Source organism: Schistocerca nitens, chromosome 10 (assembly GCF_023898315.1).
Source record: "Schistocerca nitens isolate TAMUIC-IGC-003100 chromosome 10, iqSchNite1.1, whole genome shotgun sequence".
NCBI lineage: Eukaryota > Metazoa > Arthropoda > Insecta > Orthoptera > Acrididae > Schistocerca > Schistocerca nitens.
In genome coordinates, this window is record NC_064623.1 from 104,605,167 (window position 1) to 104,749,345 (window position 144,179).

The window sequence follows — 144,179 nt, forward strand, 5'->3', positions numbered from 1 at the left end:
TTACATTTAGGAGGAAAACGCATTGCCCTTACTCATGTACGTATGGTTGTCCTTTCTGTGTACTTACGTATGTATGAATAAGACAGTCAGGGAGAGAATGCAGTTCTGCCGTTGAGTGATGGTGTATCAGCCTGTGTGTGTGTGGGGGGGGGGGGGTGGAGAATAGAGAGACGGAATAATGTGTGTGGGGGGGGGAGGGAGAGGGTAGAGGGGAGAGGGAGACACAGTATTGGTGTGTGTTAGTTTGGAGAGAGCGCGTCCGTCTATGCCACAGAGACAGGGAGAGATTGGTGAGAGAGAGAAGGGCGATGGAGAGGGAGCTAGTATGGAAAGACAGAGAGATGGACGAGTTCTGTGGAGTGTGACAGGGGAAAATAAATCTCGCGACGGGCCAGGGTGTGCCTGGGAGAAGAGCGGTGCCTCCAGCAATATTTCACAGCCGTCCCGACCAGCCGAGCCCCCCAGATTGCGAATACCGCGCCCACACACACACACACACACACACACATGCTGTACGGGAATCCCCTTCCTTGACTTTGTTTACAGCTTGCTCCCATTTTTTATTCGTTTTTTATCTTGTGTAGTGATGGGTGCGGTATGTAAAGGCTGATGTACGCCTTTCTGCAGGCCAAATGAGGACACACGCTTTCAGCGGAATTGAATTCATTTCACACACACACACAAGCACACAGCTCTACATACAGACACATGTGCCCCACATTTTTACAACTTGAGGTTGCGTTCTGTTGTGTTTGAGAAATATGCATGCAGTGTTGGACGATTGTAGTCCGACTTCCTGAGGAAAGTACGAGAGAATGTGAGAAATACTTTTTGTTCGGGGCTATGGAAACACCACAGTGACGCCGACACACGCAGGGCCGCATTTCCAATGTAGAACATTATATAAATTGTCAAATTTGTGTGCATCTCCATATTTTCTTGGCGAAATGATCGTTCCTTTAAACATGAGGCGTGTAGCCGCGTGAATTCTGCTTCTTCAGCTAATATTTGGGCTACATATTGTTCGATTACGGGTCTCAGAATCCCCTAGAAATGTGGCCTTTCGTTCACAGGGAAGACGTCTCACACAGTCCATGAAAGAGGTATGGAACAGAGCAAGTACACCCGAATGTTACAGACCAAAAAATCTGCTGTGGCAGAGCAGAGCACTATACGAGGTGTGGCTAGAAAAAAACCGGACTAGTACTGGTGAAACAATAAAACGAATGCAATAAGGCTGAAAGTCGCGTGGCCTGTCACGTGACTCTCGCTCCGCCTACTGCTCGAGTTTCATCTGCCTCCTGCACTCAGTCTGCCCGTGGCGTCTGTTTTAAGTAGTTGACGTTTTGTCTGTGCGTCGGAAAATGTTGAGTGTACAGAAAGAACAGCGTGTTAACATCAAATTTTGTTTCAAACTAGGAAAATCTGCAAGTGAAACGTTTGTAATGTTACAACAAGTGTACGGCGATGATTGTTTATCGCGAACACAAGTGTTTGAGTGGTTTAAACGATTTAAAGGTGGCCGCGAAGACGCCAGTGATGACACTCGCACTGGCAGACCATTGTCAGCAAAAACTGATGCAAACATTGAAAAAATCGGTAAACTTGTTCGACAAGATCGCCGTTTAACAATCAGAGCAGTGTCTGAGTTAACAGGAGTTTCCAGGATGTCAGAACAAATCATTCTTCGGCGTTCCTTCTGTTCAATTGTGAGACACTTTGGAACCATTTTTGAACACACTTTGTTCATGTTGAAACTTTCATGAAGAATCTGCCTAACACGTTCCTTGTCAACTCCTGTTAACTCAGACACTGCTCTGATTGTTAAACGGCGATCTTGTCGAACAAGTTTACCGATTTTTCAATGTTTGCATCAGTTTTTGCTGACAATGGTCTGCCAGTGCGAGTGTCATCACTGGTGTCTTCGCGGCCATCTTTAAATCGTTTAAACCACTCAAACACTTGTGTTCGCGATAAACAATCATCGCCGTACACTTGTTGTAACATTACAAACGTTTCACTTGCAGATTTTCCTAGTTTGAAACAAAATTTGATGTTAACACGCTGTTCTTTCTGTACACTCAACATTTTCCGACGCACAGACAAAACGTCAACTACTTAAAACAGACGCCACGGGCAGACTGAGTGCAGGAGGCAGATGAAACTCGAGCAGTAGGCGGAGCGAGAGTCACGTGACAGGCCACGCGACTTTCAGCCTTATTGCATTCGTTTTAATGTTTCACCAGTACTAGTCCGGTTTTTTTTCTAGCCACACCTCGTATTGATGCTAGTCATCCTATGTACTACGGGAAAGTCAAAATTCTACTGTCTACTTCATCTTTATGGGACACGGTGGCGAAAGAGGCAGTGGAAATTCGATTGTTAGGAAAATAATCAATAGAGATAGCGACTACAGCTTGATTAAAAGATAGAATCCGGAGCTTTCTGTAATATCCATGCGGAGTCGTCGCCACAGTACAGCTCGCAATGATACTTTGCATTGCCATAGTGGATCGACAGCACATATCTGATTCATGCGTATTGCACTTCTTGGTCAGCGATCAACACACAAGGGCTAAATAAGAGGGAAAAAGTAGGGTAGTTCTTGAAAGACTACGCAACTCGTGCTTAGAAACCAAACTAATGGTAGCAGCTCACAAGACAGTCTATATGTTTCTGAAGGAAACATTATCAAGAGCGAGAAGTCCCACAGTCAGAATAAATGAGCAATCTCGTGGTCGTGCGGTAGCGTTCTCGCTTCCCACGCCCGGGTTCCCGGGTTCGATTCCCGGCGGGGTCAGGGATTTTCTCTGCCTCGTGATGGCTGGGTGTTGTGTGCTGTCCTTAGGTTAGTTAGGTTTAAGTAGTTCTAAGTTCTAGGGGACTTATGACCACAGCAGTTGAGTCCCATAGTGCTCAGAGCCATTTGAACCATTTTTGAACCAATCTGTGAAAAGAAGAGAGCCATATAGGTACCTTGGAAATAACATCAACGAAAAGCAAAACTACCACGCAATTAAAATCTTAAATAAAATAGCTAAAATTGGCCAAAAATCTTTCCAGCTGACATCGAGTGCAGTAAGAACGTAATACAACGAAATCTTGCGCGGGAATGAGAGCTACGGATGGAGCGTCTGCGCTCATAGAGTACAGGTTCTATGGCGAGCACCGATCAGCATGACAGGCCATTGTACAACAACACTGACTGCGGCGCTGCTGGTGATATCAGTCATGCTGCTTCTAGACATAGCAGTAACAAGCAGAGATAGACAATATAGGCTCAGAAAGAGCGAATATTATAAGGTAGAGAAGATACTAAGCACAAGCGCAGTATCGAATAAGGAAACAAAAGTATGCATTGACAGAGAATGCTAAGTAATCTGGAACAGAGTAGTAAAACGGAGGAGAATCAAGAATAACACGTTTCCTTACGACCAAGGGAGTAATGCATTACCTGCTGGGTCGTGGTCCGCATCCCACTTACCTACTAACAAATACGTCAGTGCACCATAGACACTTGTGGATGTGGCACCCCTGATGACATTGTCTGGCAATGTGCCATAACACAAGATAAGACAGAAAAGTGGTCTAGGATGCCGGCACGGTAGCTCAGCGTGTTCGGTCAGAGAGCTGGTTGGCCTCTGTAATAAAAAAACTGAGTGGAAGGATCAACATACGAACTTGATCGGATGTCATGTGACGTCCGCAACGACCGAACATAACGATCACAAACGAACATAATGAAAAAAGGGGGATAGCGTCATTGATTCATAATCAAAACGCCCTGGGTCCCGGATTCGAAACCCACCGCCACTCAAATTTTAATTAATAATCAGCAGTGGCAACTGATGACTTCCGGCATAAGATGTCACCCTTATTCAGCCAACAGCCTTGTGAGAAAGGGCGGAGGAGTGGACGGAGGTTCAGGGCACTCGCTCGCCCTTGGGGTCGGAAACTGCCCCTACCGGCTGAAGATTCAGCAATGATCAACAGCATGAGGATGCAGAAGGCAATGCAAACCACTGCATTAAAATAAATGTAAATATCGTGTGGGTAGGGCCTCCCGTCGGGTTGACCGTTCGCCTCTTCGATGACTTGCGCGTCGATGGGGATGAAATGATGATGATTATGGCAACAAAACATCCAGTCCCTGAGCGGAGAAAATCTCTAACCCTGCATGGAATAGAACCCGGGCCCTTAGGTTTGACATTCTGTCGCGCTGACCACTCAGCTACTGGGGGCGGACACAACTACATTATAGTCACGTAATGTGTATCCACAGGACATGTGGGCTGTAATTGATAAAGTGTAATAATAATCACTCCATTGGCAAAAGATTCCGGAATAGCCCCCCAGTCGGATCTCCTGGAGGGGATTCCAAGGGAGAGGTGACCATGAGAAAAAGCATGAATAGTCCACGAAACGATTACGTTCTACGAGACGGGGCGTGGAATATCAGAAGCTTGAGTGAGGTAGGGAAGCGACAAAATCAAAACGGGAAACGCAAAGGCTAAATCCAGACTCAGTGAAGTGAAATGGAAAGAAGATAATTTCTAGTCAGATGAGTTTACATTGATATCAACATCAGCGGAAAATAGTATAACAGGAGTAGGATTGAAACTTCCTGGCAGATTAAAACTGTGTGCCGGACCGAGACTCGATCTCGGGACCTTTGGCTTTCGCGGGCAAGTGCTCTACCAACTGAGCTACCAAGCACGACTCACGCCCAGTCCTCACAGGTTTACTTCTGCCAGTATCTCGTCTCCTACCTTCCAAACTTTACAGAAGCTCTCCTGCGAACCCTGTAGAACTAGCACTCCTGAAAGAAAGGATATTGCGGAGACATGACTTAGCCACAGCTGTGAGGACGGGTCGGGAGTCGTGCTTGGGTAGCTCAGTTGGTAGAGCAGTTGCCCGCGAAAGGCAAAGGTCCCTAGTTCGAGTCTCAGTCCGGCACACAGTTTTAATCTGCCGCTGCAGAGTGAAAATCTCATTCTGGAGGAGTAGGATTCGTTATGAATAGGAAGGTAGAGCATGGAGTGTGTTACTGTGAACAGAAAAGTGCTAGGGTTATTGTTATCGGAACCGACAGCAAACTAACACCGACAACGATAGTACAGATATACATGTCGACGTCGCAAGCTGAAGCTGAAGACATATAGAAAGTACATGAGGATATTGAAAGGGAGATAATACTCAAAGGGAAATGAAAATCGAATTGCCATGGGGGATTGGAATGCAGTTATAGGGGATGGATTAGAGGAAAAGGTTACAGGAGAATACTGGCTTGGGTCAAGGAATGAGAAAACAGAAAGACTAGCTGAGTTCTGTAATAAGTTTCAACAAGAAGAGGAGGTATACTTGGAAAAGCCAGGGTGATTGCTGACAAGAAAAGGATGGAACAGAAAATTGAGAATGTGTTAGATGACGATCAGTTTGGCTTTAGGAAAGGCGAAGGCACCAGGGAGACAGTTCTGGCGTTGCGGTTGACAATGCGAGTAAGACAAAAGAAAAATCAAGACACGTTCATAGGATTTGTCGATTTTTAAAAAGCGTTCGACTATGTAAAATAGTGCAAGATGTTCGAAATTCTGAGAAAAATAGGTGTAAGCTACAGGAAGAGACGGGTAATAAACAATACGCACAAGAGGAAATAATAAGAGTAGAAGACCAACAAGAAAATGTTTGGATTAAAAAGGGTGTAAGACAGGGATGTAGTGTTTCGCCCCTACTGCTCAATCTGTACGTCGAAGAAGCAATGATGGAAATAAAAGAAAGGTTCACGAGTGGAATTAAAATTCAAGGTGAGAGGGTATCAATGATATGATTCACTGATGACATTGCTGAGTGAATGTGAAGAAGAATTATATGATCTGCTGAAAGGAATGAATTGTCTAATGAGTAGAAAATATGCATTGTAAGTAAATCGAAGAACGACGAAAGTAATGAGAAGCAGCAGAAATGAGAACAGCGAGAAACTTAACATCGCGATTGATGGTCACGAAGTAGTTGAGGCTAAGGAATTCTGCTACGTAGGCAACAAAATAACCCATGACGGGCGTAGCAAGGAGCACATCAAAAGCAGACAACCACTGGCAAAAAGCGCAATCCTGGCCAAGAGAAGTCTATTAGCATCAAACATAGGTCTTAATATGAGGAAAAAATTTCTGAGAATGTACGTCTGGGGAACAGTGTTGTATGGTAATGAAACATGGACTGTGGGAAACCTGGAACAGAAGATAATCGAAGCATTTCAGAAGTGGAGCTACAGACGAATGTTGCAAATTAGGTTGACAAGGAATGGGGAGGTTCTTCGCAGAATCGGAGAGGAAGGGAGTATGTGGAAAACACTGACAAGAAGAAGGGACACATCTGTTAAGACTGACGGATTGACTTCCATGGTACTAGAGGGAGCTGTAGAGGGCAAAAAATGTAGAGGATGCTAGAGATTGGAATACATACAGCACGTAATTGAGGACGTAGGTTGCAAGTGCTAATCTGAGATGAAGAGGTTGGCACAGTAGAGAAATTCGTGGTGGGCTGCATCAAACCAATTGGAAGAATGATGACACAAGAAAGGAAACTCTTTGGTAATCCTACAGTCTACACTGAAGCACCAAAGAAACTGGTGCAGGCATGCGAATTCATACGTAAATAGGCAGAATACGGCGCGGCGGTCGGCAACGTCTATAGAAAACAAGTGTTTGACGCATTTGTTAGATCGATTACGGCTGCTACAATGGCAGATTATCAAGATTTAAATGAGTGTGAAATTGGTGTTATAGTCGGCGGACGAGCGATGGGAACAGCATCTTCGAGTTAGCAATGAGGTAGGGACTTTCCCGTACATCCATTTCACGAATGTATGTCTCGCCTGGGACCGTCAACACCGACATTGGACCGTTGACGACTGGAAACATGTTGCCTCGTCGGACGAGTTTACTTTCTATTTGAATCGTGCGGATGGTCGTGTACGGGTACAGAGACAAGCTCATGAATCCTTGGACCTTGCATGTCAACAGGAAACTGGTCAAGCTCGTGAAGGCTCTGTATTGGTGTTGGGAGGTGCAGTTGTAGTGATATGCGATCGATAATACTTCTAGATATGTTTCTGACAAGTGACACCTACATCCATTCACGTTCATTGTGCATTGCGACGGATTTGGGCAGATCCAGCAGGAAAATGCGACATCCCAGACGTCCAAAATTGCTACGTGGTGACTCCAGGAACACTCTTCTGAGCTGAAACACTTCCGCTGGCCACGAAACTCCTCAGAAATAAACATTATAGAGCATATCTGTGATGCCTTGCAACGTACTGTTCAGAAGAGGACTCCACACCCTCGTACTCACGGATTTATGGACAGCCGGGCAGGATTGTTGGCGTCAATCCCCTCCAGACTACTCGAAACATTAGTCGAGTCTATACCACGAAGTTTTGCAGCACTTCTGCGTGCTCATGGGCAGGTGTACCAGTTTATTTGGCTCTTCATTGTGTGTCCCGTGGTATGACTAAAAGAACATAGAACAAAAAAAATCAAAAAGTAATCAGAATCCTTGACAACTGTTTATCTGTGTTCACATGCGCCGTGCCGTAATCCGCTAGTTTAAAAGGACGGAGCGAGTGCTAGAGCGTCAGTCTTTCGACTCACTCTGAAGATGGTTGAACGATATACAGCCGAAATGTTCGAAGAAGATGAAGCGGAATTTATGCGGGTGAATACCCGAAACTTAATGGAGCAATTTGTGAACTTGTGTGCAATAACATTACTTGGATGCAAAAATGTTGTCAGATGCGCTAGCTCAGTGCTACTGTACTGAGTATTTTACTGTAAGACTATTTTAAAATGTTTCAGTTCTCCGACACGGCCTATGAAGGTAATTATGATCATGTTGGAATATGAAAAGAAATTCACTCTTTTAGCAATCACGGTCGTGAACAGCAGCAAGAACAATGTTGCATTTTATAGTACAGATTACGATGATTTGTAGTATCATACTAAGGAGGCAGAACTGGCAATTCTACGTTTCCTGTCACACGTACAGTGTGACGGTGGTATCGATAATATTTCCTTTAAAGTTGGTAATTAACCACGAACATTAAAAATGGTTTCGTACAAACCTAATTATGTACGCAGACAGTTGATGCATTCTGAGCATCGAGGTTCAAAATGGTTCAAATGGCTCTGAGCACTATGCGACTTAACTTCTGTGGTCATCAGTCGCCTAGGACTTAGAACTAATTAAACCTAAGGACATCACACACATCCATGCCCGAGGCAGGATTCGAACCTGCGACCGTAGCGGACGCTCGGTTCCAGACTGCAGCGCCTAGAACCGCACGGCCACTCCGGCCGGCGAAACCTTTCTTCTTGCAATATTACGTGATCCTACGTTAAGGGCAAGTACCCTATAGATTTTAATGAATGAGTTTGTATGAAAATATCCGAGATAAATGGACGTGTGTTTTGATTGAATTGACTTACAGACTTAACATTTTTACGCAACCAAAGGACTATAGACACAAGTGTGTGGCATAAATTTCAACGGAAAAAAAAGGGCTGTAACTAACGGATGGACCGACAGTCAGTCGGGTAACAAATGACAAAAAAGTGATATAACTTAAATTAAACAATCAAACAATTATTCCCTGTGCTTTCCCTCCACTGTTCTTGCCAAATTTCAAGATTTTAGGAAAACGGTAGGTAATCTATAGGTTTCGACGAGTGAATTTTCGAGTATCATAATACGTTACATAAACAGCCGTATCATTTGTTTTTGTTGACTTATGTTTCTTAGACTGCCAAGTGACGACAGATGTTAGTATGTGACATAAATTTCAACTTTTCAACATTACGTGACAACTCTTTCTTGAGAATAAGAAGTCTTAACAGACGGACTGACTGATATGCTGATAAAAAAATTAGAACAAACGAATCTTCTAGGGAGATAATTGCAAATTCACAAATTTCTGATGTTTTTGGCTTTGGGTGTGCTATAAAACCAAGGTTCTGGCCAAATATCATGACTCTATACCAACGGTAAGTGCCTTACATGTTCTGATCAAAATATGTGAGATATTTGGTTCTATCTTTTGAATGCACTTACTTAAAAGCTACCTGCAACAGGCCACAGACCATACTTAGTAAGCGACATAAATCCCAGCTTGGAAAATGAGTTTCCTGAGAATACGGGTCTGGACAGACGGACGATTGGTAGAGTCTGATTACAAATGACAAAAAAAAAAAAAAAAAAAAGAAACGTTCGTTTGATATAATCACAAATTAACAATATCCAGACTTTTTCCTATGGTTATACCACGGAATTTTGGTTTTTTAGTAAATTTCATGATTTTCAGTGAACTGGAAGCACACTGTAGCTCTTGCGAGTAAGTTTGTATCAATATATGTGACATAAACAGACGTACCTTTCGATTGCACAGACTTAGAAGCTTAAATTTTTTACATTGCTAAAGGACCTCAGACGTTAATTCGTGGCTATATACCAACTTGTTACAGCTTCCCATTCCTGAGGAAAAGGGTTTAAAGAGCCGGAGAGACAGACACACAGACGGACAACGAATTGATCCTGTAAGGGCTCCGTTTCTATCGACTGAGGTACCGAACCATAGCAAAGACTGAGAGAAGGCTTTTTAATTATTTGCGAGACATTTACAACGGAGATAGATGACGCTTTAGTATTCATTTTTCAGCGGAGGCCCTTCATGAAGTATTTACTATCAAAAAAAGTCTTGATCATAATTTATTTATTACCATAACAAATCAGTTGTGATTAAGACTGTTTTTGATAGTAAATATTTGTAACACATTTGTCACTGTCACTCCCATAATGTATTGGTTCAAAAGGGTCTGAGCACTATGGGGCTTAACATCTGAGGTCATTAGTCCCATAGAACTTAGAACTTCTTAAACCTAACTAATCTAAGGACCACACACATCCATGCCCGAGGCAGGATTCGAACCTGCGACCGTAGCGGTCGTGCGGTTCCAGACTGAAGCGCCTAGAACCGCTCGGCCACATTCACCCGGACAGGATCAGAAATTTTCTTGGGCCACGATGAGGACAGGTCGCAAGACTATTATACGTTCACGTCAGTATCGAAGACGATGGCTCTTAATACAAGAGCAGATCTGGTCTAGTGGCGAAGGGATGCCGAACTGCTCCCCAACGCAATTAAAACGAAGATTGCTGAGCGAAGGGGGATTTCGAATGCTAATGATATTTAATTTAATAAAGAAGCAATTACTGACCTGCTGGAGGAGATTTCTTAAGTGGCAACTCCCGGAAGGAAGGGGACAGCATATCGACGTGGCAATTCTCATCGCAGTCTAGTGAAGTTGCAAGAAGTATGGCGTCCGTCTGTGGCTGTAATTTCTCTTCTGTGCTGCAGTACTTCACAGACAGAGTAACACCATTTATAGTGAGATTATCAGAGATCCTTCCAAAAATTCAGACAGAAGGGTTTTTCTCCAATATCAGCGCACGGAGAGATTAAGAATTTTGGACTAGCATATACAACTAAATTTTCACTGATAGAGGGTGTCCCACAAAGGAGTTACGCTCAACTTCAACAACTCGAACAAAAGTAACGAAAACTACGAGTTGTTATGGTCACGACATTACTAATGATGATGTACTGTTGGAGATGAAAAAAAGCGTCCTCCATCTGCAGCAAAATGGCGTCTGGACCGCTGCGGAAGAGATCGACACACACGTGTAATGGTTGCCGTTGGTGGATCCACAGGCAGTCACAAAACCCACTTTCCTGTCGACCAGCGTACGTTGCTTTGTGGCGTGTACAGGTCTTGGAAAGTTCCCCAAGGGAAGAAGTCAAAACGGCGCTAGACCCGGAGGTCTGGGTGGAAACTCATCACTTCCTCGTGCATCTATCCACCTCTCAACAAATGTTTCATCAATGAATTGCCGCAAGTGAGTACGGTAATGTGACAGTATACCATCATGTTAAAAAAAAGTTTAAAATTTTTTAAAAGTCTTCAACTCGGTGCATTTATTGAACAGATGGTACAGTTCGTTTCTGCAGGTATTTAACACATGTCACAGTTCCTTAAAAAAAGAATGGTTTTACAAGTTCTCTGACAGACATACCGCACTACGCTGATAAATCAGGAAGATTAACAGATGGTCCTTCAGTAACGTGGCGGTTATCCCTCGCCCAGTACACGCAGTTACGGCAGTTGATGGCCCCAATCAATGTCGCCTCGTCTGACCAAACAGCGACAGCAGTCAACTGATCATAATTGCAAAGCCAATCACAAAATTCGAGACGCCTAACCTGATCGTCCTCTTTCATGACATGAAGTAACATGCGAACGCAGGCGTTCCACTTTGCTTACTTTAAGATTCGACTTGACATCTGAGGCCATCAGACCACTAGACTTAGAAGTACTTAAACCTAAGTTACCTAAGGACATCACAGACATCCGTGCCCGAGGCAGGATTTGAACCTGCAACCGTAGCAGCAGCGTGGGTCCGGACTGAAGCGCCTAGAACCGCTCCGCCGGCGTTAATCCACAAACATGCAGATAAGGTGCGTTTCCGACCATGCACTCACTTGTACTCAGTACAGAAAACAGAGTTATTTGTATCTCCCAGATTTGGGAATCCGGTTGGAAAAAACTACGACACACACAGAAAAGCATCACATATCAGTAAAAAGAGCATCTATCCATGTTTTGATATGTAATACGCTCCATGACGTAGCTGCATATTGCACCAACAGAAGGCAAGTGTCTCAACGTGGCTTACAATGGAGCGATGCCTGTGTCTCCTTCAATGCGCTAAATGGGAGTCACTTTTGATTGCTCGGCCAGTTTTGTACCAAATAGCACGTAGAAGGTCCAACAGACTAAATAAGCCATGAGTGTACAGCACATACCGTAAGATTGCCTGCTTATGTAGTGCGAAGGAAACAGTCTGCCCGGGAATATCAGCGGTCAAGGTGAATGAGAGGGAATTATTTTGTCAGGAACCAGAAGATATCGACGAAACGTAGTCAACTGTCTGGCGCATTTTATTTATTTTACTTATTTATTTAACTGGTCTGATTATGGTCATCAAGCCCTCTCTTACATAGGAACAGAGTTCCACATATACACTATGTATAACATCATAGTTACTTAAAAACCTCTGGTCTAAAACTGCGTTGAGATATGAGTCTCTACTTTATCTAGGACAGTGACAGAAGCTTATAACACTCCTGTCTGCTACTGCTATACCTTAACCTCAAAGCTGGAAACAGGCTTTGAAATAAAATTAGTTTGTTATAGCAATTATGGTATAAAGTAACAGAGCAGTGTTTCCCTCTGGGAGGATTTTTGTTAAGTTGACCGTGTTGTACCTAACGGAAATGGCTTACCGGAAATGAAAGTCGGAATTACGTAAATATTTGAACAGTACCAAACAAAATTTTGCCTATCTGCACTGTTCAACGGATAAAGAAAACGGCCGCCAGCCTAACTAGGCAAGAGAATGATTAACATTCTCGTTTAGGAAAGTAGGTATAAGTAACTATAACGGACAAACACAACCTACACTTGGCCAAACGCGAGTGCAATGAACTCTGACACACATATGTTTTAAGATTGAAACTAACAACTGGAGCAGCACAAACTATTTGCTAAATTATAAGAGATACCGAAACACCCTATTACTTTCAGGCTTACATAAAGCGAATGGTCTTTATAATATTACTCTTAACATGCACTTCTAATACACAAGATACACAAACACTTAGCAAACTTGAATATATAAAGTTTCACAACTGCAGTTTTCTCACTTTTACTACAGCGAAACACAATACTGACCAAATTGCAGGAAAGTGACTAACCTTTTAGGATTTATTACCGATAATAATGTGATCATTTGCCTTATGAGTCTCAGCCTTAAGAACTTTTAATATTGAAGTTAGCAACAGCACTTTAAATAGCAGTTTTCATAGTAAAGTTATTTTGAGCAAATAATATTTACTTTAACTCACTCTATTGCCACATTAACTTTAACTTTCTTTTTACTAAGTTCAAGAAACATTAATTAGAAAACTGGATTTTTAACGTACTTTCAGTAAGGACACTCGGTAATCACTTTAGTTCAAACGGAGAGGACCCTGAGAGGTGTTATGATGAGGAGAAAAGTCAAGGTAGGTACATAAATTCAGATATAAATTACGTTATATTTCAGCACAATAACACATCCATTAAGCTGATCCTTCACTGTACATCATTGTAGTGTTACGTTGCAATGATTGCGCAATGTGGTGGCAGCTGCATGTTGGTAGGTGGAATTGCAAGCAGAATTGCTGGACTCTGTCATTTCTTGGTGGCGATGATAGATACAAATTCCAGAATAGCCCAGCTATTTATCCATCCATCCGAGGCATTGGATAATAACAGAAAAGCCTCTCTCGAAACCAGCACTATGCAACTTTTACACGGCAGTGCACGGACTCGTAGCTCATCTCTGACTGCTGGCTCGTCCCCGACTGACTGCTCGTCCCCGACTGACTCTTGTTCCACCTTTTCCACCTAGGCCAGCCACAATTTGCGCGCGCTACACAGTTCCGTTCCCGAGGGGAACCGCTACACCTCTTATACACAGAATACTAAGAGCCCTAAGTGAGGATCAGCAGTTTACATAACAGCAATCAAATACATTAAATAAGACAGAACATTTTCACATATTGACACCTCTACAAAAGATTATTCATACAAAATTACAATTATATACAGCAAGATTTGTTCCCTCCAAATGGGACAAAGAATTTTAAATTACAGATACACTACTTTGCATAGAATCAAATCACGACATCAAAGGCTTGACAAAGAAAAGAGTACACAATTTTATGTTATCGATTCAAACACATTTACAGACGATCAACAATGCAACATTAAATAAAGCAAAAAAAACAAAATAAATCCATACAGCATAAGAGCTGTGGTGTTACAAGCTGAAGAAACGAATCAATATTTGTACCACTGCCACTACTTGAACGCGGGTTTTCTCCTTATTAGACCGATGTGTTACCCATTACACCATTGTAGCGGTGCGGGTACCGTATCTGCATTGGACTAGGGTAGTACGTGGAGCTGTGTCTACAAAACAGATGGTTTCTGATGTAGCGAATTCTGGTAAAAGGAAATTTAAGGAGACCACATAGACTAAGAATACGGGGAAATAAGAAAGATAAAATTCGAATGAGGGATGCACGAGGCCAACGAGTGCGTACAGGGACAACGGTATTTCTTATTGTTGCTTCAAGGGATATGTCATCTGAAGTGGGAGACGCGTTCACGGTATTTCGGACTAATGAGCCTTGAATGTCCAACCTATATCGCTTGGATTTTGAATGGGTTGAGCTTTAACCCTACGTCCGGCGCCGATGTTGACAGTGCACAAAGGTCGCTATTGAGATTCTCGAACGCCATCTTTCGTTTTAGCGGTTTTGCACTTAGATACAATTATGTCGACAGCGTACATTCGGTATTTACTATAAGACATACCTGTGGACTCTAAATTTACGTACTATAGAAAGCGTGTACGACTTAATACCAAACCCTGGGGTACGCCAATTACTACCTGCCTCCTTTATGGTCCGGACATGAAGCATTCCTGGCGAGACGACAGGTATTAGGGAAACTATTGCACTGCAATTTGCGATAAAGTAGGCTCCTAAGTTTGACAAGTAGAATGTCATAGTAGACGGTGTCAAAGGCTTTGCTGTAGTCCAGAAATGACATGACAGTTGCCTCATGTGACACACTGCAATCTTCAGATAGTCTGTTACGTTTATTAAGGCAGATGTTACTCTGCGATGTTCACAGAAGACGGATTGTTATACGACTAGTAAATTGTAATTAGGTAGTTTGTTAACTGGTCGTGGACTATAAACTATGTAATCTAAAGTATCCGGACATCTGGCTGAAAATGACTTACAAATGCGTGCCGCCATCCATCAGTAATGCTGGAATTCAGTATGGTGTTGGCCCACCCTTACCCTTAGCTTCCACTCCCGCAGGCATAAGTTCAATCAGGTGCTGGAAGGTTTCTTGTGGAATGGCAGCCCAATCTTCGCAGAGTGCTGCACTGAGGTATCGATGTCTGTCGGTGAGGCGTGGCACGAAGTCAAAACATCCTAAAGGTGTTCTATAGGATTCAGGTCAGGACTCCGTGGAGGCCAGTCCATTACAGGTTTGTTAATGTGTAACCGCTCCGCCACAGGCCGTGCATTATGAACAGGTGATCGATCGTGCTGAAAGATGCAATCGCCATCCCCGAATTGCTCTTCAACAGTGGGAAGCAAAAAGGTGCTTAAAACATCAATGTAGGCCTGTGCTGTGATAGTGCCATGCAATACAACAAGCGGTGCAAGCTGCCTCCATGAAAAACACGACAACACCATAACACCACCGCCTCCGAAATTTACTGTTGGCACTACAAACGCTGGCAGATGACGTTGACCGGGCATTCGCCATACCCACACCCTGCCATCGGATCGCCACATTGTGCACCGTCATTCGTCACTACACACAACGTTTTACCACTGTTCAGTCATCCAATGTTTACGCTCGTTACACCAAGTGAGGCATCGTTTGGCATTTACCGGCGTGATGTGCGGCTTATGAGCAGACACTCGACCATGATATCCAAGTTTTCTCACCTCTCACCTAACTCTAATACTACTTCGAGCGGATTCTAATGAAGTTTAGATTTCATGTGTGATGGTCTGGCTAGACGTCTTGTAGGGAAGCAGCCTACTCACGCCGTAATAAATTCACATCAGTCTTTCCATTGGGTGCCAGCCTAGTCCGCTGTAACTAGCTCTGACGTCAAAAATGTTGCGCAATACTTTTAAAACCAAGTAAATAACCTGAAACGGTTGTAGCATGTCAGGAGTAATAATAAATCAATATGTGTTGAATGTCAGTTCAATAACTTTAACCATTTTCAAAATTTGGACGTTTTTCTGTAAAAATCATTGGCGCAACAGAAAAGAGCTAGAGACTTAAAAATTTATATTTAGATTCCTATTCCATAATTATTTAATAGAAACAATACTTTGGATGTCACAAATTAAAATTTTAGTGGAAATCCTTGATTTTCTGGTTTTTGTCTTAAAAATTAAGGAAGCAAGATAGATTAAGTAGGCTAATAAATAAAGCTAGGATGTTTATGTTTAAGTAGAATGGAGATCCGCGATAATCATAAAGATGTGAAAAATTTCAATTGAATAACTATAAAACTATAGCGATAGCGTATCTCCAAAGGGCAAGTTCAGAGCTCGTCTACTGCGTGTAGTGTAATTAAATTAATTCTCTCGCCTAAAATAATTGACTTAGCCACATCAGCCTTTTATTATGATTACTTACGTGTGTGCTGATTGCGCATTTAAATTGAGAGCTTCATCTGCCATCAGCAAAGGAAGCGATGATTTATTCAATAACTTAAAGTGGTGCATTACTAGCCCAGCGGCTAGTCGGGAGAGCCGATTTGATCAGGCGTTCCGTTAGCCGTCCGCACCGCGGCTTTATATATAAGAACGCTGCACGAAGAAAAAGGCCCCAGTTCTCTCCAGACGCTGAATAGCACGCCATCTGTGTCGGGAGTCGCGTCGCGTCGGTGTCATTGATATAAAGAGCCTCGGATGCCGTATTAAGTTAATCGGGATACGCGTAACCATGAAATCATTTTCGAGTGAAGTGTTAATTCTGGGATGATTGTAACTATCTATCTTCAGTTTGCATATGTCGTATTTTCACGTGCTGTCGCGGGACAGACATTCTACCATTATTTAGCGTGGCGTTTGATGAACATTATCATCAAATTATGGCGAGCATTCATTTAAACATTTAATTTGGACAGTTATAGTTGCATCAGCGCATTAGACTCTGAACTGCTCTGTTAGTCAGATTGTGTGGATTCTTCTTTTTCTTCATCTGTGACTTTCAGAATATACTGAACTATTTTTAATCAAAATCGTTTTTGATTATGAATCCCAGACAATCTCCTAATTTCTCAGAGCTATAAGTTGTAGCTATAAGCGTCATTTCTCAGATGAAGTGGGCACTAGGAATTCTAATTACAGGCTTCACGTTTTGTTAATCACTTTCTGGTTGCCAATATTGTAGTTAGAGAGCCAGTGTTGAGAACAGCAAAAGACAGCATAAATAATAGGAACTGGTTTTGCATTCAGGAACATTTATATAAACAATTAATTTCACCTGCTGTCCCACATATGGTTAATAGGCAGGGAATTGCATCTTCTCTACATTACAAACAAAACATTTTTATTGAATAACAACAATAAATTTTCTAACCGCCGCCCCACATATGGTGCATCGGCCGGGAAGTGTTTCAGCATTCAGACATTTATACAACAGTAAATTTTCTAACAGCCGCCCCACATATGGTGCATCAGCCGGGAAGAAAGAAACTGAGTAATGTGAAAGTGATTTTAAATATTCGGATTCGGGAGTGAAATGCGACACGCAGCTGAGTAATAAAACAGTGATAGGGACGTGTGCATGTGGACGACGCAATTGGATTAACAACGCATCTGGATTGACGGAGCTGGCACTGAGTCTAGCGGCGCTGCCGGCATCACGAGAAGCCAGTTTCGCCTCATCACAGTCGTCTGCCGGAGCCCCGCCTGCAGGTGTGGGCCACGCAAACACATAACAGCCGTCGGAGTGCCGTCTGCAATTCAGTGCGCTGCGTCGCATCAGTAATCCTGGTACGCCGCGCCTGCAACGCCATACGTCGTGCAGAAGGAACTAAGTTAAGTGAAAAGCTGTTAAAAATTTTACTAACCTGCACTAAAAGACTGTCGGCGATGGAACCGCCAAAAGAAACTGAGGTTAAACTTAAATCAGAACCTATGTCTGTTGAGGGAACTGTAAATCCAGACAACGGTTCAAGTGTAAATATGCATGAAAATAGTAATATTAAAGTGAAATATGGAGTATTGTCTCCTGACAGTAGTGTGAAAAGGGGCAATGATTCAATAATAGAGACCCCTGTAGTAAAGCAGAAATCAGAAATTTTTAATTTATTGGATGATAGTTTATCTAATGAGTTAAAAACGAAACAGTCATCAGAGATGGTAGAGTTTAAACAGGAGAAGTTAGATATGACTGATCAATCAGAAGTTTCATTTAGTTTTGATGATTCTGGTGTTGGAGCTAGTTTTCCGTCACCTGAGTATGATAAAAAGCCAGCTAGTGAGCAACCCAAAGATACTGGAGCTATTGATTTAAATGGTATATTACAAGCAATAGCTGCCAGTAATGCAAAATTGTCAGCCAGTAATGCTGAATTAAAATCTAATATAATTGAGGTAAATAACAGGATTGTGGCCAGCCAAACTAATTTTAATAAACGATTGGAGGTAATGGACGATACCTTCAAGGCTGGCTGCAATAAGCTGAAAGACGATCTGGACAGTTTGAATCATAAAATTGATTACAACCATGAAGATATTAAGAAAAAGGTTGCTCAACAATTTTCTGAAATGTATAAAACAGTAAAATCTGAAGTTGCTGAGGTTCGCAAGGACTTCCAAATGGAAGATGCGAAGCTGGAGCACAAGTTAACAGAAAAAATCGAGGCGGAATCTGAACTGTGCTCAGATAGATTTAAAGATGTTAATATAAAAGTAAACATATGTCAAGCAGAAGTAAATGCAATCAAAACTGATACTACTCATATTTTGCAAAGAGTAGATAATGTTGAAATGAGAGTAGAAAATATTAGTACTAACATTGCTAACATTGAGAGGAAAGTAGCTTCAGTAACTTCTGGTAATGGTAGTATACAACAAGTTGTAGCTGCAAATGCCGCTTTTATCGGGTGTCGGCAGTTCTTGCAGTTCGATCCAGATAAAAATATCCACCCGCTAGATTTCTGGAACGATTTTGAAGATGTGATTCCATCAACTTGGTCTGAACGAGAGAAAATCTCATTTATTAAAAGTCATTTAGCAGGTGACGCCATGCGTTGGTCAGCTGATGTTATGTTGAAGTGTAAAACATTAGCGGAGTTTAAAACACCTTTCATTAATGAGTATTGGTCTAGCAATAAGCAAAATGAAGTGTTGAGAGAATTTTGGAGTGGAAAACGCTTCAATGCAGGCAAGGAATCTATTAAAGAGTTTGCTAGGTCATGGATCTCACGTTTGTCACATTTGGCCGAAAAATTAAAACCTGAAGTGATAATACTAGGTCTTGAAGCCAAACTGCCATGGTATTGGCAAACTAGAATTATATCTGCCCCTAGAGACAATCTGGATCGTTTCATTGAGTATTTGGGACGTGTAGAACGTGTTGCTGCCAATGAGGAGCAAGCACGTAATAACAGAAATGCTAATAACAATAGTAGTAATTTTAAGAACGAGCAGAATGGCAATGTAAACATCAGAACAGTAGGTGGTCGCCATCCTAAGAGAGGTAGGAATTGGAGAAATAATTATCAGAACCAACAATGGCATCCAAATGATAGTAATTTTGTTCTGAACAAAATCATGCAGGTAAACTACAGTACGGAAAGCAATGCTGTGCCGGTTAACTATAATGGAAATAAAGGAAACAGTAGTAGGCCGAGGCAGGAAAACTAGTTCCCGTCTATGAGGACACTGGCGCTCACCAGACGGCTACTTTTCCTAAGCCAGTAGTTACGAGAATTGGTAAGACAGATCAGAATACTCAGACTGAACACGTGGATGAGGGGTCGGTAGCATCTAAGGATACAACAGAAATATTTGATCACTCACAGTATTTGATAGGTACCATGTTAGAGACGCTTTCTAAGTGGTAAGAGGACGAGAAGGCGCAGCAGTGTAACGGTAGGGAAGAGCTACAAAATACTGAATTGTCAGGTGAAGAAGCAGAAGAAATTCATGCTTATATTTACGATGAGGATGTGCTCTTATCTACAGTGCCTGTGCAGGATGTTGATACTGTACTAATAGATTTAGGACAGGAGGTAAGTGAGAATGTAGAGGGTAGCCTGTTGGGGGTCGATGAACCCAGTAGCTGTGACCAGTTGTCACTTGAGAAGGTACCCGACGATAATAGTGAAAGTGGTTTAGCTGTAACTAGTGTTATGCCTGGTCTGAAGGCGCAGAATCGCTCAGACTACAGTAATTTGGGTCATGTTCAGCAAACTAAATGTAATGAAGTCGTGCGGTGTTTCGATTTGAAATTAATAGACCGACTGGAAAAGGCAGCTGAAAATGTAATTCAGGAAACCCCTACACACTTTGACCTAAATGTAATGAAGACAGATGTCGATCACTTTAGTTGGAGACAAATCCAAAAGGAACTATTGGATGAATTTGAGGAACCACCTGTACAACATAGAATAAGCCATCCTATAATAATAGTGAATATGTTGGGTATCAATGTACGTTGTCTCTTAGACAGTGGAAGTGAGGTGAGTGCGATATGTCAGTCCTTCTTTGATGCATTACCCGGTAAAGACAAACTTACAGTAATAAGGGTATCAGGACTAAGAATAATTGGTGCTACTGGCAAGGTGTCAAAAACGGTAAAGCAAGAAGCTTTGCTGCCCTTTAACATTAATGGTAATTTAATTGATCATCCATGTTTAATTGTAAACAATCTCAGTATTGAGGTTTTAATTGGCATAGATTTCTTGTCGAAATATCAGAGTGTTGTTGACTGAAAGAAACCAGCTAAAAATGGTCTTGCCGATAACCGGAGTAATTACAGTTCCTTTTAGTGATAAACATGTAGTAGCTAATGATGAAATTTGGGAGCTGCCTATACGAGTTCTGAAAAATAGGAGATATTGGGACGAAGGTGTTAATCTTAGTACAAGTAAGCTAAACAGAAGAAGAAGAAGAAACAATTATTTTGGACAAAATAGAAGCTAAATTGCAGGAAATCGATAAAATTTCAGCTAATCAGAAGGAAGAACTGAGACAGGTTCTAAAAAGGCATCATAAGGTAATTTCAGATCGACGTGGCGTGGTCAAAGTTTATGAATGAATTCTGTAGGGAGGTGGTTGTTCTGTAACCTCTACACAGTGTGGCAGCTGTGCAGTCCCAGCTGTGTGAGATCTCACTCTCTCTTCAACTTTTCTATCCACCTAAAATTTCGACCTCTTCTTTCCAACACATTAAATTTTCCGTCATGACTATCAAGCCATGAGTTCTGTAACCAGTCTATCCACCGATTAGTGAAAAAAATACCTAATGTGACAAACCTAATAATGACGTAAACAACAGAGAAGTATGACGTAATTAAGATACAAATGTATTTGAGTAACAATTATGTATAGAACCCTGGTAATATAATAAGTACAAAGTGTTGGTTTATTGGAAATGGTCCCACAATAATATTTTAAAAAGATGTACAAATTCGTGTTCAAGCAGGATCTGAAGTGGCAGTGAAACCTATTGTATGCTGTAGAGCTAACTAATTAATAGTAAAAGAGATTGCTTAGTGTTATGAAAAATAGGCAGATAAGTTGTAAGAATGAACTCCCCTTGTGTAGCAAGGAATGGCAATGTAATAGAATTGAACAGTGTTTGTGGTTGAGACGTGAAGGACACGTCTTTGAAATATTTATAAGGTTGGAGCTGGCCGTTATTTGGTGTAGTGTGTGACAGGACACACTTACATGTATTGAGGTTATGAGTTGGAGGCGTGAATGCGATCATAGGTACCCTTATGTTAAATGAGACAGAGCAGCTCATGGTGTCCTATAGGTTTAAGGAATTTAGCATTACGCTCGTCCATAATTACTTGATGCACTTTAGTGGTAGGTCGAGAGAGACTACCTGTGGTTTCAGCGTCCGATCGAGTGGAAATGGATTTCCACGTGAGCAAACTGATCAGCTGCAATACACTATAGGTATACAATAAATGTGCTATCTTATGCTTTAAATGTTAATGGAGTGAGTATTACTTAAGTTCATACACTAGCAAAGTAAGTAAGTACATAATGGCAGACGTGAAACATTATTTATAGCTCAGCATAAATACACTTCGATGAAGTAAGTACGTAATTGCAGATGTGGAACTGACACAGCAGCAAAGGACCAATAAGTGGAGTTAGTAGTCAACTAAACGTAGTGTGTTTTGAACACTCAGATATGTACTATTACCAAAAGTTACTCACATGTACAAAGAAGCTGGGAAAACAACTACTAATCAAATATACTCATACTATCTCTAAGAATAAGGTAATCGAAGATGAGTCACCTAAGTAAATGAAATACAAATGTATCAGGAATGTACCGAGCATTGGTTCAGTGTTCCGGCCCAGAAATAATAAATTGAAATTAAATAGGATTCATGATTGTATGCCTTGAGCATAAATTTTTTCTAGTACGTGACTAACGGCGTTTTGAGCCATTTGTTTACCGATTTTATGACACTTAAGTAACCGCGAGAGTAACATTGAAAAAGCTCTGTTAACTTTGTTCCAGCAAAATATGGAAGGATAAAATGTATATATCCCCATTGCATTGTGACCCACCCTTAGATAATAAGTGAACAGAGTCTGAGGCACTCTTTTTGTTTGTTCTACAGGACAAACCAGATAATGGCAGCCTGGTAGCTGCGTGAAAGCGTGGAGTGACTTGGACACAACTCACAGTGACCCCTCCCCTTCCCCCATGTAATTTAGAGTGAACGTGAAGGACGCACACCATAGCAACTTCCCCTCCTCTACCCTTGTGAATGGAAGTGTAGAACGCTAGCCAAAGCAGCTACAACCACGTGTGTAAAAATGATTTGTGAAATTTTCTTTCAGGTTTAGAAAAAACTGCTAAGATATAATCTTCAGTTTATGTGTTTTGAAAAACTGTGTTATTTTCTTTGAATTTGGGTATGTAAAAATGTATTTAATGGACTTAAGCTTTTCATAATTTTACATATTTTTATGTGTTTGTTTGTCTAAGGCAATATGTATGCCAAAGTGTTTCATTGATTTTGCTTAGATTTTGACGGATAATATTGCTTAAGAGGCAGTAACATGCCTGTAATTTAAATAATTGAAGTAGGGAATCAGTTTTCTTTTAATATTTCTATATGTTTACATTTCAATTTTAATTTTCATAGGGAGTTAAGCTGTACTCTTGCTTCCCTTTTTGTAATTAAATTTTTTTTCGTGCATTAACATACAAAAACAAAAAATTTAAGTAGAGGGTGATGTAGGGAAGCAGCCTACTCACGCCGTAATAAATTCACATCAGTCTTTCCATTGTGTGCCAGCCTAGTCCGCTGTAACTAGCTCTGACGTCATAAATGTTGCGCAATACTTTTAAAATCAAGTAAATATCCTGAAACGGTTCTAGCATGTCAGGAGTAATAATAAATCAATATGTGTTGAATGTCAGTTCAATAACTTTAACCATTTTCAAAATTTGGACGTTTTTCTGTAAAAATCATTGGCGCAACAGAAAAGAGCTAGAGACTTAAAAATTTATATTTAGATTCCTATTCCATAATTATTTAATAGAAACAATACTTTGGATGTCACAAATTAAAATTTTAGTGGAAATCCTTGATTTTCTGGTTTTTGTCTTAAAAATTAAGAAAGCAAGATAGATTAAGTAGGCTAATAAATAAAGCTAGGATGTTTATATTTAAGTAGAATGGCGATCCGCGATAATCATAAAGATGTGAAAAATTTCAATTGAATAACTATAAAACTATAGCGATAGCGTATCTCCAAAGGGCAAGTTCAGAGCTCGTCTACTGCGTGTAGTGTAATTAAATTAATTCTCTCGCCTAAAATAATTGACTTAGCCACATCAGCCTTTTATTATGATTACTTACGTGTGTGCTGATTGCGCATTTAAATTGAGAGCTTCATCTGCCATCAGCAAAGGAAGCGATGATTTATTCAATAACTTAAAGTGGTGCATTACTAGCCCAGCGGCTAGTCGGGAGAGCCGATTTGATCAGGCGTTCCGTTAGCCGTCCGCACCGCGGCTTTATATATAAGAACGCTGCGCAAGGAAAAAGGCCCCAATTCTCTCCAGACGCTGAATAGCACGCCATCTGTGTCGGGAGTCGCGTCGCGTCGGTGTCATTGATATAAACAGCCTCGGATGCCGTATTAAGTTAATCGGGATACGCGTAACCATGAAATCATTTTCGAGTGAAATGTTAATTCTGGGATGATTGTAACTATCTATCTTCAGTTGCGTATGTCGTATTTTCACATGCTGTCGCGGGACAGACATTCTACCATTATTTAGTGTGGCGTTTGATGAACATTATCATCAAATGATGGCGAGCATTCATTTAAACATTTAATTTGGACAGTTATAGTTGCATCAGCGCATTAGACTCTGAACTGCTCTGTTAGTCAGATTGTGTGGATTCTTCTTTTTTTTTCATCTGTGACTTTCAGAATATACTGAACTATTTTTAATCAAAATCGTTTTTGATTATGAATCCCAGACAATCTCCTAATTTCTCAGAGCTATAAGTTGTAGCTATATGTGTATTTCTCAGATGAAGTGGGCACTAGGAATTCTAATTACAGGCTTCACGTTTTGTTAATCACTTTCTGGTTGCCAATATTGTAGTTAGAGAGCCAGTGTTGAGAACAGCAAAAGACAGCATAAATAATAGAAACTGGTTTTGCATTCAGGAACATTTATATAAACAATTAATTTCACCTGCCGTCCCACATATGGTTAATAGGCAGGGAATTGCATCTTTTTTACATTACAAACAAAACATTTTTATTGAATAACAACAATAAATTTTCTAACCGCCGCCCCACATATGGTGCATCGGCCGGGAAGTGTTTCAGCATTCAAACATTTATACAACAGTAAATTTTCTAACAGCCGCCCCACAGTCTGCCTATTACACATTACGACCATCTTCCCAACTGTCGGCGGTCCTTGTCAGTCAACAGCTGAGGTCGGCCTGTAGGATTTTGTGCTGCACATATCTCTTCATGTTTCCACTTCACCATCACACCGGAAACAGTGGACCTAGGGATGTTAAGGAGTGTGGAAATCTCGCTTAGAGGCTTATGATACAAGTGACATCCAATCACATGACCACCTTCGAAGTACGTGAGTTCCGCGGAGCGCCCCTTCTGGTCTCTCACGACGTCTAATGACTACTGAAGTCACTGACACGGATTACCTTGCCGTAGGTGGCAGCACAATGCACATAATATGAAAAACGTATGGTTTTGTGGGTGTCCGGATACTTTTCATGACGTACTGTATTTTCCAAGACCTTGTGCAACACAGAAAGTATGCAAATGGGTGGTAATCAGAGAGTGCTGTGCCCTTTTAGCTTAACTAGTCTCTGTTTCCTGGATTATGGGGTCACTCTTGTGGTTAATGAGTGGTTGAAGATATCTGATATAGTGGGCAGTAGTGGGTCAATAATAATGTTCATCTTTCGCACAGTGATGCCCTCGCGTCCAGTAGATGCTCTTCTGATACTCGCGATGGCTTTTTCGGCCGTGTTGCAAATAAGATGCCTCAAATAGAATTCTTTGGGGCTACAGTCGTTTGCCCCCATGAATTAGTGTCTCTGTTACGTCTGCAGTTCAAATGTCGGCGAGTAATACCAACTGGCTACAATTGTTATTTGTGCTGACTACTCGAGACAATGAGTTTCGTTCTGAACTTTGCAATTACTTCCAGTAGCTACTGTAAGAAGACTGATTTTCACAGAAGTTCATCTCCAGTGACTAGGTCATGTTTCTTATGTCTGAGCAGGTGAATTTCCATAGCGTGCATCTTTGTGCCACAGACATCCACACGAGATTGTCCAGTATATTCGTGATTCACCTAACGTTAATGTCTTTTCTGTCATGCCTTTTTAAAAAGTTTGTGGTTGTTATTTCCTTGAGGAGAAAACTGTGACTTGTTTCGTTTACCTGGACATGTTGCAGGAAAGGTTTCCACCACAGTTCCAGCAACACAATGGAGACATCATTTTGCAACAGCACGGTGCTCCAACACATTTTCTTTCAGACTTTCGTGATTACCTCAATGCCGAATTGTCTGAGCATCGGATTGGATGACCTACCCATCATAAGACTCCTGTTCTTCAGTGGACACCACGATCACATGACGTAATTCCAGGTGATTTCTTCTTAGTCGGTTATGTCAAAGATCGTGTGTTCGTGTCTCCACAGAAACATAATATGGGAGACTTACAATGAAGGATAGTTAATGTGGTCACTGATATCAACAACGATAGAAAGCAAGAGTTTTGACATTTTCTGCGTCAGAAATGGTCCACACATGGAGCACCTGCAATATGAGTTAAAAACCTAGAGAAGTGCTCTGTCCAGCGGGTGTGTCTGTTTTCTGTAGGTCTTGTAGTTTTCACACAGACGTCTTCTGAAACTCCAGAAATACTAATGAATAACCCTGTATAGTATGGAAACCAAATCTACGTCAAGGGTAGGAATCGAAAACAAAAACTCTGGCCGGCCGGGGTGGCCGAGCGGTTCTAGGCGCTTCAGTCTGGAACCGTGCGACCGCTACGGTCGCAGGCTCGAATCCTGCCTCGGGCATGGATGTGTGTGCTGTCCTTAGGTTATTTAGGTTTAAGTAGTTCTGAGTTCTATGGGACTGATGACCTCAGATGTTAAGTCCCATAGTGCTGAGAGCCATTTGAACCATTAAATTTGACGGATGGCTGAAATTCCATAAATGACTGTCCAGACTTTCAACATTAAATTTAAACCCACATCATAGAGACTCAGTTCCAGAGTGGAAACACGGGTTTAGTTATAGATAAATGTCGCTTTATCTTATCTTTGTGGTCCTTACCCGAAATGTACGTTGTCGACAGTAGAATCGTTCTGCAATCGGCTTCAAATGCCAGTTCTATAAATTTTCGCAATAGCGTTTCGCAAAAACATGTCTCCCCTCCACGGATTTCCATTTGACATAACAAAAAGTGTCAGTTGTACTCGCGTGTTGATCCAGCCTATCGGTAACAAATCTTACAGCGTGTCTCTTAACTGCTTCGATATTTTCCTTTAATCCAACATGGTGGGAATCCCAACTTGAACAGTACTCTAGAATTGGTCGCACTAGCATTCTATACGTGACCTTCTTTATAAATAAGCTACACGTTCCTAAAATTATCCCCATAGATCGAAGTCGACCATTTGCCTTGCCTGCTACCATTCTCGAGTGTACATTCCATTTCACAAGGCTTTGCAACATTATGACAACATACGTAATAGACGTGGCTGCATACTGTAAATGCTATAGTCAAACATAACGGTACTGTTATCGCACACATCTGTATGACCTTACACTTGTCTACATTTAGTGCAGATGTTATTCATGAAACATACTAGAAATTTTGTTAAGTTATCTTAGAGCCTCATACAGTCACTCAACGACCACACTTTCCTGTACAACACAACATCATCAGTACACAACCGCCTGTAGCTGCTTACCCTGTACGTGAGGTCATTTACGTATACATGGTGAATCATAAAAAATTTGCACCTCAAATATTGCGGAAATGGAATGTGCTATTGTTGTTTGAGTTTCACATAGTGGATTGGTAGGCCTATACATCTCAGGCTGGCATCTGTTTTTCCTACAACTGACTGTAAGTGCTCGGTCTACTTTGGTAGTTCTGTATGGTTTCTTTCAGGTATTTTCCGGTAGGTACTTTCTGCAGTGCTATATAGCCAACAGAACAATCGATCATTGTTCGATCCCGTTTTGGGTTCTTGAGGAAGACTTTAAATTTATTTACATTCAGGTTTCAACAACCAGTGACTGCATGAGTCATCGTAACTCAATAGGTCATTCCGCATTTCTGTACATATTTATGATGTGGAAACAACTCTGACAGTTCTGCTGAAGCATTCGAATAACCTACTGTTACCCTGGCATTCACAGACTGATTGGACAACAGATTCGGTTTCTGGTTTATTCATACGAGGCAATATTGGAAAAACCAAGCAATGATAAGCAGTAGAAATAAATTAATTATGCATTATCGCCAAAGCAGCGGTTCTCTAAAAAACACAGTCACGTGTTTAAAACAGTTTCACCCTGTTGCATACTTCCGAATGAGTTACTCGTAATCAGTAGTAATTATTTTATTACCTCATGCATGATGCTGAAGTTAAACTACATGAAAAGCGAAAATGTTGTAAGTGCGAAACACTTATCCTTCCATCGTTTTGTGGTAGTGGCTACCGTTTAAAAGATGCATAAACGTCTCAAATTATGTGCAAAGTTCGCTGGGAGTCGCAAAGTGGTTTCATTCGTAAATACTGTGTCAATTTACTATGGGTAATTTGTGCGCCTTGAGCTATATTGCCTTATGAAATATACACAGTCTGCAATTGCAATAATTGGTTTACTCGGAAACATAGGTCACCGCGAAATAGAAACCACAACATAAATTTAATGAAGCTTTGCATAAATGTACACTTCTGGAAATGGAAAAAAGAACACATTGACACCGGTGTGTCAGACCCACCATACTTGCTCCGGACACTGCGAGAGGGCTGTACAAGCAATGATCACACGCACGGCACAGCGGACACACCAGGAACCGCGGTGTTGGCCGTCGAATGGTGCTAGCTGCGCAGCATTTGTGCACCGCCGCCGTCAGTGTCAGCCAGTTTGCCGGGCATGCGGAGCTCCATCGCAGTCTTTAACACTGGTAGCATGCCGCGACAGCGTGGACGTGAACCGTATGTGCAGCTGACGGACTTTGAGCGAGGGCGTATAGTGGGCATGCGGGAGGCCGGGTGGACGTACCGCCGAATTGCTCAACACGTGGGGCGTGAGGTCTCCACAGTACATCGATGTTGTCGCCAGTGGTCGGCGGAAGGTGCACGTGCCCGTCGACCTGGGACCGGACCGCAGCGACGCACGGATGCACGCCAAGACCGTAGGATCCTACGCAGTGCCGTAGGGGACCGCACCGCCACTTCCCAGCAAATTAGGGACACTGTTGCTCCTGGGGTATCGGCGAGGACCATTCGCAACCGTCTCCATGAAGCTGGGCTACGGTCCCGCACACCGTTAGGCCGTCTTCCGCTCACGCCCCAACATCGTGCAGCCCGCCTCCAGTGGTGTCGCGACAGGCGTGAATGGAGAGACGAATGGAGACGTGTCGTCTTCAGCGATGAGAGTCGCTTCTGCCTTGGTGCCAATGATGGTCGTATGCGTGTTTGGCGCCGTGCAGGTGAGCGCCACAATCAGGACTGCATACGACCGAGGCACACAGGGCCAACACCAGGCATCATGGTGTGGAGAGCGATCTCCTACACTGGCCGTACACCACTGGTGATCGTCGAGGGGACACTGAATAGTGCACGGTACATCCAAACCGTCATCGAACCCATCGTTCTACCATTCCTAGACCGGCAAGGGAACTTGCTGTTCCAACAGGACAATGCACGTCCGCATGTATCCCGTGCCACCCAACGTGCTCTAGAAGGTGTAAGTCAACTACCCTGGCCAGCAAAATCTCCGGATCTGTCCCCCATTGAGCATGTTTGGGACTGGATGAAGCGTCGTCTCACGCGGTCTGCACGTCCAGCACGAACGCTGGTCCAACTGAGGCGCCAGGTGGAAATGGCATGGCAAGCCGTTCCACAGGACTACATCCAGCATCTCTACGATCGTCTCCATGGGAGAATAGCAGCCTGCATTGCTGCGAAAGGTGGATATACACTGTACTAGTGCCGACATTGTGCATGCTCTGTTGCCTGTGTCTATGTGCCTGTGGTTCTGTCAGTGTGATTGTGATGTATCTGACCCCAGGAATGTGTCAATAAAGTTTCCCCTTCCTGGGACAATGAATTCACGGTGTTCTTATTTCAATTTCCAGGAGTGTATTTGGCAGTGTCTGTAGGGTGTCCATCGATCGTATCACTTCACTCTTGTCATTTCTGAGCGTACAGCGAAAACATTAAGAAGCCTAGAAAATAATGTTTCCCGCCAAGTATGCCGGCCTGGTGAGATATTACACCTGATTTTATTTAGCCCCTTATAACGTAACTGTCACGCATTTCCTTCTGAACTGCAATTCTCAGCTGCAAACTGCACGGGCAATGAGGACACTACTGCAGCGTTTTCGATGGGAAGTCTTTGATCATCTGCCATACAGCCCGTCCTTGGCTGTCTACGATCTTTATAACATGCTCACATGATCCACCGGCTATGTAGACAGCGTTTTGGCACGGACAGCGAGCTGTAAACCAGTCTAGAGAATTTGTAGAAAGCACAAGTGGCTGACTTCTATGACGATGGAAATTTGGTACAGTGCTAAGGGAAATGTCTATAAGTCAGAGCTGCGACTTTGTAGGGAAGTAGTTGGAAGGCATCGGTAACTGTTCCAACACTTCCGATTTTCACTGCGATGCTCATTTCGTGACCAATCGGACCTTACTTTCCGAAAAGTTTCGCCGTCTTACTGCGTAAACTTTTAAAAGAGAAGCATACATCTTTGAGTCGCGCTGCTGCTCGCGCAGGTGCTATTTGCAGGTTTCCGCCCTCTGTTGGAGGCCAGACAGTATCGTTTAGTTGGCATGGTTGCGATTGTTTGTCTTCTCCTAGTGTTGACCGCCACTCGGTTTCGCAAGCGTTGCCTGTCCGCTAGTGGCAGCAGCGGCGGTTATCGATATGTAGTAACTGTTGCCGTATCTTTGGGGCGACGTCGTTGTTTTTCCAGGTCGTGTGAGTGGGCAAGTTCGGTGGGTGACTCAGGAGGCCAGGATCGTGCAGTGCCAGAACACGCCTGGACCGCCGGCGGCGCGCATGGACTGCCGGATGGAAGGGCTGTGGTCACGGGGGTGTACGACCTCGTCGTAAACCAGATCCAGCAAGCTTTAAGATGAGTACATTTCACTCCAAGTAGAGCAACCTCCACCACTGTGATATCCCGCGATTCTCCAGTGACTTGGGTCGTGTTGCTGCTCGTAGTGTCGCCGAGGCGAAGAGCAGCGAGTGGAGTGCTTGGGGAAGGCGGATCTGATTACCTTTCCTCGACTTCTTATTACTATTTACTGCGTTCAAGTTGTTACAATTTATTGAGTTCAACCTGAGGTAATTTTTCTTGCCTGGTGGCCACTAACGCCCAAGTTACCCGCTCTGGGGGCCGGTTAGTCATTCTTTTACTCCGGTGGTAGTGATTCCTTCAAATGGTTCAAATGGCTCTGAGCACTATGGGACTGAACATCTGAGGTCATCAGTCCCCTAGAACTTAGAACTACTTAAACCTAACTAGCCTAAAGACACACATACACATCCATGCTCGAGACAGGATTCGAACCTGCGACCGTAGTGGTCTGACTGAAGCGCCTAGAGCCGCTCGGCCACAGAGGCCGGCGGTAGTGATTCCTTTCTCGTTCCGGGCGCTCTAAGCACAGTTCAGGGGACGTAGTGCAGATCGCCGGTTCCGGCTGTGACGAATTGTTCTGTCGCTGCTTTTGGCTTATCAGACGTCAGGTAGCTTCAGCAAGATTATCATTACTCATTCGTTAGACTGCCACTATTCTGAGTTACCATCTTGTGAAGTGAATGCAACTCTTGGTTGCCTATCTCATCGCTCGCGAAAGTGTTTGTTGTCAGACCTTCTCAGGGGTCGATTCCTAGAGACCGTCTGGATAAGTTGGTTGATTTTTTAAAATTAACTTCTGCTATTGTATTTGCTGTTTTACAACAGGTTTCAACATTTTTTTATATTGTTGCCGTTCCTGGCGTGTAAGGCTTTCAGCCGTGATTGTGGTCATTTGCTTTAAAATTCTAATTTGGTATTTGTATTTTAGTAGTAAGCCTTAAAATCTTATTTACTGCCCGTCCTGGCGTCTGATGCCTTCTGCTGTGTTTGTCGCGACTTGCCGTTAGTATTTCAATACCTATAATTTGTAAGTTGCGGCGAGTTTTGAACCATTCTTAATTTATTACCATTCCTGGCGTGCAAGGCCTTCTGCCCAGATCACAGTGGCTTGTTTTTAAAATATTATTTGATGGTGATTTGCTAAATTGTAACTCAATGAAAACACTGTTATTTACACTGTTGTTTATTCCTTCATTAATAGCGTGTGGTAATTTTATTTAATGTTGAGTCTGGAATTACTGATTTAAAATAAATTGTGTGTTACTGTAAAAGGCATCCAGTAGTAACTGATTACGGCCCCGTCCACAATCGTAACCAAATCCTGCCTTCCCTTGACTACCAGGTTCCATTCTTAATGAATAGAGTATTACAGCATTTCAAATTATTAAATTAGGTCCATAACTGTTTAAAAATCTGAAAATCAAATTTTTACTGCCCCTGAAAACCCTTACGTTAGCAACCCGCAACCAGGATTTCGTGCCATCAGCTGAGTAGCAATATACGAGGGCGTGATGAAAAGTATTGTCTACTGAAAACTCTTGAGGCTTTTTAAATAAAGCAAACATAATTAGCATTCCACAGCTTTTGTTCTTCACGTCCACATAGCATTCACTCTACAGATTTTTACTTTGTTGACAAAGCAACACCCTCACCTCTGCTTGCACCGCTTCAACACAACCAAAGTGAAAGCCTTGAAGGAGTTCTTTGTGTTTTGGAAACCGATAAAGATGTGAAGGGGCCGAGTCGGTGAACGCAAAGAGTCGTATGGTTGCAGGCGTCGTAGTGCTCGGGTGTGGTCCTGAATTGTCATGCTGAAGCAGACGGTGCTCCATGTGTGGACGGACTCTTGAAATTCGAAACTCCATTACAGCTCGCTGTTTCTCGCACACTCACAAAAGTTACATTATACGCCGCCATGTAGCATGTTACAGGTCGGAGTACTGTAGCAGCAGAACGTCTGCAGTTAAGTACACATCAAGATGTAGATTATTCGGAAACTTTACTTTTCAGCACGCCCTCATAGATATCAGTCACACGTTGTGTGCCGTCCCCAGTGGAAATACTGCAAAAAACTCGAACGTGATATTTAAAAAACATATAAAATAGACGAGATATTTTATCTCGATGTTAAATATTAGATTGTGCGTAAATACTGACTGCTGAGGCGGTAGATAGTTTTTCTCATGTTTTACTATTATTATTATTATTATTATTATATAAAATTCTGTCGGAGACTTTCGAGGGCAAAGAATAAAAAGAATGCACTCTGACAATAGTGGACAATGTAGACGAAAAAGGACTGTTCAATTGTCTTCTTTTATCTGTTCACACTGTCTTGTCATCGGTGAGAGAAGTCGGACATATTGTCGAGTGCTGTTGAATGTAAGATCAATTGTAATCCTAATTCTATAATATATTAGTTTCATCTTAATATCCATTTTTATTTGTAAGGGGTGAGCCCTATCCCATGCTCGCTTCCTTTAAATACCTGTATTTCAAGTAATTTTCAGCGCGACAATTGTAGCCGCCGCTGCAGCCAAAGACGCCATTACGCGGCAATCTTAATTTATAAAATTAGCGGAAGCGAAGAATTCGCCAGCGTAAATTATTATGAGCATAGTTTCCACAGCTGACAAAGGGGGCAGCAGAAGACGTATTTTTAAGATTTTCATTTTCAGTTCAACGGCCGAGATCCAGAGACACGACTCGGACTACAATGCATTATAAAAAAAGTGGTAAGAATTAATGCTCTCGCGAGTGTGTGGGCAAATGCAAATAATAATCAAAGATCTCATGCTTGAGCAGAAACGTTTAGCAGAGCCAAAAATAATAAAAAGGTTTATTTCATTTTTCGACTTAAATGAAACGTGTTTCAATATCAGTGTGTCTTACAGTTATTAATTTGATTAATAATTTTGCTCAGGATTAACTTTATTAAACAACCTATTTTCCAAAAATTAATTTGATTTAAGTTCAAAAATCAAAAGCTAATTATCAATTATTTTGAGAAAAGCCCATCACGTTACGACAGCAAAATAAAAAGAAATATTTTATTATATTTCCTCTCATTTAACGATGTTGTCCGTGTAACGCGAGAGATGTCACACGTGTAGGTCTAAAAACCATCTGCCGCAGAGGAAGTGGATGTTTCTTGAACAAAGATGACAATATTTGCTCGTATATGCCACAACTGCAGATGAAGTTACGAATGAGCTATGTTAGTACTCACTAAGCAAGTACACAAGGGAAAGAAAATATTTACTCACCAAACGATATGAAGCTGATACCGCAGTCTCGAACTTTGATGTTGAGCGAGCAAAATCGTCCAACAGGATTAATCAGGAATGGCGTATCCAGCCGATGGCAATGGGCGAGTTTTGTCGCTGAACCTGACAAATTACGCGCTCCTGCTGACACGACTAGCAGCTACTAAACACAAGCGGAGACTGTATTTGAGCGTGTTCGTTGCTGGTAACCGCGTGTGGCATAGATGTGACCTAATCACCGCTACACAGCGCTGTTGTCGCCCCGTCTGACAACTCATTCACTAATCACTTTGGTATCAGGTGTGGTGCGTTCAAATTTTTTCTAGTTTGTTGACTTCTTTTGTTTCTTTGGTGTCGTGATGGAAAACCAGAAAGGAAATGTGTGCAGGTGGTCAGGCAAAGACGTGTTGAAATTTTTGGATGTTCGTCAGGAATATAGTTTGTTGGATACAAACAACGGTAACTAGGTGAAGAATGGACAACAAAATAGTTACATTAGGTCATTCGTAGAACTGAGTGAGAACAGACTGAAAATTCCCTCTGAGGATAGAAAATTAAGCACGTTAAGAACTCACAGAGAAATGAGCTAAATAAAGTGAAGGGGTACTTGAAAAGTGACAGGCGAACTGAACACGTCTGTAAGACTTATTTACAACGAGAAGTTTTATTGTATTTCAGGACAGAATGCCAAGTCTAACAGCTTGGTTTCTGCGCACGAAAATGCATGCACAACTCCATTTTGATTTACTCACTAGTCATCACAAGGCACTCCGTTCAGTGGATGCCCGTCATCTCACGCAACTTAGCAGCCTAACCCTTTCGAACATGACGAAGTTGATCACGGAAACCGTGATGAGACCACTGTTCTCAGTGTGGATCAACATGACATAATCATCTCAAATGATTATCACCGCTACCTAACAGGCGATTCTGAACAATTTATAATATTGTTACAAGGTGTTCATGGGCCAAGTTTATTTTAATTATGCTTGTTTGTTTCTTAATGCACAATAGAAAACAAAACTTATAAAAATGTTAACAAAAGACTCAAGTTTTGTATTCAATTATAACAGCTCACCTAAATTAGAGTAATATAGCCAGAATAACTAAGGTAATCTTGCCTTGGTAAATACTGCCAAATGGCTAGATAAATATTTAGAGGGAGGTAGATATTTCCTTGTGAGGAACTCTTGAAGTACTGAATAGATTTCAGGCTATCACCACTTGCCAAGGCGATTTGTACGTAGTTTGGTCTTACGTGAAGTTGCCCTTCTCATCAGTGTATCTTTTCCCGTAAGTTGGGTAGTCACCAACTGAAGTAATTCATCAAAATTTACAAAATTATTAAAGCTTTCGTGGTCACTTGTTGACCAACTGCCTATTTGATTCTGTCTCGGGTTCTTCGGCCGACGTTCGTCTGATTATACTGACGTTTCGGCAGCACGAGTGGCTGGCATTATCAAAGCTTCACCCTCCATTGCCGGTGGTGAACTGGAGTCGAGCTATATGTACCTGGTGCGCCAACGTCCGAGGGCTTCTCCTCGGCCACTTCCGGTGCGGTTCTGTTCTTGCTAAGTGCGACGGTCGTTCGCTGCAGTACGGGAAGCCAGGATCAGTTTACCGTAAGGCTTTTTTGTTAAGCTGTTGCCGTGTTTGTGTATTTCTACAGCTTCTCTGAAGAAGCGGGTGTGATAGTGCTTCCCTACATCCAGCACTTCCGTGTCGGTGAATTTTATTACATGGTTGGTCTCATTCAGCGCATGCTCTGCCACGGCCGAATTCTCCACTTGCCCTACCCTGCAATGTCGCTTATGTTCTTTGATCCTGGTGTTGATTGATCGTCCAGTCATTCCGACATAAACTTTTCCGCATGTGCTTGGTATGCGGTATATTCTTGACATTGCAAGTGGGTCCCTTTTATCCTTTGCCGATCTCAGACATTCATTGATCTTCCTTGTCGGTTTGAAAATTGTCTTTACGCCGTGTTTGTGCAATATAAGGCCGATTCTTCCCGTCGCACTGGGAATGTATGGCAGAAAGGCTGTACCCGACATTTCTTCTTCTGATTTCTTACTTCGCCGAATGTTTGGCTTTGTTAAACTTCTAATATAATTCGTGGAGTACCCCCTACTCCTCGAAACACTTTCCAGGTGTTGCATTTCGCGTGTGAGGTGCTGCGGCTCACATATTCGTCGTGCTCGCGTCACGAGCCAATGAATCATGCCTCTTTTATGTCTCAGGTGGTGGTTTGATAGTTTATGGAGGTATCGGTCCGTGTGTGTCCGTTTTCGGTACGCGCTGTGTCCCAGGTTTTCGCCATCTCTTGTGACCACCACATCGAGAAATGTAAGTTTTTTGTCCTTTTCTACTTCCATAGTAAATTTTATGTTGGCTTGGAGGCTGTTCAAGTGTCTTAGGAAGTCACCGAGCTATTCTTCACTGTGGTTCCACACAACAAAAGTATCATCGACGTACCTTTGGTTTACAAGTCGTCGAGTCCAGTGCCTGTGCTTATAAATATTCCATAAAGAAGTTGGCCACCACTCGACTAAGTGGACTACATATGACAACGCCTTCCAGCTGTTCGTAGAAATTGCTAATCCACGTGGTGATCCATGCATGGAAGAGCTTTGTGAAGTCTTGGGGGAATCTGACAACATTTGGATCAAAAGACATAAGCAACATCGCAGGTAGGGCCTGGTGGTGAAATCGGCCGTGTTAGAGCACACGCTGAGTGAGACCGACCATGCAATAAAATTCACCGACACGAAAGTGCTGGCTGTAGAGAAGCACTATCACAACCGCTTGTTCTGAAAAGCTGTAGAAATACACAATCGCGGCAATAGCTTCAACACGAAAGAAGAAAGCCTTAAGCTAAACGGACCCTGGCTTCCCGTACTGCAGCGAACGACCGTCGCAGGTAGCAAGAGGAGAACCGCACCGGAAATGACCGCGGAGAAGCCTTCGGACGCTGGCGCGCCAGGTACGTATAGTCTGCGGCCGGGAGTTTCCGCTCTAGTTCACCACCGGCTATGGACGGTGAATCTTTGACAATGCCAGTCACTCGTGCTGCCGAAACGTCAGTAAAATCATCGGACGAACGTCGGCCGAAGAACCCGAGACAGAAGGAAATAGGCAGTTTGTCATCAAACTTCGCTTCAGTTAACCATAGTCTATTTCTGTAGGCAAGTGGATGCTACAAGACCACCTCTCTCCAAAAGCAAAGCAGAAACACCCACATTTCCTCCTCCAGTAATTTTTTTTAATGTCTTCGTGTTTCAATTCACAAATGTTTACCTGTCTCACCACAAGGCGGACGAACAAATCAGTCATTTCCTAGCTATGAAAATTAGTTTGTTCGACCTTATAAAAGAGGAATGACGTTTGTACGACACTCCACTAGCCGCTACCTACTCGTACAAACCAGCAGCACACTGTGACCAGCAAGTAGAGGCTACATGATGTTCCGACCACTGTCCGCGAGTAGCAGCAGCGACAACAAAAGTCGTCTCCCGCGACACAACCCTTTCCATATCGTAAACCTAACACACTGAGCGGGCATTGATTGCTGCCTTTCATCCATAGTCCTAAAAAGTCCCACATATCTTCTACGCTAAAGTTAAAATCCTCTGGGTTATTAGGCCGTGTCATGTTTCTTCTAAAATGTTCGACGTTTCGACCCGTCTGCTGGGATCTTCCTCAGGATTTTTGGTGTCCACTACTGCTAGAACACTGTTCTAAAATTTTCGACGTTTCGACTCCTCTGCTGGGGTCTTCCTCAGGATCTTTTTGTGTCCACTACTGCTAGAACAGTGTTGTAGCAGTAGTGGACAGCAAAAGATCCTGAAGAAGATCCCAGAAGAGGGGTCGAAACGTCGAACATTTTAGAAGAAACATGACGCGGCCTAATAACCCAGAAGATTTTAACTTCAGTGACAATGGCCACGAAAGTCTGCAGACTTACATATCTTCTACGCTGTTAAAACAGGGATACTTCACGAGCCGTCGTGGTACCATGTTGTTCTTCAGTGTTCGTCAAAACAGGAACGAGTAGGTGCAGCCCTGTGAAGACATATATTGTCATCTCGGACTAAGGGAGTGTTTACAGCCTAATCATCGCTAAGATGTGGAGAAAAAGGCAACACTTGCTCGCCGAGAATGTTGAAGTACACATCTCTGATCAAGTGGAACGTGACCTGATTGTGCCGGCCGAACTCATGATGAGAAAAAGAAACAAAATCCGGGTTAAGCGCGAGGAGGACACGCGAACTGAGGGTTACGTACGAACTTATTTTTGTATACAGACAGGTCATTCATCCCGGAAATCGAGAATCACGACGATTTCTGCCTGTTTTCGATATCGAAGCTAGTGATATATCAAAACATGCAACATAAATCTTTTTATTGCAATCACGAAAAAGCTTAATTTTTTTACACCCAAAGTGCCCTCACACTTTAATACGTGACATAGATTTCAACGTGATATGGCTGCACGTTTGCAAAGGAAAGGTGTCTTAAAAGATGGACATAAAGGCAATCGGACAACGTAACAAATATTTTCTTCAAATGAAAATGGTTCAAATGGCTCTGAGCACTATGGGACTTAACATCTATGGTCATCAGTCCCCTAGAACTTAGAACTACTTAAACCTAACTAACATAAGGACATCACACAACACCGAGTCATCACGAGGCAGAGAAAATCCCTGACCCCGCTGGGAATCTAACCCGGGAACCCGGGCGTGGGAAGCGAGAATGCTACCGCACGACCACGAGCTGGGGACAAATATTTTATTCCTGCGATATAAATTGCAAATTAACAGTTTTCGAATATTTTCCTTTGCCTGTGCTGTAAAAGACCGCTTCTCATCAAGTGTCACGATTCTAGGTGAACGGGAAGTACACTATAGGTTCTCATGAGTGATCGTCATTTTTTCCCTCTTCTCTTGTTCAAAATTCATAGGGGTATGTTCAGTCTTTGGAAATAAATTCAAAACAGTTTCAGCATAACAATTACACAGCCAACCGGTTCCAAATAACTGTTTGGTACATTTACAACCGCGGGGTTTGAGGCGCCATGTCATAGATTGTGCGCCTACTCCCGCCGGAGGTTCGAGTCCTCCCTTGGGCATGGGTGTGTGTGTTGTTCTTAGCTTAAGTTAGTTTAAGAAGTGTGTAAGTCTGGGACCGATGACCTCAGCAGTTTGGTCCCCTAGGAATTTGCACACATTTGGTACATTGACTTAGATCTTGATATCTCAAAGGATATCTTGATTAGAATGAAATGTAATGATGTTCCTAGCAAGGTATATGTGCCAAAGACATGAACGTGTTCAATTTCAATTTTTGACATGAGCATATGTGCTCGAAACTCTGACCAAAGCTTTCTCGCAATGTATCTTTACGGTTATTCAAAATTTTATTGTAATGAAGACATCCTTAGAGTTGTCGAAACCTGTACACCAAACAGTTATTTTCAACCGGTTGGATGCCTCATTCCTATGCTGAAACATACATACGGTTGGTGGGAGACAGCCTTGTTTACAACTGAAACAGTTTGTTTTTTGTCATACGCGTTTCGCTTCTTTTTTTTTTTTTTTGTGAAGCATCTTCAGTGGCGATTTCGAATGCCGCTAGTGCATATTTGTGGTCATGGAGATGTGTTTACTGGGTCCCCATACTCCAGACTGCCGATTTACGAAAATTTTTCAGCCACGTTTATTACAACACTACACTAGCGCTTTCCGCTGTGTTTTGAACATGTGTGTGATTACTGTGTGCCAACTGTCCTTCCATCTGGATTGTTAGGGGACCACACACACTGACTGACAACATTCGAAACAGCCACTTCATAAGTAAAAGAAACGAAATACGTATAGCAAAGAAACAAACTGGCGCTCATTTAGTAGCAAAGACGGGACATACTTCCAGGGATAAGTTGAGTGAGTTTTCTGGTATCAAAATATGTCACATAAATTGCGGTATCTTTTCATCGCATTGACTTGGATATTAAAGATTTCATACCGTCAAGGGACATAGGTCTGAATATGTCACACAAAATTTAAGTTGATAGTCTACAGCTTCCTGAGAAGAAGGTGTCTTTAACATACCGGCAGGCAAACAGATGTCTTTACAAATTCACCATTTCCTGGAACCTGCTTCTTGCCAACTTTCGTGATTCTATGTCAACGGGAAATACCTTACAGGTTTAACTGAGTTAGCGAGAGCTAAAATATGTGCTGTAACTGGTCGTGTCTTTTGAGTGCACCGACTTAGAATCTTTCTCAACATCCAGTGTCCGTGACATAAATCTGTACTTGATCCCTGTACCTGTTTCTGAGGAAACTGGGCCGGCCGTGGTGGCCGTGCGGTTCTAGGCGCTACAGTCCGGAACCGCGGGACTGCTACGGTCGCAGGTTCGAATCCTGCCTCGGGCATGGATATGTGTGATGTCCTTAGGTTACTTAGGTTTAAGTAGTTCTAAGTTCTAGGGGACTGATGACCTAAGATGTTAAGTCCCATAGTGTTCAGAGCCATTTTAACCAGTTTTAAGGAAACTGGGTCTACATCGTCGGACAGATAAGCAGGTGGTCCTATAAGACCTCCATTTCTACCGACTGAGGTACGAAACCCTATAAACAACAGAGAGCTACCTCCATACAGTGAATTATTTGACTCTCCACAGGCTGCGGATTAAGTCTCGTCCGTGCGCTCGACACCTCGCATCATTTGAAAGCACAAAAAAACCTCGACTCCCCGGGAAACTCTACACGACGTCAGTCAACATCGTTTTAGGTTCTGTGTTGTTTGGATCAATAAAGACGCGCATTTCTATGAGCCGATGTAACAGCCATTCCGCACCTGGCTCCAAATGTTTATTGTGCCGACCTCCCTTCGCTCGGAAACTGGTTGAGATGGATATCGATTCACTAACAGAACTAGTTCCTGTCAAGTCTGAAACCAGTTATAGACAGGACTCGCCTGCAGTCCGCGTCAGGTAGAACCTTTTCACGGCAGGGTTTGTGCGGTACACTATCCATTCTATACACGTTGGACAGAAAATGTTGATAAGTCTCTAAATCAAGGAAATTCGTTCACTGTGTGACAGCTAGAGGTCTCTTCCGTCTATACGGCGACTCATCTTATTACATTGATCCTGTACAACCGATTGCAACATACACATCACTTGACTGCCGTCAGCGATGCAGCATCACGTGAGTGCCCAGTACACACCATCTACAACCCCGCAAACCGGCTCCTTCAGGGGATGAGTAGTATTTTGTCGTTCTTATAAATGGACATGAAAATATGGAAGCGGACATTCTTCTGAATTTAAGGCGAAACCACTTTTTACATATCCGGTATCTGAAGAGATACGTTTATTGGCATCACGTAAGCTGTTCAGTCACCTACTGTCGAAAGTCTGGTTAATCAACTTTTGCAGTGCAGACCAGTGCAAGATTTGCAGGAAGAATCTCAGTGAGGTTCTGAAACGTAACGACATGGATTTGGAGCCGTGGCGACACCAGTACCGCGAAGAGCTGCGCTAAGTTCCTCGGTTGAGGATTCGTGACAGGAGCAGCCCGATCGGTGTGGTCCTACAGATTACTGACTGGGCTTAAATCCGTGGAGTCTGGTGATCAGGGGAGTAAGTTCATCCTGATTCTTTTAAAAGCACGCCATCTGTGTGACGCGTTGCTTTGTCCTGCTGGATGATACAATCGTGCTGAGGAGAAATAAACGTTTTTCCAAAGAAAAGATGCATCCTTGTGTTGATCCACTGTGCCTTACAGAACACGACGCCAACAACGGAATGCAGTGTTCTCTGCATTTCCCACGACATGTTTTCTGCAACAACGCTAGTGCTGACATCTGTCGTCTGTGATTGGTTATTCCACTTTGATGTCGAACATAGGTGGCGGTCAAGTTGTTGTGACTGGACCGTGTATTTAATTCACTAGGTGACAGCGCGAATATCTGTCGAACGCCTTCTGGGGGTCAGGGAAGGAGACATCAGCTTGTCTCCAGCTGTCTGCTGTCTTATAGGTACTAGTCAGGCAACTGAGCGGGAATAGCACATAATTGATTCGAAAATTTTTTACACTGAATCAGGATTGGTTACAATTTACTAGTAGCGTTTGTCTGCCAAGCACTTGGCTCGGTAGTGTGTTGAAACTGCAGTTATTCGGTCGTAAGATTTTATAGACTTGTTCGTATAGCGTAACTCGGAGAGCACAAGTTTGCCAGACAAGGAAGAGATCCAGACCCTGATCGAATTCGTGCAGTCGATTAACGACCACGTACCGACCAGTCTGAGTATGGTTGTTAGAAGGTTTCCCACACTCGCTTGGACAAATGTCGGTTTAGCTCCGGCTTTCTGCCTCAGGCAACACGACACACAAACAATTACAATACGTTCTCAAATACGTGGAAGTTTGCACGATTGCCAGACGAGGGACGGGTACGATTTGCCTTCGTCAGCTAACTAACAAGGAGACCCTCCATACTGTAAATCAAGGATTTTGATACGCTTCAAATATGTTGTAGGGCAACTTACCCTGGGTACCTGACTATCCAGTTTTTTAGCGACGGGCCGGCCGTTGTGGCCGAGCGGTTGTAGGCGCTTCAGTCCGGAACCGCGCTGCTGCTACGGTCGCAGGTTCGTATCCTGCCTCGGGCATGGATGTGTGTGATGTCCTTAGGTTAGTTATGTTTAAGTAGTTCTAAGTTCTAGGGGACTTATGACCTCAGATGTTAAGTCCCATAGTGCTCAGAGCCATTTGAACCATTTTTAGCGACGGGCCTTGGTTTTTGAGAAAATTCATTTAGAATTTCATTGTTAGCTTTGTATACCCGTAACATTACATGTATTCCGAGCAAGTGAGCGTACCGCAGCGGTAAAGTTTCACGGCCACCGCGCCGAGGGTACCGTTTTTGAATCCTGCTCAATATACTAATTTTTGAATTTTATTTTAAATAATTTCAACAAACAGTGTAAGGTGTGCGAAACAAAAATATATATTCAGTCCCACCAAAGTGCACACCTTGTTTCCAGCCCTGCGATGTTTTTTTTTTTTTTTTTTTTTTTTTCCACCGACAGGTGAAAATCTTCACGAATATTATTCAGAATGCTCCCGACTTGATGAAAGACAATAGAGAGATCGCTTCTAGGGAAGATTCGATATAATTACATTCGCTAATACTACATCAATTCAGGGCACCTAATTTTGAAAGCATGATTAGATACGCATGGTTCCCATCGAAATTAGCGGATGAAAGGAAAATCTTTTTGAACGCAAAATAATTGTGTTTTCCGGTATCGCTCATGAAGAAACGGTGCGCCAACAAGGCAACTCCTTTCATAAAATAAGCGTGGTGCTGCGAAAATGAGTGCTTCGGTAGTTTCTTTGATAAGCATCACCCACAATATTGTTCTGGCACATCAAGCAATGTGGACGATGAAAAATAAGATATTGTAGTATTATATGACAGAAAAAATTAATAACTGAATATATCTTTATAATTTCACACACCTTACACTGTTTGCTGATATCATTTAAAACAAAATTGAAAAATTCGGTAGATGTTGGAAAAAAAGTAAAGCAGCAAGATTCGAATACGGTACCTGCAGCGAGGTAGTAGCGAATCTTTACCTCTGCGTTACGCTGACTTGATCGGAATAAAAGTAATGTTACGGGTATACAATGCGCGCAATGAATTTCAAATCAATTTTCTCAAAAACCAAGGCCCGTCGCTAAAAAACCGGATAGCCAGGTACTCTGGGTGAATACCTGTACAGCATATTTGAAGCTCATCAAAATCCGTGATACAGTTTGGAGGGTCCCCCTGTAAGAACTGAGGTGGCAGGAAGGTCATCTGACAGATAAAGTAGAATAAATATGCCAAATCTGAGTTCAGTTGAACCATTACTGGCGCTAGTAGCACTATGAAAAAAAAGAAGATTCCCTAAAATTTTTCTTCAGTTCACGCACGTTGAAAGGTGGCTACACTGAGTCACAGCGCCAGAGATTGCGCCAAAGAGTATTATTCAGCCGACTCCACTGGCAGTGTTTGTTGAGAAGTGGTAGTGGAGACTTCTTGTCGAGAAGTCGTGGTGGAGAGTGCTTTTTGAGAAGTGGGCAGTAGGAGTTCCGATGTAGCCGTGACTAGTTGTGAGCATGTTGTATGCAGTTGTTCTGATGGGCTAGACAGCCGATGCTATTCGATTGCGGATGTTGTAATGATCAGAGTGTATGTTTCGTCAATATATATGAAGGTAATAATTTTTTTTTTTTATTATTTCAAATGTCCTAACTAACAATGTCTCTTGGTCACAGGTTCAGTCAACAAAGCATCTGGCTTGTGTTCATGTATTAGAGTGTAATTTTGGTTTCTATGTGCAATTATAGTATTTTTTTATTACTTCATTGTAGATGGCGTTTAAAGCATCTTGTCGTATTGAGGAAGAACCGTGCCAGATGTGTACGTTGAATCACACTTCCACACACAGAACAGTTACATTTGTGCTTTGTTGTTTCGTAGCTTTTATAGTTGCTGGGGACTTAATTAATTAATTGTGTTAACGGAAGTTTTCTTTCATTCTTTCTTGTTATTCTATGCAGTCAGATTGCGGAGTAATACTAGTCAGGGCCAACCGGTTACGAGACTGCGTAATCGGACAGTCAGCTACTAAAATTAAAATTATTTGCATTGTATTTAATTAAGTCCCCATGCACGTGGCGACCCTGCCAGGATCGTCCTTTGGAATCTTTTGATTGTAAAAATAGCAGACAGTAGTATTGTTGAAGTAATTTGTAGTTTAGTAATTGTAGTCTATATTGCATGTGTAGATTTGGTTATGAACATTTGTAGTTGTCTTGTCTTTCTTCTAATGGTATTTTTGCAGAATTTAATTTTTGATGACTCGTATATGGGTTTGACAATTTGTGCAAATATGAAGATATCAATTGTTCGTTAATCATGTTTGTCGGGAAGCATTTCGTGTGAATGGTATTGTTGGAGATAAACTGTCATTGTGTGTAATTTTCGTATAGTGACGAGTTTTGTATGTTTTGTAAATGATTACACGATCGATGAAAAAGGCAAAAATGATAGAATGACGAAATTGTTGACATGGCGAACTCACCAACACGGGAGAACAGAATGATGAATAATGAAGTGGAAAACAATTTAATAAATCGGGAAAATAGTCTGGAGCCATTTCAAAACTTTTCACAATCAAAAAATTTTCAGAATACGAGATTAACGACAGAAGATTCTGGAATTGTATCGAACACAGATAGCTTTACAGCTATGACGAAGGAAGCTGGTTTAGCGGGAAATGTTAGGGGCGAAAAGAATTTCGAACCAGTTAATATGGACCAGTTAATGAGTGCAATATTAAATTTGGGATCTTGGTTAGACTCACAAATAGGAACAATTAAAACAGAGATGGGAACTTTGGCAACACGGTTAAAAACTGATATGGGAACAATGGAAACACGGTTAGACTCACAAATAGGAACAGTTAAAACAGAGATGGAAACAATGGAAACACGATTAGACTCACGAATAGGGACATGTTTCAAAAACATGAAAGATGAATTAAAAAAAGAAATTAGAGAAGAAGTACAACCGATTTTGAATGCTCACAATAATAGATTAATTTCAATAGAAATCAGACAAAAGGAACAGGATAGAGAACAGGAAGAAGAGATCGCCCGATAGTACAAAAATTTTCAGAGTTAAATTTACAACGTGTACACGATAAGGAAGGAATATTTGAAAGAATCGAGGAATCCGTTCCAAATGACAGAATAAATAACCTAACACAACAGTATGAACAGTTAACTACTAAATGTGTCAATACTGAAATCCAAGTCGCGACACTTATCGGAAAGAGTTGAGGAGATTTCAGATAAATTGACAAGTCTTACTTTAAATGGGGACAGAGATTCAGATGATACAGCTCCATTGCCATTTTCAGAAACCGAAGAGTACCAGAGCATAAATAAACATGTTGAAAATCAGGGAAAATTTAATGAACGCGTTAAAAGGGAATTTGAGGCATTACGAAAGCAAGTCAAACAAATTGAAGGCGAAATCGTAGGGAAAGACAGCAGAAGAAATTTAGAATCACAGATAGCAGAGGGGTTTGGAGAAAATAATTTGTTTCATTTACGAGATGCAACAAGAGAGCGCCAGGCGCGCGAACTTTACAATAATCGACATTGCGACTGGGACAGACGCGGTAGGTCTTTGTCGCCACGAGGCGAAAACTTTGATTATAAACACTTTTTAACTGTTCGGAAATTTAAGATCTTTCGCAATACTAAGAATGACATTCATCCATGTTCATGGTTAGATCAATTTATGTATGCTCTTCCACCAAATAGGCCACTAAGTCACAAACTGGAATTTGTGTGTGGATATTTAGAAAACGAACCGGCGACGCGGATGCGCGCACTTATTAGAGATTGTAATAATCTAAATGATTTTTATCATGCATTTCTATCAGCATATTGGTCCGAAAACACGCAAGACAGAGTCAAACATAGTCTTATTATGCAGCGTAATTTTAAACAGTCTGAGTTCCGCACGCCAGCAGAAAACTTTGAAGACATGATTCGAAAGAATCAGTTCCTTTCCAACCCTTATAGCCCCACTGAATTAAATCGCATTTGTTTAACTAAGCTGCCACAATCGATAAGACAAATTGCTTTAGCCGGAAGATGTAAGGACGACATTGAGACTTTTAAGACTTTGCTACAAGAACTTGAGCATGACAACGACGACGGGACTTCTTGTAATTTTTTCAGTAACAGTAATTACAACAAATTTTCAGAGAGAAGGGATAATGATCGGAACGGACGTTATAGTGGTAATTTTGAAAATGACAGACGTAACAGACAGGACAATAGATACCAGCCTTATGACAATAACAGACGTTCTAACAGAAATTACACAGACAATTATAATAACGGAAATTCCTACCGGAATGATCAATCATACGGAAACAGTAATCGGTATCATCAAGACAGAAATTATTCATACAATAATAGAAATTCTTACTACAGAAATAACCAGGGTAGTAGATATAACAATAATTTCAGAAGTGACAGTCGAAATTACACAAGAAGTAGTCATGCAGATAGCCAGGAAAACAGAAATTTTAATAACAGACACAACCAAGAATTTACATGTAACAGACAGGAGGGACTTAATTGGCATCCTCCGCGTGACAGAAATTCAGAGAGACAAGTGCAAATCGTAGAAATTGATCCGCGAAATGACGCGAATAATCAAAGACGTGACGCAAACAATCGACAATGACTTGTAGCTTCGGCTTCTGGCAGCAATATAGACGGTGCAGAAAGTAATGACACTACGACTTTACACTAGGTACGCCTGGAAGACATGAGAGACATTTTGCTAGACGAAAAGGAACATAATGTAGACGCAGTTTTACATCCTGTTATTGAAGTATGTGTGGGTAAGAGTAAGTTCACTGCAGTTTTAGATTCTGGGAGCCCATTGAATGTCATTAGTGAATCAGTTTTTCGTATATGTGTAAGAACTATTGCTTGTCCTGTGTTACCTGTTTCTAAAACTAAAATTCGAGGCGCTATTTCTGGAAAAAGTGTGGAAGTCAAACAACAGACCAACATAATTTTCATTTGTCAAGGATACGAATTTTCTGCTAATTTTATTATTGTTCCATTACTCAGTACACAAATTATATTAGGTATGGAGTTTCATAACGCACATAAGGCAATTTTAAACTTTAAAGAAGGAAGTGTGAAATTGACTGTTGCCGGAATGCCGAAAAGTGTGAAATTTTTCGAGTGTTTAACAAAATCTGAATCAGATACAAAATGTTTAAGGTTTCTTACTTCTGATGTTTTCGCTGAGCATTATGACGACAATGTGTTCATTCATGACAATGACAATAGATATAGAGACGGGGTGGATGATATAATTAATAGCGAATAATTAATTAATGAAAAGGTTAAGAAAGCTGAAGTGCCAGATGACGTTGCAAGAGAAGAACTGCACGAAATTTTTACTTCACATGCTACAGTATTTAGTCATCACACAGGAACTATACAAGGCTTACAATATTTATTTAAAGTAAAAGAATACACACCATTTCGAGGAAAAACGTACGCTATTCCTTTGGCTTACAGAGACAAGGTTAAGAGTGAACTTCAATACATGTTAGATCAAGGCATTATTGAGCCAGCAGTCAGTCCTTATACTAGCCCATTACACGTCGTTCTTAAAAAGGATGGGTCAATTCGTTTGGTTCTGGATTCCAGACAGATAAATAATATCATCATTCCTTAAACTGACCGTCCACAAAATCTAGATGAACTTCTTCAACATTTCCATGGAATTAAAGTTTTATCCACGATTGATTTGCGCGCAAGTTTTTGGCAAATAGAACTCCACCCTGATTGTAGAAAATATACTGCCTTTTTAACCTTTGGTAACTGTTACCAATTTCGGAAATTACCGTTTGGACTTACTGTATCTTCAGCAGCATTCATTCGTAGTTTAAACGAAATTTTACCTGTTTATCTTCGTGACAATATTACTTCATATGTTGACGATATTCTTATTGCTAAACGTTCTTGGAGTGAGCACAACAAAATTTTGTATTCATTATTACGTATTTTTGCAAGAGTTGGCATTACAGTGAACTTGGAAAAATCTGAATTTGGTCGTTCTCAGGTGAAATTTCTTGGTCATATTATTTCTACAGAAGGTATTCTTCCTGATCCAGAGAAACTAGATGCGGTTCGTAATTATGCAGTTCGTACTACAAAACGTGATGTTCGTAGTTTCCTTGGTGTCTGTAATTTTCTTAGACGCTTTGTTAGATTGAACAATTTGGCCACACCTCGTTTATGTAAGCTGTCTGGAAAGAATTCTAATTGGTGTTGGGATGAGGAAGCTCAATCAGAATTTGAACAACTTCGTGATGCTTTAGTTGCTGCTCCACTTCTTTCACATCCGGATTTATCTAAAGATTTTTGTTTGGCGACGGACTCATCATACAAAGGCCTAGGTGCACACTTATTTCAAGAGATAGAAGAAAACAGCGTTGTAGTACAGAAAACTGTTGCATTTGGAAGTCGTGTTCTCTCTAAATCAGAAAAGAATTATTCGATTACGGAACTTGAAGCCTTGGCTGTTGTATGGGCTTTCACAAAATTTCGCATATTTTTGTATGGCAGACATACTAAAGTTTACACCGATCATCGAGCTCTGGAATTTCTTATGTCAACAGAATTAACTCATGGAAGATTGTCACGATGGGCGTTGTATCTACAGGAATTTGACTTTAGTATTGTTTACATACAGGGTTCTTCAAATATTATTGCTGATGCTTTATCACGTGCACCTATGGGTTTGAAACAAAGTGCTGAGGAGGACTGCAAAAAAAAAAAAACAATTATTGTTTGATGTATATTCAAGGTGTTGCGTTTGAGAATTTTATTTCGTCTTCGCTCCAGGACATCGCTAAGGAGCAAAATAAGGATCCAATCTGGAAGGACATTAAGGAGAAGTGGAGGAGAAAGGAAAGCGTAGCGATTAGACAGTATTATTTACTTCGCAATTATATTCTTTTGAAACGAAAATCGGTCGACAACTCTGTTTGGTTAGTTTGTATTCCTGATGAGTGGGTTAATAAATTGATTTGGTACACACATTTCAGTTATGCACACTTTGGTCCCAGAAAATGCTTTCATAAATTACGAGAAAATTGCTGCTTCAGTAATATGGAAAAACGTATTCGATCTGTTCTTGCCAAATGCCAATTATGTCAAAAGGCTAAGCCGCCAACTATTTCTCACAGAGCACCGTTGTTTCCTATCATTCCAGCGAAATTAAAGGAGATGGCTGCAGTCGATTTGTTCGGTCCAGTGGTTCGTTCTACTAATGGTTTTGCGTACATTTTGGTAGCAGTGGAATTGACATCAAAATATGTGTGTTTTACACCTTTACGTAAAGCAACAGCTCGTTCAGTATCTAATGCTTTCATCAAATATTTTCTTAAAGAAGTGGGTCATGTTGATAAGGTTATATCAGGTATTGGATCACAATTTCGCTCTAAAATTTGGCTTCGTACTCTAAGGCGTCGTAAGATTAAACCAATTTTCATTTCACTTTTTCACCCTCAATCTAACGCTTCAGAGAGATGGATGAAGGAAATCAATAAATTGTGTCGACTTTATTGTCATCAAAATCACAGAACATGGGATCAGTATCTTCATACTTTTCAAAACATTCTGAATGAACTCCCTAATGATTCAACTTCTTTACCACCTATATTGATATTAAAAAATAAAGCACCGACAAATCGCATTTCTGAAATCGTTCCTTTTCCGCCTACACGGAAACTGCGGTATTCTGAAGTTGTGAACCTGGCTCTGCAAAATATTGCATCTGCGGCTGCTAGAAGAGAGAAATCAGCTAAACATCCTGGTCGTTTAAAAACCTTGTCAGTTGGTCAAAAGGTGTTCATTAAGTCTCACCGTTTGTCTCAAAAAGGAAAAGGCTTGTGTCGCAAATTTTTTCTGCTTTATAACGGTCCATATGGAGTTCGCAAAAAATTCATGATAACACTGTCGAAGTAGAAACTCTTAAATCTCGGCACTCTAAGGGAGTACATCATATATCTAACGTTAAAATTTTTGTGGAATGACATGCTTTTGAGAATCTAACAGTTGTACGTAAACACACGGAAAATGCAAGGATACCGCGCCGTGTTCCGGCGGCGGCACAGACTCAAAGCAACAGTCAAGTCTGCGCGCCGCATAAGGGAGTCGTGGACCGCAAACAATTACTTCCAACTTCCCGCGTACCTACAGCTGATCGAGCGCTCAGTGCGAATGCACTGACAGCCGTAAACAAATACACAGTCTAATTTCTCCGATTAAATTCAGTATAAAGCTATAGTGACTTGATAAATTATGTTATTAACGTTCAGTATTTTTCAGGATACGGTCGTATAAAATATTTAAGACCTTCAGGTAAATTCTGTGCGTGTCCGACGTTAAGACGACTTGCTATGGAGAAAATTTCAGGAAGAATGTAATTTCGAAGATGAAACTAATAAACTAAAAGGGTAACTATTAATTGAGTTTATTTTTCAGGTAACATAATTCCACTTAGGTACGTACTTTAGACGTAATTTGCTGCTAGCGATTACGTGATTTATACTTTGTGCTAAATTTCATGTTCTATGAATTTACTTGTGAAGCGACGTGCTTGCGCACATTTGCTGATTTTTCTCAATGTTTTATTAATGAACAGGGTTGTTACTTGTGTATATTATGCATCGCTTGGCTGCTATGCTTTTTCACTGATGTAACATTTTCTTTTTTTTTTTTTTTTTTTTTTTGATTATGTGCCTGCTGTGCTTATTTATTTAAACTATAATTGTCACCTGATTAATTGTGCTGACTGTGATTATGTATGTAAGTTATACTTTGTGATTTATCTGCTTGCGCCTTCGTGTTTACTTATTAAGATTACATATGAACATTTATTTCCTTATGCTGATATGATGCTAATGACCTGTTTATTGTGTAAGATATATATTTGCTGCTTTGCGTATGGATTGCATATTTACACATTTCTGTTTTGTTGTCATACCTACTCTTTGGTATATAGAAATACTGATATACGGTGTACGAACATGGAGTTTAGGTCACACTATGGTATTAATTATAGATTGTTTGCTTGGCAGAGTCTCGTTGTAGGGATTGTGCTTGACATTCTGTTCTCTACTGGTATATTTACTCGCTATTGCATGTTTTGCTTACGCTTAGTGCCTTATATTTTAAGATAAGAAAATGAACTGCTATAATTATACGAACGACATTGGTACAAGAAAGTTCATGGATGTCACATGAGCTGGAGGTTTTATGGGAGCCGTATAAATTTATGCTAATAGAAAGGAAGCTAACGACATGACATACCAACACTAGGTTTAGACCATTGACAGTTATTACACTGTATTCTTCGTGAGCAACTGAAATAGTAAGTGACACTTGACACAAGAAATACTCCACATGTTTGCTTCTGATTTGCCATGATTCTTGAAGTGGTGTACACACTGTGAAATATTACGATTTATTCATTCAAAGTCTTATGTGATCTTTGATACTACGTACTCGCACCTACTTACTGAAAGTTATTCAAACTGAAGGCTGTTAGAGGTCATGTATGCATTTCTTTTATTTTATGATGGACAAGGTAACCAAAATGTATTTTATAATTCATAATGAGTAGAAGATTTGGCTCAGGTGGACTACACAGAGGTTGTGTGTGGACATTGTGTCTTCGGATTGCATGGGATGATGAATTGAAGTTTGCACTAGGATTTTATCTGTACTTGTTCGAGGAGACTGACTAGAGGAAAGAGTTGTTATGGAAGGGAAATGATATTGGTAATAAGGTTTATATGTATCGACGTATTGAAGAGGTATTATTGAGGTATTGAGATTGTGTGAAGTTGATGATTATTGGAGTTTTGGTGGACAAGAGGTAAGGTAAATGATACTGATGATAAAGTTTATATGTATCGACGTAAGAGGTATTATTGAAGTATTAAGATTATGTGATGATAGTGATTATTGGAGTTTTGGTGGATAAGAGGTGAAGTAAGTGAGGAGCTTTCTTTTTTTTTCTTTTTTTTGTTTGTTGGTCTATATGGAACAAGGAGGATGAAGATAGCAGCCTAGAAAAGTGGAAAGAAGATTGTCTACACACACACTTTGTTAAATCAATAAGCAGTATATACTTTTTTTGGAGACAGGAAGTAATTGCATATCTTGGCACGCTGACAGTTGTTCAGCAACCGTACATTTTGATTTGGCTTGGCAAACATTGGTCTTGACATGATGACTACGACGTTGACTAACTATTATTGACTGTTATACATTGCTGCCACTACTACTTGATACACATGTCGAACATCAAATCTTTGACAGATTTGCATTTACACAGTTAACACTATTCAATTACACAGTAGTACTTAATGTGGATGAAAGATGAGTGAGTGTGTTTTGTGTGTTTTCCTTTCCTAATCCCAAATAATTGGTACCGACCTATCTCCTAAATATTATTTTACTTGTTCGTTGTGGCTTGCACTGACACCCATAAATATTATAGGTTTTCTGATGTTTGTGTATTTGTAATATTTAATATGACAATTATCTGATATCATTGTGTGTTTATTATAATTTGTATGTTTAGTGTAAGAGCATTGATAATAATTTTGTAAAAGCAATTGTGAGTGCCTTCAAATTGTTGTTCGTGCTTGCACCTATTCAATATTGCTGGGTGCCACTTGGAAATATTTAATTTCTGCTGATAAACTCTGATGAACTGTCTGATTAGTGATAGTGAATATTATGGACTGTTACCTGCACCTGTTCAACATTGCTAGGTGCCACTGATGGACTGCTTCTACTGAAATAATGTCACTTGTTGGTGTCTGCACCTGCTCAATATTGCTGGGTACCACTGTTGGAACTGCTTCTACTGAGATGATGTCACTTGTCGGTGTCTGCACCTGTTCAACATTACTGGGTGCCACTGATGGAACTGCTTCTACTGAAATGATGTCACTTGTTGCTGTCTGCACCTGTTCAACATTGCTGGGTGCCACTGATGAAACTGCTTCTACTGACATAATGTCACTTGTTGATGTCTGCACCTGCTAAACATTGCTGGGTGCCACTGATGGACTGCTTCTACTAAAATGATGTCACTTGTTGGTGTCTGCACCTGCTCAACATTACTGGGTGCCACTGATGGAACTGCTTCTGCTGAAATGATGTCACTTGTTGGTGTCTGCACCTGTTCAACATTGCTAGGTGCCACTGATAGACTGCTTCTACTGAAATGATGTCACCTGTTTGTGTCTGCACCTGCTCAACATTACTGGGTGCCACTGGTGGACTGCTTCTGCTGAAATAATGTCACTTGTTGGTGTCTGCACCTGCTCAACATTGCTGGGTGCCACTGGTGGAACTGCTTCTACTGAGATAATATCGCTTGTTGGTGTCTGCACCTGTTCAACAATGCTGGGTGCCACTGAGGGACTGCTTCTGCTGAAATGATGTCACTTGTTGGTGTCTGCACCTATTCAACATTACTGGGTGCCACTGGTGGACTGCTTCTACTGAGATAATGTCCCTTGTTGGTGTCTGCGCCTCCTCGCCATTTTTGGGTGCCACTGTTGAAGCTGTTTAAATACTCTGATGAAATGTTATGAGACTGCTATTTGCACCTGTTGATCATTGCTGGGTGCTACTGTTGGAACTGTCAACTACTCTGAGGAGTTCTACTTGTTTATTGAACTATTGAAAGGATTTTATGTGAATATTTGTATAAACTGATTTTTTTGTGTGTTTACTGTTTATGAGATGTTATGACACTCTTACCTGCACCTATTCGTCATTGCTGACGCTATTGATGAATTGTTTAACCACATGATACTTGTGTAAACTATTATGTAAAATCATAAGTATGCAAGCATTTGTATTCCTTACTGTATTTTATATATTAGATTATTGAAGGGTCAGTGCAAAGCCAAAATTTATTTAGTTATGTGATATTTACTTATTAATATTACTTTTTAATTTTTGTCTGTATTTTTTGGACGAATTTGGTGGTATTTTCACCACCAATGCTGGCAAAAACACCATCAAATTCTAGCCCGTGGAGGAGGGGCATATGAAAGGTGGCTACACTGAGTCACAGCGCCAGAGATTGCGCCAAAGAGTATTATTCAGCCGACTCCACTGGCAGTGTTTGTTGAGAAGTGGTAGTGGAGACTTCTTGTCGAGAAGTCGTGGTGGAGAGTGCTTTTTGAGAAGTGGGCAGTAGGAGTTCCGATGTAGCCGTGACTAGTTGTGAGCATGTTGTATGCAGTTGTTCTGATGGCTAGACAGCCGATGCTATTCGATTGCGGATGTTGTAATGATCAGAGTGTATGTTTCGTCAATATATATGAAGGTAATAATTTTTTTTTTTATTATTTCAAATGTCCTAACTAACAATGTCTCTTGGTCACAGGTTCAGTCAACAAAGCATCTGGCTTGTGTTCATGTATTAGAGTGTAATTTTGGTTTCTATGTGCAATTATAGTATTTTTTTTAATTACTTCATTGTAGATGGCGTTTAAAGCATCTTGTCGTATTGAGGAAGAACCGTGCCAGATGTGTACGTTGAATCACACTTCCACACACAGAACAGTTACATTTGTGCTTTGTTGTTTCGTAGCTTTTATAGTTGCTAGGGACTTAATTAATTAATTGTGTTAACGGAAGTTTTCTTTCATTCTTTCTTGTTATTCTATGCAGTCAGATTGCGGAGTAATACTAGTCAGGGCCAACCGATTACGAGACTGCGTAATCGGACAGTCAGCTACTAAAATTAAAATTATTTGCATTGTATTTAATTAAGCCCCCATGCAACGTATATTTTTTAAACATAAAATGCACTAACAGAGGGAAAAACGACGCATCACGAAAGAATTATCCGAATGCATCGGAAATCGATAGATGAGAAGACATACTTACACTCCTGGAAATTGAAATAAGAACACCGTGAATTCATTGTCCCAGGAAGGGGAAACTTTATTGACACATTCCTGGGGTCAGATACATCACATGATCACACTGACAGAACCACAGGCACATAGCACAGGCAACAGAGCATGCACAATGTCGGCACTAGTACAGTGTATATCCACCTTTCGCAGCAATGCAGGCTGCTATTCTCCCATGGAGACGATCGTAGAGATGCTGGATGTAGTCCTGTGGAACGGCTTGCCATGCCATTTCCACCTGGCGCCTCAGTTGGACCAGCGTTCGTGCTGGACGTGCAGACCGCGTGAGACGACGCTTCATCCAGTCCCATACATGCTCAATGGGGCACAGATCCGGAGATCTTGCTGGCCAGGGTAGTTGACTTACACCTTCTAGAGCACGTTGGGTGGCACGGGATACATGCGGACGTGCATTGTCCTGTTGGAACAGCAAGTTCCCTTGCCGGTCTAGGAATGGTAGAACGATGGGTTCGATGACGGTTTGGATGTACCGTGCACTATTCAGTGTCCCCTCGACGATCACCAGTGGTGTACGGCCAGTGTAGGAGATCGCTCCCCACACCATGATGCCGGGTGTTGGCCCTGTGTGCCTCGGTCGTATGCAGTCCTGATTGTGGCGCTCACCTGCACGGCGCCAAACACGCATACGACCATCATTGGCACCAAGGCAGAAGCGACTCTCATCGCTGAAGACGACACGTCTCCATTCGTCCCTCCATTCACGCCTGTCGCGACACCACTGGAGGCGGGCTGCACGATGTTGGGGCGTGAGCGGAAGACGGCCTAACGGTGTGCGGGACCGTAGCCCAGCTTCATGGAGACGGTTGCGAATGGTCCTCGCCGATACCCCAGGAGCAGCAGTGTCCCTAATTTGCTGGGAAGTGGCGGTGCGGTCCCCTACGGCACTGCGTAGGATCCTACGGTCTTGGCGTGCATCCGTGCGTCGCTGCGGTCCGGTCCCAGGTCGACGGGCACGTGCACCTTCCGCCGACCACTGGCGACAACATCGATGTACTGTGGAGACCTCACGCCCCACGTGTTGAGCAATTCGGCGGTACGTCCACCCGGCCTCCCGCATGCCCACTATACGCCCTCGCTCAAAGTCCGTCAACTGCACATACGGTTCACGTCCACGCTGTCGCGGCATGCTACCAGTGTTAGAGACCGCGATGGAGCTCCGTATGCCACGGCAAACTGGCTGACACTTTTGGCGGCGGTGCACAAATGCTGCGCAGCTAGCGCCATTCGACGGCCAACACCGCGGTTCCTGGTGTGTCCGCTGTGCCGTGCGTGTGATCATTGCTTGTACAGCCCTCTCGCAGTGTCCGGAGCAAGTATGGTGGGTCTGACACACCGGTGTCAATGTGTTCTTTTTTCCATTTCCAGGAGTGTAGATTAAAGTTCAGTCTTGATCACGTTATGTCTGTTTTAATGAGTAACCGGTTTCCGTTTTTTCTATAAAACCATCATCAGACCCATTGGCTCCCTTGGGTTGGTAGGTGGAGCTCTCCTTGCTGCTGTGCACAGCAGCAAGGAGAGCTCCACCTACCAACCCAAGGGAGCCAATGGGTCTGATGATGGTTTTATAGAAAAAACGGAAACCGGTTACTCATTAAAACAGACATAACGTGATCAAGACTGAACTTTAATCTAAATATAACAATTAATTGATCACTGTATTCCAAAAATGTTTACCAAAATTGTGAGAAGACATACAAATGATAAAAATATTTGAAAGATTGAATGATTTATTCGAAAGAAAGAACTTCGCAGATTGAGCATAGCCCATAGGCCTAAGGGCAAGCAGTTATTTGGCTTGGGACGACAGAGATGTGAGTCCGCCTGAGGGACAGCGTGGCAGAGTCTCTCCAGTTGGCCAGTTAGGTTGTCAAAATCCTCAGTTGGTCTAGGAGCCTTGGCCACAGTAGGCTTTGACAATCACTAAGACAGGCAGTCGAATCTCTCGCCATGTACGGGCAGGCATTATCTTGCTGAAGCGTAAGCCCAAGATGGATTGCCATGAAGGGCAATAAAACTGAGCATAGAATATAGTTGACGGGCCACTTTGCCGGAAGGGTGTCGTGGTTGACAACGAAAGGGGTTCTGCTGTGAAAATAAATGACACCCCAGACCCGCACTCCTGGTAGTCAGGCCAAATGGGGGTGGCATTCAGGTTGGTATCCCATCGCTGTCCGTCTCTCCAGACACCTCTTTGGCCTGAAATCTCGTGACTGGTGTCGAACTATTTTTCAGTGATATCTCCCTCTTCGAACTGAGCCCTCACTGAGCACAAGAAGACGCGTCTGGGGACGGCATACGACCCTAAACCAGGAGTGATGGTCAAGGACGCCACTTCATAGCAGGATCGCTTTGGTTGCCATCCCTGGCACCCATACCATCTTGGGCTTACATTATAGCAAGATAATGCCCGTTCAAACACAAGGAGAAATTCTAGTGCTTGATTTCGTTCTTGCCAAGCGCTACGCTGTCCTCCTGGATCGCCGAATATGTCCCCAATTAACGTCTGCAGCATCACTGACAGGACCCTCCATCCAGTTCGGGATTTTGACCATAGAACGCGCCAATTGGACAGAATTTGACACTATATTCCTCAGGAGGACACACATCAACTCTATCAGTCAGTGTCAGTGTCACTGCTTGCATCATTCCAGAGGTCGACTAACCAGTATTCATTTGCTCAGTTTTTGAAACCATTTCTCGTGAATAAATCTTTCAATTTTTCTGGAATTGTAATCATTTGTCCGTCTGTACATGTACGTCAAATCTACCGCTTTCTGTCCCATTTGGACAATTTCTTGGTGGTGCATTTTTCTTTCTTTTCTTTCCCCTTAGATAGTATTTGTGGAATTCATATATATTGAGTAACATTTCCAGTGTTCTTACTGCTACTGGATTTGCCTTTGGCGATGCTTCCACTTCGGCGAACCAGCCAAGGGGGGTGTCAAATATTGTCAGCAGCACCAAGCAGGCGGCAAATGCATGTTAACGGGCTGTTCATTCCTATTACAGACCGGTTCGGTGGGGAACCGGTATTAACTCCGCTCGTTATGTATAATTCAATGAAGAAGTAATCATTAAACTGCCAACGAAATTACTCAACCAGCAACGTGATTAACAGGGAAGTGGGTGGCGGGGTCTGACGGCAACAGTGCGCTGACGTGAATTAATTGCGATACAGTTCAGACAAGCAGAATAGCTTTTTTCGTTTTCAGTAATATTTGAGATTACTCATCGTCTGTGACATTGAGCAACCGGTAATACAAGTTGCGTTAGGCTGGCGAAATAGGCATAATGTTATATGTTATAAACAGTAAATATAACTCCATATTTCTTTTATTATGTCTTCTCGCTGGTTGAATATAGGCCACCACAAATTCCTCTCCTGTGCCAACCTTTGCAACTCAGCACTATCGCCATACGTCCTCTATTATTTGTTGGATTTATTGTAATATCTGTCTTCTCCTACAGTTTTTACCACCTACAGCTACCTGTCGTACCATAGAGTTTATTCAATGATATCTTACCACATGTCCCTTTCTTCTGGCAAAGTTTTCCATATGTTTCATTCCTTGCCGACTTTCCGATTCTGCGGAGATCCTCTTCACTCCTTACATTACCAATCCAGCCAAGTTTCAACAGCCTTCAGTTGCGCCACATCTCATACGCTTCGATTCTCTTCTGTTCCACTTTTCCCACAGTCCATGTTTCATTACTGTACAATGCTGTGCTCCGAACGTATTTTACCAGAGATTTCTTCGTCAGATTAAGGTCCACGTTTGATAGAAGGTTGACTGCTCTTGACCGGGATTCCCCTCTTTGCCTGTGGTGTTCTGCTTTTCATCTCCTCATATCCTCCTTACCTCGTCATTTATGCAAGATTTTGCTCCCAAGGTAGAGGAATTCTTCCGACTTCCTACTTTGTCACCACCAATTCTGATGTTCAGCTCCTCACTAATCTCATTTATGTTACTTCTCATTACTTTCATTCCTCTTCAGTTTACTGGCAGCCCATGTTATGTACTCATTAGATTGTTCATTGCATTCAACGAGTCCTAAAGATAGCAACGGAACTTACCAAAAATATCACTTCAAAATGATCTTAATCTCAGTCTTATAATTTCATTTTATTTTCCACACTGGTTCTAGGATGATTGAGAATTAGAGGAGAGAATCTACACCCCTCCTTTACACACTTTTTAACAAGAACACTTCGATCTTGGTCTTTCATTCCCTCCTAGTCCTTGTACAGGGTGTTTCAAAAATGACTGGTATATTTGAAACGGCAATAAAAACTAAACGAGCAGCGATAGAAATACACCGTTTGTTGCAATATGCTTGGGACAACAGTACATTTTCAGGCGGACAAACTTTCGAAATTACAGTAGTTACAATTTTCAACAACAGATGGCGCTGGAAGTGATGTGAAAGATATAGATGACAACGCAGTCTGTGGGTGCGCCATTCTGTACGTCGTCTTTCTGCTGCAAGCGTGTGCTGTTCACAACGTGCAAGTGTGCTGTAGACAACATGGTTTATTCCTTAGAACAGAGGATTTTTCTGGTGTTGGAATTCCACCGCCTAGAACACAGTGTTGTTGCAACAAGACGAAGTTTTCAGCGGAGGTTTAATGTAACCAAAGGACCGAAAAGTGATACAATAAAGGATCTGTTTGAAAAATTTCAACGGACTGGGAACGTGACGGATGAACGTGCTGGAAAGGTAGGGCGACCGCGTACGGCAACCACAGAGGGCAACGCGCAGCTAGTGCAGCAGGTGATCCAACAGCGGCCTCGGGTTTCCGTTCGCCGTGTTGCAGCTGCGGTCCAAATGACGCCAACGTCCACGTATCGCCTCATGCGCCAGAGTTTACACCTCTATCCATACAAAATTCAAACGCGGCAACCCCTCAGCGCCGCTACCATTTCTGCACGAGAGACATTCGCTAACGATATAGTGCACAGGATTGATGACGGCGATATGCATGTGGGCAGCATTTGGTTTACTGACGAAGCTTATTTTTACCTGGACGGCTTCGTCAATAAACAGAACTGGCGCATATGGGGAACCGAAAAGCCCCATGTTGCAGTCCCATCGTCCTTGCATCCTCAAAAAGTACTGGTCTGGGCCGCCATTTCTTCCAAAGGAATCGTTGACCCATTTTTCAGATCCGAAACGATTACTGCATCACGCTATCTGGACATTCTTCGTGAATTTGTGGCGGTACAAACTGCCTTAGACGACACTGCGAACACCTCGTGGTTTATGCAAGATGGTGCCCGGCCACATCGCACGGCCGACGTCTTTAATTTCCTGAATGAATATTTCGATGATCGTGTGATTGCTTTGGGCTATCCGAAACATACAGGAGGCGGCGTGGATTGGCCTCCCTATTCGCCAGACATGAACCCCTGTGACTTCTTTCTGTGGGGACACTTGAAAGACCAGGTGTACCGCCAGAATCCAGAAACAATTGAACAGCTGAAGCAGTACATCTCATCTGCATGTGAAGCCATTCCGCCAGACACGTTGGCAAAGGTTTCGGGTAATTTCATTTAGAGACTACGCCATATTATTGCTACGCATGGTGGATATGTGGAAAATATCGTACTATAGAGTTTCCCAGACCGCAGCGCCATCTGTTGTTGAAAATTGTAACTACTGTAATTTCGAAAGTTTGTCTGCCTGAAAATGTACTGTTGTCCCAAGCATATTGCAACAAACGGTGTATGTCTATCGCTGCTCGTTTAGTTTTTATTGCCGTTTCAAATATACCGGTCATTTTTGAAACACCCTGTACGTCACGCATGTTTTCGTCTTTTCAAATGGTTCAAATGGCTCTGAGCACTATGGTACTTACTAGGTCGTCAGTCCCCTAGACTTAGAACTACTTAAACCTAACTAACCTAAGGACATCACACACATCCATGCCCGAGGCAGGATTCGAACCTGCGACCGTAGCGGTCGCGCGGTTCCAGACTGAAGCGCCTACAACCGCTCGGCCACAACGGCCGGCATTTGTCTTTTCCTACGCTTACTGGTATTTCTCTCAGAATTTCAATCACAAACTTTATAAATGGCGTTACATCTCTTTCACTTTATATCTTTTATTTCTTTTATGGTAGAGGCAGTCCGCTGTATAGGAGGGGAACATATCTTTCAAAGTAATTTTGCTGTTGGTAAGACATCGGGCAATGTACCCAAACACCGTCTGAGCTTTAAGAAGATGCTAACACATTACGTATATTTGTATTGCGTAAGACCTAACACGCCGTTCGCTTTATCTCCTATACGGTTCCATATTTCCGAGCGGTCTAAGGCGCTCCAGTCATGGACTGTGCGGCTGGTCCCTGCGGAGTTTCGAGTCCTCCCTCGGGCATGGGTGTGTGTGTTCGTCCTTAGGATAATTTAGATTAAGTAGTGAGTAAACATAGGGACTGATGACCTCAGCAGTTAAGTCCCGTAAGATTTCACACAGATTCGAAAAAAAAAAAATTTTTTTTGGTTCCATATTTAAAAACAAGATTTTCGATTAATGCTAACGACCAAGCAAAATCTGTTGTATGCGTAATATGACTGACTATTAACGACACTTTTTTATGCGAAAACTGCAAGAAAGAGCTAAATTCGCAATGCAAAGCGACCGGAACTAATTGTTTCTGTGTTGCTCTGTCGTTCAGTGATAGGTTAAAAAGAGATATGAAATGTAATAGCGCTTGTGACGACCTTCAGAACGTGTGACGCAGCATCGTTGGTGTTGTGGAAAACTGTGGTGACATTTTGTGCTAATGTAACACCACTAAGGCGCTTCACACGTCACTCTAATTTCAGAGCTCTGTACTCTTTTTCCGCATTTGTCGACGCTCTGCCATTTGAAGCGACTCAAGGCTGACAAATCGTGACGTCACAGGGCTCTATGCTTTCGAATATCTATGGTTTCGAATCTCTGTCCGTAAATACACTATGTGATCGAAAGTATCCGAACACATGGCTGAAAATGACTACAAGTTCGTGGCGCCCTCCATCAGTAATGCTGGAATTCATCCTTGATGCGTATGCTCAGTCAGGTGCTGGAAGGTTTTTTGGGAAATGGCAGCCCACTCTCCACGGAGTGCTGCACTGAGGAGAGGTATCGATGTCGGGCGGTGAGACCTGGCACGAAGTCGGCGTTCCAAAACATCCCAAAGGTGTTGGATAATATTCAGGTCAACACTCTCTGCAGGCCAGTCCATTACAGGGATGTTACTGTCGTGTAACCACTCCGCCACAGCCCGTGCATTATGAACAGTTGCTCTATCGTGTTGAAAGATGCAGTCGCCATCCCCAAATTGCTCTTCAATAATGGGAAGCAAGGACGCGTTTAAAACACCAATGTAGACCTGTGCTGTGATAGTTCCAAGCAAAACAACAAGGAGTACGAGTCCCTCCATGAAAAACACGACCACACTATAACACAACAACCTCCGAATTTTATTGTTGGTACTACACACGCTGGCGGATGACGTCCACCGAGCATTCGCCATTCCTACACACTGCAAACGGATCGCCACATTGTGTACCATGATTTGTCACTCCACAGAATGTTTTTCCACTGTTCAATAGTCCAATGTTTACGCTCCTTACATCAATCCAGGCTTCGTTTGGTATTAACCGACGTGATGTGTGCCTTATGAGCAGCCGCTCGACCATGAAATCCTAGTTTTCTCACCTCCTGCCTAACTGTCGTAGCACTGGCAGTGGATCCTGATCCAGTTTGGAATTCGTGTGTGGTGCTCTGAATAGACGTCTACCTACTACACATTACGATCCTCTTCAACTGTCAGCCGTCTTTGTGAGGCAACAGACGAGGTCTATGCTGTACGAGTCCCTAGACGTTTCCACTTCACTATCACATCTGAAACAGTGGACAGAGGCATGTTTGGAGGTGTGGAAATCTCCAGCGTCCGTGAGTTCCTCGGAGTGCCCCGTCCTGCTGTCTCTCGATGTCTAATGACTACTGTGGTGTGTGTGTATGTGTGTGTGTGTGTTTTTGTGTGGTGGTCTGGACAGATATCTGTCTATTACACATTACGACCCTCTGTCAGTCAGCAGACGAGGTCGGCCTGTACGCTTTTGTACTGTACGTGCCCCTTCACCTTTCCACTCCATCGTATCGGAAACAGTGGAGTAGAGATGTTTAGGAGTGTGGAAATCTCGCGTACAGACGTATGACACAAGTGACACCTAATCACCTGACCACGTTCGAAGTCCGAGAGTTCCGCTCCCATTCTGCTCTCACACAATGTCTAGTGACTACTGAGGTCGCTTATATGGAGTACCTGGCAGTAGGTGGCAGCACAATACACCTAATATGAAAAAAAATTGTTTTTGGGGGTGTCCCAATACTTTTGATCACATAGTGTGTGTCTCCATTATCAGAACCTGGGCGGCCCAGACAGAGCAAATCGATGTCATAAACACTCACCGATGGCGCTAATTAAATAATTCGCTATTTATTCTGGTGCGAGTGACCGATAAGCCGGCCGGAGTGGCCAAGTGGTTCTGGGCGCTACAGTCTGGAACCGCGCGACCGCTAACGTCGCAGGTTCGAATCCTGCTTCGGGCATGGATGTGTGTGATGTCCTTAGGTTAGTTAGCTTCAAGTAGTTCTAAGTTCTAGGGGACTGATGACCTCAGAAGTTAAGTCCCATAGTGCTCAGAGCCATTTTTGACCGATAAAAACTCGTTGTCTTTACTCAAACGCGAGTGAAGATTCGCAGAATCCTATTTTTACTTTGTGTGTGACCGGTGTCTCATGTCAGTATATACTTTTCAACATTCTCCTCGTAGAGGACCAGCTGGTGGTTCAGTGTATAAAAAGGAAAGTAAAAAAAAAAAAATAAACATGTACAAGATAAAAGTCATGATATATGTTATGACTATCTTGATGTGAGGTGTTACACTCTTTGGGGATGGTTAATAGTGAAACTAATGGTAACTGTTAGAAAGGAAACTGGGAGATTCATCTACTGGAGTGCATATCGCATAAAGAAGATTATGATTTCTGTATGGGGCGAAGGAGGTGTAAGAAGTTACAGCACTAAACCAACGCCATAACATTGCCAACAAGACAGTATGGTAATTGCTAACGGACCAATTTGTATACTGTGATAACATCTGAAGCACTGAGTTTAACGGATTTTAGGTGTAGACCAACAAAAGTATGCTATGAACTGCTGAAAAAACGATATTGTTAAAAAAATTTACAAACTATGCAAGAGCATGGTACCCCTGCGTATGAAATACTGTATTTTAACAAGATTGCTGACTCCTGCTATTTTTATTTTGTGTGTAAAATGAACATTCTTACCCATTAACGTTACTTGTATTCTAAATACAACTGTAAGGTGGCAAAATAAATGCAGGTCAATGTTGCACCTTCAATACGAGTTTTATACATCGTAATGGGATGACACCTAACTTACTTTGGCAGTAATAAGCAGATTTGTCCTTAAGTGTGTTATGCAAAAGGGATGACAATTCGCGGTATTAACACACCGCTCCTATATAATGCATGCGAGAGGAAAGGTTTTCTGTGAAAGCAGGCACGGGAAGAAGCACAGGCTGCACCACAGGAGGCACCATGGAAACCTCTTAGGGGGCGTCCCGTGGTGGGAGTCAGCGACCGGTTCAAAAAATTGTTCGAATGGCTCTGAGCACTATGGGACTTAACATCTATGGTCATCAGTCCCCTAGAACTTAGAACTACTTAAACCTAACTAACCTAAGGACACCACACAACACCCAGTCACCACGAGGCAGAGAAAATCCCTGACCCCGCCGGGAATCGAACCCGCGAACCTGGGCGTGGGAAGCGAGAACGCTACCGCACGACCACGAGCTGCGGACAATCAGCGACCGGACAGGTGACGCATTCTGGATAGCAAGTAACGAGCCACCACAAGTAGGACAGAAAGAAGCTTTAGAAAATTGCGTTTCGGAATTCCAAATGGATACGAGCAAAACCAGTGATGCGGCGAGTGGTACACTTGTGATGTACAAATGGTTCAAATGGCTCTGAGCACTATGGGACAACTTCTAAGGTCATCAGTCCCCTAGAACTTAGAACTACTTAAGCCTAACTAACCTAAGGACATCACACACATTCATGCCCGAGGCAGGATTCGAACCTGCGACCGTAGCGGTCGCGCGGTTCCAGACTGAAGCAGCTAGAACCGCTCGGTCACTCCGGCCGGCCATGTGATGTACACATTTAACTTTTAGGCATCTGGAGTGGGCACAGAACATCTGACTGGTGGAAACGAACTAGGAAGGAGTAAGGTGCAGAGATTTCGACGTAGTTTAATGGAAGGGCCCTTGCGATTGGCAGAGAGAGTTTCCACAAAACAAGAGGTCGAAAAAAGCTGTGACGTGGAGAACGAAAGAACCCAGGTGGCGAGACAGTTCGGCTATGAGAAAGACAAGAGCAAAAGTTTTGGGGACTCTTCTCTGAACTGGCGTCAAGTGTAGAACAGGGCACATAACGCTCTGTACGATGCAGAGGAGAAAATTGGGTGAATACTGCGTTCACTGTGGCTGACACTCAGCTAGGTATTAGCTGTAGCATCGCTGAGCTCGGGCTGTGGAGAAACAAACCAGCCAGATAGTTAATTGTTCTTGCGGGGACTGTGAGGGCATTTTAATACGCTTGCTGCTCGAGCCACGCGCGTTCATATCACCACATTCCAGGACTAGGGATGACTACATGTTTTCTCGCAAAACGAGAACCATAGGGAGAATTTTCGCTGGAAAAAACAGCAAAGGCTTAATTAGTTTTTATAGGAGTTTCAGAGGACGAGAGAGCAGCTATGCAGACGAAAGCTCATCGCAGCTAAGGTAAATTCTGTGAGCAGAGGCGTAAACTTGCTGGTTTACCAGCTTCCGTCCACCGTAAACTCGAGTGACCTTGGGTAAACTTTTGCTCAACTTGTCACAAAACCAACCATCCTCCGCAGACTTGATCTTCATCCTGCTTAGTACCAAACGTTGGACTCGATTCGGATGATTTGTCGTAGTACTGGCCAACATCATGGCGTAGTTGTGAGAATAATTTTGTACAGAAACTTCTGGTTAAAATTTACTGTTGTCTTTACCATTATTTCACTTTCTGAGGACGGGATGTGTTCCTTTGGCAACTGTCGTAACATTGTCACATTGAAAACTGTGTAAATGCGTCTATTTCTGTAATAAGATTGCAACATTAATCCAAAATATTTACAGCTTACACAGTTGTCCTTCTGTCCTCAAAACCTTACAGAATGGCCACCCTGCCACGATGGCCATTGGTCCGCCTAGATGGCAATCAGTCAAATTAGAAAATGAAATAAAAATTTTTGAATTGAAAAAAAAATTCTTTTTTGTTTTGTTGTTTTTGTGATGAGGTTACCCAATGTATGTGTATGTATAGTGGTCAGAATACAGTAAATGGGTGATCCAAAGTGTAAAAAAGGCTGTATTAATAAATAATGTTTATATTTGTCTAAAAATAGCTTGTGCATGACCTCGCTAGCGCGTGTAAAGTTGTTCACGGCGTCTTTGAGTTGGTTTGAAATTCTATAAACAACGGACGGCGTATTTTGTTTGTTTCATTAGGGTAGACTACACATTGATCGTACCAAAAGCCGAGAAGCGATTCTTCTTAGTGTTTTAGCTCTCTGGGGCACGCGAGCCTCATTAAAAAGATTCGATACACGTATTGAAAACATCGTCTCGAAAACTGAGAAACAGTATGAACAGCTTCGTACAGAACTGAAACAGTGTATCGAGAACCGTACAAGAATCACTAGTGAGGCAACTGAATCGGTAGTATCATCCGACATAGTGATGAACAGAAATCCAGAAGTAAACTTTCTATGGTATTTTGGAAATGTATAATATCATATAACTTAATGTAGACGAAAGCTCAGGCTCGTGCAATTCGAGAAAGACAGAGGTTAGTTAGACGATCGGTGATGGCAGGAGAACGGAGATTATCGCAGATATCGCCGGCCGGAGTGGCCGAGCGGTTCTAGGCGCTACAGTCTGGAACCGCGCGGTCGCTACGGTCGCAGGTTCGAGTCCTGCCTCAGGCATGGAGGTGTGTGATGTCCTTAGGTTAGTAAGGTTTAAGTAGTTCTAATTTCTAGGGGACTGATGACCTCAGAAGTTAAGTCCCATAGCGCTCAGAGCCATTTCAACTATTTACCGCAGATAGGGCAAACTGAAGACCTTGACAGAATAGAGATTGATGTACAACAAATGATGAATCTAGTGCGTCAGAAGTAGAATCAGAGGACAAGCAGCTGCTGTACGTTGAACCAAATATTGTGATTCTAAATGATACGGGACAGTTTTCAACAGAAAGAATGTGTGTAAGTGCGTCCGCACTATGTGTGGAAGTCGGTGAGACGCCATGTGAAAGGCGCGAACGGCAAAATTTACATCAAATAGCGACAGGTGACGACGGCGAAGAGTGAGGTAATGTGTTCGCAATAATGAAGCAACTCACTATGGGCGTAAAGCAGACAAATGCAGGGTTAGCAGATTCAAAGATTGAAACAAAGGCAAGGTTAGGAGATTTAAAAACAGAGACATATGCTGTCCTAAATACTCTCAAAATTGAAACCTACGCAGGATTCGAAAATGTCCCGGAAGATAAGCAAAAACTACCAACTGAAGTTAATGAACAGTATACTAAATCCCAGTGCGAGGCGAGAGACTCGCGCGAGCTTATACAATCGTTATTGGCTGACCAGAAGAAGATGCGTTATGACGTTGATCAGGTGAAGGATGCAGTGTCTAATGTTAATCAATGAGTCGATAATTTAATACGTAAGACGTCTGGTAAGGCGCAACAAATCGTCGAAGAGCTCAATGTCAGAAAACGTGTCACGCGAGCCTCATTAAAAAGATTCGATACACGTATTGAAAACATCGTCTCGAAAACTGAGAAACAGTATGAACAGCTTCGTACAGAACTGAAGCAGTGTATCGAGAACCGTACAAGAATCACTAGTGAGGCGACGGAATCGGTAGTATCATCCGACATAGTGATGAACAGAAATCCAGAAGTAAACAAGCCAGTTGTGCAATCTTCCGTAACAGTAACGGAAACACAAAAAAGTCATGAGAATCCAGTCGTGTATCCACAAGAGGTTTCGTCAATAATTACGAAACGAAACAGAAGCAAATGGGAAGAGAACAGTTAACTCAGGCGAGCGAAGCAGGCAATGTGCGGTCATAGCTGACAATGGAGCGAGAAACGGTGAACGCGCGCAGTCCGACAGAGCGGCAGTCAACCCTCCGAACGTACGCGAGTGACGCGAGAACAGAGCAAGTTGCGACGACACATGTACCAATTTCTCAATGTTCAAGTTATAGTATAACAGGTTATAGACCGCAAGTCAATATGAATCAAATAGGAAAACAAAACACTGATCCAGTAACAGGAAATTTAAACGAATCTTTCAGACCGATACACGAGGAACGGTACGGTTTAGACAACTGCACACCACTGCGTAGATACGATGCTAGATGACACGTAAATCTGTCACCTCTGGACCCAAATATAGTAGAACGAATACAAGAAAACATGACACAGCTGAAGGGAACGGATAATGTTGTGAAAACAAAAACGCCGTATGATGGAAGAGAAAAATTTGACAATCATCACTTTTTGACAGTCAGAAAATTCCAACGTTACAAAGAAAGCGGGAACGGCTTACACCCACGCAGGTTTATAAATCAATTCCAGATAGTTTTTCCAGAGCATTGGCCACTTAGACATAAATTTGACTTCATTTGTGGGCATCTGGCCGGCGCAATAACGGAAACCATGAAAAGGGTAGCTGCAAACTGTCAATCGTTTGAGCAATTTAAAGCCGCATTCTTGAGGCGATACTGGTCCACGGAAACCCAAAATAGAATAAAGTATGAATTGTTACAGGAAGAGTTATTCGAAAATTCCGGAGAAAAGAAACCAGGTAGAGTTTTCGAAGAAATGACAACAAAGAATCATTTTTTAGATAATCCATACAGTGATGGGGAACTGATACGAATGTTTATAATGTAGTTAACATTACGTTATCAGCTGTCATTGGTTGGTAGGGCAGGAGATAATATACAAGCATTTAAAGGGATGTTAAGAGAACATGAATTCCTCTTCAGAGACGACGCGAAGAAACAACGTACAGTGAGAGGAAACAATGGTAGAGAGAATAATAGCAACCGATTAGTCTTTAATAATAATTACAATGGCAATAATAGCGTAGGGAAAGATAATCGTTTTGGAAGGAATGATAATCGTCCAAGGGATAACAATAATAACTATGGTTTTGGAAACTCACAGAGGCCGGATAATAATTGTGGCTTCGGTGGGCCGCGGAAGTACAATAGTAGATTTGGTCCTAGAAATTACTACGGTGCTAACTATGACCCGAGATATACTCACAGTGCAAAGGAGGCAGGAAGATTTAGAGGTTTTCAACAACAAAATCCAAGTTACTGAAATGGAAATGGAATGGCCAGAATGCAGAAAGCCTGGAAAAATCAAGGTTCAGCAGGACAAAACCCGCGAAATGAACCGGTACAGGAAATAGAGTTGAGGTCACCAAACACAGGCAAAAGGCAGAATCGACGAGATGAACGGTACGAAGACGAGTCACAAGTGATTAATTCGCAGAATGAATTACATAATTAAACAGGTAAATAGTCAGTTTTGATCAGCAAGAGTCTGAAGTAGATTTAGGGGGTAAATAAATAAAATGTGTGACGTTGGCTAGACCGTTCGCCGGCTGCAAGTCTTCCGATCTGACGCCACTTCAGCGACTTGCGCGTCGATGGTGATAAGATGATGATAATTAGGACAAGACAACACCCAGTCCCTGAGCTGAGAAAATCTCCGACCCAGCCGGGAATCGTTCCCGAGCCCTGAGAACTGACATTCTGTCCCGCTGACAACTCAGCTACCGGGTCCGGACGTTCAGGGGGGTAATCTGATATAAACACCAGCACGCTAGGATTTTGACTGAAAATCGACCAATGATGAGGAACAGGTGCTATTAACACCTCTGGCGAAAAGTTTGGAGAGCTGCAACGCATCCTGGATAGAATCAACATGTACCCTGACGTGAGCTTTATTAATACGAAAGCTACTTACAAGCGTTATAACAATGGTTTTGCGAAAGTGAAAGATACTTGGCATTTCTATCGCGAACTGTTTAAAGCAGCACATCGAGAGCTGATGGATGTCCACCGACCCGGAACGGAGGAGGACATATTACAGCAGGTACGAGCGGGTGTTTAAATTTACCATACAGAAGAAGAAGCGACGCGTTTCTGTAACTCAACGCGCAGATTAGCTGAAACTGTTACCAGACCATACGGAATTCAACAACTGCGTAACAACCCCTGAAGACTCACGGGAGGAAGCAAGAAAATGATGTACGGCTGTCCAATCTGTCTACATGAGCAACCGAATACGCTAAAAGAATACACAACAATTTCCAAGAAGACGCCAGAAGAACGGATTAAACGATAACGAGATTAAACAGGCCTCCAATCCCAATTTCCGTTCCAAAGACGAACAAAGACACAAGTGAGAAGACAGCAAGATGCACCAAGAACAGGAGACGCCACTGAGAAGATTTGGAAGAAGGAAGAGCCTGGACGACAAGAGATCAACAAACCTTTTCAAATTCCTTCCCATACAAGACCATTATTGCATTTAATTAACAACGAGAATCCAATTTAACTGTTCTGGCAGTGTAAATATCTGATATTCGTTATGGCAAATTGCAACATCCTCAGATTTCATACTGATAAATAGGGGATGACTACTCATATGAATACCTAGAGACGAATAGATCAACAATGAACCGACTTAAGGATTCAACGAATTAAGAAGAAAAGTGTTATCCTGCCAAAAACGGATCTCCAATACAACGTCACCATGGGCACAAGAAAAATGGAACAAATCCTGCCTCGCTTTCACAACACGCTCAGACCTTCATCAACCTTTCTCTCTGCTGACCGTCGCTCCATGCTCAGCAGAACCGAGGCGAGGCGCATACCAATCGTAATTCCATGCTCAAAGTCAGACAAATAATATGTCTACGTCAGCAGAATGTGACTAACTGGAGAGGGATTTGTTTTGAACGGGAGGGTAGGACAGGAGTGAGTTGCTTTAAACGACTGACTGATAGTATTCTTCTTCTGATAATCAACAGCAAACTAAAGGACACAAGTGTAGTTCATGTATACATGCCAACATGGAGGAGTGAATTAGATAGAGGCAGTATGTGAGGATACTGAACGGGTAACTCAGTAGGTAAAGGGTCGATGAAAATCTAATAATCTTGTGAGATTGAAATGCGGTAGTAGAGGAATGTTTTAGAATTACGGGAGACTATGAACAGTGTAGGAGGAATGAGAAAGGAGAAATACTAATTCAGTTCATCAGTAAGCTTCAACAGGTAATTGCGGATGCGCTTTTCCAAAATCACAAGAGGTGGGGGTGTACAAGGAAAAGACGGGGAGATACGGGTAAATACCAGTTGGATCACTTCTTGATCCGACACAGATGTAGCATTGCAGGGCATATGCAGAACCAGATACAGATCAGCTAATGGTGAGGACGAGAATGAAGTTCAAGAGGATCGTACGGAAGAATCAGTATGGAAACAAACTGCATACTGAAGTTATGAGGAATGTTGCGATGCGTTTGAAGTTCTCAGAAGCTGTTAACACTGCTGTAAGAAATAGCTCTATTGTTTCTGGAGTTGTACGAGGTTGATACGAGGTAGACCTATATCCTAACCCACGAAGACATACATTTGTAGCAGTAAATTCACACACTTTTATTCACAATATGTACACGTTGCCAAGCTGGTAAAATAAAATTATTAATTTCTGCTGATGAACTGACATTGTTCGTCTGACCAAATAACGTCCTTGGTTCAAATGGCTCTGAGCACTATGGGACTTAACTTCTGAGGTCATGAGTCCCCTAGAACTTAGGACTACTTAAACCTAACTAAAAATGGTTCAAATGGCTCTGAGCACTATGGGACTCAACTGCTGAGGTCATTAGTCCCCTAGAACTTAGAACTAGTTAAACCTAACTAACCTAAGGACATCACAAACATCCATGCCCGAGGCAGGATTCGAACCTGCGACCGTAGCGGTCGCGCGGTTCCAGACTGTTGCGCCTAGAACCGCTCGGCCACCCCGGCCGGCCAATAACGTCATTGGTTCGACTTACTAGTCGCTTCCAGTGGCTAATGATTGTGGTGTCCTATGACGAATCTCAGCTTGCTCTGACTTTCGAGGACGTGCGAAAGGATACCGATTCCTCCGTTGAGGAAGTCGTAATAACAGCGGAGACCTGTATCTGCTTTTGTGCGCCACGCGTCACGGCGAGTGACGGAGCGAGCGAAGCGACCGCTTTTCGCGAGCCTGGGGTTACTGTAGTTGCTCGCAAAGAGACAGAACGCGCATACATACGTTGCCGCACGTTATTTAGTGCTCTCTGTGGCGCCACGCTGGAATAATACGCGCTACGCTTTGTGAAGGCATTCTGCGGTTGATCTGAAAGCGAGAGAGTGTATGTGCGAGCTTGTAAGGTAAGCCGCTGCCGAAGTTCTTTCCAAAATCACCCCCACCGCTTCCGCAGCATATAATTTCACCCACAGAAACGACGAATGTATCTTACTGCAAGAGAGTAGTGTTTAAAAATACCACCTGGTAGTGGTGTTGTTCATTTGTTTCATACGATATCACAAAAAGACCTTCCACGCACGTGTTTCCTTTACCTGAATATTTTTCCAAAGTTTCCATCGAAAAATCAGCTGCTGCTGCAGTTAGACGTTATTGCGGAGAGAAGAGGGAACTGACCCCCGAAAAAAAAACCACTCTCATTTGTTCTTCACCTTTTGACGCCAAATTTATACGTCAAATGAAAGAGAAAAGGCCACTGTATAATAAAGTTCTGGGTAGTATTTTCGATTTTCTAAGTCATTTGCAAGAATGTGATGTATACATCTCCTACAGGAAGAGTGTCATACGAAAGGAGTTTGCAGGGTACTCGCACGAATGTTAATACATTGGAGAAACAATGTCAACATCTACTGTATCATCGAACATATCTTTCAGCAGCAAAATAAAATATTCTGATCGTTCTTTTTCTATCTTTTTATTATTTTCTTCTGAATTACTAACATTTGTAATTTTAACATGGCATTTCCTACAACTAACCTATTTTCCTTTGTAGGTCCTTGTTATTACCCTTGTTTTATTGCTCAAAACAGATTTTGTTAGCAGCGTGGTACAATGTATTATTACATGTAAAATCGTATAATGTACTAAAAATTGTTTAAGACATCAGGCAGCAGTTTTTTAAATATGCAGCAAGTGAAATGGTTTTAGTGCTGAAATGTGTTGCCGACAATGGCAGGACGCAAACTTTCAGTAGAACGGAACCTTTGCATTCTTCGAAAGTTTTGTGTAGGAAAGAGCGTACTAAAACACACGAAGATGATTCCTAAAATAAATTTTCCAGACTGTGTCTCTTACAGTTATAAATGCTGCGCTACTAACCCCCTGCGGGTACAAAGGCTATTGACACTGTTGACAGATGATGTTTATAAAGTGTTATACCGTTGTACTCGAACCTAGTAATGTTTCTGCCTGTCTACGTTATTAAATTTCTGTTACAGGAACCCGGAGCACTGTATCAGTTACTGTTATCTAATGGCCTCCGCGGCAAAAAAAATTGTATTTTCAATACTTCGTGTAATTGTTGAACGAATTTAAAAAAGTGAAATGCTGTCACAATCATCTGAGTAAGAGGCGTAATTCCTTCCTTCCATGGAGATTGTATGTCATGTGCTGGAAATATATTTCTTACACTGGAATATTGATTGATAGATTAATTAATTGAGAGGGTTATAAACTAGAGAGTGCACCAATCAGTCGACTGATTGCTGCACTCTATAATTTATAAGCCACACAACAGTTGCTGAGTGCACCCACTTTCCGAATGGAAGGTAAGCTGATAATTGAGAGGGGTTAGCGTAATCCCTTGTTAAACGTATTACAGTTCGAAACTGTCTGTTTGTCGTGGGGCTGTGTAATTGACGGAGCGCTGATTCCCGCACTTCATTCATCCAGTGTTTGAGAATGATATCACTTTGAGACTTCTAACAAACTTTACACAGAATTTCAAACTTTTAAGAAATATTTTCTCGCTGACAACCTGCACAAAATGATGTAACGAAAAAAAGTATATCGATTATTACGTTTTAGCTGCTCATGCAGTCTCACCTCAGCACGACGCGCGACGTTTTAATTTTTTATCCATAGCTGAGGAGATATGACGTCATAAACATGCGGATGTGTGAAAGACTAGCTTTAATTAAAACGCCCGTACTAAAACCCCACCACTATCTATGACATTTTAATTTAGTTCTTCTCTACCACTAATTCTATTTTGCAACACGCCTTACTGAAAAAAATTCTACATACATGGTGATTCAACTGCCAATACCACGGTCGTTTTATACAACCCGCAATGTTATATCTAGCCTTCATGAACCAAGCGCGAGATTTCCACATTTTTTCGCACGATACTCACAAACTAGACACATAAAAAAAGGTTTGCACCACCTTCTTCCGAGAGTTCCGCAACTTGTACAGGAAATTGGAATAGGGATCAACATAAACATCATTTTTGCCCCCCCCCCCTTTTTTTTTTTTTTTGCTCATGAAAACCACACAATATTGTACCACCCTGCCCGCATCTCGTGGTCGTGCGGTAGCGTTCTCGCTTCCCACGCCCGGGTTCGATTCCCGGCGGGGTCAGGGATTTTCTCTGCCTCGTGATGGCTGAGTGTTGTGTGTAGGTTAGTTACGTTTAAGTAGTTCTAAGTTCTAGGGGACTGATGACCACAGATGTTAACTCCCATAGTGCTCAGAGCCATTTGAACCATTTTTTGTACCACCCTACAGCGAGACCTTCAGAGCTGGTGGTCGAGATTGCTGTACATACCGTTATCTCTAATACCCAGTCGCACGTCATCTAGCATTGATGCATGCCTGTGGCATACTATCCACAAGTTCATCAAACAGTGTTGGTTCAGATTGTCCCGCTCCCCAACGGCGATTCGGCGCAGGACCCTCTGACTGGCTGGTGGGTCACGTCGTCCATATACAGCACTTTTCAATCCATCCCTTTGTTAGAAATGGTTATGTCTGGAGAACATGCTGGCCACTCTAGTCGAGCGATGTCGTTATCCTGAAGGAAGTCATTCAGAGGACGTGTAAGATGGGGGCGCGAATCTTCGTCCATGAAGACGAATGCCTCGCCAATATGCTGCCGATATGGCTGCACTATCGGTCGGAGGATGGCTTTCACGTATCGTACAGCCTTTACGGTGCCCTCCATGACCACCAGAGGCGTACGTCGAGCCCCACATAATGCCGCCCCAAAACATGAGGGAACCTCCACTTTGCTGCACTCGCTGGACAGTGTGTCTAAGGCGTTCAGACTGACCAGGTTTCCTCCAAACACGTCTCCGACACTCATCGATGAAGAGAACTTGATGCCAATACTGAGCGGTCCATTCGGGATGTTGTGGGGTCCATCTGTACCGCGCTTCACGGTGTCGTGGTTACAAAGATGGACTTCGCCATGGGCGTCGGGAGTGAAGCTGCGCATCATGCAGCCTATTGCGCACAGCCTGAGTCGTGACACGACGTCCTGTGGCTGCACGAAAACCATTATTCAACATGGTGGCGTTGCTGTCAGCGTACCTCCGAACCATAATCCGTAGGCAGCGATCCTCCACTGCAGTAGTAGTCCTTGGGCGGCCTGAGCGTGGCATGCCATCGACAGTTCCTGTCTCTCTGTGTCTCCTCCATGCTCGAATAACATCGCTTTGGTTCACTCCGAGACGCGTGGACACTTCCCTTGATGAGGGCCGTTACTGGCACAAAGTAACAATGCGGGCGCGATCGATCCGTAGTATTGAGCAGCTATGCATGGTTGAACTACAGACGAGTTGTGTACCTCCTTCCTGGTAGAATGGTTCAAATGGCTCTGAGCACTATGGCACTCAACTGCTTTGGTTATGTCCCCTAGAACTTAGAACTACTTAAACCTAACTAACCTAAGGACATCACACACATCCATGCCCGAGGCAGGATTCGAACCTGCGACCGTACCAGTCCCACGGTTCCGGACTGCGCGCCTAGAACCGCGAGACCACCGCGGCCGGCCTGGTAGAATGACTGGAACTGATCGGCTCTCGGACGCCCTCCGCCAAATAGGCGCTGCTCATACATGTTTGTTTACATGTTTGGTTGCGTTTAGTGCATTTTTCTGAACAGTCAAAGGAACTGAGTTTGTGATACAATATACACAGTCAACGTCTATTTTCAGCAGTTCTGGGAACCGGGGTGTTGCAAAACTCTTTTTGGTGTGTGTACAAGTCAGTTCTCTGTTAATGCTTGCAAGGGTTGTTGAGTTCATGAGAATAACGAACGTATAATTACGGAAAAGCATCGATGATGCTTAGCTACCGTGTATTCTAAATCGGGCCAGACAAATTTATGTGAACATGTTTCTAAGGACCGTTGGTGAAGTGCAATTGAAAATTATGGTTCGCTGTTGCCTGATTTCTCAGACAAATGTTGCAGTCTGAACCAATCAGTTCCTTTTGTTTGTCCATTCCTTGCCAGATGCTATGTTGGCGGGCTTGTAGATTTGTTTTTACTAAACCCCTGTTCCCTTTGTGCAGAAGCCTTAAGATATGTAATGCTGCGAGAGTTGGGACACTTGTTTGTTCAATTGACGTATGTAACAAAATGAAACCAGTTTTGAGAGACAAATCGTCGCGTTGCGCAGGGTATCGTCGAACCAATGAAACTGAGAGTGAATTAATACTAGAAGGTCAACGCACCTGATTGTAATTTTTGAGCAAACGTAGGAATAATGATTGCCTCTTTCTTGAGTGATTCGCGGATTATCATCCGAACCGTGAATTTAGTTTCAAAATCTTTTCTTAAAGAATTTACTTTATTTACTAGCGATTCATCAAGAACATTAAGACATTTAATCACACTTTGTGAGCGTGGAAGTAGTTGCCAGTGGGTAACTGATGAAAACAAATTTCTTTCAACAAACGGAAATTTTATTTCTAAAAACCCTTTCTTTTTTAAAAAAGCAGATTTAAAAATTGTAATCAGAAAGCACCCTCTAAATATCAACACTCACATAAAGAAATTACTTGTCACCGATAGTGCAACTTGTTTTTAAAAGAAACGGTGGAAGGGTGGCAACTTTATATACTAAAATGACCATTTAAATAAAAACCCATGAAATGCAGTCTTACTTAAAATGTGGAAACATGCTCTACATTAGATATACACCGCCTCTCAAGATGATAAGCAAGATAAAAACATATTTCAGGAATCGGCCTTTACACCTTAAGCAATAAATTCGTTAAAAAAGAATCCGACAAACATAACAGAGGCAGCTATTAACGTATGCAGACCGAAAGAGAGACAGACACTAACTGCTTAACAAATGCGGACGAGAGACAGACGAGCAAGCTGGGGACGAGAGACTGACCAAGAAAACAAGTAGAATTTAACAAGTAACTGAAACAACATATCACCAATCACTTAACTTCTAATAAACTGCGATGCCTGGCGCAGACCTGGCGCAGCACCCCCAAAACGCTCTCCCGAACCGTCCGCTGCCAGCCGCTTCAACGGACGCAGGAAGGCGCGCCGATCTCCCGTCTCACGGCGTCGCAGCTCGCACTGGCCAGACCGATGTCGTGGTATTGACTCCTGCCACTCTCGTGTCGACCGCGAAGCCACTACCCCTCGCTATACGGCGCGGCCCACTGGACTCACGTGGCGTCCTCACATGCGCCGACGCTTAAGGCGGACAAGTCATCTTGTGTCTCAGTGCGCGACCGACCAACCGATCTATCCAACCGCCAATGACCATTGCCTGAACATACTCGAGCAGACTGGCGACCTAACACATACTGGCACTCCAGACGACAGACAGACACTCCCTGCCGCACAAATGCGAACGAGACTCGTGACGCGAGACTGACCCAGACTCAATCCGACTGACCAACTGCCGAGATCATAGCGCCCCTTAAATGTGAACAGGCAACCTTTCCACTTTCCCACCAGAGGGCGACACCAAAGCTGCGATTGCCACAGCGACGCCACCGCCAGAAACGGAGGGCGACTGCTTCATACAACGCGCTGCGGCTCACCATCAGTAAAAGCTTATAGAGTTCCTGATTCAGACAGATCTACCTGAAAATAAGATGCTTATGATGCATCAATTCCCGCATCATTGCAAGATGGCAAGGGAGAGACATTGTCATCGTTTGCATAGTTTCTAAATGGGACGATCATCAGTTGCAAACACATAATTAGAAAACACTAGTGACCATTATCGTGGTTTTTTAGACGTTCCATGTGTTGCATCTTTTGCAGGATGAAAATGTGTGCCAGACGCTTTGTGATCAGTGACAAGAAAGACCCTTCAGAAATACAGGTACTGACGAAAATCCATAATTTCGTTAATGATTGCCGAGCTTACTTGTGTTAAGTTACGGTAATCTAATTGAGTCTTGATCAAGGTATTAGTCGATGTGGGGCCTTTGGCGTTACCATCCTTGTGTGATCCAACTGCACGGACACCATATGAAGAGGGGTTGACTGCTTGAACCTCTGGTTTGCTCGGATGGTAGTGGATAAGACAAGTTGGAATAAGAGCCTTTAATTTCTACAAATTATTACTCGCATTACTGAGCCTATCTGAAACAATCATTTTTAAGCATGTTTCGATGTAATGGGGGCCAAATTTGTGCTTATTGTGGTAAATCTTAATAATAATTAACCGCCAGCCGGGGTGGCCGAGCAGTTCTAGGTGGTACAGTCTGGAACCGCGCGACCGCTGCTACGGTCGCAGGTTCGAATCCTGCCTGGGGCATGGATGTGTGTGATGTCCTTAGGTTAGTTAGGTTTAAGTAGTTCTAAGTTCTAGGGGACTGATGTCTTGGGAAGTTAAGTCCCATAGTGCTCAGAGCCATTTGAACCATTTTTTTAAATAATTAACCATGCCAAGAGCTGCTTGTAATTCCTGTACATCTGGAGGAGAATGTAGTTTTTGTATGGGCGTTAAGCCCTTGGTCGTGGTACGCTCGCCCTGAGCGACAATGATATGTTCCAAATATTTAATGTCTCTGTGAAACAGAGACCCTGCGTTCCTTAAAACCTGAAAATCGCATTCAGTATCAAAAAATGGGTCAAATGGCTCTGAGCACTATGGGACTCAGCTGCTGAGGTCATTAGTCCCCTAGAACTTAGAACTAGTTAAACCTAACTAACCTAAGGACATCACAAACATCCATGCCCGAGGCAGGATTCGAACCTGCGACCGTAGCAGCGGTCGCGCGGTTCCAGACTGTACCACCTAGAACTGCTCGGCCACCCCGGCTGGCGGTTAATTATTATTAAGATTTACCACAATAAGCACAAATTTGGCCCCCATTACATCGAAACATGCTTAAAAATGATTGTTTCAGATAGGCTCAGTAATGCGAGTAATAATTTGTAGAAATTAAAGGCTCTTATTCCAACTTGTCTTTCCAGTGTGCTTCTTGACAATACTACATCAGTCAGATAATTAGAACATGACAGGACCTCCCCCGGCCACCTGTTCTTAAAAACTTTGGAACAAAGCAGAGACACAGACTCAGGAAAGTCGCTGGTACTGATACAAGCCATCATGCGTATTAATTACCATGAATTTCATTGTTTTGTTGCAAAGATGAAGCTGCAGATATGCGTTTGCTGTATCTGTTATCGTGATTAATCTTCCCCCTTCTAATATGTCCATTAATACCTCGGTACGTGGTAAAGGGAATGTAACTATCACTGTTTGAGCATCCACGCTTCCTTTAAAACAAATGTGTGTGATTTCCTAAGAGACCAAACTGCTGAGGTCATCGGTCCTTAGGTTTACACATTACTTAAACTAACTTAATGCTAAGAACAACACATACACCCATACCCTAGGGAGGACTCGAACCTCCGGCGGGAGGGGCCGCGCAATTCGTGACATGGCACCTCAAACCACGCGGCTACTCCGCGCGGCCTTACTTTAAAACGTGCACAGATTATACAATGAGTGACAAGAGTCATGAAATACCTCCTAATATTGTGTAGGACATCCTTTTGCGCGGCGTAGTGCAACAACTCGACATGGCAGGGATTCAACAAGTAGTTATAAGATCCTTGCAGAAATGTTGAGCCATGCTGCCTGTTAGGCCGTCCATCATTGCGAAAGTGTTGCAAGATTTTTTAGACGCATTGACCTCTGGATTGTGTCCCATAAGTGTTCTATGGTGTGCATGTCGGGCAATCTCGGTGGCCAAATCATTCGCTGGAACTGTCCAGAATGTTCTTCAAACCAGGCGCGAGCAAAGCCCGGTGACATGGCGCATTGTCATCCAGAAAAATTAAACCGTGGTTTGGGAACATGAAGTCAAGGAACGACTGAAAATGGTTTCCAAGTAGCCGACAATCAATGGACGACCCAATCCATTCCATGCAAGCACGGCTCACACCATTATGGAGCCACCACCAACTTGCACAGTGCCTTGTTGACATCTTGGATCCATGGCTTCGTGGAGTCTCCGCCACACTAGAACAATGCCATTAGCTTTTCCCAATTGAAATCGGGACTCATCTGAACAGAATGTTCTAGTGAGCGTTGTAGAGCGTTTTTCTTAACACAGTTCTAAGTTAAATTTTTTGTAAACAAATTATTCTAGTGCACATGTTTCTTTTATTTGAACTGTTTTGAACAAAGCGTTTTGGTCAGCACTGTGCACCATTTATCCTAAATACTACTTCCATTTCAGGGTTATGACCAGATTTCCATGATTGCCAACTTAGATTAGTAGTTAACGATGTAAGGAGAGCGGTACAACATTTTTATTAAATACTAACTTTAGTTAAAGTGTTATAAACAAATCTTCATGGTGGGAAAGTGAATATAGCCTTAGTTGGTTGGTTGGTTGGTTGTTTTGGGGAAGGAGACCAGACAGCGAGGTCATCGGTCTCATTGGATTAGGGAAGGACGAGGAAGGAAGTCGGCCGTGCCCTTTGAAAGGAACCATCCCGGCATTCACCTGAAGCGATTTAGGGAAATCACGGAAAACCTAAATCAGGATGGCCGGGCGCGGGATTGAACCGTCGTCCTCCCGAATGCGAGTCCAGTGTGTAACCACTGCGCCACCTCGCTCGGTATATATAGTCTTAGCAATCAGTAATTTTATCGAGCGCTGCGGCGCATTTCCAACAAATGATTTGATGTAGGTTGCTGGACATATCTTCATTTGCCTAAGCTACACTCGGTAACTAATAATCTAGTGCCGGCCGCTGTGGCCGATCGGTTCTAGGCGCTTCAGTCTGGAACCGCGCGACCGCTGCTACGGTCGCAGGTTCGAATCCTGCCTCGGACATGGATGTGTGTGATGTCCTTAGGATAGTTAGGTTTAAGTAGTTCTAACAAGGGAACCTCCCCATCGCACCCCCCTCAGATTTAGTTATAACTTGGCACAGGGAAAGGCCTTGAAAAACTGAACACAGATCAATCGAGAAAACAGGAAGAAGTTGTGTGGAACTATGAAAAAAATAAGCAAAATATACAAACTGAGTAGTCCATGCGCAAGGTAGGCAACATCAAGGAGAGCGTTGGCTTACGAGCGCCGTGGTCCCGTGGTTAGCGTGAGCAGCTGTGGAACGACAGGTCCTTGGTTCAAATCTTTTCTCGGATGAAAATTTTAATTTTTTATTTTCAGATAATTATCAAAGTTCAGGCACTCACACATAATCAACTTCGCTCTCCAAAATTCCAGGACATGTTCAGATTTGCTTGGACATATACAGAATTTGACGGTCTACGCACGGAAACATTTGAAAACGTAAAAAACATATGTTTTGACAGAGCACAGGGAAAACTGTGCGACTCTGAAACTGTTGCATTCATTTGATGCAGTTTATGTGACAAACTCTTATGTTTTCATCACTTTTTTTGGAGTGATTATCACATCCACAAGAAAACCTAAATCGGGCAAGGTAGAAGAATCTTTTTACCCATTCGCCAAGTGTGCAAGTTAGGTGGGTCGACAACATATTCCTGTTATGTGACGCACATGCCGTCACCAGTGTCGTAAAGAATATATCAGACGTGTTTTCCTGTGGAGGAATCGGTTGAACTATGACCTTGCGATCAAATGTTTTCGGTTCCTATTGGAGAGGAACGTCCTTTCGTCTAGTAATCGCACGGTTTTGTGGTGCGGTCGCAAAACACAGACACTAAACTTATTACAGTGAACAGAGACGTCAATCAATGAACGGACAGATCGTAACTTTGCGAAAATAAAGAAAGGAAAATTTTCACTCGAGGGAGGACTCGAACCAAGGACCTTTCGTTCCGCAGTTGCTCACTCTAACCACGAGACCATGGCGCTCAGCGGCTAATATTCTCCTTTATGTTGCCTATCTTGCACATGGACTACTCAGTTTGTATATTTTGCTTATTTTTTCATAGTTCCACACAACGTCTTCCTGTTTTCTCGATTGATCTGTGTTCAGTTTTTCAAGGCCTATCCACTGTGTCAATTTACAACTAAATCTGAGGGGGGTGCGATGGGGAGATTCCCTTGTAAGTTCTACGGGACTGATGACCTCAGATGTTAAGTCCCATAGTGCTCAGAGCCATTTGAACCATTTAATAATCTACTGGGCACTGCAGTGCATTTCTCTTAAACACAGATTTATTTTAATAATTTTCGAGAGACTTCATGTCGTTAAAGTTATGCTGAATAATGAATAACCCCATGAATGGTGTAAGCTTTTGTAAATATTTTATCTCCTTTGGGATTGCTATTAATACTATAATTATGGTTAATCTTGATATTGGTTAAGCCGTTGCTCGATAACCAATAATTCGAGTATTGTGGACCATTCCGTAAAACGTGTGATGTAATTGTTTACGACTCTTGCTGTTTCTTAGCTGTCCTGAAAGAAACAAATTTGCTTTCTCTACATCCGTAGAGTAATTGATAAGAGTTCTACGAATAAAATTGTGTCGTAGTTTAAACTACACTGAAGAGCCACAAAATACTGGTACACCTGCCAATCATCGTGTAGGGCTTCCCCCAGCACACAGAAGTGCCGCAACACGACGTGGCATGGACTCGACTAATATGTGAAGTAGTGCTGGAGGGAACTGATACCATGAGTCCTGCAGGGCTGTCCATAAATCCGTAAGGGCACAGGTGGGCCCGGGGGAGGGAGGGGTCGGAGGGGCTTAGATCTCTTATGAACAACACGTTACAAGACATGCCATATATGCTCAATGATGTTCATGTGTGGGGAGTTTGGTGGCCAGCGGAAGTGTTTAAACTCAAAAGAGTGTTCCTGGAGCCCCTCTATAGCAATTCTGGATGTGTGGAGCGTCCTGCTGGAATTGCCCAAGTCAATCGGAATGCACAATGGACATAAATGGAAGCAGGTGATCAGACAGGATGCTCCCGTACGTGTCACCTGTCAGAGTCGTATCTAGACGTATCAGGGGTCTCATATCACTCCAACTGCACACGCCCCACACCGTTGCAGAGCCTCCACTACCTTTAACAGTCCCCCGCTGACGTACAGGGTCCATCCGCTCAATACAATTTGAAAGAAGCCTCGTCCGACCAGGCAACCTGTTTCCAGTCATCAACAGACCAGTGTCGGTGTTGACGGGCCCAGATGAGGCGTAAAGCTTTGTGTCGTGCATTTATCTAGGGACACTGCCTTGGGCTCCGAAAGCCCACATCGATTATGTTTCGCTGAATGGCTCGCACGTTGACACTTGTTAATGGCCCAGTATTAAAATCTGCTGCAGTTTGGGTAAGTGTTGCACTTCTGTCACGATTAACGACTCTCTTCAGTCGTCATTTGGCCCGTTCTTGCAGAATCGTTTTCCGACTACAACGATATCTGAGCTTTTATGTTTCATCAGATTCTGATATTCACCGTGCACTCATGAAAAGGTCTTAAGGGAACATCCTCACTTTATCGCTGACTCAGAGATGCTATGTCCCGTCGGTTGTGCGCCGACTAAAACACCATGTTGAAACACAGTGACAAATCTGATAACTGCGCCAGACTTGTTTTCTTATACAGATGATGCCGACCGCAACACATCTCTGTATTTGAATACACATGCCTATACCAGTTTCTTTGGCACTTCAGTGTATGAATGATGATGCTGTTGCTGGGCTAACCTTCCACCCAACATTCCTGTATGCTGACTCTTTTGACCTGTCCTTGTGAGCATAAATAATTTCAATCCCGACGTCATTAACTGTTCGTGTTTTTGCAGATTAAGTGAAATACCTGAAGGACCCGATTCTAGCTGAAATTTGACATTCTCATAAGGAATTGGTAACGTAATGAACAATTTATGAATGTTCCTTTTAAACTGAGTGTCGGTATATTGCCCTGGAATATGATTACGCTTTAAATGAAGCTGAGCGAAAAATGTCACTTTAGTTAATTGGGGAGAGCTGATGTGACATTTTTACAGCGAATTTTTGCTGTGAACTTCAAGGTTTGCGCTTCGTAAGATTTCTCTTTCGTTCGAATTGAGTTGTTCTAGAAGAACCACTTTAAATTCAGATAGTGAAACCATGTATACTTCCGCATTCTGCAACTGACCTGTACGTGTAACTTTATTTACTTTACGATTCTTCTGTAAGCACGCTCGCCGGCCGGAGTGGCCGAGCGGTTCTAGGCGCTTCAGTCTGGAAGCGCGCGACATCTACGGTTGCAGGTTCGAATCCTGCCTCGGGCATTGATGTGTGTAATGTCCTTAGGTTAGTTAGGTTCAAGTAGTTCTAAGTTCTAGGGGGCTGTTGACCTCAGATGTTAAGTGCCATAGTGCTCAGAGCCATTTTTGTAAGCACGCTCGGCGAGTGTCTGATTTTATGACAGTGTCAGTATGCTGCTTGGCGGAAAAAGCAATGTTTACGGCGGTGCGTTACGTAGCATTGTGAGCATGGCCTGGCGCGCAAGTGCAGATTGCAGGATCGGTCGCGCTGCAAATTGTTTGCGTTGGTGGCGTTGGGCAACACGAGCTTTCTCAACTCGTGGTCTACTGTAAAACACATACCGCCCGCAGCAGCAACTACGGGCTACTGAAAATCTAATTCTCCGTAGTCTCGTACGTCCTGTACTTCAATCAGTCCTTGATACGTCGTCATGACAGGGATTGCGATGCCTCAAAATTTTCGCTCTTATTTTATTGACTGCATTGCTTTGGATAAAAGCATCGTGGTGCATTTCGTCGTGAAAAGAAGCTCATCTAGTACAAATAAATTCGCAATTTCTGGTCAAGTCTTTACGTTCAGCTGTTCGTTCTTCCTAGGAGCAGTTAGCTTGTCTACGCGTTCTGAAAAATTCGTAGCGCCTAGCTACCTCCCGTATCAGATATTCATAATAATTGTCCAAATTACTTGCAAGATCTTCAAGACAAAGCCGGTATTGTAAAATAAAATAATTCTTATGATAATAAAAACTTCTCAGGCTTATATACAAGTTAAATTCGCTCCAAGTTTCTAGCTTCATCCATATAGAAGTATTGTGAAATAAAATGACCCTTTATGGAAAACCGTGTATGTTTTATTTTCCAGGCTTTACTGGAAGCCATCCATTTCTGTGGTTGTCACCGTTGTCACCATGTTTCTGATTATAAGATACAGATACTAACTTCCAACAAAATAAAATATTTGGCTAAAATCTGAAAGAATCTTTCCAAAAGTGCCGAAATAGTGAAACAAAAATCTTCTGAGTGGCTAGGCCACAGCATATTCACATTCAAACTTCTTCAAAACTCGACGTTTCGACCAGTCTTCCTGAATCACTGGTCGTCCGCTGTGGTCGAGCGGTTCTAGGCGCTTCAGTCCGGAACCGCACGACTGCTAGGATCGCAGCTTCGAATCCTGCCTCGGGCATGGGTGTGTGTGATGTCCTTAGGTTAGTTAGGTTTAACTAGTCCTTCGTTCTAGGGGACTGCTGACCTCAGATATTATGTCCTATAGTGTTCAGAGCCATTTGAATCATTTGAACCTGAATCACTGTCATGTGTTTGCTGGCCATTGGACAACCAAGAGGTTTCACCTTCAGTGTCGACAGTCTTGAAAGCCTGAAAACTTTGTAGGTTTTCTAAAGTGTAAATCCGTGGTCAAACAGGACGAGGCAGCTACCATTGACGTGCGCGCAGACAGGAAATCTAACGTTGCGAGACACCGCGCAGTCGTCACACGGGACGAGCTGGTTAACGTGATTTTGCGCTCTCAGCGCTCCCCAACGACAGTTGTCGGCCTTACTTGGCTCTCAAACAATACGGTTTGTCCCTAAAAATAGACGCACGTAAAATTTCTTCGTTGGCTCTATCAAGACTCACATTTTCTCCCTTGTCCATACACTTGTCATGTTGTTGTGTCTGAGGTGTACATAAATAAAAAATTCTGTGTGGATGAACATTTATTATGACAAAAAGAAAAGAGACAAATCTGGTCAGTAAAGACGTCAGCTTATAAAAATTCACCAAATCGACCAAACTCACTTCTGACAGAGAGCACACTTACATTTAAATAACAAGAAATACTGCAGAAATTATTTCTATTAATTTCATAAGAAAACCCAACAACCATTTACAAAACGCGAAAGTGAAAAAAATTGGGTACTCTTCTATGACACTCTAATAACTACGCTACACTGAAGATTTGCTTAAGCGACCAAACATCTGTTTTGTGTTAGTGTATTCTAAAGACTTTAATCACCGAAATTTAAGAACTTTCAATTATAGGAAATCATAACAAAAACGACAAGTTTTTCACGAACCGTCAATGTGACGTTGCCATAAAACGGCTTACTTTCATAACATGCGAGTTATAACGCGAAAACAATCAGATACGGAAATATTTTAACTACTAAAATGACGTTTCCTGTCGTCTTATTATAACAAATCAAACCAATAACGATTCTTTCTAGAGACATTCAACGGACTGACGCTTGTATTTAATGGGTGTAAGGTGTAACATAAAACCCAAATAATTTGGTCTTCTACCGAACACGACAAATACAATATGACATCTTGCTCTTTTGTTGTGACGCAGGGGGTGTCCTTGCTTCCTACTAATTTCGCTTTTTGCGTGGCACGTTACCGAAACATCCCAGAACTTATTTTGTGTTTCACGTAAAGAAATGGCTCCTCAACGTAAAAAAAGGAGGAAGTGACGTAACGAAACTCCTAGAGCGGCACTTCAGTGTTAGCAGCTAACTTGTCCCATACGATGACGACTGTAGTATAAATTTTCTGAAGACACCAATAATCAGTGTAAGCTTGCTGGCCTCTCAGAATGTGTTTATTGCTATCCCCATAATCACCTTCCGCTTCTAATTCCCTTTCTCTGTGAATGTCTAAGTCTGATTTATCAAAAAAGAGTTTTTACGCCTCGGTGAAACCTTTAGACTGTAATCCAATTGCGTAAGTGATGTAACTTCATCCTCATTTTGCCTATGTGTAACCACAAATTATTTTGCGTATGAATTTCTCTGTTCAAAGTACGTACTTGCATAATTACGTACACCGTATCCAGTCATCATGGACAAACCACATCCGACCTATCAAATGTGAATAATCTCAATAGTTCGATCTCTAATGTAAATCACCTACTCAGCCACTGAACTAAATGACATTAGAATGTTAATACAATATAAAAAGACAATCACTGTACTCTAAGTGCATAAACGATGTTCAGCTTTGGCGCTAATAATCACTTTGGCTTACCTGTTTCACAACGGATTATCATCTGTGTTTGCAATCTGAAACAAACCGCGCTGCGTTGCCCTCATTTATATAATCTTGCCATTTGCAGTGCAAGATATAGTGTCAGTTTAACACACAAATATCAGTTGTATCACGTGAACTGCAATGCGAGACCGCAATATTCTGGTTTGAAGCTTTTAAACAGCGTGTGAGATGTGAAGACATATCGTCGAATAATTTGAAAACTGATTGCACTAGAATTTTGTATTGCTTAAGCAGGAACCAAATATGAGTATACCTACATCGTAGGACATTGTTATTAACAAATGATTGAAAATTGGAAATAAACTTTCTAATAGTAATAATAATAATAATAATTGGTAATAATTAAATAAATAATTAATTAAAAGGGAATCTAGTAAATGGAAAGTAAAATAAACCTAAATATTTCAGACGTACACACACACGCCACTTTCTTAGTCTCTATACTGAAAATTATTTTTTGTCCGAAGATGCATACGATATTACCGACTGCGTAAAAAAATCACTTCTTAGTCAATTCTACTCTTTTTTTACCTTTTTTATTGTTTGAAGTGAAGGTCGGTAGACTCGTGGCGTGCTGAAAAACGCTTAATTCGGGTTTCCATAATCTCAGGGAAATTACTGTCTTCCCGCCTTGCGAGAAAATTCAGAATAGTTTAATTTAATTTGTGGGTAACGCGTTAGCAATGTAAGAAAAAATGTAGTAAAGCAAAATCTGTAACATTAAAAATTGGGGATTGATGATCGTTACGACGAAATGAAAGCAGAAATTCCAAATTAAACAATTATTACTTAACGAAAGAAGCTTTTTATAGAGACATCTGACATCTCGTGCATTAATGTCACAGCTTTGAACATAACAAAGAATTCTTTCCGCATTCTGGAGAATTACGTAGAATTTACAATAGTCTTAGCACGACTCTGGAGCGAAAGAGAAATGTATTCATACTGAAGTTATTTCAGTAATCGCAACTGGCGATAATAATGGCACAATTAAGCAAATTCCTAACAGGAATACAATTTCAGTTTATTTGAACAAAATGGAAGAAAATAAGAGTCTGATAGCGCAAGATGCTGTCGGAAAGGCGTGCGACTAAAAAAGAAGAGAAAGAAAAAACGTGCGCACATTCTTTTATAGAAAAAAATACAGATGATAGCGCTACGCCGCTCTCATTATCCTAGACGTATATATTCGCTGACTTGCAGTGCAGTTCATTGACTCAATGGCTAAATTATATCTTTAAGTCTTCATATTTTGATAGGAAAGGAAAATAGTATGTTAACACATCGCGGGCAGGGCACAATATTACAACTGTAAATTAGCAAAGTTAGCTCTTCGACAAAACGTTTTTGAAACTTCGTTCCTTGAACAAAATTTATATTCAGTATTTAAAAGCGAAAATAGGTTAGGAGTAATGTCTGTCTTTCCTGAGTTCATACATTTATGAGATAACGAAACAACTGTACAATGCGACTTAAGAAAATTCATAAACCAAAACTAAAAATTTTCATTACATGCGAGATCACACTTTCTGCAAAGCTGGTGCACGCAGCTCGATATTACCTTCTTTCATAAATTCCAAATTACAGGACTCCAAATTAGGACTCCGTACCAATACACGTCTGCTTCCTTCCACACGCTACAACCAAGCCTCTCTCTCCCTCACATGGACTGACAAATAGATAATAACATAAACAATGGAATCCAGAGAGTCTCCTGCATGCATGTACTTTCTTTGCGCCAACCTTTGGCATAGAAAGCAACAAATGCAACACCTTCCCTGCACAAAGATTTTTCATACTACATTCTTTACGTTAGTCTATGGTATTCTTGTGATACGCCAGTGGCTTATGTATGTCATACATCTTTAATCCGAATTCGTCCAGCACTTTCACGAAGGCTGGCCGGTGTGGTCGAGCGGTTCTAGGCGCTTCAGTCTGGAACGCGCTGCTGCTACGATCGCAGGTTCGAATCCTGCCTCGGGCATGGATGTGTGTGATGTGCTTAGGTTAGTTAGGTTTAAGTAGTTCTAAGTTCTAGGGGATTGATGGCCTCAGATGTTAAGTCCCATAGTGCTCAGAGCCATTTGAACCTTTTTTGAACTTTCACGATGTTTCCGACTGCGTTTGTAATTTTAGAATAACCTCCTCGTTTGTCACCTCTTGATTTTAGCTATTACTTGAATGATGATAAGAGCTGACTTACAAACTTCCATTACAAATTTAGACGGTAACAAAGTCACCAAAACAATAAATTGTGTCATGAAATTACGTTTCCCTATATACTCTTGAACGTAATACCCGAAAAAGTACAACTACTTAAAAAACACAGAACAAACCTAACTATTCGTAAAAAAAACTGAGAGTCGGAATACGTTACTGGACAAAGTTAACCACCACATCTACTTTTAATGAAAAAGTTCTTAATCACTCGACATTAGTTTTTATTTTAGTTTCAATTTGGGCATAGCTCATATTCACATAAAATACTATTTTTCGCAGATTGTATTCAGATATAAAACAATTTGGCGGACAGCTCATCTTCAGTTCTAGGATTCTCAGGTATACAGATTAACTCGCAATCCAAACCTATTTGGTGGGCAGACTAGGTGGTCAGGTGTACGTTTTTTACCAACTGTTTGGTGTTTGGTGTTCGGTACCGAAGTATGAGTGGTTAGGTATTTTTAGAACTTCATTCTTCATCTTTCTCACACGTTTCTGCTTGTGCAGGTCTTCAAAGACCATCGTCCAAGTTTTTTTCTCTGCCATACTCTATCTACTACCACTGTAGTCTTCTAGTTGGTCTTCCTCCAAATTCTGCCCATTCTAGGGCTCTTCTCGCAATTTTTTTCAGGTCCCATTATTTTCTCTCCCACAGTCATTTAGCATCTCGTGCTATTGCAGTCCTCTTCCATTGAAATCATTCTTCACGTTTCCTCTCCATGTAGTTCATGGTCTTCCACTTGGTCTTCGCCCAGTTTCTGCCCGTTCTAGTGCTCTTCTCGGAAGTGTTTCTGGTCCCATTCTTTTCTTTCCACAGTCTATCATTTACCATCTCCTGCCATAGCAGTCGTCTTTCGATCAGATCATCCTCCACCTGGTCTCCCCCATCTTGTTTGTGGTCGTCCAGTTGTCTTCGTCGAGATTTTATCCATTCTAGGGATCTTCTTGGAAGTTTTTCTGTTCCCATTCTTTTCTCCCCCACCGCATGTCATTTAGAGTATCTTTTCATTGCAGTCCTCTTCCATTCACATCAACCTTCACCTGGTCTCTCCATTTTGTTCGTGGTCTTCCACCTGGTCATCGTCCAGATTCTGTCCATTCTAGGGCCCTTCTCAGAAGAGTGTCTGGTCCTATTCTTTTGAGGTGGCCCAACAATTTAAGGATATTACTCTCCACAGTTTCTCTTAGGGGTCCGATTTGCAGTATGTTTCATATTATTTGATTCCTTATCCGGCCCCATCTTATCGAGCATCCCTCGTGAGAGCGCATCGCTATTGCTTGTTCTCCGCTCAGATCGTTATATGTCCACATCCTACATTATGACCCGTAGCTCAAAATAGCCAGAGAACATGACATTTACATCATGATCTTTGATTCGACAGGTATTTTCCAATATCTAGTTGTATACGGTACGCAATATTCCATTCACTCAAACAGAATTCCATTCATATAGCTAATTTATCAATTGCTTCGCAAAATCAGATCACTGAACGTTTGGTGTGCTCTCACCAACTGGCGCGTGTTGCATTCCTCGCTTTGATTAATCGCGGTCCGTCTCTCTGTTTCTCCGCGTTCGGCTGCCACCGCCACCGCTCGCGTCCGCCAGCCAACACTGTGTACCGGTGAATCAGTTGAACCTCAGAGTTCAACACAGTTGCGATATGAATCTATTGTGTGCAGTATTTCATGTGCATATTCAATGTAAAACTGTGTACAAACATGAAAGGTGGTCACTATTGAATAACAAACTGATAAAAACAATATACGCATAAACATCCGTAGATCTACATTAAAAAAAAAAAAACTTTGAAAGAATTACGAAGGCAAGCTTCTACGTCTACAAAGTCGTTTTTGTGGGAACCGTTTTTAAAATGAGAAAAGGATAATGGTGCATCCATGCAGCTATGCCAATGTCAAAAGAGTCATTAGTCACATGAACAAAGTGAATATCGGTATGGTAAAAGCAGTATTAGTTATTCGTTGTAATTTGAAGTTTGCAGCATGCAGTGGCCTTTATCAAGAAAATAAAGATAAAAATGTTTGTTGAAAGCTGTAAATAGCATAAATAAAATAATTTTTAGTTAACTGAATCTTCCATCAGTTCTTGGTAGAACAAAATGATTCAAATGGCTCTGAACACTATGGGACTTCTAAGGTCATCAGTCCCCTAGAACTTAGAACGACTTAAACCTAACTAACCTAAGGACATCGCACACATCCATGCCCGAGGCAGGATTCGAACCTGCGACCGTAGCGGACGCGCGGTTAAAGACTGTAGCGCCTAGAACCGCTCGGCCATCCAGGCCGGCTCTTGGTAGAACAGCGTTATAATGAACCTGTATAGTGTTCAACATTTTGCTTTTTAAAATACAGTACCACCACACTCTCAGAGATGGCATTTACTGTATGTTCCTTCACAATCCTCCATTCGCCTGATTTTATTCATTTCTGTTAATCTTACTGATGTGGCTTAAGTGGTTCATATATTCTGTATTTACAACTGATAACTCTTTCTTTTATTTGGTTTGTGTATCACTCTCCATGCTATATATTGAAGTAGCCTTGTCACGTAGTAATTTTATATTATTATATTGGTTTCGTTTATTAATATAAAATGTAATGTAGGCCTGCTTTTCCAGTTTTATGTTAAAGTTTTTATTCCTTACTAGCTTTATGACTATTTATTGTTCAACGTTTTACTTCTTACATTGCATTACCATCACACTGTCATTTACTGTGCGTTTGTGCTTCAATCTAGGTGTGTAACTTCTTTTCCAATATTGTAACTGTAACTTCTTTGGCAACAACAGTCAAAAAACGTCTATTGATGGCCTTGTAACTCGAAAAGCGATTATCACAATAAATTAATATTGTAGAACAAAAGCAAACTAGAGATTTTCAGTTTTATAATTTTTAGTATTTAGTATGCGTTTTATTGCGTTCACCCTCAGCCCTCACCTCAACAAATCCTTTTGCCAGGAAATCTTCCCTAATTCTGTCATTTCAATGTGGCGATCCCTTCGGCAGATCACCTTCGGATCTAAAACTATTTGGTGCACTGATACCTTCATATATACGAGGTTGCCCAGAAAGTAATGCATCGCATTTTTTTTCCTACAACAATTCTTTTATGACCACAATGAGCACTGCACACACACGAAAGAATGATGTTTCATCTATACACCCTATTTTCCCACGTAATCTCCTTTCACCAGCGCGAAACAAGAGCGTGTATGCCCTGTCCTGGTGGCGGAGCTCACTTTGTGAATCACCTCCTCATCGTCCTCAAAATGCCTTCCACGAATGGCATCCTTCAATGGCTCAAATAAGTGGAAGCTCGCTGCAACATATCACGTGTGACAGCCATGGATGGTCTCCCCGACCGCTGCAAATCGTGGAGTTCCGCCTACTCGCCTTCTGATGACCTCACCCTCCGTGCCCAGCGACTAACTGTACTTCTGTCGACAGCAGATCCTCCATAGACTCTGCACAAGCGTTTGTGAATATTCTCGACAGATTCTTTCTCTGCAGTGAGAAATTCAATGACGGCACGTTGCTTGTAACGTAAATCACTTTTTTTTTTGTCATCAATCTACAGACTGGTTTGATGCGGCGCGCCACGAATTCCTTTCCTGTGCTAACCTCTTCATCTCAGAGTAGCACTTGCAACCTACGTCCTCAATTATTTGCTTGACGTATTCCAATCTCTGTCTTCCTCTACAGTTTTTGCCCTCTACAGCTCCCTCTAGTACCATGGAAGTCATTCCCTCATGTCTTAGAAGATGTCCTAACATCCTGTCCCTTCTCCTTATCAGTGTTTTCCACATATTCCTCTCCTCTCCGATTCTGCGTAGAACCTCCTCATTCCTTACCTTATCAGTCCACCTAATTTTCAACATTCGTCTATAGCACCACATCTCAAATGCTTCGATTCTCTTCTGTTCCGGTTTTCCCACAGTCCATGTTTCACTACCATACAATGTTGTACTCCAGACGTACATCCTCAGAAATTTCTTCCTCAAATTAAGGCCGGTATTTGATATTAGTAGACTTCTCTTGGCCAGAAATGCCTTTTTTGCCATAGCGAGTCTGCTTTTGATGTCCTCCTTGCTCCGTCCGTCATTGGTTATTTTACTTACTAGATAGCAGAATTCCTTAACTTCATTGACTTCGTGACCATCAATCCTGATGTTAAGTTTCTCGCTGTTCTCATTTCTACTACTTCTCATTACCTTCGTCTTTCTCCGATTTACTCTCAAACCATACTGCGTACTCATTAGACTGTTCATTCCGTTCAGCAGATCATTTAATTCTTCGTCACTTTCACTCAGGATAGCAATGTCATCAGCGAATCGTATCATTGACATCCTTTCACCTTGTATTTTAATTCCACTCCTGAACCTTTCTTTTATTTCCATCATTGCTTCCTCGATGTACGGATTGAAGAGTAGGAGCGAAAGACTATGGCCTTGTCTTACAACCTTCTTAATACGAGCACTTCGTCCTTGATCGTCCACTCTTATTATTCCCTCTTGGTTGTTGTACATATTGTATATGACCCGTCTCTCCCCATAGCTTACCCCTACTTTTTTCAGAATCTCGAACAGCTTGCACCATTTTATGTTGTCGAACGCTTTTTCCAGGTCAACAAATCCTATGAAAGTGTCTTGATTTTCCTTCAGCCTTGCTTCCATTATTAGCTGTAACGTCAGAATTGCCTCTCTCGTCCCTTTACTTTTCCTAAAGCCAAAGTGATCGTCACCTAGCGCATTCTCAATTTTCTTTTCCATTCTTCTGTATATTATTCTTGTAAGCAGCTTCGATGCATGAGCTGTTAAGCTGATTGTGCGATAATTCTCGCACTTGTCAGCACCTACAGACGCCATTTTCAAAATGTCCTGCAGGTACGCTATCTGTCGGAAGTGACGGAATCTTGGGGCGCCCACTCAGGATTCATACACCAGAAACGTAACGTTCCACATTCGTAGCATTGTTTTATGCTGTGAAAAAAATGAGGGGCGTTACTTTCTGGGCAACCCCCGTTATACTATCTGGAACATAGATCCTCCCCAAATCTAAGATTACTACGGATACCATCACTAAATTATGTCTCGCACAGATTAGTTACAGACATGTAACTGGAGCATCATACCTCCACCAAAAGAAGAAAGTGATTGACAGCTGTCCTCAGCTCGTGGCCGTGCGGTAGCGTTCTCGCTTCCCACGCCCGGGTTCCCGGGTTCGATTCTCGGCGGGGTCAGGGATTTTCTCTGCCTCGTGGTGACTGGGTGTTGTGTGCTGTCCTTAGGTTAGTTAGGTTTAAGTAGTTCTAAGTTCTAGGGGACTGATGACCATAGATGTTGATTTCCATAGTGCTCAGAGCCATTTGAACCATTTGAATTTGATTGACAGCTGAGCAATGAGTGGGTGAAATTGTCGTTCCACGTTTGTGTGCGCACGCACTATGTCTGCGACAGTAACAGCTCTGTGTAACCGTTATGGATGCTGTTAATGTAGACCGCTACGGTCGCAGGTTCGAATCCTGCCTCGGGCATAGATCTGTGTGGTGTCCTTAGGTTAGTTAGGTTTAAGTAGTTCTAGGGGACTGATGACCTCAGAAGTTAAGTCCCTTAGTGCTCAGAGCCATTTTTGCTAACTTAGTAGATTCGATTAGCAGGCTGATAATAGTCCTGTCATTTTTCTGGGTAGTTTAGAATATTCTGTTTCGTAAAATAAACACGCCGGACACAAAAAACAACTCGCCAATTAAAACATATCTGGATTGTTGTGATACTGGCCACTAGCGTCGTGTATAGGTGACCGTGGTTACTGGCACCTGAGATAGCAGAGTGAAATGACAACAGTTAACAGTACAGATGGCGTGATCAACCTCATTATCTAAATGATAGCTGCTACGGTAATGGACTTGTAAACAATTAGCCCTCAGTCACTTCGTCATTCCGATGCAAGTGTAGTTTAGAATATGAAGGTGACCTGACCATCAGATCGCCATCGTTAATCAAAATAAAAAAATAGACTGATTGGAGCAGTGCATGCCTGCATTTCAGTAACACAGGTCGTGGATTCCCTAAGGCGTCCTTTCTTCACTTATTAGACTTTTTACATGGAGACAAATCCTGCGAAACTTTCAAGAAAAAGAAATGTGACTAGAAACTTATAATATTTTACACTCTTATGTTAACCAGTTAAATTGTGCCTCCTCATTTTCTTCTCCATTCTATAACCTGTTGTTGCGAGGAAAAAAATAAATGCAATTCTTCACACTGCGTATCTCACTACGACCAATAGTTCATTTCTGTAGTTTTACGTGCCGGAATGCAAACCATACATACCAACCCCCGCGACACCCCCCTCCCACCTTCGCTCAAAAAAAAAAAAAAATACTATTCTAAAATTTACGATTTTAAAACGCAATTAATTGTAATCAGTACAACATAACCAAAAGATACAATGTAAGTGTCACGTTGCTCCCTAGCTGTGCTCGATACGTATCGGCATAAATCGATATTCATGTGTCAACAGCTGCCAGTGGCAACGTTCTAACGGCAGCACTGCAGCTGCTCGGTGAACATATGTCCAGTATTAATCAATAAAGTGTTTAGTGAAGAACGGCTATGGTGGTACACTTGCATAGCGTCCCATATCTGCCAGGGATTTTTTTTTTCAGTTCATTGCAAAATGTCGGCACAACGGTTACAAAATACACCTAAGAGCCAAAGAATCTGGTATACCTGTCTAATATGTTATAGGGCCCCTGCGAGCACGCAACACGACGTTTCATGAACTCAACTAATGTCTGAAGTAGTGCTGGAGGGAAATGACACTTGTAGTTCTGCAGGGCCGTCTAAAAGTCTGTACGAGAGGGTAGAGAACTCTTCTGAACAGCAAGGTGCAAGACATCCCAGATAAGCTCAGTAATGTTCATGTCTGGGGATTCTGGTGGCCAGCGGAAGTATTTAAACTTAGAAGAGTGTTTCTGGATTTATGATTGAAGAGGTACGTCCCGGCACCTAAAATTTTTGAAATTAACACTGGTATAACATTCTCTGCATTACTTATTACCATTCACGTATTTTGTATTTTGTCTCAAGAGACTTTTAAATTACGTCCAGCATCAGTTTTTATATATAAAACTTGTATCATATTCGATTTCCCCTAAGTTGACTATCCGTCTTTTCCTTTAAACTTCGTATGAGATACAACGTTTTAAACTGGAAGAAGCGGACTGAGTGAGATAGGGGAGAGGATTTGTGGTTGTAATCCCTCTCAGCTTTGTTATCGGCTTGGATTGAGGGATGTGTACAGTGGGATGCGAAAGGCAGCTGGCGCGGATTACCCTGAGGGGAGCCTTGGGGTGATTCTGGGAGGCAGGTGTTCCCCTCACTACCACACGCGCTTCACTTCCCACCCAGCGCCAAGACAAATACACCACAGGGCAAGTGTCGGTAGATGAAGAACAGGGCAGGACGCGTGCAAAGTGCGTGCTGGACGATGATAAACGAGCCAAACTCTTAATTTTACTGAATACACGAGTCTTCGTGATACTCTTCCCACGCTGTAGCAACTTCCATAGGAAGGTCCCACCGGGAGATACATGGAGTAAGTTTCATCCAACTTCACATGAGTATAAATGAAAATGCAGGCTTGGGGTAAGTTTTGCACTTACTTATACACTCCTGGAAATTGAAATAAGAACACCGTCCCAGGAAGGGGAAACTATATTGACACATTCCTGGGGTCAGATACATCACATGATCACACTGACAGAACCACAGGCACATAGACACAGGCAACAGAGCATGCACAATGTCGGCACTAGTACAGTGTATATCCACCTTTCGCAGCAATGCAGGCTGCTATTCTCCCATGGAGACGATCGTAGAGATGCTGGATGTAGTCCTGTGGAACGGCTTGCCATGCCATTTCCACCTGGCGCCTCAGTTGGACCAGCGTTCGTGCCGGACGTGCAGACCGCGTGAGACGACGCTTCATCCAGTCCCAAACATGCTCAATGGGGGACAGATCCGGAGATCTTGCTGGCCAGGGTAGTTGACTTACACCTTCTAGAGCACGTTGGGTGGCACGGGATACATGCGGACGTGCATTGCCCTGTTGCAACAGCTAGTTCCCTTGCCGGTCTAGGAATGGTAGAACGATGGGTTCGATGACGGTTTGGATGTACCGTGCACTATTCAGTGTCCCCTCGACGATCACCAGTGGTGTACGGCCAGTGTAGGAGATCGCTCCCCACACCATGATGCCAGGTGTTGGCCCTGTGTGCCTCGGTCGTATGCAGTCCTGATTGTGGCGCTCACCTGCACGGCGCCAAACACGCATACGACCATCATTGGCACCAAGGCAGAAGCGACTCTCATCGCTGAAGACGACACGTCTCCATTCGTCCCTCCATTCACGCCTGTCGCGACACCACTGGAGGTGGGCTGCACGATTTTGGGGCGTGAGCGGAAGACGGCCTAACGGAGTGCGGGACCGTAGCCCAGCTTCATGGAGACGGTTGCGAATGGTCCTCGCCGATACCCCAGGAGCAACAGTGTCCCTAATTTGCTGGGAAGTGGCGGTGCGGTCCCCTACGGCACTGCGTAGGATCCTACGGTCTTGGCGTGCATCCGTGCGTCGCTGCGGTCCGGTCCCAGGTCGACGGGCACGTGCACCTTCCGCCGACCACTGGCGACAACATCGATGTACTGTGGAGACCTCACGCCCCACGTGTTGAGCAATTCGGCGGTACGTCCACCCGGCCTCCCGCATGCCCACTATACGCCCTCGCTCAAAGTCCGTCAGCTGCACATACGGTTCACGTCCACGCTGTCGCGGCATGCTACCAGTGTTAAAGACTGCGATGGAGCTCCGTATGCCACGGCAAACTGGCTGACACTGACGGCGGCGGTGCATAAATGCTGCGCAGCTAGCGCCATTCGACGGCCAACACCGCGGTTCCTGGTATGTCCGCTGTGCCGTGCGTGTGATCATTGCTTGTACAGCCCTCTCGCAGTGTCCGGAGCAAGTATGGTGGGTCTGATACACCGGTGTCAATGTGTTCTTTTTTCCATTTCCAGGAGTGTAGAACTATTCAACTTTTGTTTTCAATGGAATCTTCCCATTTTACTCAGCTACACCGCGCGGGGTAGCTGTCCGGGTTCGCGCGGCTCCCCCCCCTCCCCCCCCCCCCCCCCACCGCCCCGGAGGTTCGAGTCCTCCCTCGGGCATGGGTTTGTCTGTTGTGCTTAGCGTAAGTAAGGTTAAGTTAGATTAAGTAATGTATAAGCCTAGGGACCGATGACCTCAACAGTTTGGTCCCATAGGAACGTACCACAAATTTCCAAAAACTTAGTTACATGCATCGAACAACTGTATTTACTTGTTGTGCGGCATCGCAGTTGATCCACAATTACATGAGACGGAGACAAATAAAGTTATCCACAATCTCAACGAAAATATTACATACCGTGACTTGCGGTGAGGCTGGAGGCCGTTGATTCAATACGGGGTATGGTCGCCACTTACGATCAATACATCTTTGAGGCATCTCTTTCTGAAACGTGGCACCACACTGTGAATTTTTGGGACACATTCCTCACTGTGTGTATACACCAGACTACAAAAATAAAGCCCCATATTTAATCTTTTCATTGCTTTTTAAAAAACTTTTTACTTACAAAGAAGAGCGTTTCTCATCTCATTTCGTAGTTAAAACGCTATGATTAATATAAAGGAAAAGCTAAAAGGTTAATTTACAGCCAAACTAAAGAACTAAGAAGTAAAGTTTTACCGAGATTAACATTTCCAAACCATATTGTACTAACTATTGCTGAATAATAAACCAGAACAAATCATTTTAACTGTATATGAACATATAAGAATTATTAATCTATTTAACCATTTAATTCCCTCGACTTGCGCTTCACACTGAATTTACACTGTGTCTTCTTTCCAGTCAGGACATATTCCCATTTGGTGATCTTTGACTGGAAGGGTGTAGTATACCACGTATGTCCGTTTTTTCCACATGTAACTTTTCCTTCGTCTTCATTTGCAGATCCTGTCGCAAAATGATCGTCTCCTTTTCGATCAATGAGAACATTATCTTCTTCGCTACTCCCCTATTTACTGAGCTCTATAGCAGATGAATTGGTATCACTTGGTGCTAATTATTTCAACGTATCTCTCTGAAGGTCTATTTCTGGTATCAGATGTCTTTCTAGGCCTGTTTTATCTGGCACAAGAAATTATCTCGGTAAGAACTTGTAACGTTAACCACACAGAGGTCTGTTATACACCAAGTGCTAACAAGACTCATGAAGGACGCACCAAAACACGGAAAGTAGCTCGTCGACACGACAGCTCTCACAGAAGTGAAGGCACAGAGGGCGACAACCGTCTTCGTACGCAGAGAGATAAGCACTAAGTCGCGTCGCCCACAACCACACACGGTTAATCTTCTTACAAGAGGATTCCAGTGCGTTCGTACTCCTCTGACACTAAAGCTTCATATCAAAGGGCTCTGTGCCATTCCCGACCGTGGCATTTCGAAACGTTTTGCAGATGCCGCAAGTACTGTGACATTTCCGAAAGCTGTGAGATTTCCCCTCTTGTGGCGACTTCCTTTGATGTGGCAACACAGAGATGTTCTGTCATGGCCGTTCGTTTCATTCATAATACCACCGGGGTCAGTATTATCCCACAAGAACATTGTAAATACTTATCTCCCTGCTTTAAAAATTTTTGTTTTCGAAACAAGTTTTCCAGCTTCTGAGTCAAACGTATCCAGGGTTGTTTTCTTCAGTTCCATATTTTCACGCGACTGAATTATATGCATCGTTTTTGCACTGAGTACCACTGAAGTCAATATGATGGTAATGTAAATTGTTTCTTTGTTTTTTTTTTTTAATGTAACATCTATGAAAACAGTATCATAACTATTAACGTTGAACAGCTTTTATACGAAACACCTGCAACTGTAAAAATATTATTTACCTCATATTTTTGTACAAATTGTTAGTATGTCTTTCCTTAGCTGTTGTTGAACCTCACTACTACCACTGGAGTCAACATGATCCGATGGACAGATTGGAACTCCTTCGTTTTCAAAGCTATTATTTTCGTAACATATGACTGTCTCTCTCTTAGTCAGTTGTATCCAATGATGATTCGTTCGCTTTCATATCTACAACACATTAAAATTTTTTTACAATTTTTTGCCATGAGTACCACTGAGGTGAATATGACTTTTTCTTTTTCTTTCTTGAACGCTATATTCATGAAAATAGAATACTGACTGTTACATTGAACAGCAGTAATGTATGTTTTCATATTACTGTTAGTTCATTACAATACTGTTAATACACTCCTGGAAATTGAAATAAGAACACCGTGAATTCATTGTCCCAGGAAGGGGAAACTTTATTGACACATTCCTGGGGTCAGATACATTACATGATCACACTGACAGAACCACAGGCACATAGACACAGGCAACAGAGCATGCACAATGTCGGCACTAGTACAGTGTATATCCACCTTTCGCAGCAATGCAGGCTGCTATTCTCCCATGGAGACGATCGTAGAGATGCTGGATGTAGTCCTGTGGAACGGCTTGCCATGCCATTTCCACCTGGCGCCTCAGTTGGACCAGCGTTCGTGCTGGACGTGCAGACCGCGTGAGACGACGCTTCATCCAGTCCCAAACATGCTCAATGGGGGACAGATCCGGAGATCTTGCTGGCCAGGGTAGTTGACTTACACCATCTAGAGCACGTTGGGTGGCACGGGATACATGCGGACGTGCATTGTCCTGTTGGAACAGCAAGTTCCCTTGCCGATCTAGGAATGGTAGAACGATGGGTTCGATGACGGTTTGGATGTACCGTGCACTATTCAGTGTCCCCTCGACGATCACCAGTGGTGTACGGCCAGTGTAGGAGATCGCTCCCCACACCATGATGCCGGGTGTTGGCCCTGTGTGCCTCGGTCGTATGCAGTCCTGATTGTGGCGCTCACCTGCACGGCGCCAAACACGCATACGACCATCATTGGCACCAAGGCAGAAGCGACTCTCATCGCTGAAGACGACACGTCTCCATTCGTCCCTCCATTCACGCCTGTCGCGACACCACTGGAGGCGGGCTGCACGATGTTGGGGCGTGAGCGGAAGACGGCCTAACGGTGTGCGGGACCGTAGCCCAGCTTCATGGAGACGGTTGCGAATGGTCCTCGCCGATACCCCAGGAGCAACAGCCTAATTTGCTGGGAAGTGGCGGTGCGGTCCCCTACGGCACTGTGTAGGATCCTACGGTCTTGGCGTGCAGCCGTGCGTCGCTGCGGTCCGGTCCCAGGTCGACGGGCACGTGCACCTTCCGCCGACCACTGGCGACAACATCGATGTACTGTGGAGACCTCACACCCCACGTGTTGAGCAATTCGGCGGTACGTCCACCCGGCCTCCCGCATGCCCACTATACGCCCTCGCTCAAAGTCCGTCAACTGCACATACGGTTCACGTCCACGCTGTCGCGGCATGCTACCAGTGTTAAAGACTGCGATGGAGCTCCGTATGCCACGGCAAACTGGCTGACACTGACGGCGGCGGTGCACAAATGCTGCGCAGCTAGCGCCATTCGACGGCCAACACCGCGGTTCCTGGTGTGTCCGCTGTGCCGTGCGTGTGATCATTGCTTGTACAGCCCTCTCGCAGTGTCCGGAGCAAGTATGGTGGGTCTGACACACCGGTGTCAATGTGTTCTTTTTTCCATTTCCAGGAGTGTACATCAGGCTGTGGCTACAAATGTGAATATCTTTAGTTCATAAATTATCTAGGCAGTAACAATGACTGTAAGAAATTTCTTATTTCCGAAGCTTTCTAGTATACGTAGATGGTAGTATGTAAGCACAACGCAAACACAGAAATACTTTTTCAGAAGAAAATAATAACTGTATGTTAAAATTAATGTTGAAATTAAAATAGTTTTAAAGCTTTATTCATCTTTTTCTTCAATATTAGGAGCTGAATTCATGGTAAACCATTGGAAAAATGTTATTCTGGCAGAGAAGAATCAGATCAGAAAATTTTCCCCTGAAACTCACCATGGTGACGAATAAGCAAATGGAAAGTCTCAACAGCATGCTGTACACTTTACATGCAACCTCGAAACTTGAGCATTAAATCAGTCGGATTGTAGTCTAAATCATATTCATACTTCAGTGACATCATCCATAGTTCTTCCTACATCACCATTATTACTCAGATCATCCAGCCCTTTCTCCAGTTTTAACTGCCAATGCTGCCCATTTGAAATCAAAGAAATCATTCTGTCGTATCACATGCACTTTTTCTGCTTCGCTTGGCTGTAGCTCCTAGAGGACACCACTGCATTGCATTGGTACACACATGTTAACGCATTTTTTTTTTTTTTGCCCTTTCGATAACACTGTGGATGCTGTCTCCATTATAGATGTGCGCATTCTCAACAAACTTATGGGCAGTTATCTGCGGAAAATTCACAGTGTATAGATACATGTAATATATATATATTGTCAGAAAAGAAAGAAAAATTTTTGTAGCCATTCTCACTTTGCTGCTTTAGGAATTTGTCGATGCACCTAGCTATGTCTTTGTTCCGTCTATGTCCAATTCTTCCATACCACATGAAGGACAGTCCTTTTCGTATTCCCATGTTGTAGATAGTCAGGCTGTAGGTGCTCAGCTTTTTTTGTAATAGAGCAAGGATACTTCATAGTGTGGAATGCTGAGTAGCTCTTGTAAATCGAAACAGGTACACAGAAATATACTATCAGTTGGCACCTTCAACTTTCCAGCAACTTTTTTGCTCGTGTCATGTCTCTATTTTTCAGATCTCTCTGTATTTTTTTTCCTCCAAAGAAGTGTTATTTTGTCGTTCAGCATTCTGGTAGGCCTCATACTCATCACATGCGTCCTTTTTAGGTCTGACAACCCCCTTCTCTTGGCACTTTTCGATGCACATTCAATAAATCTTTCGAAATGGGGAATGCTATCTATGTGTTGCCATGAACTATCCTTTTTAGTGTAATTTGATTCTTCTTTGTCAAACGCACATATATATGAGTTCCTAAACCTTCGATAATGTCATTTGATGTTCGTTGACGATTAAAATGCTGCCCGCATTTGCTCTCACTGGCTGCACGTTCTGGACCACTTTTTCCTAAAATTGGCTTTACCCACTGATGGGTAATACCAAATGCATACAAAAACGTAGTCTTGCATACCTTTACTACTTGATTTTCAAGAATAAATGTATACTCTAATGGGCAAGTAAGCCTTAGCGTGATACCATTTTCCAGCCTGTTACAAGGTCTTTTTGTTGGAATTTTCGTGATCAGCTTGCTCAGATGGTTCAAATGGCTCTGAGCACTATGGGACTCAACTGCTGAGGTCATTAGTCCCCTAGAACTTAGAACTAGTTAAACCTAACTAACCTAAGGTCATCACAAACATCCATGCCCGAGGCAGGATTCGAACCTGCGACCGTAGCGGTCTTGCGGTTCCAGACTGCAGCGCCTTTAACCGCACGGCCACTTCGACCGGCCTTGCTCAGATGATCGCTTCCTACCTGTACCTTGTAAGCCACATAATATCTCAAACCTATACTCTCTTTGATCTAATGATGTTTTATCTTTACACTTCCACTTCGTATTATTCCAAAATTTCGACTCATCAGCTTTTCTTGCGCTTCTTCACTGCTTGAATTAATGTATGCTTTTCCCCCTTCCGATAAGCTTCTTTACTAATGCTTCTCCTCCATTTCCACTCTTCACTTTTTCGTTTACGAGTTGTCCCTGTAATAATTAGTTACCGTTGTGGACTATCTATTTAAAGAATCCGAAAGTTTAGTTCGAATGTAGGAGGCTAATTATACTTCCACAATATCACTTGCCTGTGCTTTTATTTACATTTGTTTCTGCTGTTTCGTTTATGTTGTCTGCTGACAGACGATGAACACCGTTAGTTATCCAATCTGAATTCTTATTTATGAGATCTTGCACTTTTTTGTAAGCATGTGTAATTCCTATAATAGTAATCATAATAATTTCTCATGGCAGAGTAACTCCGATGATCTAGTATAAATGTTTGCAATCCTGTTAAATGTGTTTTTCTCCGTACCTTAAACTACTGATTCTCCATCTTCAGTCTCAGAATGGCATGATGGTTGATACTCCGATGAACCATCAGACACTGGAGTGTCCTCTACAGGAGAATCGCCAATTTCGCCATTGTCATTATCTAAATTGTAATAATTATAATAATAATATTTTAGCTCACTCTGTCTAATAATGTTTCGCCTACAACCGTACTATTATCTTCTTGATTGTTGTTAATTTGCTGCACAGATTAACGATGACTCTCACAGTGTACACCTTCATGTCCAGCGTTTCCTGATGAAGAATCTGGTAACACGAAATCGTCGTTTCTTGCTTCCTCTAAAGGCATTTGTAACATTAATCTGGAACGCCTCATTTTATGCTGCCAGCAAGAAGATGAAACGAAAGCAGGGTTACTCTATATAGAATACCGCACCATGTCCTGTAACCTGATTCATTGATCGTTGCTACCATATCTATATATGATCATCCTAATTCAGTAATCATACTTATGGCACTAATGACTGGGTGATATTAGACAATAACCCCAACACAAAACAGATAAAAAGCTTCAAACACGATCTGTTGGTCCACTAAACTACTTTGCACGCCCATTACAATGACAAAAGGGTTCAGGGATGCCAACGTAACTGTGCCGTCATATACAAATTTGATTTTCTTGTTTCGTCAAACAAAACCGAAAAAATAAAAGGACACACAAGGTGCCGAAGGTATAACTGCAAAAGAATCATAAGAGCAGTTGCGACTGTACTACACGGGAAGTATACAGAGTTTATTTAATTTCTGAGGCAAAACATTCGCTTGTGGAACACAGTGGCATTGTAACTACATTTTGATCAAAATTATACACTACTTGCCATTAAAATTGCTACACCACGAAGATGACGTGCTACAGGCACGAAATTTAACCGACAGGAAGAAGATGCTGTGATATGCAGATGATTAGCTTTTCAGAGCATTCACACACGGTTGGCGCCGGTGGCGACAGCTACAACGTGCTGACATGAGGAAAGTTTCCAACCGATTTCTCATACACAAACAGCAGTTGACCGGCGTTGCCTGGTGAAACGTTGTTGTGATGCCTCGTGTAAGGAGGAGAAATGGGTACCATCACGTTTCCGACTTTGATAAAGGTCGGATTGTAGCCTATCGCGATTGTAGTTTATCGTATCGCGACATTCCGGCTCGCGTTGGTAGAGATCCAATGACGGTTAGCACCATATGGAATCAGTGGGTTCTGGAGGGTAATACGGAACGCAGTGCTGGATCCCAACGGCCTCGTATAACTAGCAGTCGAGATGACAGGCATCTTGCCCGCATGGCTGTAAAGGATCGTGCAGCCACGTCTCGATCCCTGAGTCAACAGATGGGGACGTTTACAAGACAACAACCACCTGCACTAACAGTTCTACGACGTTCGCAGCAGCATGTACTATCAGCCCGGAGACAATGGCCGCGGTTACCCTTGACGCTGCATCACAGACAGGAGCGCCTGCGAAGGTGTACTCAACGACGAACTTGGGTGCACGAGTGACAAAACATCATTTTTTCTGATGAATCCAGATTCCGTTTACAGCGTCATGATGGTCGCATCCGTATTTGGCGACATCGCGGTGAACGCACATTGGAAGCGTGTATTCGCCATCGCCATACTGGCGTATCACCCGGCGTGATGGTATGGGGTGCCATTGGTTACACGTCTCGGTCACCTCTTGTTCGAATTGATAGCACTTTGAACAGTGGACGTTACATTTAAGATGTGTTAGACTCGTGGCTCTACCCTTCATTCGATCCCTGCGAAACGCTACAGTTCAGGAGGATAATGCACGACACCAATTGAAAACGTCTGGTCAATGGTGGCCGAGCAACTGGGTCGTCACAATACTCCAGTCTTGATGTACTGTGGTATCGTGTTGAAGCTGCATGTGCAGCTGTACCTGTACAAGGCATCCAACCTCTGTTTGACTCAATGCCCAGGCGTATGAAGGCCGTTATTACGGCCAGAGGTGGTTGTTCTGGGTACTGATTTATCAGGATCTATGCGCCCAAATTGCGTGAAAATGTAATCACATGTCAGTTCTAGTATAATATATTTGTCCAATGAATACCCGCATATCACCTGCATTTCTTCTCGGTGTAGCAATTTTAATGGCCAGTAGTGTAGTTACGATAGTATTGCTCTGAACTGTCGATTTAAGCATGCCCGTGTACTATGTGCATAAACAAAACTAAACTCCGTGCGAACAGGCCTTGGAAGGCACAACGGTACCGACCAGCCGCCGTGTCATCCTCAGACCACAGGCGTCACGGAATGCAGATAAGGAAGGGCATGTGGTCAGCACACCGCTCTTCCGGCTGTATGTCAGTTTACGAGACCGGAGCCGCTGCTGCTCATTCAAGTAGCTCCTCAGTTTTCCTCACAAGGGCTGAGTGCACCCCGCTTGCCAACAGCACTCGGCAGTCCGGATGGTCACCCATCCAAGTGCTGGCCCAGCCCGACCGCGCCTAACTTCGGTGACCTGACAGGGACCGGTGTTACCACTGCAGCAAGCCCGTTGATACTATGTGCATCGCAGTCCTAAATCTCAATAAAATTGGAAGGAATGTTCTTGCTATAAAACGACTGGAAAATCCACAGCTAACGCCGACAAATTTTGCATCGTGGGGTTTCCTTATCAGAGCCTTCCCAACTGCTATGGCTTGCTCTGACGTTCGGAAAAGCTACAGATAAAATATTAACGATCACAAAAACCACACTCAAATCAGGGGTCGAAAAATCAACATTCTGAAAGTCCACGACATCCATCAAAGTAACACTTTTCTTGCCTTTAGATAATGTACCTAGAACAATAGTATCTCCCACAAAGTACGAGGGCCTGGTGAAAAATTTTGCCTGAAGCTATGCAGCCAACATTATGTAACTGCCGTGCGTATTCTTCTTCAACGCAATTCTCAGCCGCATTCTGCAGGAGCAATGAAGGTGCTCCTGCATCATTCTCAATTGTAAACGTTTGATTACCCACAATACAGCCCGTAATTGTCTCCCTATTAGTTCCATCTCTGCTAACACGAACCGCTGGTTATGAAGACAACATTGTGGCACAGACAGTGAGTTGTAGGCCAGCGTAGAGAGTTGGCGGAAAGCACTGGCGGCTGCCTTCAATAACGAGGGTACTGCGAAGTTGTTACAACGCTACGACAAACGTCTAAGTCGGATCGGTGACTATGGAGGTAAGAAGCTGGAAGTAGTACCTAGCTGTTGCAAATGAAACAGTTTTGAATTTAGCTGTGGTTTCCATTTCGCGACCTATCGCTCCTTGCTTTCGGAATAGCCCTCGTACAGTACTGGCCTTTAAAATTGCTACACCAAGAAGAAATGCAGATGATAAACGGGTATTCATTGGACAAATATACTAGAACTGACACGTGATTACATTTTCACGCATTTTGATTGCATAGATCCTCAGAAATCAGTACCCAGAACAACCACCTCTGGCCGTAATAACGGCCTTGATACGCCTGGGCATTGAGTCGAACAGAGCTTGGATGGCGTGTACAGGTTCAGCTGACCATGCAGCTTCAACACGATACCACAGTTCATCAAGAGTAGTGACTGGCTTATTGTGACGAGCCAGTTGCTCGGCCACCATTGACCAGACGTTTTCAATTGGTGAGAGATCTGGGGAATGTGCTGGCCAGGGCAGCAGTGGAACATATTCTGTATACAGAAAGGCCCATACAGTACCTGCAACATGCGGTCGTGCATTATCCTGCTGAAATGTAGGATTTTACAGGGATCGAATGAAGGGTAGAGCCACGGGTCGTAACACATCTAAAATGTAACATCCACTGTTGAAATTGCCGTTAATGCGAACAAGAGGTGACCGAGACGTGTAACGAATGGCACGCCATACCATCACGCCGGGTGATACTCCAGTATGGCGATGACGAATACACGCTTCCAATGTGCGTTCAATGCGATGTCGCCATACACGGATATGACCATCATGATGATGTAAACCGAACCTGATTCATCCGAAAAAATGACGTTTTGCCATTCGTGCACCCAGGTTCGTCGTTGAGTACACCATCTACGGCGCTCCTGTCTGTGATGCAGCGTCGAGGGTAACCGCAGCAATGGTCACTGAGCTGATAGTCCATGCTGCTGCAAACGTCGTCGAACTGTTCGTGCAGATGGTTGTTGTCTTGCAAACGTCCCCATCTGTTGACTCAGGGATCGAGACGTGGCTGCACGATCCGTTACAGCCATGCGGATAAGTCGACCGTCATCTCGACTGCTAGTGATACGAGGCCGTTGGGACCCATCCCGGCATTCAGTACTAGCCTCCTGAACCCACCTTGACCAACGCGAACAGCAATGTCGCGATATGATAAACCGCAATCGCGATAGGCTACAATCCGACCTTTATCAAAGTCGGAAATGTGATGGTACCCATTTCTCCTCCTTACACGAGGCATCACAACAACGTTTCACCAGGCAACGCCGGTCAACTGCTGTTTGTGTATGAGAAATCGGTTGGAAACTTTCCTCATGTCAGCACGTTGTAAGTGTCGCCACCGGCGCCAACCGTGTGTGAATGCTCTGAAGAACTAATCATTTGCATATCACATCATCTTCTTCCTGTCGGTTAAATTTCGTGTCTGTAGCACGTCATCGTCGTGGTGTAGCAGTTTTAATGACCAGTAGTGTAGTATACTAAGGTCACAAAAAATCATGGGAAAGCGATATGCACATACACAAATGCCCGTAGTGTCGCGTACACAGGGTATAAAAGGCCGCTGTACTGGCGGAGCTGTCATTTGTATTCAGGTGATTCGTGTGAAAAGGTTTTCGACGTGATTATAGCCGCACGACGAGATTTAACAGACTCTCAATGCCGAATGGTAGCTGGAGCTCGACGCATGGGACATCCATTCCTCACATCTTTAATAAATTCAGTGTTCCGAGATCAACAGTGTCACGAATGTGGTGAGATACCAAATTTCAGGCGTTACCTCTCATCACGCACAACGTAGTGACAGATGGCCATGACTTAAAGACCGAGAGCAGCGGGGTTTACGTAAAGTTGTCATTGCTAACGGACAAGTAAAACAGGGGTGGAATAACCGCCCAGATCAAACATCCCCTCGGGCAGTGCGGCAAATTTTATGTTAACATGCCCGTAGGAGGCGACCGACGCTAGTGCTTTTGCTAACATCACGACGTCGCAGCATCTCTCCTGGGCCCTTGATCACATCTGTCGGACGCTAGACTACTGGCTCAATTGGTAAGGGACGGTGGCAGATTTCGAGTGTGGCGCAGACACCACGAAGCCGTGGACCAAAGTTACCAACAAAGTACTGTGCATCTCGTAGTGGCTCCATCGTGATGCGGGCTGTGTCTACATGGAACTGACTGTGTACTCTGGCCCAGCTGAACCGATTATTGACTGGAAATGGTTATGTTTGGCTGCTTGGAGACCATTTGCTGCCAATCATAAGCTCCATGTTCCCAAACAACGACGGAATTTTTGTAGATCACATTGCGCCATATCACCGGACCACAATTGTTCGCGACTCGTTTTGAAGAACTTTCTGGGCGCGTGGTTTGGGTACCCAGACTACTCGACAAGAATCCATTCGAACATTTGCGAGACATAATCGAGGGGTGAGTTCGTGGGCAACATCCGGTATTGGTGACAGTTTCGCGAGTAGAGGCTGTTACAGAGACAGCGTAACTCGGTACTTCTGCAGGGGACTTCCAACGACTTGAGTCCATGCTACCTCGAATTGCTGTACTACGCCACGCGAAAGGAGGTTTGAAACGATGTTAGGAGGTATACGAACTCTCTCGTCACCAGGGTGTATATGGTAAGTATTGACCACAAGTTTTAAGACATTTATCCCACTCTGTAATAAGACGCGAATGGCTTCATGGAAGAATGTTGGTGGTTGGATACAGTATCATGACTGTACCCAGTCGTCAACCTCATTGTATGAAGCAAATCGACGTTCACTATATCGTTTTTCAGACCACCAAAAGTACAAAAATCTCACGGAGAGAGATCAGGACTGAACGGAGGATGCATAAATGCTTCGCAGCGAAACTTTCGAAACTACCTTGGTAGCACGTGGAACTGTCCACTCCTAGGAGCAATCATAGTTCCCTAGGTCACCACAAACATTTTTGTATGAAGACAGTGACGTGACCGTCTTGTCTTTCAGAATGAGATTTTCAGTCTGCAGCGGAGTGTGCGCTGATATGAAACTTCCTGGCAGATTAAAGCTGCGTGCCTGACCGAGACTCGAACTCGGGACCTTCGCCTTTCGCGAGCAAGTGCTCTACCAACTGAGCTACAGAAGCACGACTCGCGCCCGGTCTCACAGCTTTACTTCTGCCAGTATCTCGTCTCCTACCTTCCAAACTTTACAGAAGCTCTCCTGCGAACCTTGCAGAACTAGCACTCCTGAAAGAAAGGATATTGCGGTCGGGCACGCAGTTTTAATCTGCCAGGAAGTTTCATATCAGCGCACACTCTGCTGCAGAGTGAAAATCTCATTCTGGAAACATCCCCCACGCTGTGGCTAAGCCATGTCTCCGCAATATCCTTCCTTTCAGAAGTGCTAGTTCTGCAAGATTCGCAGGAGAGCTTCTGTAAAGTTTGGAAGGTAGGAGGCGAGATACTGGCAGAAGTAAAGCTGTGAGACCGGGCGTGAGTCGTGCTTCGGTAGCTCAGTTGGTAGAGCACTTGCCCGCGAAAGGCAAACGTGCCGAGTTCGAGTCTCGGTCGGGCACGCAGTTTTAATCTGCCAGGAAGTTTCGTCTTGTGTTTCATTGGGAGAAATGTATTAACAGATATAGCGGTTTGTTTTAAAATAATTAGCTCTTTACTTTTCTCCAACGTCTCGTTTTCCTTTTACTGGCCGTTATACAAGGTGTAACGTGTGAAGTGCCAATATTTCTGTCGGTGACTGAGGACGATACACCGAACAACATTACATCAGAATTTATGTCACTTACAGACTACTAATTACAGCGATTACCTGTCGTACGTTGACTACTACCTTCAAGTACATGTGACAGGAGGAGGCCATTAATGCTTATTTTCCGGTGGGCAGCAGGTCAGTTGTAATACTGTGGATGTATGGATACATAATGGTTAGTCTATATAGTGACAGTTGTAGTACACTTAGTTTAGTGGTACAATGCGACAATGCTGAAAACATCAGGTCATAAATTTCTGACGTATTTGTAGGAAGGCTGCTCAATATCACTTATATCTGTTCATATGAAGGTACTACATATAAAAGTATCTGCACTTATGTTACATCAAGGATATATGAATACAGCTTATTTATCATGAGAATATGGATTCAAACTGTAGAACTGTGTATAATAGTGTATTCGTGAACAAGTTACGAGTGATCAGTCAGGTGTTGTTGTAGATTCAAGTGTCTGGTTATGGCATCTGGGACAAGGGTGCATACACGACGGCAGATTAGATGTCCTGCGTTAAGCTCGAATGAGTGAGTACATATTACTGAAAAGTTGGCATACATTGTACGACTGTGAAGACAATAATATGTTGAACAATATATCAACACAATAATATGTACAGAGAAGTTGTCCATAGCAATATTGCAGAACGTACAGGGAGATTAAGCGACTGACGATTCACTTAATGGTGAAACTGGAGGCTGCGCGAGCAGCATTTCCTACGACACAAGGGTTATGGCAATGCATAGAATAGCCACATTAAGGTATCCCTTGTCGATCTTAGACGTCAAGTGCAATAACGACTCACAGACGCAGATAGCAGTACTATGAGTGGAGGGTGTACAAAGTGTGTTGGGATAATGCGGACAAGAATTCAGTCGTTGTCGTAAAGCGGAAACGGAGCCATTTATCTACGTCCTAAGTAGCATGATCACAGGCTTTCGGGCTAAGGGTGGAAGCACTTCCGAAACGGCTAAGTTTTGTAAATTTCTCTCGAGCAGCCGAGGTTACAGCATACTGTGCACAGCAAAATGGTGCTATTCGTAATTGGCGCTGCGACAAATGTGGTGCATCTCGGGCTGTGGATGACAGGCGAATAAACGTACAGCTGACCGCCCAAGTATACCAAAGAGCTATGAAACTTCCTGGCAGATTAAAACTGTGTGCCCGACCGAGACTCGAACTCGGGACCTTTGCCTTTCGCGGGCAAGTGCTCTACCATCTGAGCTACCGGAGCACGACTCACGCCCGGTACTCACAGATTTACTTCTGCCAGTATCTCGTCTCCTGGCAGAAGTAAATCTGTGAGTACCGGGCGTGAGTCGTGCTTCGGTATCTCAGATGGTAGAGCACTTGCCCGCGAAAGGCAAAGGTCCCGAGTTCGAGTCTCGGTCGGGCACACAGTTTTAATCTGCCAAGAAGTTTCATATCAGCGCACACTCCGCTGCAGAGTGAAAATCTCATTCTGGAGCTATTAACAATGTCTGCTCAATGAACGTTCAATGAACATTGCTGTGTATGGGTCTCCACAGCAAGAGCTTCGTTCATGCACCCATGCCGACTTGCTGACTGTGGTTCATCAGCGACTCTTTGGTGCGCTACTAGTGGTGACAAACGGACGGGAGGCGAACCATGAAGTGGTGTGTCCCACACACGTCGTCTCTATATGAACTGGTTGTTAAAACGGAGATGCCGTGAAACAGAGTCACATCTCTACCAGAGATTCGAGTCACAACATTTCTATGTGAAATAAGCTGAAGACGGTGAGCTGACCTACAGGAGCCAGTTTCGTGATATCCGCTATATAGCATTGACTGTATGCAGACTTAAGAAGAATGGCACAGAATGATGAGGCAGCTCCTCAAAAACCACACGTTTAAGTAGTCTATGACAAGCTACACTTCAGGTGAGGTTAAGAGCAACGCCTCTAGAAACCAGTATTTTGGCGTGATAAGTAACGCTATACTCTAAGATAATCCAAAAGACAGAACTCAGTTTTAGCGATTTCCTGTGGATCGTTACCTGTGCAGTGTGAACAGTGAAGTATGAAGGAGTTGGTGTTACACTAAAGGAGCGTTTTCCGTGATCCTGCGTGTTTCCCTCATTGCTCTTAAGAAAGCACTAAGTGCAGAATGATATGAACATATTTCACAGCAATGTTTACTGTGTACAATGCAGAAAGAGTACGAAAATTATGAGTACTTGTTTCGGTATGACGTTGGATCCCATGAAAGCGTAAGTGAGACAATAATTTGGGTACACGAAATTTTCTGCTGTGGACTGGCCAGTCTTGAGTGCCGAACACTTTTCTGATTAGTTAGAATGTCGCCTTCGCTTCAGACCTCAGCGTCCTAAATCACCAACTTCTCTGGTTTCAGCTCTTGAGAAAAACTCGGCTGTCATTCCTCCATACCCATTGGAATACCTCATGGTAAGTGACAGCAGCAAACGTGAAACCATAGTGAACGTAATACTTTTCTCCATACTTCTGATGAGGTAGTATATATTACACAATGCAGCAGTGCAGTGACATACTCACTATCTACTGAAGTATGTAATGGAATAGATCGCACAACTAACAAAAAGCCTAATGGTTACTGCTGTGTTTACGCTGAAAAATGTTGGTGCAGAAGGAGGCAGGCTGACAAAATATTTTAAGGAGCAAAACAGCTGCTCACACATGATCTATCCTGTACTGAAGGAGGCTGGTGAAAGACATAACTGTTGACCACAGCAGGGACAACTATCTACGCAGCCTGGTGTGCCAAAGTCTGCTTTGGGCTGAACCCTATTACACCTTCATCAGTGCCTTGGACAACCCACCATACATATGTCTTGGGCAGCCCACCAATCATACATCTTGGACTGACACCATATTTACACCATGCTCACACTACCACGCATTTATTTTGGACATCCATCAGCGCATATGCCTTGAAAATCCCACCATGCATGTGCTTTGTCCCACCATGCAAGCACCTTGACTATCCTACCACACATACATCTTGGTTGGTCTCCATGTATTTGTCTTGGACATCCTACCATGCATATGCTTTTGGTGGCTCATCACACTTATGACTTGGATACCTTGTTTGGCCCACCACACATATGTCTTAGATGTACCACAAAGAGATATGTATGGTGATACATATACCTTCGTCAGCGCATGACACATTAGCGTTGGATGTCCCACCACACTACTATGGGTATAACTTGGGTGGTCCACCATGCATGTGCCTTGGATATTCCAGCACATATAAGCCTTGTTTCTTTCACTGTGTATATGCCTTGAATGACCCACAACATGTGTCTTCGACTGTTCATTGCACATATGCCTTGAATCAATTGATATGTGTATGTCTTGGGCTACCCACAATGAACGTTCACCAGGGTCCACCAGATGCTGTACTGTCTATCTTATTTATTTTCTAAAGGACAAAAGTGCTCTAATTTCAAGATCATTAGGCAGAGGGAGTCAGTGTCCTGCCAAGCCACAAAGAGAGAACAATTTTTATAAACCACTAGAATATTAAATTGCTTTAAAGGCAGAAGTACAGTGGACAGGAGTCACTGTTGCTTCGCACAAACGTTGTTGTGTGAGCTGGTCAGGAGACATACCGTTTGAAAGGTACTTGTTCACGAGTATCCATGAGCAACGACATCTCTTAAGTGTTGCGTACAGATAACACTGTTCCACTGGTGTTGGTTTTCTCCAATGCAGAACGATTCGCGCACTGCACTCTTTCAAATTCTGAAGGTGGCAGGGGTAAAATACAGGGAGCGAAAGGCTATTTACAATTTGTACAGAAACCAGATGGCAGTTATAAGAGTCGAGGGACATGAAAGGGAAGCAGTGGTTGGGAAAGGAGTGAGACAGGGTTGTAGCCTCTCCCCAATGTTATTCAATCTGTATATTGAGCAAGCAGTAAAGGAAACAAAAGAAAAATTCGGAGTAGGTATTAAAATTCATGGAGAAGCAGTAAAAACTTTGAGGTTCGCTGATGACATTGTAATTCTGTCAGAGACAGCAAAGGACTCGGAAGAGCAGTTGAACGGAATGGACAGTGTCTTGAAAGGAGGATATAAGATGAACATCAACAAAAGCAAAACGAGGATAATGGAATGTAGTCAAATTAAATCGGGTGATGCTGAGGGGATTAGATTAGGAAATGAGACACTTAAAATAGTAAAGGAGTTTTGCTATTTAGGGAGCAAAATAACTGATGATGGTCGAAGTAGAGAGGATATAAAATGTAGACTGGCAATGGCAAGGAAATCGTTTCTGAAGAAGAGAAATTTGTTAACATCGAGTATAGATTTAAGTGTCAGGAAGTCATTTCTGAAAGTATTTGTATGGAGTGTAGCCATGTATGGAAGTGAAACATGGACAACAACCAGTTTGGACAAGAAGAGAATAGAAGCTTTTGAAATGTGGTGCTACAGAAGAATGCTGAAGATAAGGTGGGTTGATCACATAACTAATGAGGAGGTATTGAATAGGATTGGGGAGAAGAGAAGTTTGTGGCACAACTTGACTACAAGAAGGGATCGGTTGGTAGGACATGTTTTGAGGCATCAAGGGATCACAAATTTAGCATTGGAGGGCAGCGTGGAGGGTAAAAGTCGTAGAGGGAGACCAAGAGATCAATACACTAAGCAGATTCAGAAGGATGTAGGTTGCAGTAGGTACTGGGAGATGAAGAAGCTTGCACAGGATAGAGTAGCATGGAGAGCTGCATCAAACCAGTCTCAGGACTGAAGACCACAACAACAACAACAACAACAAGATACGAGTAGTGCTTCAATGAAGATAATTGAGAAAATGTACTGTAGATTGTTAGAAACAGCATTAACAAGGAAACTGTGTGTTTTCGGCTTTGATTCGTTTATTCTGGGTTGGGAGCCGGATGGCGAGATCGCTTCACATGCTGTATGAGCTGTGTTTGATGTGTCTCTTCTGTTACAGAGCACAGAGGTGAAAGTAAAGGTAGAGGTCAGGTGTGTTTGAACAGTACAAAACATGTTCTCGCAGGACACGGAGTTTACACGAGCAAATTATATACGACTGTTTATTTTTCAGATTTCGCTATCGATGTTATCACGCGCCGTTAGAGGAAAAATCGCGCTAGACTAATTCTGGATCATTGAATCGATTAGCACAGAAAATTAGACTTCCAAAAATATTTTGTTTGTGGCGACATGGAATCCACATTTTCGGTAGATGCTGGCCGCAGCATGAGACATGGTATGAGCACTGCTTCTTTGCCCGCACTCCATCTATACATTGGTAGTTCAAATTTCAACTGTTTGCAGGAGCGTTACAGAAAATGCGACTAAATACTCCTATCAGAGGCACCTGACATACAAAAACCTTTCTCGAAGAATTTTCTTTTGGAGAAAGTCCTCAAATTTTATACAAAACACAAATAAGTACCTAATTTGAGACACTTCCTAAATGGGACACACTAGCTTAGTCAGATCAAAGTCACTTAAGGCATTACTATTCTATTTCCGTTCTAGACCGCAGAACTTGCTTGAAACAATCATACAGAAGAATTTTGCATAGATGCGAAATAAAATTCATTTGTAAGAGATGAGCAACAGTTATTACCTGCAATATGAACAGTAGCGTTAACCTCAGCTTCGTTGTTATTGATATAAATTAATTGTGCGCCAGTGACGTAGTTGTTGCACAAGTACATTATTTACACAGACAATGTACATGAATTTTACAAGTCAGTCTTTTGCCACCACATTCGTGGTTTGATTACTCCGTATTTTGTTTCTCCTAGAGGTCCAAAAACTGTTCATTAAACCACTGCAGTGAGATTCGTTTACCTACAGAACATGCTCCTCTCCTTCTCATTACCTGGGATAACGTTTTCCGCGAGCACGTTTGATAGTCATTATCATCAGTAATATATGCCGTGTACTCTTTCCGAAAATCCCACAGTAAACATTCAGGCATTGTAAGAGTAGTTATAGGGATATGGAATTCCATTAATAAAGTATATATTTTAGGAGAAAACTTGAGTTGCTCTTTTCCTTTGCTATATAAAAATATCTCATTTGTTAACGGTGTAAGAAAAAAACTCCACAGTAATTAACTGATTGCGAGTGTCCTTCAAGCCCTATCGTCTACCGACCGTTCCACCTGTCCAGCCTATACACATCAAAGTTAGATTTCAATTCATCCATATACACACCACCGGCGGCCAAGGAAATGATGATAACTACAATCCCATTGACAGAACAAAAGGTCACGAAGTGCATTAGCATTGTTCGTAATGTTACAACGTCTAGTAGCATGTATCTATTTATTTATCGTTTGGCATAAACGGTTTGACATGTATGAAATTACTCGAGATAAGAAGAAAACAAATACATCAAGTTTGAGTACATTATTTATAAATTAGGTGTAATATATGCGGTAAAATGAACAGCACAATGTGTAAGCAATAAACTGTAAAATGAGGAATGGAAATGGTTTGTGATATGAGCAGATAAAGGAGCAATAATTAGTAAATTAATGTGTTGAAGTGAAGCGACATTGAAGACAGTGATCACTGTGAAGTAAGCGAAGATCTCGCGTACGATTACGGCAGCATCTCAGAGAGTCTGAAAGGGGCATCGTTGTTGGTTTTCGTTTGGTCGGCTGGTCGAATAGTGCTGTAATCAGTAAAGTGGGGCTCTCGAATGTGACATTGGCCCGAATACATGGGAACGTGAGGACTGGCATATTCACCATATTGTACACCATGCACATCGTAGCTCCTTCATATCAATGCTACCATCCGAGAAAATGTAATGGACTACTTACAACATTCTGTGCCATCCCGTATCAATGGTCGATTCAAATGGTTCAAATGGCTCCAAGTACTATGGGACTTAACATCTAAGGTCATCAGTCCGCTAGACTTAGAACTACGTAAACCTAAGGACATCACACACATCCGTATCCGAGGCAGGATTCGAAACTGCGACCGTAGCATCAGCGCGGTTCCGATCAATGATCGGACACTACCATCTGCAGACTAGGGAATTACCGTCCAACAGTTAGACACGACCAAGGGATAGATTGTATCCTTTCAATATTTTGGAGCGGCTGAAAGATGTCATTCATGGTGCCATGGTGTGGGGATCCATAGGATACGACTGAGGGGTTCAATTGGCAGTGACAGAGAATTTTGACCGCACAAATTATGGACAGTTGTGTCCTCAAATGTTACCTCTCTTGTGACGGTACCGTAGTGGCATTTTTCAACTCGACAATGCTGTCATACACATGGTACCTGTGTCATCAACTAGCTGCGCAATGTTGAGGTACTCCCATGGCCACCGGGTTCCCAGATCCAATAGAATTTGCCTGAGGCCACTTTCGACATCAGCTCCGTCTCAGTGCCAGTGTCCACGAGACGACCATCAAGGAGCATTTACAAAGATTGTTGGCCAGCTCGTCTTAGGAGATAATACAAAGGCTTTATCACACCCTTCTCAACCGAGTCAGTACCTGCATCCAGACCACATGGAATGCAACGTCTTACCTCTAAGTGGACTCGTGCTGTCACGTTCTTGGTAACTTTGTCTCGTTCTTGTAATCCGTGAAGTTTCATTTCATTTTCTCATCACCTTGTGGTTGCTTCACTTTTTTTTTTTTGTCAGACAGCGTAGTTCATATCACGGCGTAGCAAAAATACTTATTTAGCATCGATTGTTCGCATTGTGCCTCTTTATTCGGTAACTTACATCATGCCTGTGTTTCAACCCTTTCAGAGCCCCTGGCTCCAATTGCCTACTTCAGTTTTTGCTGTGCCTTAGCTGAAACAGAAGTATTTTTTCTCAGCGGAAACCTGGGCTACATATTTGCGTATGTCCAACTTTTTCATCATGAGAAAGTGCTGCCAACTGTTGGGCATCGCTACGAAAATGTCAGCAAGCCAGTGTAGCAGTGCGTAGCAGTTAGTGACCACCAGAATACACAGATATGTTTTGTTCTTTGTATTCCACTGTATAATTGAATGTTGTTATTGTTATTTTGGCATGATAATTATTGGATGATCATTTTACTATTTATTAAATAGAGAATATTTCGTAATTAGTTATTGTAGTCCACAAAGTGTACAATTTATGAGGGCTCTTCGGGAAGTAAGGTCCAATGTGGTGCGAAATGGAAACGACAGAGACAATCCGATGAAACTTTGCACAGATGTGTTGGGCAGAGTCCCCAGTATGCCGTCGATCGCATCACGCCACTCTTTTTCTGACTAGAAAGCAGAGCCCCCGCAAAGTATGAGGGTCTGGTGAGATATTTCGCCTGGTGTCATACAGACCACATAACGTAACTGGCATACGTTTCCTTCTTCGTGACAATTGCCGGCCGCAGTCTGCAGGTGCAATGAAGATGCTCCAATAGGGATTTCGATGGGAAGTGGTTGGTCACCCACAATACAGCCTCTAATTGGTTCCTCCTGAGTTTCATCTCTGCTCGCGTGAACTGCTGGCTATGGAGATAACATTTTGAAGACCAGTGTACAGAATTGGTGGGACGCACAAGCGGCTATCACGACGGTGATGGAAAGTTGGTACAACGCTAAGATAAGTATCTAAGTCGGAGCGGTGACGATGTAGAGTGTAGCTAACTGTTGCAAATAAAACGTTTTTGATTGTAACGGTGGGTCCGATTTCCCAATTAATCGGACCTTACTTTCCGAATAGCTCTCATATTTTTTGAGAAAGGTAAATATTTTTATGTAAATCTTACATCTAAAAGCATTTTAAAAAATCAACAAATAAAAAATTCAGGACTGAAGGGGTTAGTGTTACTTATTGTGCATTAAAACACTAAAACACCACTAATTACCAAGAAAGAAAACAAGCACAAAACCACCTGAATTTTTAAGGTTTTGTGCCACATAAGTCAAATCAAACGTTTGCGCCAGATAAGTAGCACATTCGGTATGGGATTTACAGAACACTCCTATCCAAGTAATAGCTCTGTTTTAGACGCATGTTTTACAGAAGGGAATCATAATAGTGGCTGCATCCGACAACAGTTCGGGAGAGTACACGTAAAGGATAGAGGCAGAAATTATGGCAGTTTCAGAGAAATGGACATATACGTTTCAGGAAGGGAGAACTGCCGAACTCTTGAAAGAACAAAACGTGTCCACACTCGAAACATTTTTTCACATCTACGACGAACTCCGGAACAGACACAGCTACGAAACTCATAAAGCAAAAACAAAAGGAACAGAAACCTTTCAGCGATCAGACTACAGATTCCAGGTCGGGAGACCTCATGTAATTGGAGGAGCAAAACAGTGTAACGGCCGCTAGTGCGTACAACTCTCGCAAAGATCCTCTGACATCCAATTTACTGTTCGTTGCCGTGGAATGCGAGCAAAAAGGGACTGTGTTTCTGATAGCGGTTTTATCAACCAGATATGACAGAAACACCAACAGGAAGATAAAAAAGACAACAGAACTGTTCGGAGATGGAGCTGTCTGGTTTGGCGATATCTGGGGGAGCTCTGATACCGTGGGGCGACGCCCTCAGATAACAGCAGATATTCACAGTACCCTGCTCGCGGGGCGTAGCTACAGCACTCCAGGTCTATCTGCACCCACCGAACACTAACAGTAACTTGGAAGGCATTGAATAATCCATTTTAAGTAGGTCTTTCATATCTATGCTGTTTTTATTTATGTAATTATTTTGATCTTCGTATTGATCAGCTAGGGTCACGTAACAACTTCCGTTCCTCTCCTTACGTATTGTTGTTTCATATTTTTCAATTTTTCAATTTTTATTTTGGCATCTGGTAGAAGTCATACAACCATCATCAGACTTACAAGATTGAACACTTTGACGGGCAACTTGGTCATTTGATTCATTATATCTACATCTACATCCATACTCCGCAAGCAACCTGACGGTGTGTGGCGGAGAGTACTTTGAGGACCTCTATCGGTTCTCCCTTCTATTCCATTCTCGTATTGTTCGTGGAAAGAAAGATTGTCGGTATTCCTCTGTGTGGGCTCTATTCTCTCTGATTTTATCCTCGTGGTCTCTTCGCGAGATATACGTAGGAGGGAGCAATATACTACTTGATTCCTCGGGAAGGTATGTTCCCGAAACTTCAAAAAAACCTGTACCGAGCTACTGAGCGTCTCTCCTGCAGAGTCTTCCACTGGAGTTTATCTATCATCTCCGTAACGCTTTCGTGATTACTAAATGATCCTGTAACGAAGCGCGCTGCTCTCCGTTGGATCTTCTCTATCTCTTCTATCAACCCTATCTGGTAAGGATCCCACACTGGTGAGCAGTATTCAAGCAGTGGGCGAACAAGTGTACTTTAACCTACTTACCTTGTTTTCGGACTGCATTTACTTAGGATTCTTCCAATGAATCTCAGTGTGGCATCTGCTTTACCGACGATTAATTTTATATAGTCATTCCATTTTAAATTACTCCTAAAGCCTACTCCCAGAGAATTTATGGAATTAACTGCTTCCAGTTGTTGGCCGGCCGCGGTGGTCTCGCGGTTCTAGGCGTTCAGTCCGGAACCGCGCGACTGCTACGGTCGCAGGTTCGAATCCTGCCTCGGGCATGGATGTATGTGATGTCCTTAGGTTAGTTAGGTTTAACTAGTTCTAAGTTCAAGGGGACTAATGACCTCAGACGTTGAGTCCCATAGTGCTCAGAACCATTTGAACCATTTTTTGCTTCCAGTTGTTGACCAGCTACATTGTAGCTAAATGATATTTCTTTCTATGTATTCGCAGCACATTACACTTGTCTAAATTGAGATTCAATTGCCATTCCCTACGCCATGCGTCAATTCCTTGCAGACCCTCCGGTATTTCAGTACAGTTCTCGATTTTTACAACCTCTTGATAAGCATCATTCGCAAAAAGACTCAGTGAACTTCCGATGTTATTCACAAGGTGATTTATACATATTGTGAGTAGCAACGGTCCTACGACAATCCCCTGCGGCACATCTGAAACCACTCATACTTCGGAAGACTTCCCTCCATTGAGAATGACATGCTGCGTTCTGTTAGCTAGGAACTCTTCAAACCAATCACACAATTGGTCTGATAGTCCATATTCTCTTACTTTGTTCATTAAACGACTGCGGAGAACTGTGTCAAACGGCTTGCGGAAGTCAGGAAACACGTCATCTACCTGGGAACCCGTGTCTATGGCCCTCTGAGTCTCGTGGACGAATAGCGCGAGCTGGGATTCACACGATCGTCTTTTTCGAAACCCATGCTGATTCCTACAGAGTAGATTTCTAGTCGTGAGAAATGAAATTCTACTCGAACATAATACATTGCACACATTCGTCAACATAAAATTACAGTAAGATAGTTGCATACTACTTTCACATTCTGCATTCACTTTCACTTGGACTTTCTCATTTATTTTATTTTTTTATCTCACACTCAAAGAAACTTGAATACAACGATTATTAACAACCGTTTCTTTATTACACTACTGGCCATTAAAATTGCTACACCAAGAAGAAATGCAGATGATAAACAGGTATTCATTGGACAAATATATAATACTAGAACTGACATGTGATTACATTTTCACGCAATTTGGGTGCATGGATCCTGAAAATCAGTACCCAGAACAACCACCTCGGGCCTTAATAACGGCCTTGATAGGCCTGGGCATTGAGTCAAGCAGAGCCTGGATGGCGTGTACAGGTACAGCTGCCCATGCAGCTTCAACACGATACCACAGTTCATCAAGAGCGGTGACTGGCGTATTGTGACGAGCCAGTTGCACGGCCACCATTGACCAGACGTTTCCAATTGGTGAGAGATCTGGAGAATGTGCTGGCCAGGGCAGCAGTGGAACATATTCTGTATACAGAAAGGCCCATATAGTACCTGCAACATGCGGTCGTGCATTATCCTGCTGAAATGTAGGATTTTACAGGGATCGAATGAAGGGTAGAGCCACGGGTCGTAACACATCTAAAATGTAACATCCACTGTTCAAATTGCCGTAAATGCGAACAAGAGGTGACCGAGACGTGTAACGAATGGCACGCCATACCATCACGCCGGGTGATACGCCAGTATGGCGATGACGAATACACGCTTCCAATGTGCGTTCAATGCTATGTCGCCATACACGGATATGACCATCATGATGATGTAAACCGAACCTGATTCATCTGAAAAAATGACGTTTTGCCATTCGTGCACCCAGGTTCGTCGTTGAGTACACCATCTACGGCGCTCCTGTCTGTGATGCAGCGTCAAGGGTAACCGCAGCAATGGTCACTGAGCTGATAGTCCATGCTGCTGCAAACGTCGTCGAACTGTCCGTGCAGATGGTTGTTGTCTTGCAAACGTCCCCATCTGTTGACTCAGGGATCGAGACGTGGCTGCACGATCCGTTACAGCCATGCGGATAAGATTCCTGTAATCTCGACTGCTAGTGATACGAGGCCGTTGGGATCCAGCACGGCGTTCCGTATCACCCTCCTGAATCCACCGATTCCATACTCTGCTAACAGTCATTGGATGTTGGCCAACGCGAGCAGCAATGTCGTGATACGATAAACCGCAATCGCGATAGGCTACAGTCCGACCTTCATCGAAGTCGGAAACGTGACGATAAGCATTTCTCCTCCATACACGAGGCATCACAACAACGTTTCACCAGGCAACGCCGGTCAAATGCTGTTTGTGTATGAGGAATCGATTGGAAACTTTCCTCATGTCAGCACGTTTTAAGTGTCGCCACCGGCGCCAATCTTGTGTTAATGCTCTGAAATGCTAATCATTTGCATATCATCTTCTTCTGTCGGTTAAATTTCGCGTCTGTGGTGTAGCGATTTTAATGGTCAGTAGTGTATTTTGATCTTCGTATTGATCAGCTAGGGTCACGTAACAACTTCTGTTCCTCTCTTTACTTATTGTTGTTTCATATTTTTTAATTTTTCAGATCATATTTTGACATCTGGTAGAACTCATACAACCATCATCATACTTACAAAATTGAAGACTTTGACGAGTAACCTGGTCGTTCGATCCAATACATTGCACATAAACATCATATAAAATTACAGTGACATTGTTGCATACTACTTTCACTTTCTGCATTTAGTCTCACTTCGATTTCCCCATTTATTTTATTTTGTTACCTCACACTCAATGAAACTTAATAACAACGATTATTGAGTAACAACCATTCCTTTATTAAACTTCAAATACTAGTAACGCTATCACGTCAGCATTACCAGGGCAAACATTCTACTAACACACAGAAACAGAGATAGTTAATTGTCTTGTTCACATATCAACCCCTTTAGTACCACAGTCAGTGCAGAACATCAGCTAATTTTGGTGGAAATCGAATTTCATTTTCTTTCACTCCGTAGTGTTTGTTTGTTAGTCCTGAGCTGACGGTTCAACTGGAGTGTCTTCAGACTGCTTATCATTCTCACTCATCAGTAAATGGACTGCATTTAGGAGTTGCATTTGCACAGATGGCTGCTTTAAGTGACCGATGAAATCCTTCAATTTTCCCATGTCACTGAGGACGATATGGTGTAGTTTGGGCCTGGTTACAACCACATACTTTATATGGCGTTTTGTATACCTCAGAGCTAAACTGTCACTCACGGTCGGTCACCGTTTGGTGTGGTGTTTGAAAAATCCTCGTGCTATTGATTCTGCTTTATGTCACGACAAGATACCACCACTATCCAGTTTGTAACTCCTTCGAAGACCGTTTCATCAGAAAAAGACAATGGTCCTGTCTAGTCAAAGTGAACTATTTCGAAGCGTTCATCATTACTAGGAAGAGTGTAGTAATGGCCCTTGAACATTTTCTCTGACAAGCAGTACATCTTTCGTCCGAATATTGGACATCTTCTTTTATACGATAGAGGTAAACCTTGATGAGATCATGTTTGCAGTTGTTGTGTACATAGTTCCGCGTAGTCAGCACGTACACAACTTTCCCACTAGAGCGCGCCCCACTAAGCACAACAGCGCAGGCGCAGCGCTCGTCTGTCTCCACACTACGAGATGGCGCTGCCTTAGAGACGGACCAAATTCTGCTTTCGCCGATCCGCGTATTAATATGTAACGCAGCCAATGAGATTGCTGCTAACATAGAACCTTTTCTCCTCGCGGATCACACTTGCGTAGTGATACCTGAACGCGCGAGGTATTACAACGAGTGTACAGACCTCCGATTAGTCAGTCTGCATTAGTCTGCGTTAGTCTGCATTAGTCTGTACCAGTCTATAGTCAAGTTTCAGTCTGCGCCTAATAAGATTATCATATTCCTGTACATAGCCATGAAGATAAATTAATAGACACTTTGTCAAGTATCAGAGATATGTGAGAATAAGATTAACGTACCAAGAGCAAAGGAACTTCAGATTGTCAATTGTAAACACCATCCAGAATCTACGTAATGTCTATATTTTTTAATATTTTAATAAATGTGTGCGAAAATTAATCAAGTTCTGTTTAAAGTTGGTCACCATCAATCTGCTACTCTAAGCGTGCAAGTGGTATTTCTATCGTCTGACCTAACGGCAGAAGATAAACACGTCACAATAAGACCACGAGACATATTGCTGTCACTCGCCTACTTCGTTAGAGCGACAAGTCAAATAATCTGATGGTGTGTGTACTGAAGGTCTTACAGTATGCACGCCACAACAGTCGTCTTAACGCCTGGGTGAAGGAAATTATTATTCTGTTGGAAAATAGGATATTTAAGTGCGTCTCAAATATGAGGGCGAATAATTTGTGTCACATTACACAACAGTTGCTTTCTTCCATGTGTCAAATGATATTTAAATGTTAGTGATGTATGAGGACGGACAGTGCTAACGGAGCTCTTCGTCATCTTCTTGTGCTTGATCTATATCTACACAGTTAATTGGAAATAATTCTTCAAACCCTGATAAGCTCTCAGAAACAACACTTTTTTCATCAGATATATATCGGAGATCAGTGTAAAATGAAATATAGTGGAGAAACCGTAGTTGGATTGACATGGGAGGTACAAATAATGAAGTCTCTTCCTTCCAACAGATATGTTTGACAGCCATGTATATACTAAGAAGGTGCACTTCGTATATGGAATACTTACCCTGTGGCGTTTTCAACTTTTTTTGAGAAAAGAAAAAGAAATACTCCAGTCGGCTTCCACTGTTTATCTCGCCACTACTGGAGAGCAGCACTTGCCGTCAAATCTGATGCTTCCACAAAATATGCAAGTTTATTGTAGAAGCGAATAAATGTCCAAAGCGATGAAGTTGCGAGCTCTTTGCATTTTTAGAACTGAGCAATTGCTTCTTCTGTCCAGTCAAGTCATGTTCGGTCATTTTTAGTCCTAGTTTCTGGGTAATAATACAGCGAAGCTTGGTTTTTGCAGTACGTTACAAAACCCGAGGATATAGAATGATGGCACCTAAGAACGCTTTAAGTTCACGAACTTTTTCGGGTCGTTTGCATTTCGTTACGCCGAAACTATTTTGGATCTGTCTTTGTTTCTGCAGGTGTAATTAAATGTTCTTATAATGTTAGCTATCGTACACCAAAAACTTTCCAACATTCATTACGAGGCCATACTTATTCATCTGTTTAAAGAGTAAATGTAGATGCTCGACATATTGTTCTGGAGACTCATTCGCTGTTAACGTCATCCAAATACAGGAAATACAAATCTATTTCTGTTGCAACTTAATTTGCAAACTTCTGGTACGTGCTAAGTGCATTACGAAGTCCGAAGGACTGTAATTAAATTCATAAAGGTCATAAATCATAATAACAGTGGATTTTACTTTGTTTTTTGTTCGCCTAATGGTATCTAGTAACAGTCTTTTAGTAGGTCAATTGTGGAGAAAATATTTTTATTTTGAAGCGCAAAATTTATGTCAAGTCGTGGATCTGGATATCACTCTAAGAGAGCCCTGTCGTTCAGACGGGGATAATCTCCAGAAATTCGGCACTGACTATTTGGCTTCACAACAAGGTGTAGTGGATTAGCCCATTGTGTTTGTAATGGACGTGTAGTACCATTTCATAACAGCAACTGAAATGCCTTTTCACCATTTTTCAATTGATGTGGATCCCGTCTAACAGCTTTATATCTACTGGTAGACCAGTTGATACAGAGATATAACGGTGCACTTCGAATTTGGTACCATCGTACACGAAATATCTCCAAAAGTCTGGAAAACTGACATGTTGCATATACTGAGCTCACTGTAGCATAGAATGAGCTTACAGGGTCTTACGCATTCACAATGGTTACCTCTGCTACAACTTTCTATTTGGTGGTGGGGGGCCTATCTTTCAAATTTTTATTTTTGAGATCAACAAGAAAACGACGATGATGGAGGGCATCAGCCCCCACAATGCTTCTTTATGCGCCTGCAAATATGAATGGCCTTCCAAGATCACGTTTGAGGCCTAAATCTATGATTAATAGCTTAGCACAAGTTTTTGTCTTTGATCCATTTTAGGCGTAAAGGCGGGAGATTTTAAATCTGTTGCCTTTTGAAACTTGTATATCAGAAGAATCAGCAACATATTTATTTTTTTTCAATCATCAGTATTCTGACTAATCTATCCATCTCAGAGGAAAACATGCTGCCCATGTCCTCAATGATTTGATTTATGTATTCCTATCTCTTTTCTACGCAGTCAATCAGAAAATATCTTTCACCATTTAGATCTGTAACAAACAGCCGATATTGGTCGGTTGATGTTGGTACTACCCTTGGTAAATTTTCAGTGTTTCACCACTAACAGGGCAGAACACATTTTTCACTGTGAAAAATTTTAAATGATAATAGCTAATCGTTTTTATCCACTTTTACTCTGCTTTTATTTCTACTGCACGATCTTCCCCTACTCTGTGTTCGTCTACTGTCTACCTCCCTTACATGACGAAACAGTTATCACAACTGGTTTAACGATTTAGATAACCATTTCTCGTACTTAGATGCCAGAATGAATATAAACTTTTTTTTCTTTGATTTCTCCAGACGTTCGAGAGGTGCTTAGTAAGTTATGGAACACATCCTGTTTCTCGTTTAACTTCGATTGAAGAAACATGGAATTCGTTTTGAGACATCGTGAAATATTCCCCCTTCAGTCAGTATAGTTTAATGAAGTTCTGATAGGCGTGGCACTACATGTAGCCTTCAAAGTGACGTACGTAACGGAGGTGTCTTACAAACAGAGAGCACCACAGGTATTCATAGGAGCTGGCTGAATGTCTACGACGACCAGGAGGTGAACGACAGCACGGTAAGTCGTTGGGCGTGTCAGCTGTCATCCTCGTAACGAAGTCGCGCAAACTGATCCCATAGCCCCGTGCCAGCCGGTCGCCCACAGCTATGATTTCTGTAATGTTGGAACGTGCGGACACTCTCATTCGAGGTGATAGACGGAATACAATGAAACACCTAGCAATTGAACGGGACGCCTCTTTTGGTAGTGATGACACACTCGTCCACGAGTTGGGGTAAGAAAACGTGTGTGCCCACTGCGTTTCTCGCCGATGACAGAAGACTATGAACAGTACTGAAGGACCATCTGCGCGGAATTTCTTGCACACTACGAAACAGCGTGACAATTTCTTGTCGAAGATTTACACAGGCGATGAAATATGGGTTCATCACTTCGAACAGGAGAGAAACCGGCAATACACGGAGTATCGAAGAGAAAGTGCAAAGCGGCAACCATAGCCGGTGAATTCATACCGACGGTCTCCTGGTACTCTGAAGGGTTGTTCTGTAAGATGTTTGCCGGCACGATTCAAAAATCACCTCCGTAACGTACTGCGCTACCTTCAGTAAACGACTTCAGCGAGTTGGTCGACACAAAAACACAAACGAACTTCTACTTCTCTATGGTCCACCCCCCGTAGCTGAGTATTCAGTGCGACGAAATGTCATATCAAATGGCCCGGGTTTGATTCCCGGATGGATCGAAGATTTTCTCCGCTCAGGGACTGAGTATTGTGTTGTCCTTATCATCATCTTTTCATCCCCATCGACACGCTAGTCGCCGAAGTGGCATCAACTCGAAAGACTTGCACCAGACGAACGGTCTACCCGACGGGAGGCCCTAACCGTACCACATTTCCACTTCCCTATGAGAACGAAGGCCTCACACAAGCCTGTGCAACGGAGATGAGCGCACAGAACTTCACTGGGCTGTTATTTCTCATCCATCCTACAGCCAGGATCTCCCAGTTTCGACTTCCACCTGTATGGCGCAACGGAGGATGCGCTCCGCGGGAAGAAGTACGTGTTCAAGATGAGGAGGTTTTTGATGCAGCATGACTTTAGTTCCGACATCGACTAGCAGAATGGTACCATGCGGGCATACAAAATCTCCCAGTAACGTGGCGTAACGCCGTAGCATTGAACGGAGATCATGCTGAAGAACAGGGACTTGTAGCTAAAATAGGAACTGTAAGGTGTATAGGAACCCTGAATAAAACCAAGCAGTTTGCAGAAAAAAATGTTGCCTTTCTTACTGAATGCCTATCGTACTTCGCTTCACACATTACATATTTCTTTAGTCACCGATTACGCGGAGAACTTCTTTATCTTCACCCAATGATGTCGTATAACCTTCGGCATGTTTCTGTAAATCCACATGTCATACTCCTCGATTTCCATCTTTTCCCTGTTATCGTAATATGGAACACAGTAGTTCTGCACAACTGGCCATTAAAATTGCTACAACAAGAAGAAATGCTGATGATAAACGGATATTCATTGGAGAAATATATTATACTAGAACTCACATGTGATTACATTTTCACACAATTTTGGTGCATCGGTCCTGCGATATCATTACCCAGAACAACCACTTTTGGCCGCAATAACGGCCTTGATACGGCTGGGCATTAAGTCAAACAGAGCTTGGATGGCGTATACATGTACAGCTGCCCATGCAGCTTCCACACGATACCACAGTTCATCAAGAGTAGTGACTGGCGTATTGTGACGAGCCAGTTGCTCGGCCACCATTGACCAGGCGTTTTCAATTGTTGAGAGATCTGGAGAATGTGCTGGCCCGGGCAGCAGTCGAACAATTTCTGTATCCAGAAAGGCCCATACAGGACCTGCAACATGCGCTCGTGCATTATCCTGCTGAAATGAAGGATTTAGCAGGGATCGGATGAAGGGTAGAGCCACGGGTCGTAACAAATCTGAAACGTAACGTCCACCCGTTCAAAGTGCCGTCAATGCGAACAAGAGGTGGCCGAGACGTGTAACCAATGGCACCCCATACCATCACGCCGGGTGATACGCCGGTATGGCGATGACGAATACACGCTCCTAATGTGCGTTCAATGCGATGTCGCCATACACGGATGTGACCATCATGATGCTGTAAACAGAACCTGGATTCATCCGAAAAAATGACGTTTTGCCATTCGTGCACCCGGGTTCGTCGTTGAGTACACCTTCGCAGGCGCTCCTCTCTGTGATGCAGCGTCAAGGGTAACCGCAGCCATGGTCTCCGAGCTGAAAGTCCATGCTGCTGCAAACGTCATCGAACTATTCGTGCAGATGGTTGTTGTCTTGCAAACGTCCCCATCTGTTGACTCAGGGATCGAGACGTGGCTGCACGATCCGCAACAGCCATGCGGTTAAGATGCCTGTCTCGACTGCTAGTGACACGAGGCCGTTGGGATCCAGCACGGCGTTCCGTATTACCCTTCTTAATCCACCGATTCCATTTTCTGCTAACAGTCATTGAATCATGATCGACGCGAGCAGCAATGTCGCAATACGATAAACCGCCATCGCGGTAGGCTACAATCCGACCTTTATCAAAGTCGGAAACGTGATGGTACGCATTTCTCCTCCTTACACGAGGCATCACAACAACGTTTCACCAGACAACGCCGGTCAACTGTTTTCGTATGAGAAGTCGGTTGGAAACTTTCGTCATGTCAGCACGTTGTAGGTGTCGCCACCGGCGTCAACCTTGTGAGAATGCTCTGAAAAGCTAATAATTTGCATATCACAGCATCTTCTTCGTGTCGGTTAAATGTCGCATCTGTAGCACATCATCTTCGTGGTGTAGCAATTTTAATGGCCAGTAGTGTATTTACATGATCCTAGACCTAGTTGTGGTCTGTAAGCCCTTATGAGTATCTCTTATTTGATTTCCACTTGTTTTTCTATGATTTGTCTCACAATAACGTTGCTGCGAACAGTGTATATTGGAGTGGACGACGGCGTGCAGCAAACAGAATGAGGAACGATGCAGGAATTATTCATCCTTAGTGGATGCAAATGGGTGAGGGGCGGAGTGGTTAACAAATCCAGACCTCCCCCTGTTAGCTGGCGCAGCCACTGCTATTTTTTTTTTTTTTTTTTTTTTTTTTTTTGCGATAGAGCCGTAGGGTGCGGTGTGCGGTGGGCAGGAGGGGGTTGCATCGCAGATCACCCCCACAGCCCCGGCAGCTGGGGCACGCCTCGTTTGAAATTCATCCCCGGCGAGCGGCACGCGCCCCATTCACTACGGCGGCGCTGATTGGACGCATATTTAGTTAGCAACAATCAGGGCACAGCGGGCGGTGGCGGTATCGTGTGGAAGCGACGGGAAGCGATCGCAACACGCTGCGCTCTCAGCGCGGCGGCCTGATGGCGTTTTATTTCTGCGCCGGGGCCGCCTGTGCGGGAGTGGGGGACCTCCCGTGCTGAAACTTTCATCGGGGCATAAATTAAAAGCAAAGCGGTGGGGCGTGGGGACCGGTGGCGGCGTCGCGCTAATTGTATCTCGCGGCGTCGGAGGCTGTGCAGTATTTGTGCAGGTGGGTCGCGGCTGCAGTCGCAATGAAAATGTCATGTTTCCTGAGTGCGTGGAGGGAGCTGACGATTCGGCAGAGAATGTTTTGCAAATTGTCAGTACTTCGGGCTCTGTCTCTTTGCGTTATGTACACCTGGAACCACAACATCAACTTGAAATCTACCGATCTAATTTTCGACGTTGTTCAGTGATGTTTTATGAGTATTTTGGTAACGAGTCTTGTTTCAAAGTAATGACTTAATCTTGATTATTCGTAATTATTTCGTTCTTTCAATGTTGCCTGCCTCTCTCCCTATAGCTCTTTCTATGTACGAGAGTTACGCGGGAAGTAATGCACATAATTTTTTTTCTTCAACAATTTTTTACTGAACATGGTGAGAAGTACACACACGAAAGAATGGTGTTTTATCTACACGCCGTATTTTTCCACATAATCACCATCCCGTTCTATGGCCTTCCTCCAGCGCGAAACAAGGGCGTGTATGCCCTGTCGATACCAATCCTCCAGTGCTTCAAAGTGTGAATCACCTCCTCATCGTCCTCAAAATGTTTTCCAGGAATGACATCCTTTAGTGTCACAAACGAATGGAAGTCCGAGGAGGCTAAGTAATGTCTGTTAAGGGGCTCCGGAACGCCCTATACTTGCAATGTTAAAATAACGCTTATAAATTACATCTTTCCTCACAAAGTATTTGAGGTAGGAAGTTGAACTTTTTACAGGTTATTTATTGGAATATGGGCTACAACTTAACACAGGGATTTTAAAAAATTTAGTTCAGTTATTAAAGATGATTTTTATTTAATTGTAATGAAAATTCACAACATTTTTTTGCAATTTTTTATTTATATATTCAAAAATATACAGTTTTTTGGAAAAAGGCTGTGTTAAATTATGCAGAAGGTACTGTGTAACATGTACTGAAAGTTTGAAACAAATATGTTTGGAAGATCCTTAGAAAACATGTAATTAGTATGAGAAAATAAAAGTTTTGGAAATCGAGCGACAAAGATTGGATTAACTTTTTAGTGCATTCCAGGTCCATAGGATGGATTATCTTCATCCTCTGCAAACTCCTCCTCCAGCTTCCTCTTGTTCCTCCTCCTGTTTACTCTTGCTTGTATTTCTAGACTCTTTACAGCCCTGTCTGCTGCCCGAAGGCGTTCCTTGTCTAAAGCAAGCATCGCTCGTGCCATGTTAGAACCTATCTTCATTCCCATATTTCTAAATACCTTGCACCTTACAATGTTGTCATCATTGAAAGTCGCAACAGGATCATACACACCAAAGTGAAGTGTTTCTATTCCAACAAATACAGTCTTGGGGATTCTCGACCATATAACACTATTTACACTTTCATTGGGGTTTTGAGTTTTTCCGTGAATACACTTTTTCAACAGTTCAGGTGCTGCTAAGTCTCTGAAAATATGTAGGTTCTATCACCTCCATTATTGCATGAGGCAGACTATGCTTATGAGTGTACACTTCACCAGTTAGCAATCCTTTGTTATATTTACACCAACTGTCTTCTTCTTTGGGACACAAGCTATGTTGGGGATTTTCATCGTCTTTATTGTTTACAGTAATAACACATACCTTTGGCTTTGCAACATTTCTCCTTTTCTTAAAAGCCTTCAGAGGATTTCTAATAACTTTACTTTTACTCATTATTATACTTCAACAAAACAGAGACTCAAGAAACAGAATTAATTACGAATATTTTCGAGATAACGACAGAGTAAATAAACATGAAACAATCGACAATCACACCAGCGATATATATTGAACCATCACAGGTTAGCCACAACACATACTTTATCTCACATCACTAAAATGTACCTGATGAACACGGACGTTAATAATAACACCATTTGACAGCAGTTTAACAGCGCCACAGTGGGTCACGCCCATGTAGAACACATTTCAAAAAAAATTTAAAAATAGTTGTAGTCTTCGGAATTGAATAAATTATATATCTATTAAAAGGTAATAGTCTGCAGATTCAGAAAACGCAAAAAAGTAAAAATTGAACTTTTCATGATTTTGAGCCTTTCCGGAGCCCCTTAAGTGTGACAGCCGTGGAAAGGTCTGCCCGACCGCTGCAAATCGTGGAGCTCCGCCGAACCGCCTTCTAATGACCCCGCCCTCCGTGCCCAGCGGCTACCTGTACTTCTGTCGACAGCAGATCCTCCATAGACTTTGCACAAGCGTTTATGAACTTTCCCCACAGTTTCTTTCTCTGCAGTGAGAAATCAATGACGGCACGTTGCTTGTACATCAGCCCGCCCAGCTTCCCGAGCGGGAAAGCTTGGCGGTCCCAGGCGCGAATCCGCCTAGCGGATTAGTGTCGAGGTCCGGTGTGCCCTCCAGCCTTTGGATGGTTTTTACGGCGGTTTACTATCTGCATCGGTGAATGCAGGCTGATTCCTCTTATTCCGCCTCAGTTATGATGGCAATGCTGCGCAAACATTGTCTCCACGTATGCATATACCATAATTATCACGCAAACATTTTGGGGTTACACTCGTGTGGTATGATACGTTCCCGATAGGGAGAAGTGTCCACTGGGGGCCGAACCACCCAATAACCCTGGGTTCGGTGTGGGGCGACGGTGGGGTAGGTGGACTGCTGTGGCCTGGTGTGGGGCTATGTACCACTAAGGGCAATGGTGGGACGAAGCCTCTCCGTCGTTTCTAGGTCCCCAGTTCAATACACAATGCACAATGTACGTCACCTACAGACGCCATTTTCAAAATGTCTTGAAGCTACGCTGTCGGAAGTGACGGAAACTTCGCGCTCTCGCTCGGGAGAATTCAAATAATACATACGTAACGTTTCGCATTCGTAGCATTGTTTTTGACTAACAAGGGGAGACCGCCAATTGTGAAATTCAGATTCGATTGATACTGCGCATAATAAAAGCTCATGGCCAGAGGTGTAATGTGGCAAAGCACCAAGGTGCACTTCTCAGCCGTTCTCGAGAAAATCGACAGTTACAAGAAACCGTTGCGGTGAAATACTCTCTACGATTAATAACCTTCTACAGCGTCGTGGTGCAGCGGTAAGCGCTCGGGTTCGTAATCCGAAGGTCGCCGGATCGAATCTCGCGCCATGCAACCTTTTTTTTAGTATTTGTTTTTTGTAATTCAAATATATATATATATATATATATATATATATATATATATATATATATATATATATATATATACTGGCGACTTCGAACATCATTATGTTTTCCGTAAACAAAGTTGTATTTCACAAATGTTATTAATTGTCTTCATAATGTTAACCACGTATAGTTAACGGAAGACGTAGAAATGATATTCCGAAACGAATACGAATACGTATAGCGTAAGTCAAACGGTCGAATTAGAATAGAGACCCCACGAACACAAATTTGCTGTGGCAGGTATGAAATATAAACTCCGTTACTCGCTCGTTACACTTGAAGAACAGATGTTGAATGGGCCGAAACGAGCCGCCGCATAACTAGCGTAGTTGCCTGCTAACTTCGAAAGAAGGTAGATGCGGTCCCTAGCGCAACTTATAACATCGTCGAAAGTCAGTGCGGACGGGAGAGCTTTGGTACGAATTACAAAAAACTAATTATAAAAAAAATTGCATGGTGCGAGATTCGATCCGGCGACTTTTGGATTACGAACCCGCGCGCTTACCGCTGCGCCACGACGCTGGAGAAAATCATTAATCGTAGAGAGTATTTCACCGCAACGGTTTCTTTTAACTGTCGATTTTCTCGACAACGGCTGAGAAGTGCATCTTGGTGCTTTACCACATTACACCTCTGGCCATGAGCTTTTATTATGCGCAGTATCAATCGAATCTGAATTTCACAATTGGCGGCCTCCCCTCGTAAGAAAAAAATTCGGTGCATTACTTTCAGGGCAACCCTCGTAGCAGTTACAAATGTGTGTCGATGTATGCTTAAGATGAACTATCGTACTGTGTACCGCCACCAGTTGGTTCAGCCGGGTCTCAAAGGTGGCTTTCTGCAGCAGCCCCTGGCCGGCGTGTACGCTGGTGGACATCAATAAGACAAAATGGGAGCAGACAAGCACGGGCACTGCTGGACCGTGTGGTTATCTCTGAAGGAAAGGAATGGCTGCTTCTGGTATACACGAGAGGTTTGTAGTCACATGTAGGGAAATAGCAGCAGATCGCATATCCGTGTGGCGTTGAGTAATTCTGGAATGGCAAGTACTGTGCTGGAAAACGTAAAAACATTGAGCGTCTAACAGCTCCACCCAAACCAGACAGTGGCCATCGGGACTCGATTAAGGGGAGCGTTCAAATCACGTTTGATGAGGAGGCAACAGGTTTGTCAAGGGGAACCGTCCTCATCCTCAACCATGATGAAATGAAAATGACGAAGCTGTGCTCATAATGGCTGCCCCAATCCCTCAACACCGTGCAGCAACTGAAGCGTTTGAAGATGTGCCAACAGTTGGTGCAGCTGTACACTGTTGATCTAGCGGGGTTCTTTAAGCGTACGGTCACTGTTGACGAGTCACGGTTCTTCCAAGAGACTCCAGAAAGAACTCTCTGTTGAGTGGAATCATACTGGAAGCTGTCGTCCCAAGAACTCAAGGCCTGGACTGTTCCTGCAGAAACAAATTGCGGCTCTGTTCTAGGATCAGAATGGTACACTGTTGGCGGACTGGCTCACTCCAGCAGTGGTCGGTACTGCCGTCCACGGAACCAACCTCGCCGATGCATTCAACAATGCCACCTCGGAAAACAGGGCCGCGGAGCTCTGCTCCAGCACGACAATGCGCGACCACATCCCAGCCGCCAGACCACTGCCACTAATCGTCAACTACTGTTTACTGCGCTACCAAGTCCTCCATTTCCCTGGATCTGTCTCTTAGCTACTATACCCTATTCGACGTAATGAAAGAGGCCGTTCGATGTAAGAAGTTCACCACCAACCACGAACTTCATACACTTGTTCACCACTCGCGCCGGGATACCCCCCAAAAATGCTTTGCTACACAGATACTAAAGCTGGCAGAACGATGGCATAAGTACATACACAGTAGTCGGGAGGGGGGGGGGGCGGGGGGGCGGCGGGGGGGGGGGCACCTTTAATATTTAATATGCCTCGAAAATGGTTCCTGTGAACACAAAGAAGCAGCAGTGCCAGTCATTTTTGAAAGAACAAAGCTGTGGATTTCGATACGCCCTGCTAAACCCGCAGGACAGGACATGCAGTATAAATCGTGGAAAGGGGCCAAAATAAGCGGATGTCAGTTACACTCTAACATACAACTTTATTTACTTGATAAAACATTACAAAAACTAAGAAAATTTTCTTTTTTAAAAAGAAACAAAAACAGCTTTCATCTTTGGGTCTTGATCACCGGCTGAATGCGCCGCACAATTCCATGCCTTAAGGGCAAGACCACTTTAAAAACGGCTGAAAGCCAATAACTTAAAACGCAAGCATAATCATAATTTAAAAGGCAAGTCTTACCTTACAACAGTTCCTTATTTATGCTGAAGCCCCAAAGAATCTGAGATTTTCAGAGCAAAACTACTTAAATGCAAGATCGTCTGAAAGCCCAACAGTAAAGGCTAAACAACATTAATTAAAAAAAAAAAAACGAAGACCTTACGTAAAACAGTTCTTAATTAGAGAAAACTCAACCAAAACAGGAATTTAAAAGGCAAAACCGTATCTTAAAACAATTCTTTAGTTAGGCTGAAGGCCCAAAGAATCAGACACTTTAACAGCAAACGAGTTAAATTCAAAATCGGCTGAAGGCCTAACAATTGAAACTTCATAGCATTAAATTAGGCTGAAGGCCTTAAGAGCAAAACATCTCAAACTCAATGTCGGCCGAAGGGCCAACACTTAAAATTCAACAACATTAAAATTTTTAAAATGCCAAAGACCTTACGTGAAACAGCCTTTTAAATTAGGCTGACGGCCTAAAGAATCTTAGGCCTTAAGGGCAAAACAAACAATTTAATAATCAGCTTCAAGCCATACAAGTACAAACAACAAGAAGAAATAAAGAAAAGGCAGTACACCCAGGGGCGCTCTGACGTTCTAGGGTCGGCCTGGAACTCAAACGCTAACGCTCGCTGAGACAGGCAGCCGGGGCAACCATTCTCAATCCGACGGTAACCCAACCGACAAACAGTCAACAGACAAATGATCAAGATCAGTTCCGCTCCATACTTGCACCAAAACTCAAACGATGCTAACCGCGGAGACTGGAACATCAAGAACGGATCACGGACAACCCATAACCGGTGGGCAACCCAAATACACGTCGTCTAATCAGACGACCGGCCAAACGGCCAAGCAAGGTCGTTGCCACTCAGACGTGTGTGTCGGCAATCGTCGGCCGAGTGATGGCTATCGTGTCCTTCCTCGCTACTCCACGCCAACCGGCCAATTCAGAGCCAGTGCGCCGACAACATTTAAATTAACTTGTCAGTCAAAACCACATAAACTACACATAGTTTCAAGAACACTTGCACGAAGAACGAGACGACGCTAACGGCAATGACTATGGAATAACAAGGACGAATCAGCCAACCTATGAGCGATCAGCGAGCAAATACACGTCGTCCGGTAAGACGACCAATCGACGATCAACCAAGACGGTCCCCACTCAAGCCATGTGTGCCGGCAACGGTCGCGCGAGTCATGACTATCCCAACCTCAGTGCCGCTCCAACCAGACCGAACTTCTGCCACGTCCCAACTGTCCGACTTCCAGGTCCGACCTCCATTGCTGGCGCGTTCCAACTTCCCCCGACGACACGCGACGACCGGGAAATAATAGCAAAAAAATGGTTCAAATGGCTCTAAGCACTATGGGACTTAACAGCAATGGTCATCAGTCCCCTAGAATTTAGAACTACTTAAACCTAACTAACCTAAGGACATCACACAACACCCAGCCATCACGAGGCAGAGATAATCCCTGACCCCGCCGGGAATCGAACCCGGGAACCCGGGCGTAAATAATAGCAGTCCAGCAAAAATAACACGGCCTATATCTACAAGCGTTGCTGCTGACGCTCATGGACAGGCAAGGCAGTAACTCACTGACCTCAGTAACTGAAATTAATATAACGAAGTAGTAGGTAGGCAAAAACAGGATTTTAAATAAGAGATGATACGAACACGAGCCACGCACGGCTCAAACTTGTTACAGTATTAGATTATTTACTGAACCATATTACCAATTAAAAGGGAAGAAAGGGAAGTTACCTTTTTTAGATGTGTTGGTAGAGCGAAAGCCGGATGGACGACTGGGCCATTCTGTGTACAGGAAGCCAACCCATACAGACTTATATCTGCATAACCATAGCTTCCATCATCCGTCTCAGAAGAGAGCTATGCTGAATACTTTAGTACACAGAGCCAGGACTATTTCCGACAAGGACCACCTAGGCCCTGAGATTAACCATTTGACGACTGTTTTCAAGAGGAATGGTTATTCTGCCGGTGAAATTAAATCAGTATTGTCCAAGAAAGTAAGACACGATGCCGGCCACATACAAGAAGAGGACCAACACATAGCGCGGCTTCCTTTTTGCGGTGCTACAACGAGCAAGATAGCCAGAGTCCTGAAGAGGCAAGGAATAAAACCAGTTTTCCGACCACCTAGGAAAATTAAGGAAATGTTGAGATCGGTCAAAGATAGTCTCGGCTTAAGACTGCCGGGAATTTATACTATTCCTTGCGAATGCGGCAAGAATTACGTGGGCCAGTCTGTAAGAACCGTTGCCGACCGCTGCATCGAGCACCAACGCCACCTGAAATACAGGTATTTGGAAAAATCAGCGGTGGCTGAACATAGCCTGCTTAACAAGCATAAGATTTTATTTAAAGAAACCACGCATCGAATTACTGGGACTCTGAGATCCGGGAAGCAGTCGAAATTAAACTAAGCGATAATAACTTTAGTAGAGACAACGGCTATGCACTTAGCAACACTTGGAAGAGTGCACTGGATAAAGAAAAATCGCAGAGAAAAACTTCTCGCACTTTACCTCCTGATTCAAGGGATGGCGCTGCAAGCAATGCGGGATAGCAACTACATCTATGGAAGCAGAGGGCACCACTTCACTACGCGCCATATCGCTGACGTATTCCAGCCAATCAGAAGCCGTCCTTTGCATATAAAAGTGGGAACCTCGCTAGTTCACGACAGTCAGTTTTAGCCCTGACGACGACCATGGAGGTAGTGGTCGAAAGCTTGGAGTTTTATGCTGAATTGACGCGGCATGTACACCGAGAGATTTTTACTCAAGAAATACGTCGTGAAAGACTTCGTAGCCATATATCACGCTGATAAAGACTATCTTCATCAAAGAAAATAGTGTACTCATGAACAAGCGTGAGAAGTAAATCGCATTGCAGAGGGAGCAACTCCAGCTGGATTGGAGAGCGAGCTCCGGAAACTGTCACGGCAATGTCTCTACCCGGTTTGCCGTACGTCTTTTTTTATACTACAGGTTGAAAGTCCTCGAAGTCAAGATAGCACATAAATTTTTATTTTGATTAATAGTTTCAGTTACACAAGAGCTGTCTTCAGATCCTAAAACACCCTCGATTAGTGTTATTGCCACAATGGCTCAAAGTATCGTTAAAACCCACTTTAAAAACTACAACTCACTACAGAACATATATGTAAAATAACTTTACCAGTGAAGTAGATCGGACATAAACTCGGGGTGTTAAGCTTAGTAACTTAATAAATGCCACAGTTTAATCACTATTGATATTATCAGACGACAGATGTGTGAGGTAACACAAGTACTGGTTAAGTAGTGTTAGGTACTAAGATCTAACGGCCTAACGCCTTAGTCAGATTTCCTGGTGTAAACGATATAAGAAATAATTAAATCAAAAATGGAAAATCCAAGGTTGAATGCAGCAATATTATGAGAAGGCAAGTTGGTACTCGTCATGTAGCTGAGATGCTGAGTCGCAGATAGGCACAACGAAAAGACTCTCACAACTACACAACTATAGCTTTGGGCCGTTAAGGCCTTCATCAACAATAGACAGACATGTGCGCGCGCACACACACACACACACACACACACACACACACACACACTCAAACGCAACTCACGCTGCAATCTGAGGGAACTGAAACCACACCGTGTGATTTAATTTCAGTTGCATGAGACGCCAGTCGTGTGTGTGAGTTGCGTTTGCACGAATGTGCAATCATTGTAATTCTGTCGGAGACAGCAAAGGACCTGCAAGAGCTGCTGAACGGTATGGACAGTGTCTTGAAAGGAGGATATAAGATGAACATCAACAAACGCAAAACGAGGATAATGGAATGTAGTCGAATTAAGTGGGGTGATGCTGAGGGAATTAGATTAGGAAATGGGACGCTTAAAGTAGTAAATGAGTTTTGCTATTTGGGGAGCAAAATAACTGATGATGCTCGAAGTAGAGAGGATATAAAATGTAGACTGGCAATGGCAAGGAAAGCGTTTCTGAAGATGAGAAATTTGTTAACATAGAGTATAGATTTAAGTGTAAGGAAGTCGTTCCTGAGCCGGCCGGTGTGGCCTTGCGGATCTAGTCGCTACAGTCTGGAACCGCGCGGCCGCTGCGGTCGCAGGTTCGAATCCTGCCTCGGGCATGGATGTGTGTGATGTCCTTAGGTTAGTTAGGTTTAAGTAGTTCTAAGTTCTAGGGGACTGATGACCTTAGATGTTGAGTCCCATAGTGCTCAGAGCCATTTGAACCATTTGAAGTCGTTCCTGAAAGTATTTGTATGGAGTGTGGCCTGTATGGAAGTGAAACGTGGACGATAAATAGTTTGGACAAGAGGAGAATAGAAGCTTTCGAAATGTGGTGCTGCTGATTAGAGCGGTAGATCACGTAACTAATGAGGAGGTACTGAACAGAATTAGGGAGAAGAGAAATTTGTGGCAGACCTCGACTAGAAGAAGGGATCGTTTGGTAGGACATGTTCTGAGGCATCAAGGGATCACTAATTTAGTATTGGAGGGCCATGTGGAGGATAAAAATCGTAGAGGGAGACCAAGAGATGAATACACTAAGCAGATTCAGAAGGATGTAGGTTGCAATAGGTACTGGGATATAAAGAAGCTTGCACAGGATAGAGTAGCATAGAGAGCTGCATCAAACCAGTTTCTG